The sequence below is a fragment of the Triticum urartu genome, chromosome 1A (assembly GCF_056163025.1).
Source record: "Triticum urartu cultivar PI428250 chromosome 1A, HENAU_Tu73, whole genome shotgun sequence".
Taxonomy (NCBI): Eukaryota; Viridiplantae; Streptophyta; class Magnoliopsida; order Poales; family Poaceae; genus Triticum; species Triticum urartu.
This window is the reverse complement of record NC_141873.1, coordinates 488,259,305-488,401,272: the sequence shown is the minus strand read 5'-3', so window position 1 is coordinate 488,401,272 and position 141,968 is coordinate 488,259,305. Positions and strand designations below refer to the sequence as shown.

General features: G+C 46.5%; 9 protein-coding genes and 3 pseudogenes across 14 annotated transcripts; 4 read left to right on the top strand and 8 right to left on the bottom strand.

Annotated features, from left to right (window-relative positions):
- The first annotated feature begins 24,146 nt into the window (after positions 1–24,146).
- On the top strand, positions 24,147–25,849 carry LOC147991863 (uncharacterized). The gene is made up of 2 exons (XM_087539283.1): positions 24,147–25,329; positions 25,525–25,849. The coding sequence occupies exons 1-2, from the start codon at positions 24,207–24,209 to the stop codon at positions 25,560–25,562; spliced, it is 1,161 nt and encodes a 386-aa protein (XP_087395409.1). The 5' UTR covers positions 24,147–24,206; the 3' UTR covers positions 25,563–25,849.
- A 5,846-nt stretch (positions 25,850–31,695) lies between these two features.
- Positions 31,696–34,398, top strand: LOC125530446 (uncharacterized; annotated as a pseudogene).
- A 3,188-nt stretch (positions 34,399–37,586) lies between these two features.
- On the top strand, positions 37,587–40,499 carry LOC147991862 (uncharacterized). The gene is made up of 4 exons (XM_087538844.1): positions 37,587–37,664; positions 38,753–39,516; positions 39,912–40,288; positions 40,438–40,499. Exons 1-4 carry the CDS (start codon positions 37,587–37,589, stop codon positions 40,497–40,499), a joined length of 1,281 nt encoding a protein of 426 aa, XP_087394970.1.
- A 1,372-nt stretch (positions 40,500–41,871) lies between these two features.
- On the bottom strand, positions 41,872–45,605 carry LOC147991861 (uncharacterized; annotated as a pseudogene).
- A 268-nt stretch (positions 45,606–45,873) lies between these two features.
- On the bottom strand, positions 45,874–50,137 carry LOC125541450 (uncharacterized). Its single transcript, XM_048704862.2, has 3 exons — positions 48,940–50,137; positions 47,945–48,020; positions 45,874–46,678 (listed from the first exon to the last, which is right to left on the bottom strand). The coding sequence occupies exons 1-2, from the start codon at positions 49,700–49,702 to the stop codon at positions 47,947–47,949; spliced, it is 837 nt and encodes a 278-aa protein (XP_048560819.2). The 5' UTR covers positions 49,703–50,137; the 3' UTR covers positions 45,874–46,678; positions 47,945–47,946.
- A 2,394-nt stretch (positions 50,138–52,531) lies between these two features.
- LOC147991858 (uncharacterized) lies at positions 52,532–96,181 on the bottom strand. Its single transcript, XM_087539281.1, has 3 exons — positions 95,462–96,181; positions 53,243–53,726; positions 52,532–52,596 (listed from the first exon to the last, which is right to left on the bottom strand). Exons 1-3 carry the CDS (start codon positions 96,179–96,181, stop codon positions 52,532–52,534), a joined length of 1,269 nt encoding a protein of 422 aa, XP_087395407.1.
- On the top strand, positions 54,035–57,305 carry LOC147991860 (protein FAR1-RELATED SEQUENCE 5-like). Its single transcript, XM_087542998.1, has 4 exons — positions 54,035–54,649; positions 54,724–54,793; positions 54,883–55,007; positions 55,092–57,305. The coding sequence occupies exons 1-4, from the start codon at positions 54,506–54,508 to the stop codon at positions 57,303–57,305; spliced, it is 2,553 nt and encodes an 850-aa protein (XP_087399124.1). The 5' UTR covers positions 54,035–54,505.
- LOC147991859 (uncharacterized) lies at positions 83,155–95,398 on the bottom strand. The gene is made up of 3 exons (XM_087539282.1): positions 94,670–95,398; positions 93,004–93,087; positions 83,155–83,439 (listed from the first exon to the last, which is right to left on the bottom strand). The coding sequence occupies exons 1-3, from the start codon at positions 94,985–94,987 to the stop codon at positions 83,170–83,172; spliced, it is 672 nt and encodes a 223-aa protein (XP_087395408.1). The 5' UTR covers positions 94,988–95,398; the 3' UTR covers positions 83,155–83,169.
- A 4,617-nt stretch (positions 96,182–100,798) lies between the features above and the next one.
- On the bottom strand, positions 100,799–106,039 carry LOC125536169 (uncharacterized). 4 transcript variants are annotated; one of them, XR_015605928.1, is made up of 6 exons: positions 104,745–106,039; positions 103,875–103,947; positions 102,162–102,910; positions 101,800–102,042; positions 101,590–101,703; positions 100,799–101,132 (listed from the first exon to the last, which is right to left on the bottom strand). XR_015605928.1 is itself a non-coding variant. In XM_048699334.2 (3 exons), exons 1-2 carry the CDS (start codon positions 105,964–105,966, stop codon positions 103,916–103,918), a joined length of 1,254 nt encoding a protein of 417 aa, XP_048555291.2. In that variant the 5' UTR covers positions 105,967–106,039; the 3' UTR covers positions 102,161–102,910; positions 103,875–103,915. The 4 variants fall into 4 exon arrangements, 1 of the variants encoding a protein (XP_048555291.2); XR_015605922.1 differs by having other exon boundaries at positions 101,864–102,042; XR_015605934.1 differs by having other exon boundaries at positions 100,799–101,127; positions 101,864–102,042.
- A 7,428-nt stretch (positions 106,040–113,467) lies between these two features.
- Positions 113,468–114,517, bottom strand: LOC147991857 (uncharacterized; annotated as a pseudogene).
- A 915-nt stretch (positions 114,518–115,432) lies between these two features.
- On the bottom strand, positions 115,433–120,060 carry LOC125536162 (uncharacterized). Of its 2 annotated transcripts, none has more exons than XM_048699320.2 (3): positions 118,732–120,060; positions 117,822–117,897; positions 115,433–115,878 (listed from the first exon to the last, which is right to left on the bottom strand). In XM_048699320.2, exons 1-2 carry the CDS (start codon positions 119,966–119,968, stop codon positions 117,833–117,835), a joined length of 1,302 nt encoding a protein of 433 aa, XP_048555277.1. In that variant the 5' UTR covers positions 119,969–120,060; the 3' UTR covers positions 115,433–115,878; positions 117,822–117,832. The 2 variants fall into 2 exon arrangements, with proteins under 2 accessions (XP_048555277.1, XP_087395406.1); XM_087539280.1 differs by having other exon boundaries at positions 115,433–115,787.
- Positions 120,061–120,438: 378 nt separating this feature from the next.
- Positions 120,439–125,305, bottom strand: LOC125536155 (uncharacterized). Of its 2 annotated transcripts, XM_087526505.1 has the most exons (3): positions 123,986–125,305; positions 122,849–122,955; positions 120,439–120,789 (listed from the first exon to the last, which is right to left on the bottom strand). In XM_087526505.1, the coding sequence occupies exons 1-2, from the start codon at positions 125,235–125,237 to the stop codon at positions 122,882–122,884; spliced, it is 1,326 nt and encodes a 441-aa protein (XP_087382631.1). In that variant the 5' UTR covers positions 125,238–125,305; the 3' UTR covers positions 120,439–120,789; positions 122,849–122,881. The 2 variants fall into 2 exon arrangements, with proteins under 2 accessions (XP_087382631.1, XP_048555265.1); XM_048699308.2 differs by lacking the exon at positions 120,439–120,789 and having other exon boundaries at positions 120,853–122,955.
- Between the last annotated feature and the right edge of the window lie 16,663 nt (positions 125,306–141,968).

The following is a 141,968-nucleotide window of genomic DNA, read 5'->3' as shown; positions in this document are numbered from 1 at the left end:
TGTAGAAAGGTGGGTCACGGATCTCAACTATACAAGAAACTAGGAGGCGTGCCCAATACACAATATGCACATAACACATATACTCAACACCCCTCGCAGTCGAAGCGGCACCGCGGCTGACGCAAAGACTGGACCGGAACTCCTCAAATGACGATGTAGGCAAACCCTTGGTCATGATATCGGCAAATTATTGGGAAGTAGGGACGTGTAAAACACGAATATGGCCAAGGGCCACCTATTCCCGAACAAAATGAATATCCAACTCAATATGCTTGGTCTGTCGATGATGCACCGGGCTAGTGGAGAGGTAGACCGCCGACACGTTGTCGCAGTAGACCACCGTGGCACGGTCAACAGGACAAGAGAGCTCCTGAAGCGGCTGGCGAAGCCATGAACACTCGGCAACGGCATTGGCCACCGCACAATACTCAGCCTCAGCACCGGAACGAGAGACCGTAGGCTGCCGTTTGGACGACCACGAGATAAGTGAGGGTCCAAGGTAGACACAATAGCCCTAAGTGGAGCGACGAGTGTCAGGGCAGCCCACCCAGTCTGCATCGGAGTAGGCGATGAGGGCGGTGTCGGCGGAGGCGTGAAGCGTGACGCCAAGATCCATAGTGCCACGGATATAGCGGAGAATCCGCTTGACGGTATCCCAGTGAACGTCTCGAGGAGCATGCATATGAAGACACACCTACTGCACGGCATACTGGATCTCCGGTCGAGTCAGAGTGAGGTACTGGAGAGCACCAATGATACACCGATAGAAAGCAGCATCCGAAGCAGGAGAACCATCAGTGGCAGAAAGCATGGACTTCGTATCAACAGGCGTAGCGGCGGGCTTGCAGTTAAGCATGCTGGCGCGCTCTAGGAGCTCGTGAGCGTACTTCCGCTGATGAACGAAGAAGCCATCTAGACGGCGCACCACCTCGACACCGAGGAAGTAGTGCAAAGTACCCAAGTCCATGATGGCGAACTCAGCACGAAGACGAGCCGTGAGCTGACTGAGGAGAGCAGCAAGTAGGCCGTGTCAGAGCGCTGATGATAGGCGAAGAGCGAGGTGTCCGAGCGGATAGAGCGGAACCCAAGCTGGTGGAGAAACGCCGCGATGCACTGGTACCAAGCGCGCGGAGCCTGCTTGAGTCCGTACAAGGACCGCGAAAGCAGGCACACGTGGTCGGGAAGCGCTGGGTCCACAAACCCGGTGGGCTGTTAGCAGAAGACCTGCTCCTCGAGGTGACCATGGAGGAAGGCGTTGGAGACGTCCATCTGGTGCACCGACCAAGCACGGGAGACCGCAAGGTGGAGAACCGTGTGTATCGTGCCGAGCTTGACGACCGGAGCGAAGGTGTCGGTGAAGTCGATGCCACCACGCTGTCAGAAGCCACGAACGACCAACGCGCTTTGTAGCGATCAAGGGTGCCATCAGGACGGAGCTTGTGTTTAAAGACCCACTTCCCGGTAATCACGTTAGCGTGCCGGGGACGGGGAACAAGCTGCCACGACCGGTTACGCAACAGGGCGTCAAACTTCTCTTGCATCGCGGCCATCCAGAGCGGGTCACTAAGAGCGGCTCGAACGAAGGACAGTAACGGCGACGACTCCGAGGTGGATGCCGCATGGACGTAGTCATCCGAAGCGTAGCGCGAGCTCGGACAAAAAATGCCCGTACAGGCGCGGGTGACCGGACCGACCACAGGCGTCGGGGGGACCGAGGGCACCGAGGGGGGCGGGGCGCAGGGGGGTCGCGAGCGCCGAGGGGGCCACGGGCACCAACATCGAGGGTGCCAGCGCCGCGGCGGTAGGAGGCGCCGCATGCGAGGGGCGCGCCTCAAAGCCAGGGCGGCCCAAGAGAGGCGCGCGAGCGCCCTGGGAGAGGCGTCGAGGAGCCCGCGTCACCGGTGGTGGGAGGAATAGCCTGGGGTACCCGGTGAAACGGAAACACATGCTCATCAAAGTAAACGTGCCGAGAAATGAACACACGGTGGGAGACGGGATCGTAGCACCGATATCCCTTGGAGTTGTAGGGGTAGCCGATAAAGATGCAAGCGACAGAATGAGGTGCGAATTTGTGAGGAGCGGAGTCGACAGTGCTAGGATAGCAAAGGCACCCGAAAATACGCAAGTCATCATAAGATGGGGGCGTACCAGAGAGAAGATGGTGAGGTGCATAGTTCCACCGTGGATGGCAAGGGCGAAGGTTAAGGAGAAGAGAAGTAGTGGCCAGTGCATCCGGCCAGAAACGAGGCGGCACATTAGCATGGAACAGGAGCGTGCAAACGCAGTCATTCAGAGTGCGAAGGACGCGTTTGGCTCGACCGTTCTGCTGGAAAGTATACGGGCATGTGAGACGAAAAACTGTGTCGTGGTGCGACAGAAAAGTGCGGAAAGCAAGGTTATATAACTCTTTTCCATTGTCAGTCTGAAGAGTAAGGATGGGACGCCCAAACTGCGTGCTAACATAGGAGTAAAAAGACGTCAAAGTGGAGAATGCATCCGACTTTCTGTGCAAAGGAAAAGTCCACACATAATGAGAATAATCATCAAGGATAACCAGATAATATAAATAGCCCGAATTACTAGGAACCAGAGAGGTCCACACATCGCTATGAATCAATTGAAAAGGAAAAGAAGCTATGGTGGTGGAGTTATTAAATGGGAGACGAACATGTTTGCCGACACGACATGCATGACAGGTGTGATCCTCTATCTTATGACAACTGAAACTGAAACTCCTAAGAATATGACGAAGTGTGACGGGATTGGGATGACCCAAACGAGCGTGCGAGAGATCGACGCTGACGGAGAGAGCAGCCGGTGCGGTGGTGGAGGTGGACGGCGAACGCACAGGATAGAGCTCGTCGAGGCTGTCACATCGATGAAGTACCATCCTGGTTCGAGCGTCCTTGACACAAAACCCAATCTTGTCAAATTCAACAGTAACAGGATTTTCACGAGTTAAATGAGGAACGGAAATAAGATTCTTAATAAGATGAGGTGACACAAGTATGTTAGACAAAGTAATAGGCATGGAATTAGAAGGAAAAGAAGTGTGCCCGACATGTGTGATAGGGAGTGTTGAACCGTCGCCGACAATGATGCGGAGGTCGGTGGTAACGGGGGCGAAGGAGGCAAGATTACTAGGATGAGCAAACATGTGAACTGTAGCCTCGGTGTTCATGTACCAATCATCACCTCTGGTGTAGTTGTTCGGCATAGGAGCGGCATGCAGTGCGGGAAGGAGCACCGGGTCCCAAGGCGCCGACGGCAGGGCCGACGAGGGGGACGGAGACGCCATGGGGAGGCCGTAGCCACTGCTCAGCAACGGCGGTGGGTACTCTTCAGGCAGTATGGGAAGCAGCCCTGACTGCGACTGTGCCGGGTAGGCCGGATGGCCAGCCGAAAAAACCTATTGGCCTGCTGACAACCCCCACCAGTACCCGGGAACCCCGTACACGGACGCGTCGAATGCCCCGCGCAACAACAAGGGGTCAACAGGCAAAGTCGGCGCCGATGGAGGGGCGACGATGGACTGGCCGGAGAGAGTCGGCGGTGGGGCGGCGACGTACGCCAGTGGGGCAGCGAAGCCGAGCCGTGCGGCAAGTCGGGACGGGCTGGCGGGGCCGCGCCGTAAGGCGGCGGCGGCGGACGGACCGGTGGACGCCATCGCTGTCCGACGGCGGCGGCTGGGCAGCGGCGGTCGGTGTCCGGCGATCGAGCGAGTTACGGGCTTCGCGTGGGGCGGCTGGGCGGGCGAGCGAGTTACGGGTGCAGCTGGCGAGCGGAGTCGAGCGTGGCTGGCGGGCAGGATTGGGTGCAACTGGCGGGCGGACTCGGCTTGGCGGGCGGCGAGCGGAGTTTGGCACGGCTGGCGGGCGATGGGATCGGGCGCGCTGGGCAGAGAGGAAGCAGCGGCGCGGCTGGGCAGACGAAGCGCGCGGCAGCAGCAGCGAGTCGGGCGATGCTGGCTGGCGAGCAGCGGGTCGAGCGATGCGGGTAAGTGGGCAGTGGATAGCGGGCGACGCTAGCGGGCAAGTGGAGAGGCGCGGCGGCTCAGCGGGGTAGCAGATGAGCGGCAGCGGCTGGATTGTAGCAAGCGGTTCAGCGGGGTAGTACGCGAGCGGCAACGGCTAGATCATAGCGAGCGGCTCAGCGGGGTAGCAGGCGAGATCGAGCGCGGCTGGGGTAGCGGGGAACGGAGAAGGAGGAGCGGCGGCGGCGGAAACTAGGGTTAGAATCCGGAAACTGGTATCATGTATAAGATTATGATTGCATGATGTATTGCTCTTCGTGTATAGGGATGTATATATAATGTACAAAGATGGCCACGGACCTTAACTATATAAGAAATTAAGAGGCGGGCCCAACGCACAATATACACATAACACATATACTTAACACTAGGACGGTGATGGCCCCGCTCCACCGAACCTGGCCATGACTGAATGTTTATCACATGATCCAGTCGTCCCGTGTAATTCAGAATTACGGTTACTGACGGATTAAAAATTAACACATTAACTATCCTTTGTTATTCCAATTTTACCCTCTAGATCAGGGCACTCCCTGCTGTTTAACAGTGATACTCCATGACAGTGTTGTTGGAGTATAAACTAAAACTGTCCGTTGGATCAGAAGAAATTAGCGGCCCATGTTAGATTCAGGGTACCGTAAAACAACTCACGCTACTGAATACCCATTCGTTCTTGTAGGAGTATCTTGCATGGGCTTCCGCGAAACCTATATTACCTTCTTACCTATGAAAAACGGAGGTAAGAAGGACCATGTTAAAAAACCTCAATCTGGTAAGAACAGATGCTGCCATTTCTAAATCTGATAAGAACAGATCCTATTTGGTCAACTCCCATATCCTATGTTTTCTTAGTTTAAGGGCTTCTGGAGCTTCTTTGCGTCTTGTGGTACGCCTTAACGCCTGCTCTAGCTTCTTGGCTCTGTCTAGTGGTTCTTCTCTGTTGGTGTATGACAGCAGTGGTGTTGTGGCTCTCTACTGTTGCTGATTTTCCCTATTTATACTATTGGTCAATGCGTATATGGATGAAACATATGTTGTTCGTTCAGATTTTGCACAAATGAGTAAGATGTGGGATTTAATTTACCGATTTATGCTAGAATTACACCTGTTATTCTCTCCTTCATGCTTATCGTTCTAAACAGCTTGATGGCCTCTTAAGGTGAGATACAAATACACCCCCTCCCCCCCCCCCCCCCCCCCCCTTCGGCTGGCATGGGGGTTGATGGCTTGGTCTTATCCTTGGTAGGTTTATTTCACTATGTGAAATGCTTGCCTATTGGCAAACTTATGCCTTCGGCTGGTCTTGTGTATGTTTATCCTCTTGAGGATTTCCTTGAATAGGAAATTTCTTAACATAGACATGTGGCTCATATCATTGGCATATTGGAAAACGGTTGGGTGGACTTAATTTAATCTAAAATCTTAACCAATACTTAATTTAATTATGGGATTTGACTTAATGAGGTTTAACCTAAACTTACAGAGAGAGACTACTGTTGACTTAAGTGAGGCTTGGCTGGTTCGGTTGTGGATTTTATGCTATAGTTGGAAATATTGGTTGTCTCAGTTGCCATTCCTGGTTGGCTTTAGTTATGTCTATTGTTGGCTTGAATGGGTCATAATTGTCGGGCTCTATGTCTTCAGAATCGGGCCAATTTCAGCTTTTGTCAAGGTTAACCTCAAATATGAATATTGCATCTGTAACTAGGGATGCATACATTCTAACCCTTAACCAAATTCTTTTATCTTTATGACTGTTATGCAGGCTCTGATCCAAATGTGAGTTAAAATGAAGAGAAGAAGAGGGCTTGAGCTAGGTCTTTTCTTTCTTTTCTCCTCTTTTACTCCTTTTGGACTCACTTGGAGGTTGTAACATATACTCGTACATTTCCTCATTATCAATAAATTTTATTTATTGTCCAATTATATTCCTTTTCCTATTAGCATTTCATGTGATATTGTAATTTATGAACCTCCCCCTTGTATGACTTTACAAATATGACTTTATAATATTGAATTCAATGTTGATTGTATTTCTTCTTGATTATTCAGTTTTCTTTGTTTGAATTCCATTCAACTAATAACTCTATACAATCAAGTCATTGTATCATAATAACAAAGTTCATCCCAATTACCCACACTTGGCTAGATTTACTGTTTTTAAGGGAGAAGTTTTAAATTCCCTCAAAAAAATATGCATGAACTGCAATGCACAATCGGGGAAAAAGGTCTCCGTTCGTATCATAAACTATGGGTTGTGCCTCCAGATTCTTAACATGAGATTAAAATTATTGTTAAACATTATTATCTTCATTTGAAAATGACATGTTGATCCATAGAGACAAATGGCTCCCGGTAGCATATGCACTTATACTCACAAAATATACTTAATTAGAATTCTAAAGAAACATGTTCTTTTTTCATAATCTAAATCTTCAAATAATATATGTGCTTGTAATTTAATACAAAAGAATGTTTCAGTTGCAAAAGAAAAAGAATTAGTGCTCCAAATATATAAAAAAACCTTAGCACTAAATTTTGTTCATTTTACATGAAGTGAAAACTCTTTTTTCTTGCAAAAAATTACAAGCAAAAAAGGACTTGAACATCCTGTTCATGATGCCACATTCTTGCTGCCATGCTTTGTCGCTATCTACTTCTCAGCCATGGTCATTGCAATCATGGTGTCCTCTACCTCAAACCTCGCCGTCACATCCTCAACCAAAGCCAAGCACCGGCTCCTGGATGTATGCAACACATGGCTTAGGGTGGCGTGTGGTAGGTGAGGCACATCGCGCCCATCGAGGAACATGCATGTGGTGTATATCTAGTACCATGGCTGGTTTTATCAGTTTGTTGGTATGGGAGACAAAAGAGAAAATAATGTGAAACTGAATCATTTTTCCGAAATCATATATTGCAAACAACGTGTGCATCGTGAATGAACAAAGCACACTGAAATATGTTACCACTTCATCAAAGAGAAGTTGGATGAAGGAATTACTTTCATGATGTATGTGAACTAATCCCCTCGCAAAGAAAAAACATGTATGCTTATCAAATCAGTCGGCACATAACCACATATTCTTACTAATACCGTCTACCGTATAAACTTTTTCGGTCTTTCGCAGTAGCAGGATAGCCATCCCGTCTTTTTCAAGAAAAAAACACACGCGGGTATGACAATGTTTCACAACAAAAGCAAGAGATTGATTCTTATTCCGCTTATGCATTTTATTTCATTTTGGTGTACATATTTTTTCCCCAAAAGTTTTTTGGGCAAATCCTATTTGATATCTTATGTGTTGTTAGTTTACCACCATTATCTGACTCTGTTATAAGCTACTAGGCTTCTTCTGAACCTTGTATAGCCATAGTGTTATCAAGTTTTTGCCCCATATACAAATGTGCTGATTACGGGCATGTTGCAGCAAATTCGCAGTTATACCTTACTATTGTTGAAACAAGTATTTCTACAAGCAGTTTATTAGAACTAATGATTATCTTAAAGCACTATGAATTGGCTGACCTCATGGAGATTGCAGGTTCGGAACCTCTCATAAAGGTGTAGATTGTCATTGACATCAGATAAAGTGGTTTTGCTTACGAACGACACAACTGTCTGCTCCATCGTACGTGCACACATATATGGTTCCAAGGTGGCAAACCATAGGCGCATATAAACAAAGAACATAAAGTGTGTATATTATATGAAGCATACGAAACCATTTCATGTCAATAACCCTCATGACTTCAAAGAGAGATAAATATGTAATGCATGAGTATTAGCTAGCAAGGACTCCCAGAATATTACACATAAATGGTCCGTAATTGAACTTATGAATCTCACGAAATCAAAAAGCTCACCTATCCGAGAAAGGAGATATCTCAGTAGTGCCAACAAATAAAAAAATGTTTCATTAAACTATATTTACTTGTTAATAAAACAAAGTAGAAGATAGATCAAGTACAAAATCATCCTACATAGTCAGGACTGAAGGGTAAGCAACATGATAATTACTTGTAATGTAATTTACTTCAGGCCTACAAAAGAGGGAAAAAAAATTTACCGTGAGATGTACATAGAAACATATGGCTTACGTACTCATTGTACTTAAGCCAGGTGGACTAGCTGAAGCAATCAGAATTCTTGATGATTGAAGCTACTAATTACTAAGCTCCGTCCAGTCCAGGCAAAATAAAATTGGACAATCTGAGATTTCTTTTTTGGACTACTACATGTTTATCAGCAAAGAGAGTGAACACCAGTAGTAGTGCTTGAGAAATATTTAGCTAATATTCTCTTGTTTGCAATTTGCGAGAATCCCATCAGTTCTTGTGACATGGAAGGGGAACATAGATGATATGATATCTATGAATAATAATAGGTTAACTAATTAATTCAGTAAATAATTCTATCCAACAAGCAAGTAAAGATAGTTTACCACCATATATATTATTTGAGAAATGTCATGCCAAATATACCACTTTTATTATTCTCTGTGGGTTTGACTAAACACTAACAATTGGAATTTTAATAGCCATGAAATCTGGAGATGTTCAAAGAAGGACAATGAGCTGACATTATCATTATTAAGTGAGTTTGTGTGGTTGCGAAGAAGTCTAGAAGATTTTAGGAATCCTCAAATACAATCCCTTTGACAAGTTAACTCACAATTAAATTTGCAGGTGCTTTTCGGGATGGGTTACAGAAGCATGTGGAAAATCAGGGTAAAACAGGAATCTATATGCCTTTGGATTATGTGAGTAGACTAAATTTTCCTGTGTGCTGTTATTACTCATGAACTGATAACAGACTGAGGTATTGGTGAAAGGATGTTCGTTTAATTTACTGATGCTATATTCGACTATTCCTATAGATATACAACAAGATTCTATTTGCAACAAGCTGGGTTCAAAATATCACCCTGATATCTATGAAGATCTTCTGTAGTGTGGATGTTCTATTGATCATTTACATGTGTTGAAATTCTTTTTATGAAGATCTTCCACAATTCTCGAGCTTACATAGCCTATATATATACATGCATTTGTGTAATCTGAGATATTACTTCAGTAATCTGGCAAAAACTGTAGAAATCATCAAGAAAGATTGGCTTTTCTGCTCATAGAGGGTCTCTGAAACAGTTCCTAATTATTTCATGTCATTCTTAGAATATATATTTACCTGCAATCAGTTGATGGCATCTGTATGTTTAGGATTTTTCTTATTGCCTGATGCTACATCAGAAGCATTCATTTTTTCCCATCTGCAACTCATTTGCCTCTGTTGCTAATAAAATGTGCATTATATTTGCCCTGTTATGAAGGGAAAATACGCATATTTGTCAGGCTGGTAGTTAGCTACAATGGCCTTACCATTACACTGTGCGAGAGTAAGTATTCTTAAATTCTTATGCTAACAGTAATATATTTTGATCCTTATCTATGGTTCAGAAGATATGTTCAAGATTGAAGTTAATTGCTTGTTTGTATTAACAAACTTTTCAGTGCATCTGAGAATAAACATGATATCAACGCCATAAAATTGTACAAAGAAAAATAGAAGTTTGTGCAAAAAATAGGATGACAAATTTGTTGATCAAAATTTTAGCTAGGTTGAAGAAATATGCATAACCATAAAATTCACTTGAGAAATAACTTCACAACGATTAAAGTGTGGAGCACTTCTATGTACTTTTGGGAGGCCTTCCAACACCCGTAGTCCAATACAGATGACCGCCCCTGCCTCTCCAAAAGAAAAGGCCACCAACCATAGCCTCGCGCAGCCACCGCCCACAAAACCAAAGTAGGAGAGGGGGGAAAAGCTCTGCGGGAACACCATGATATCCTGCGAGTAGACCCATACAGATCTAATCCGTGGGGCACACGTTGACAAATGGGCCCATAACCGCCCCCAACCCCAGAACCACTAGAGGCCAAGAATTCGGGGGAGCTTAGGAACTCTAAGGGATGCTTGAGCTCGCGGTGTTCCCCTTCTCATTTCTTGTATCCATATCTCTTGCTAGCTGTTGCATTCCCGTTAGGAAAATAATGGAAATGGGGGGAAAGCTTGATAAAAGAAGCTTATTAGGCTTCTGGCACATCTCTATCACATCGATGATTTGTTGTCTTCTTCGGTGAGAGATTGTACTATGCTAGAATAGAGGCATCAAAACATAATTTAGGACGGTTACCCTCTCGAATGGATCATTCCAAAGTTCATATTTGTTGTTATAACTGCAATTTTCTTTCATCCTCATCCCTTAAAAAAAGTCAACCAAGTGGTTGATAGTTAACAAAAGTTTAAGGGTTTCACCTTTATAGTTCTGCAAAATGGAAAATGTCTTTTCCTGATGAGAGGCATTCCATGTCATTTTTGGCCAATGGGTTTGTCTCCTCTCAACTTGACCAAATGTTGGCTTTCCAATTCAAGTTTGCTTTTAATTTGTTTTCTACTATTATATTATGTATCTGATGAGACAACCACAAGAGAGTAAAGGTAATAAAAAGTATTCTTTAAGGATGGACAAATTTAATCAGCATCCTTTGTGACTATATAAGTATATATTTATGAGGGAAGCCGTCTCCGTTCTATCTGGAAAGCACGATCCCGAGCACTCCCATCCCATGGAAAACAAGGCCCCCGCGTCGCCCTCCCCCTAGGGCGACTTGGGCGCAGCCCAGAAACTTAGCCGCTGCCGCTGCGAACTCCCTCCTTCTCTCCCTCCGCTGCCGCCGGAGGACATCGTCGGGCTAAGCCCGGGGGCCGACGGCGGTGGCGGGGGATCTCCTCTCTCTCACGTCTCCGGGGTGGGGCGAACCCCAAGGCGTGTGGTGGCGTGTCCGATCTGGTATCTGCAGCGCGGCGGATGGCTGCGACAGGCGGCGGGAGACCAGCACGTCCACGGACGGCTGGCTTGGCGAGGCGGGCGGCCCAGTCACGGGCTCCGGGCGCAGCGGCTGGCCCTTTGAGCGGCGGCGGCGGCGGCTGTGGGCGGCAGCGGCCGGCTTGGCTGCGATGGCATGCATGCTGCCTTCAGATCGACGATGCCAGCATGGAGGGCCTGGTGGTCTCATCGGCGGCACCTCCGATCAGATCTGTTCTGATCGGTGCAGCCGGCGATGGTGGTCATCTCTTCCGTGAGAGGTGGTCGGCCTGAGGCTAGGTGTTCGAATCTCGGGATCCGTCATCTAGTACCTGCTGCGAGTCGGGGAGACGTAGTTGCCGGTGAAAACCGAGCCGACGGCGGGCGATGGCGGCGTTCCGCGACGTTACCTTGATGAAGGCATCGCCATGTGACTACCGTCGAACCACTCGTACTGCTCCGGGGAAAACCCTAGGATCTGGTCTTCCATATCGGACGATGGCGACATTGCGGTGTCGTTTCTCTCTTGGGAGCATCGTTTGTAGAGCAGCGCTGGAAGATGGAGGCAGGAGGTGGAGCAGCTTCATATTGCACGGAGCTTCGGTGGAAATGTCAAGTCATGCCTGACCGACAGGTGCTACGCTTTGTCATGCCTGTTTGGTAGGTGCTACGCACGACAGATCTTCCAAAGACTTCAAGCTGAAGGAAATATGCCCTAGAGGCAATAATAAAGTTATTATTTATTTCCTTATATCATGAGAAATGTTTATTATTCATGCTAGAATTGTATTAACCGGAAACATAATACATGTGTGAATACATAGACAAACAGAGTGTCACTAGTATGCCTCTACTTGACTAGCTCGTTAATCAAAGATGGTTATGTTTCCTAACCATGGACAAAGAGTTGTTATTTGATTAATGGGATCACATCATTAAGTGAATGATCTGATTGACATGACCCATTCCATTAGCTTAGCACCCGATCGTTTAGTATGTTGCTATTGCTTTCTTCATGACTTATACATGTTCCTATGACTATGAGATTATGCAACTCCCGTTTGCCGGAGGAACACTTTGTGTGCTACCAAACGTCACAACGTAACTGGGTGATTATAAAGGAGCTCTACAGGTGTCTCCAAAAGTAAATGTTGGGTTGGCGTATTTCGAGATTAGGATTTGTCACTCCGATTGTCGGAGAGGTATCTCTGGGCCCTCTCGGTAATGCACATCACTTAAGCCTTGCAAGCATTGCAACTAATGAGTTAGTTGCGGGATGATGTATTACAGAACGAGTAAAGAGACTTGCCGGTAACGAGATTGAACTAGGTATTGGAATACCGACGATCGAATCTCGGGCAAGTAACATACCGATGACAAAGGGAACAACGTATGTTGTTATGCGGTCTGACCGATAAAGATCTTCATAGAATATGTAGGAGCCAATATGAGCATCCAGGTTCCGCTATTGGTTATTGACCGGAGACATGTCTCGGTCATGTCTACATTGTTCTCGAACCCGTAGGGTCCGCACGCTTAAGGTTACGATGACAGTTATATTATGAGTTTATGCATTTTGATGTACCGAAGTTTGTTCAGAGTCCCGGATGTGATCACGGACATGACGAGGAGTCTCAAAATGGTCGAGACATAAAGATTGATATATTGGAAGCCTATGTTTGGATATCAGAAGTGTTCCGGGTGAAATCGGGATTTTACCGGAGTACCGGGAGGTTACCGGAACCCCCCGGGAGCTATATGGGCCTTAATGTTCCTTAGTGGAAGAAGAGGAGAGGCAGCCAGGGCTGGGCCGCGCGCCCCTCCCCCCTAGTCCGAATAGGACAAGGAGAGAGGGGGCCGGCGCCCTCCTCCTTCTCTCTCTCTCTTTTCCCACCTCGCGAGTCCTATTCCAACTAGGATTGGGGGAGAAGTCCTACTCCCGGAGGGAGTAGGAATCCTCCTGGCGCGCCATATGTGGCCGGCCGGCCTCCCCCTCTTGGTCCTTCATATACGGAGGCAGGGGCACCCCAGAGACACACAAGTTGATCCACGTGATCTTATTCTTAGCCGTGTGCGGCGCCCCCTGCCACCATAGTCCTCGATCATATTGTAGCGGTGCTTAGGCGAAGCCCTGCGACAGTAGTACATCAAGATCGTCACCACGCCGTCGTGCTGACGGAACTCTTCCCCGACACTTTGCTGGATCGGAGTCCGGGGATCGTCATCGAGCTGAACGTGTGCTAAAACTCGGAGGTGCCGTAGTTTCGGTGCTTGATCGGTCAGGCCGTGAAGACGTACGACTACATCATCCAAACGCTTCCGTTGTCGATCTACAAAGGTACGTAGATCACACTCTCCCCTCTCGTTGCTATGCATCACCATGATCTTGCGTGTGCGTAGGAAATTTTTTGAAATTACTACGAAACCCAACAGTGGCATCCGAGCCTAGGTTTTATGTGTTGATGTTATATGCACGAGTAGAACACAAGTGAGTTGTGGGCGATATAAGTCATACTGCTTACCAGCATGTCATACTTTGGTTCGGCGGTATTGTTGGACGAAGCGGCCCGGACCGACATTACGCGTACGCTTACGCGAGACCGGTTCTCCCGACGTGCTTTGCACATAGGTGGCTTGCGGGTGACAGTTTCTCCAACTTTAGTTGAACCGAGTGTGGCTACGCCCGGTCCTTGCGAAGGTTAAAACAGCACCAACTTGACAAACTATCGTTGTGGTTTTTGATGCGTAGGTAAGATTGGCTCTTGCTTAAGCCCGTAGAAGCCACGTAAAACTTGCAACAACAAAGTAGAGGACGTCTAACTTGTTTTTGCAGGGCATGTTGTGATGTGATATGGTCAAGACGTGATGAGATATAAGTTGTTGTATGAGATGATCATGTTTTGTTGAAGTTATCGGCAACTGGCAAAAGCCTTATGGTTGTCTCTCTATTGCATAAGATGCAAGCGTCCAATAATTGCTTTACTTTATCGCTATGCGATAGCAATAGTTGCAAGAGCAATTGTTGGCGAGACGACCACGTGACGACACATTGATATAGATCAAGATGATGGAGATCATGGTGTCATGCCGGTGACGATAAAGATCATGACAGTACTTTGGAGATGGAAATCAAAGGCGCAAGATGATGATGGCCATATCATGTCACATATTTTGATTGCATATGATGTTTATCTTTTATGCATCTTATCTTGCTTTGATTGACGGTAGCATTATAAGATGATCTCTCACTAATTATCAAGAAGTGTTCTCCCTGAGTATGCACCGTTGCGAAAGTTCTTCGTGCTGAGACACCACGTGATGATCGGGTGTGATAGGCTCTACGTTCAAATACAATGGGTGCAAAACAGTTGCACACGCGGAATACTCAGGTTATACTTGACGAGCCAAGCATATACAGATATGGCCTCGGAACACGGAGACCGAAAGGTCGAGCGTGAATCATATAGCAGATATGATCAACATAACGATGTTCACCAATGAAACTACTCCATCTCACGTGATGATCAGACATGGTTTAGTTGATTTGGATCACGTAATCACTTAGAGGATTAGAGGGATGTCTATCTAAGTGGGAGTTCTTAAGTAATATGATTAATTGAACTTAAATTTATCATGAAACTTAGTCTTGGTAGTATTTTGCAAATTATGTTGTAGATCAATAGCTCGCGTTGTTGCTTCCATGTGTTTATTTTGATATGTTCCTAGAGAAAATTGTGTTGAAAGATGTTAGTAGCAATGATGCGGATTGGATCCGTGATCTGAGGTTTATCCTTATTGCTGCACAGAATAATTATGTCCTTGATGCACTGCTAGGTGACGGACCTATTGCAGGAGCAGATGCAGACGTTATGAACGTTTGGCTAGCTCAATATGATGACTACTTGATAGTTTAGTGCACCATACTTAACAGCTTAGAATCGGGACTTCAAAGACGTTTTGAACGTCATGGACCATATGAGATGTTCCAGGAGTTGAAGTTAATATTTCAAGCAAATACCCGAGTTGAGAGATATGAAGTCTCCAACAAGTTCTATAGCTAAAAGATGGAGGAGAATCGCTCAACTAGTGAGCATGTGCCCAGATTGTCTGAGTACTACAATCGCTTGAATCAAGTGGGAGTTAATCTTCCAGATAAGATAGTGATTGACAGAATTCTCTAGTCACCATCACCAAGTTAGTAGAACTTCGTGTTGAACTACGATATGCAAGGGATAACGGAAACGATTCCCAAGCTCTTCGTAATGCGGAAATTGATGAAGGTAGAAATCGAGAAAAACATCAAGTGTTGATGGTAGACAAGACCACTAGTTTCAAGAAAAGGGCAGAGGGAAGAAGGGGAACTTCAAGAAGAACAGCAAGCAAGTTGCTGCTCAAGTCAAGAAACCCAAGTCTGGTCCTAAGCCTGAGACTAAGTGCTTCTACTGCAAAGGGACTGGTCACTAGAAGCGGAACTACCCCAAGTGATTGGCGGATAAGAAGGATGGCAAAGTGAACATAAGTATATTTGATATACATGTTATTGATGTGTACTTTACTAGTGTTTATAGCAACCCCTCAGTATTTGATACTAGTTCAGTTGCTAAGATTAGTAACTCGAAACGGGAGTTGCAGAATAAATAGAGACTAGTTAAGGGTGAAGTGACGATGTGTGTTGGAAGTGGTTCCAAGATTGATATGATCATCATCGCAGACTCCCTGTACTTTCGAGATTAGTGTTGAACCTATATAAGTGTTATTTGGTATTTGCGTTGAGCATGAATATGATTTGATCATGTTTATTGCAATACGGTTATTCATTTAAGTTAGAGAACAATTGTTGTTCTGTTTACATGAATAAAACCTTCTATGGTCATACACACCAACGAAAATGGTTTGTTGGATCTCGATTGTAGTGATACACATATTCATAATATTGAAGCCAAAAGATGTAAAGTTAATAATGATAGTGCAACTTATTTGTAGCACTGCCGTTTAGGTCATATTGGTGTAAAGCGCATGAAGAAACTCCATGCTGATGGGGTTTTGGAATCACTTGATTATGAATCACTTGATGCTTGCGTACCATGCCTCATGGGCAAGATGACTAAGACTCCGTTCTCCGGAGCGAGCAATTGACTTATTGGAAATAATACATACTGATGTATGCGGTCCGATGAGTGTTAAGGCTCACGGCAAGTATCGTTATTTTCTGAACTTCACTGATGATTTGAGCAGATATGGGTATATCTACTTGATGAAACATAAGTCTGAAACATTTGAAAAGTTTAAAGAATTTCAGAGTGAAGTGGAAAATCATCGTGACAAGAAAATAAAAGTTTCTACGATATGATCGCAGAGGTAAAATATTTGAGTTACGAGTTTGGCCTTCAATTAAAACAATGTGAAATAGTTTCACTACTCACGCCACCTGGAACACCATAGTGTAATGGTGTGTCCGAACGTCATAACCGTACTTTATTAGATATAGTGCGATCTATGATGTCTCTTACCGATCTACCACTATCGTTTTGGGGTTATGCATTAGAGACAGCTGCATTCACGTTAAATAGGGCACCATCTAAATCCATTGAGACGACACCGTGTGAACTATGGTTTGGCAAGAAACCTAAGCTGTCGTTTCTTAAAGTTTGGAGTTGCGATGCTTATGTGAAAAAGTTTCATCTCGATAAGCTCAAACTCAAATCGGAGAAATATGTATTCATAGGATACCCAAAGGAGACAGTTGGGTACACCTTCTATCACAGATCCGAAGGCAAGACATTCGTTGCTAAGAATGGATCATTTCTAGAGAAGGAGTTTCTCTCGAAAGAAGTGAGTGGGAGGAAAGTAGAGAACTTGATGAGGTAACTGTACCTGCTCCCTTATTGGAAAGTAGTTCATCACAGAAATCTGTTCCTGTGACTACTACACCAATTAGTGAGGAAGCTAATGATGATGATCATGTAACTTCAGATCAAGTTACTATCGAATCTCGTAGGTAAACCAGAGTGAGATCCGCACCAGAGTGGTACGGTAATCCTATTCTGGAGGTCATGTTACTTGACCATGACGAACTTGCGAACTATGAGGAAGCGATGATGAGCCCAGATTCCGCGAAATGGTTTGAGGCCATGAAATCTGAGATATGATCCATGTATGAGAACAAAGTATGGATTTTGATGGATTTGCCCGATGATCGGCAAGCCATAGAAAATAAATGGATCTTCAAGAGAAAGACGGACGCTGATAGTAGTGTTACTATCTACAAAGCTAGAATTGTCGCAAAAAGATTTTCAACAAGTTCAAGGTGTTGACTAGGATGAGAGTTTCTCACTCGTATCTATGCTTAAGTCTGTCCGAATCATGTTAGCAATTACCGCATTTTATGAAATCCGGCAAATGGATAAATAAAACTGCATTCCTTAATGGATTTATTAAAGAAGAGTTGTATATGATACAACCAGAAGGTTTTGTCAATCTTAAAGGTGCTAACAAAATGTGCAAGCTCCAGCGATCCATCTATGGACTGGTGCAAACATCTCGGAGTTGGAATATACGCTTTGATAAGTTGATCAAAGCATATAGTTTTATACAGACTTGCGGTGAAGCCTGTATTTACAAGAAAGTGAGTGGGAGCAATACAACATTTCTGATAAAGTATATGTGAAAGACATATTGTTGATCGGAGATAATGTAGAATTATTCTGCAAAGCATAAAGGAATGTTTGAAAGGAGTTTTTCAAAGAAAGACCTCGGTGAAGCTGCTTACATATTGAGTATCAAGATCTATAGAGATTGATCAAGACGCTTGATAAGTTTTTTCAATGAGTACATACCTTGACAAGATTTTGAAGTAGTTCAAAATGGAATAGTCAAAGAAAAAGTTTCTTGCCTGTGTTACAAGGTGTGAAGTTGAGTAAGACTCAAAGCCCGACCATGGCAGAAAATAGAAAGAGAATGAAAGTCATTCCCTATGCCTCAGTCATAGGTTCTATAAAGTATGCCATGCTGTGTACCAGATCTATTGTATACCATACACTGTGTTAAGAGAGGGGGTACAATAGTGATCTAGGAGTAGATCAATGGACAGCGGTCAAAATTATCCTTACTGGAATAAGGATATGTTTCTCGATTACGGAGGTGACAAAAGGTTCGTCGTAAAGGGTTACGTCGATGCAAGTTTTGACACTGATCCAGATGACTCTAAGTCTCAATCTGGATACATATTGAAAGTGGGAGCAATTAGCTAGAGTAGCTCCATGCAGAGCATTGTTGACATAGAAATTTGCAAAATACATGCGGATCTGAATGTGGCAGACCCGTTGACTAAACTTCTCTCACAAGCAAAACATGATCACTTTTTGGGTCTTAATCACATAGCGATGTGAACTAGATTATTGAATCTAGTAAACCCTTTGGGTGTTAGTCACATGGAGATGTGAACCAATCACATAAAGATGTGAACTATTGATGTTAAATCACATGGCGATGTGATCTAGATTATTGACTCTAGTGCAAGTGGGAGACTGAAGGAAATATGCCCTAGAGGCAATAATAAAGTTATTATTTATTTCCTTATATCATGATAAATGTTTATTATTCATGCTAGAATTGTATTAACCGGAAACATAATACATGTGTGAATACATAGACAAACAGAGTGTCACTAGTATGCCTCTACTTGACTAGCTCGTTAATCAAAGATGGTTATGTTTCCTAACCATGGACAAAGAGTTGTTATTTGATTAATGGGATCACATCATTAAGTGAATGATCTGATTGACATGACCCATTCCATTAGCTTAGCACCCGATCGTTTAGTATGTTGCTATTGCTTTCTTCATGACTTATACATGTTCCTATGACTATGAGATTATGCAACTCCCGTTTGCCGGAGGAACACTTTGTGTGCTACCAAACGTCACAACATAACTGGGTGATTATAAAGGAGCTCTACAGGTGTCTCCAAAAGTAAATGTTGGGTTGGCGTATTTCGAGATTAGGATTTGTCACTCTGATTGTCGGAGAGGTATCTCTGGGCCCTCTCGGTAATGCACATCACTTAAGCCTTGCAAGCATTGCAACTAATGAGTTAGTTGCGGGATGATGTATTACAGAACGAGTAAAGAGACTAGCCGGTAACGAGATTGAACTAGGTATTGGAATACCGACGATCGAATCTCGGGCAAGTAACATACCGATGACAAAGGGAACAACGTATGTTGTTATGCGGTCTGACCGATAAAGATCTTCGTAGAATATGTAGGAGCCAATATGAGCATCCAGGTTCCGCTATTGGTTATTGACCGGAGACATGTCTCGGTCATGTCTACATTGTTCTCGAACCCGTAGGGTCCGCACGCTTAAGGTTACGATGACAGTTATATTATGAGTTTATGCATTTTGATGTACCGAAGTTTGTTCGGAGTCCCGGATGTGATCACGTACATGACGAGGAGTCTCGAAATGGTCGAGACATAAAGATTGATATATTGAAAGCCTATGTTTGGATATCAGAAGTGTTCCGGGTGAAATCGGGATTTTACCGGAGTACCGGGAGGTTACCGGAACCCCCCGGGAGCTATATGGGCCTTAATGGGCCTTAGTGGAAGAAGAGGAGAGGCAGCCAGGGCTGGGCCGCGCGCCCCTCCCCCCTAGTCCGAATAGGACAAGGAGAGAGGGGGCCGGCGCCCTCCTCCTTCTCTCTCTCTCTTTTCCCACCTCGCGAGTCCTATTCCAACTAGGATTGGGGGAGAAGTCCTACTCCCGGAGGGAGTAGGACTCCTCCTGGCGCGCCATATGTGGCCGGCCGGCCTCCCCCTCTTGGTCCTTCATATACGGAGGCAGGGGCACCCCAGAGACACACAAGTTGATCCACGTGATCTTATTCTTAGCCGTGTGCGGCGCCCCCTGCCACCATAGTCCTCGATCATATTGTAGCGGTGCTTAGGCGAAGCCCTGCGACAGTAGTACATCAAGATCGTCACCACGCCGTCGTGCTGACGGAACTCTTCCCCGACACTTTGCTGGATCGGAGTCCGGGATCGTCATCGAGCTGAACGTGTGCTAAAACTCGGAGGTGCTGTAGTTTCGGTGCTTGATCGGTCGGGCCGTGAAGACGTACGACTACATCATCTAAACGCTTTCGTTGTCGATCTACAAGGGTACGTAGATCACACTCTCCCCTCTCGTTGCTATGCATCACCATGATCTTGCGTGTGCGTAGGAAAATTTTTGAAATTACTACGAAACCCAACACAAGCTGTGTCGGCTGGTGGTACTGTGGCGGCACGGCGCTGAGGTGTATCGGCGGCGACCGCGACGTGCTTAGCAGTTCACGCGCAGGGAGGTGGTGCCGTTTGGCGTCGTGGTGGCATCGACAATAGCAAAATCACCGAGCAAGGTTGATGCGTCAGTACAGCTCTGAAGATGGAGTGGTGGCAGTTGGCGGCGGCGGCCTCTGAGAGCACGTCGGACCAGTGTATGCCCCTTACCAGGCAAGTGGCTTGGTTGGGGCCTCAGGTCTTAGATGTTAGGTTTGGCTGCGAGGTATGTTTGGTATTAGCCCAGACTATCAGCATCCCTGCATCAACTGGATAGGAGTAGGGACAGTGGTTGCCTAGACGGTGGCTTCAGACTTACTATTGTATTTCTTTGTAAGGTCTTTGTGAATAATTAATAAAGTGGCTACATGCATCGCCCTGATGCAGAGGCCGGGGCCCTCTTTCTTTTCCAAAAAAGTATATATTTATGAAAAATCCTACCATTATATTGTAAAAACATATGTACGGCAACACGTCACTGTAATGGTGTGGTAGACTTTGAAATGGGCGATGGCACCCTTTTTTTGCGGGCAGGACGCTCGCAACCTTGAGAACGAATAAAAAATCGCCATGTTTCATTAGAACTCCTTATCACTGTCGAGTTCAATTTTGAATCAAACTCAACAAACACGAAATTTGCTGAATTTCCGATAGAATGAACTCGGCAAAGTTTAGGAACACAGCACAAAACCAGATTCTAGTAGTGGAAGGAAATTTGAACGAAAATTTGGGCACGAAAACTCTCATTTTCATTCATGAATGAGCGACAGTGCGTGGGCTAACGGTAGCGATAAATCTATAGATGCGCCTGAGGGATACGCGTGGGTGGGGGGGAGGGGGGGGCTAACGGGTGCGAGACGAGTGATGCAGCTGGGCATTGCATGCATGTGAAATTTCCAAAAGATCATTGCAACTCAAGGGTAAAATTATCCAAACCCTGCAAAAGAAATCATCCAATTGGTATATGTTCCTAGTCTGATACGCTACATTAATATAAATAAATAAAGGAAGTAGTTAGAGGAAGAGCTTTTTTTTATTTTAGAGTATCTACAACCGGACTTGCCAAATCTGGCACACCAGACATGAACCGGGTTGTCCCCAAATTAGCACATCCAAAGCCGCGTATCTCATATCCATACCCCTACATCCATACAACATCATACAACCTACTACGTAGATCACCAAACGGACAAAATCGATAGGAATCGGACATATAACCGATTGCAAACGGGCATAATTCGCATAAAAATCACCAAAAGATCGCACAACAGGCATAATTCACACGGTTCAACCGTCTAGCAAATTCTAACTAGATAGTAGGAGCTAGATTATCTAAACAAAGAGAGGGATGAGCTTCACCAATTTCTCGCCGGCCCTTTGCCCTTCCGGTCACCGGCGCTGATGTATGCGCCCGCGGCAGGAGGTGTGTCGTCGTCGGAACCGTCGTTGTCGTCACTGTCAGCGGAAGAGGAAGAGTTGATGATGATGTAGCCCTTCAAGCATCGGACGATGTGGTCCTGCTTCCGCTTCAGCTTCGCCACCCTCGCTGGCTCCGCCGCCTCCTGCCTGGACTGTTGAATGCCGAGTTGGAGCGCCTTGGCATCGATCCTCCGGAGCCGCCGGACCTCCATTTCCACTGTCGTAAGTGACCGTCGGTACACCCACTGGAGGAGACGCTCGTCCTCGTCGGGCACCACTGGCATCACGCAGCAGTGGCGGGAGGATTGCGCAGCCGCTCCAATGCGGCCCTCATCTCCCTTGCCCTCTGCCTCTCGCGGCGGGCGACGCGCGCCTTCGATTCCAGAGTGTGCATCCGCGGTGCCGACGGAGCAGGCACTAGAACCCACCACTGCCCACGCGCAACAGCGGCCGGAGGTGAAGAAGGCCAACGGACGGGCGGTGCCGATTGAGCTGCCCTCCCAGATTCGCGCTCGGGGCGGGATGGTCCGGCATCGGTGCTATGGCCGTTGGCGACAAGCTGGCCTCGCACCTGAACCGGAGATGTCGCCCGTGTCCACTCGCGAGCGCTCCACCGCGATGCGGAGGGCTAGCTCGTCGTCGTCTCCGGAACCATCGCGAAGGAAGGCGCCCAGTCATCGTCGCCAAAGCTGTCGGAGTGGCTGCCGGTGCTGCCGTGCTGGACATGGTCGCCAGCACTCGGGAGTTGACGGATTGGAAGGGGAGCGGAGCGGAGTGAAGCGATAGTAGGGCTTGATCCGCATAGGGATTTGTGGGGTTGCGATGGGCCAAAGGTGAGCCGGGCGAACATGGCGGACGCGCCCGGTCCGCCTCATGTCCGCCCTATATTTGGGCTGGATATGAGGGGTTTTGATCAGCCCGGACATTTGAGGCCGATTTGAGGTGTCCAGTTAGAATGGTTTTTTGTGATCGGTCTGCCCGCTCTGGCCAGGAGCGGAGCCACGGTTTGAACATAGGGGGGGACGAGGAGGACAATTACTGTGCATAAAAACTAATGCAAGTATATGTCAAATTTTGAATAACGACATATGCTTTTTGCAAACTAAAGCAAGCCGTAGTTTGTCTGTTTAAATGGAACTCACCAGCCACCAAGCTAATCGAATAAGTCAATAGTTTCATTGACCGTGAATTTTGCAGCTATTTTCTTCCCAATATAGCCAATCATGGTTGGAGAAATTCTATTTTGAAAATATGTATTGCAAGCTCTGAAGCTTAAAAGAAATTTATTGGCAGCCACGTTCATTTCAAAAAGTCTATTTGATAATTTCATATTGTAGACAAAATAGAAAATAAATAGACTTCCAGATACTCTCTTACCTTATGTTCTTATAATCCATGCTTGCATGTAGAAATTCCATTATCATCTCCAGATTTAGATGTGATCGGATTATCACAGATCAACGGCAGGTCGGCACCCACTAACGATTCTACTTAGTACTGCACAAAACGAACATGTAACTAATTTAAAATAACCAGTCAATTGTGTAATCTAACTTGCATTATTAATATGCCTGTATGAGGATCACCAGATCAGGTTTGGACTTACGCGTGAGGCGGGAGAATTGCAGAGAAAACAGATAAAACAGATGGTTGGATTGATTGGCTTCGGCTCTTTGGCCGGCTGTCGATAGGCGCGAAGCACCCCGCTCTTGGCAGCCGCACCTTTGCCAGTCCCTGACGGCGATGCTCGATGAAACCCTAGCACGGGCGGGGCGACAACCAGTTGAGTCGTCAGGTCGATGCGGATATAACGATTGATCGACTGCCGATGCATCAACAGCCTATAGGTTCCATTGTGGGCTACTTCTTCTGTACGCAGTCTATACATTTTGGGCTTGGGCCGTTTAGCAATCAGCACGTTCGTCAGTTACAAGTTAGCCTATTTCATCGCTAATTGCCGAGTAGTGATGGAGATTATAACATACTCCCTCCGTTTCTAAATATTTGTCTTTCTAGACATTTCAAATGACTACTATATACGGATGTATGTAGACATATTTTAGAATGTAGATTCACTCATTTTGCTTCGTATGTAGTCACTTGTTGAAATGCCTAGAAAGACAAGTATTTAGGAACGGAGGAAGTACAAACTACCATAGTCCCCGCTCGTTACTGTTGAGGGGGGCCGATCCATAGGGGGGGTCTGGCCCCCGCTCGCCCCCCCACTGCCTCCGCCCCTGACTCTGGCGTTTGAGATGGATTTGAGACGTCCGGATGTAGATGCTATTAGCTAACATAACAAGATCGGTCTGTCCAAAACGATGCATCTATCCCATATTAGGGGCAGGGTTGGCCTGCTGAGTTGCATATATTTCGGTAAATATGTTACAGTTAAAGGACTAGAATGTGAAACAGAAATATAGTGTGTCAGCAGATCGACAGATTCTGTGAGACGCCTGCTAAATTTCCCTCACTCCTACTCGTCCTCCCCCGACTCCAAACCCTAACACCCAAAAATCCTCCAAAATCTATTCGGCGGCCGCACCGCAGGCAGAGGCGACGATGCCGGCGAAGCTTGTGCGGGAGCTGGGCGAGATGGAGGAGCTCGTGGAGGAGATCCTCACCCGCCTCCCGCCGGACGAGCCAGGTAATCTCCTCCGCGCCTCCCTCGTCTGCAAGCCATGGCTCGGCCTCCTCGCCAGCCACGGCTTCCGCCGCCGCTACGGCGAATTCCACCGAACACCTCCCATGCTCGGCTTCCTCCACGACTGGCCGAAAACCCGCGCCGAGTTCTTCCCCACCACGGATTTCCGCGCGCGCGGTCCCGACCACAAGCACCAATATTCCGTGAAAGATTGTCGCCACGGCCGCATCCTCCTTTCGTACAAGGATGACAATCAGCCGATCTTCGTCGTCTGGGACCCCATGACGGGCGGCCAAACGGTGCTGTGCCGCCCCGAGATGTCGGGGGCGAGCAGATGGCAGGCCTCGGTGCTCTGTGCCGCGGACAGCTGCAGCCACGGTGACTGCCATTCGGGTCCCTTCGTCGTGGTTTTTGTCACCCTTGACGAACAAGAGGGGGTCGCCACGGCGTCCGCGTACTCGTCGGAGACGAGTACTTGGTGCTCTCCGGCATTAACTGCCATTGCTCCTTTTGAGGAAGAAATCGACTTCTATGACTCGCCTAGTGTTCTGGTTGGAGACGCGCTCTATTTCCTCGTTTTCCGGGAGCAGGATGACGAGGTTATTGAAGATAGTATTCTCAAGTACGATCTGGGCAAGTCTTGCCTGTCGGAGATTCTTCTGCCGGAAGAAGAGGTCGAGCGTGCCAGCAACAATCCTATCCTCATGGTTGGGGAAGACGGCAGGCTGGGGATCGCACACCTCTTCTTTTACTGCCTCTCCGTCTGGTGGAGGGAGGTGGATCCCGATGGAGTAGCGTCGTGGACGCAACGGATAGACATCGACCTCAAGACTGATCTTTTTCCCCTTGGCAATTTTTCGATACCACCAGAGTTGGGTGGCTCTGTCGAGGGCACTGGCATCATTTTTGTAATCTCAAAAGTTGGCACCTACATGATTGATCTCAAGTCACAAACCTCGAAGAAGCTCTCGAGCAAGCTGTATCAACATCCAAATGTTAGATGGTCCCTCTTTCCCTACGTTAGCTTCTACTATCCACCAGGTACTACCTTAAAAGCTTAACTATGTTTATATGTTCTCTCCTAGTTGTAATTTGTGTATAAGTGTTCTTTTTACTGTAACACATTTCAGTTAGTGTCACAGATAATAGTGAGTGTCTAATCAGACTGTAAGATGATTTCTCATCCTACTAAATAATTCTTTCTTTGTTTAACGGTGGCTGGTGTTGTGGCTGAAGCATCAAGTGAAGCTGGACATGGGAATGAGGAAACATAACTCTCAAGCAGTGGAAGTTCAGTTTGCTGTTTTGGTGTTGCCTTTGGTTTGATTTCCATGTTAGATGGATGATGGGAGAGTAGTGTGAGTTGGATGGGTGATGGGAGTTGTGTTATATCTTGTTAGTAATTAAGAACCCGTCTCTGATTTTTATAGCCATGCTATTGATGTTTTAGTTGTTCAAACCCTGATTTCATTAAGCAGGGGAAAGTTGCCTTTTGTGTAAAATTTAGCTGCAAGTTGTATACATAATTATACATTTCTCTATAAAGAAAGTTGTGTGTTTAGATTGTGCTAGCTACATACTGTTGTGCACACAGTAATGTAATAATATAATGACCCTCCCAGCTATGACACGCTCACAGATGAGAAGCTTGCTCACATGCCTGGTTGAGGATCAGCGGTGGCCTCTTTTGCCTCTTGTATCTCCAGCTATAAGCATGACTTATGCAGATCAGGGAAAGAAGAGAAGATGACGAATCTACGGGAAGTGTTTGGTCAAGAAGAAGAAGATCAAGGTGATTTTCTCTCTCGCCAACAAAATCAAGTTTTTTACTGCACTTTGATGTGATGGTTTCTGGTAAAGCAAACATGAGTTTTGCATACTTTCACTGTCAAATTCCGGACTGTTTTTAATAGTTTTGTAGGAAAAATCTGTGCCTTCTGCCCTGATCAGTAGATTTGTCACTGTTGCCATTCTCATGCCTATAGTTGGATGCCCTACTTGGAGTGATTTTGGCTAGCAATTTGAGCGCTATGCAAATTTTGGGTGGTCAAGTGTTTCAGGAAAAAATAATATAATATAATTCAGTAACAAAGGAAACATGTATAATAAATACAGCTGCACCTTTCTACTGTTTTCTAGATTTATTTTAACGTAAAGGCTAAAGAGACACTATATAGGAATATTAGCATATGTTTGTCTTGTTTTTTTGTTTTTTAGGGAAGGCCGTCAAATAATCAACATATGTTTGTCTTGTTGGTTGCACCTATAAAGTGGACTTTTGGACAACGGGGGCATTGGAGCCCGTTTTATTGACCACCCCAAAATAAGTGCTTAAAAGTTTTGAAATATTTTGAATTTACGCACGTATGAGGTCAAAGTACCTGTGAAATTTCATTCAAATAATCAACATATGTTTGTCTTGTTTTTTAGGGAAGGCCGTCAAATAATCAACATATGTTTGTCTTGTTGGTTGCACCTATAAAGTGGACTTTTGGACAACGGGGGCAATGGAGCCCATTTTATTGACCACCCCAAAATAAGTGCTTAAAAGTTTTGAAATATTTTGATTTTTTTCACATGAATACGCACGTATGAGGTCTAAGTACCTGTGAAATTTCGTTCAAAAATATGTTGTATTGTATGATGAGCAAAAAAGACAAAATTTTGGCCCAAAATCAACAAAAACAAGCCCCAAATTTGCATGAAATTTGTCTCTTTTCTATCTCTCACATGCAAGCACGTATATTAGTGAAATTTTGGCCCGTTATACTGCACTGTTATATGTGCATGTACACAAAAATTTAGAATTTTTCAAACCATAGAAACCTGTTTTTTGAACTTCAAAAAAAGGAAACAATGCCCCGGTGGTCAGATGTCACTTTTTGGTTGCACCTACCCATTTGGGGTTTCTGGGGAATGCATTTGCATCAGACTATCAGATCTTAGTTGTTGTTCATTCATACCTTTTTTTTGCGAATGCATTCATAACATAACTACGTGTTAAATAAGGTCATGGTGCACAACTCTCATTTTTTAATACACATAACAGGTGCTTCTCTTTTCTACTTATAGTGAATGTGACATTAATTTCTTCTTTTTTTGCAGTGTCTCCTTTTCCCTCTTTGAGCTACTAGTTTCTTAGACATGCAGTTACGCACATCATCGGTTCATTGGGTAAACGCTACTGCCTTATTCCGTTTTTGCCTCATGTCCCGCTTTTGCTGCGTTCACATGTGAGCAGGTACAGGCTATACGTTTCATAGATTGTCAGTCATGTACATTAGGTAAAAAAAACTGGTCTTTGCAAAGACGGTTGTTTTCTTATGGGGAGTGAAATATGGATTTTACCGCTTGTGGATTGTGCTGAGAATTTTGCTGTGGCTCGCGATATAGCTGAGCTGGTACACAGGACTGTTGCTGAGCTTAGCGACATGGATCCTTGGGAAACAGAGTTATTCTTTTGGGTCTTGTTCAGTTTCATGTGTCTCACTGGGGCTCATAATATAGCCGAGCTGCCACACAACACAAGACTATCCTCTTCTGTCCTGTTCAATTTTATTTGTCTTGGATCTGCTTCAGTGCTTCACACATTCACCTTCTAGCTCCAATCATCTGTGAAGTCCAGTACATTATTTCCTTGTGAGAAGCTGATCAGCTAACATCCTTTTCGTTTGTTCAAGAACCAGTTCGAAATTTCATTATTTAATCTTTGAAATTTCACATGGCTTGATGTACTGCCTGAAAAAATTCGATGGAGTCTTACAGGATGTAGGGGCACCCGGGTGTTGAACAAGCTTCAAAATATCGGATATCGGGTTCCTATCGATTTGGCTTCGACATATCGGATGTCGGATATCGAGTGATATATCGGACGATATGTAGATATATCGGAGAAAACATATCTATTTTTTTCATTATTCTTATTCAAAACATGTCTTTTTAGTAAAACAAAATGTATGATGTCAATGCTTCAACATAACACGTTTAGATTCCTAGTTTATTAACTTGTTGATTAAGAAACTATTAAGGAAAGATTCACAAAATTCTTACTCTATGATTAAAAAAAATATGATATATATGCATTTGTACGAAACATTGTGCATGACTTTGATAATATATGCTGAAGTTGTAAGTGCGTAATCTTATTTCACTGTTATTTAATAAAGAACTATTGTTATCTACATATTGTGCTATATCAATGGACATATCAGGCTAGATATCGGCCATATCGGTTGATATTTCAGTCCATATTGGGTGATATGTTTGAAAATGATATTTACAAAATGATATATTATGTATATATCGGTAGAGCCCCAAAAGTGATATATCGGTCATATCGGCCTTGATTTAAAAGCTTGGTGTTGAAAGTCCTGTCTCAAAACATCTATCCTGAACTGTGTTACAGAATTGCTTTGCCTTTTCCATTTGTAATAACAAAAGCTGTGTTAGGGCAACTCCAACGCGGATCACCAAAACGGACATCACCAATGTCCGGGGACATGTCTGAAATTTAACAAATATTATCATGTTTAGCATGAATTTGGTCCTTGGGACAAAAATAATAAATCTTCAACTAAATTGAATGAAATCTTAAGAAAAAACTAACCTAAATTGTGTGAGGTACTGGACGGTGACCTCGTAGGCATGACCTCCGAGGCCGCCGGTAACTCTGTCGTCGCTTGAGTCGCCTCGATGTAGTCGTTGTTGTCTAAGTCGTCGACGTCGTTGTCCTTCCAGTGACGGAAATGCCTCCAGGTGTCATGGCAGCCCTAATCGGTTGTTGCATGCTCACGGGGTAGTCGCTTGGCCTCCTACGATCGGTGCAAAGCTTGAGTCTCCCCTGCCTAGCGGCGACGATCGGCCATGGACTCCGCCCCGCGCCTCTCGCCTTTGAGAAGGTTAAAGCGCTTGGACTTGGTCAATCCCACTTTGAGGAGCTGGTCGTTGATCCAACGCCGGTGGCGGGAGGATGTTTGCACGGTTCTCCTAGACCGATCAATGGCCTAGGCCTCCACGAGGGTGGGGTTCGCAGGGACCCAGACGAGGGTGTCATTCGATAATGCGAACGTCGCCCAGTGATGTGTGTTGTGCTGCTCCTAGCGCACCATCTCGGAGGTTGACGTCACGGTGGTGGACGAGCCCCCGACACCATCGCGGTAGTACATGATGTGATGGAGGCTCCTCCTTCACGGTGACCTGGCGCCACTAGCTCCTGGACACCCGTCGGGGCGGTGATGGCAACACCGCCTCCTTGCTAGTATGGAGAAGGATGAGCGGCAAGGACGACGGCTCCTCCTTGATGTGGTGTCTGATTTAAACACCCGGTTGCACGGGGGCGAGGGCGGCGCCGGAACGTGGTCGTAGCAAGACCGCTTGAGCAACAGCTCCATCTACCATGTGAACTCCTTGTCCATTCAAGGGGTGGCTGTTGCTGCTCCTAGTCGTCGGACGAGATGGGCTCCGGCTTTACAGAGGAGGGAGTGGTGGATGCCGACGGGCCCAGATACTAAAAGAGGCGGCTATTGCGAGCGCAGCAACCCGCGGGAGCTCTGCCTCGGGCACAACAGCCATTCCGCACTCCGCCACGAGCATGGGGCGGCGTGAGCACAACTGCTCCGGCATGGTGCGGGGTGGCCTCAGCGGCCCCGCCATGCGAGCTCCGGCCCTCGGCAAGGCACAACAACCCTGTCGGCCGCAAGCTCCGGCGTAGCGTCGGGCGGGCACAACAGACGTGGAGTGCGGGAACTTTGGCCTCGGCAAGGTACCATAGCCCCTCCGCGCGAGCTCCGGCGGCCTTCCTCCCCGACGCATCCGCATCCACGTGATGGGCGTCGTTGCCATCATGGCCTTCTCATCGCAATGGCTGCAAGTGGGGCCATGTGTTGATTGGAGCTGATGTGGAGCACTGCCCTGGCGTGACCGGGCACTCTCATGTTGCCCCCAGGATTTCGTCTCGCTTTGAGATACGCTGATCAGTCCGGACATTTAGGAAGAAAGTGAGTGGTCATGTTGGGTCAGTTTTTTTGACCGGACACTGATCAGACAGACTTTTTTAACATTTGAGGAGAAATAGGGGTCTGATTGTTGATGCTCTCATCTACAAAGTATAATGAATGTTTTATATTATTTGGCATGACAATTTGTAAATGGCTCGGGTTGTGATCAACTTGACATGTTATTGTCATGACTAAAAGATTTTAGTACTTAGTGTTTGCGCTCGATGTAATGGAATCCTTATAATTAGTAAGCTCAATAGGAATAGTGTCCTAGGAGAGCTCCAATGTTCTTTCCTCGAAGTGGACCTCGCCTACAAGGATAATTAGGTTGTTGTTCCTGCGTGACAGTACCAGAACAAACATTCTCGCCTTGGTAAAAAAACAGTCATTTGTGTGTTGCCCAGATGCAATTTGGTTGTATAGGCAAGGAGCCTACAACAGCCGACGTGTTTGAGCTGTCGCTTGCTTTTGATCTACGTCTGGTACAATGACTACTGATGAGCTCTTTTGCCTCTAAAATCTTCAAGTTTTTCAGTAAATTGTGGAGACAATAGCCAGAATGCCACTACGAGAAACCAAACTTGCCAAAATACCACTATGAAAAATCAACTTGCCAATATACCACTGCACACTCAGTTTTTCTTGTCAAAATAACACTTTCGTTAGTTGTCAAACTTTTTCTGTTAGTCAAACCGGAGGCAACTTGTCAGTTTTTTGGCTATTCCAAAATTACCCCCCGGGCTCAACCCTATCCTCTCCTCCCCCTCTCTTCCCGCATGCACACACCAGGAGCATGGCGGCGCGAGGAACCAGCCGTCGTCGGCGCCGCCCCGCAGCTCCTCCCTCCCTCTGACCCTCTCCGCCACCCATCCCCCAGCTCCCTCCATGCGCCGCCCTCCTCCTCCTCCCTAGGTTCGTGGCTGGGTAGCCCGACGCCCTCACTCCCGCTCGTCGGTGCCTGGCTGGTCGCCCGACGCATCGGCTCCGGCGCCAGCCAGCCCAACGGCGCAACTCCGGTCAGAGGGATCCGCCCCAGCTCATCCCAGATCAGTTCGTCGGCCTCCTCTGCTCCATTGCAACCTCACCTAGCTCGTCCATCTGCTCGAGTTCGTCCCGGATCAGCCCGACGGCGGCGCTCCATTGCTTGGCACCGACCGGACCAGCTCGCGGCCTCCCCTGCAACCTCGCCTTCGAGTGGCTCCTCTGCCTCCAACCCTCCAGTACATCTCCAGCGACAAAAGGTACAAAATTTCCCCCTGTTTTCATAGTTCTTTTCATTGTAAGTGCAGCAAATTTAGAATTTGCTGTGTTTGTGTGTTTCAGAGTCGATTCAATGGGCGATTTCAAAGTAGAAATAGATGTTCAGTCCTACTTGACGATTGTAGACGGCAAAAGAGTTTACAGAAGGGGCAAAACATGGGATTTCATGGTCGGTCGGGACTTGTCTGTGGCGCGGATAAAGGAGGTTGTGGAGGAGAAGTTCAAGTGGTCTCCTGATCAGAGAATGACCATTTGGTATGGAACAGGATATAACACCATCCCATTGATCTCTGAATCAGAGATAGCTGAATTGTTTGATAGGTGTTCTAACACGAAAATAGTGAGGTTTGGTGTGACCATTGAGAACAAACAGCAACACAAGGAACAAGCTCCTGTCATGGCCGAGGATATGGATGATCAACCTATTCATGCTCCATTCTTTGCTTGGCCGAAGCAAGCCTATGAAGGCGAGTATGAGGATGATGAGCCTGTAGGATGCGGTGAGGAGAACACCTATTTGCATGAGAATGCGGAGTCAAAGGAGAATGCAGAGTCAAAGGAGAAAAATGTCGAGCCAAAGGCTGCAAGAGTACCATTGAGAACACTAGATGTTGACAACTCTTATGATCCACATCATGTGCGAGGGGATGATGAGACATTACTCGCAAACAATGTGGCTCCTACTTATCTCCACGATAAAAAAATCCTCGAATCGAAGTAGGAGCCACATTTCCTAACTCCAAAGCATTTAGAGTTGCATTGAGACAAGTAGCAATTAGAGAAGATTGGTCTTTTGACACGCAGTATAGTGACACTAAAAGATTCAGGGCTAGTTGCACCGATGAGGATTGTCCATGGAGGATACATGCCTCCAAGTTACCGAACACTAACACTTTCATGGTATGATTAGTAGCATTGTTTGCTTCTTTCTTTGGCACATGTTATTGTTTATTTCTTTTCTTTATATTGTTATTTATTTGACACTTGTGTTTCTTGATGTCATTGCAGGTAAAGAAACTTCCCTTTGAACATACTTGTGGGAGCAAAAACTGCAGCAAAGGAATGGCAAATAGAGATTGGCTCGCTGATAAAGGGAAGGCTGCACTTGAGGAGAATGCCACGGTGAGTGCAAAACAGCTAAAAGAACGCTTGCAAAGGGAGTATGATATTAAGCTTCAATACACCGATGTTTGAAAAGGGAGAGCTCGTGCAAAGGATCAATTAGAAGGTACATATAAAGAGAATTTTCAGTTGTTGTGGAACTTTAGAGTTGAATTGTTGGCAGCCAATCCTGGAAGTATATTTGAGATAGACGTAAAAACAACTACCAATAGTAAGGGTGAAATTGTGCATGTTTTCAATAGGTTGTTCATTGCCTTCAAGCCATGCATTGATGGGTTTTTGGCAGGGTGTAGACCATATTTGGGGGTTGATGCAACTTTTCTTTGTGGGAAATACACTGGCCAATTGGCAGCCGCAATTGGTGTAGATGGGCATAGTTGGATGTTTCCGGTAGCATTTGGAATATTTGAGAAAGAGAATACAGAAAATTGGGTATGGTTCATGGAGCAGTTGAAATTGGCTATTGGAGAACCACAAGGGCTTGCAATCCATACCGATGCATGCAAGGGGTTGGAGAATGCCATTTCTAAGGTCTACCCAAATTGTGAACATAGAGAATGCATGATGCATCTAATGCTCAACTTCAAGAAAAAGTTCAAAGGTGACATACTAGATAATATGTGGCCTGCAGCTTGCACATATGAAGTAGAGAAGCATGATTCACTAATGGCAGAAATACAAGCACAAATCGCCGAAGCAATAGCCTATTTGAACATGCATCACAACCGTGTGTGGACAAGAAGCAAATTTTCAGCAATGACAAAAGTTGAGTGTGTTAGCAATAATTTGGCAGAGGTTTTCAACAATTGGATTAAGGATGTGAAGCAACTTGCACTTGTTGAGCTTTTGGACAACCTTAGAGAAATGATAATGATATTGTTCGAGAAAAGGAGAGCCGTTGGTGAAGCGCTGCTAGGTTACATACTACCTAGTGTGATAAAGGAGTTGAATCTGAAAAGTAAGGGGCTGCATTATTTGGAAGCAAGAGCATCGCCAAATATAGCTGAGATTTCAGGAAATGGATGGAGGCACATCGTTAACTTGGAGAAAAATGAGTGCTCTTGTAGAAGATGGCAGATTTGTGGTAAACCTTGCACACATGCTCTTCGGTTCATCTTCTCCAAAAAAGCCAAGCTAGAGGATTATGTTGCAGAGTGCTTCTCAGTGGCAAGGTTCCAAGCGGCATATGCTGGAGTTCTCATGCCAATTAGGGGCAGATCCCAATGGCCCAAGGTAAATCCCGGATTTGATATGATCCCTCCCAAACTTACCAAGAGTGCTGGACGTCCAAGAACTAGGAGGATAAAGAATTACACCGAAGGTGGAACCGGTAGAAGACACAAATGCAAAAGATGTGGAGCAATAGGCCATCTTCGAAAGACATGCAAGGAGCCTGAGATGGAAAGTGACGCGGATCGAGATGCTACTCCTCCTCCGTGGTATTTATTTCATAACTCTCATCTCTTTCACTTGTATTTATTTCATGATGCTACTCCTCTTCCATGGTATTTCTTTCATGATACTACTTCTCACATTGTTGCCAAATGTCCTGCATATTAATTACTAACAATATTGTTTTGAATGTAGGAAAAAGTCAAAGGTTGAAGCAAGCATTGTGGTTACTTCTCCTAAGACACCAACTAAGCAAGGTACTCAACTTGATACTCCTACGAGTCCAATGACAAGGCAGAGGGCAGCAGCTATTGCAGTTGCTTATACACCTCCTAGTGGATCTACAAGGAGTAAAATTGCTGCTCCTAGCCCTCTACGGCGAGTTTAGTGCATTTGGTTGGGAGAATCATCATCTTTTGCTTATGGTTGTGAGAACCATGATCTTTTGTTTGAAGAAATGGTGGTCTGAACCATTATGTGTTGATGCTAGCTTCTTTTGAACCATTATGTATTGTTGTTGATGTTATCTTATTTCGAACCATTATGTATCATTGTTGATTTGTTGCTATATTGATGTTCAATGATGCAAACTGAGATTATGCTGAATTGGTGATGTTTTCATGTCAAAATGCTGCTGAAATGCTATCAAAATGCTGCTGAAATGCTGTCAAAATGCTGCTAAAATGTTGTTATATTGATGTTCAATGGTGTAAACTTAGATTATGTTGAATTTGTGATGTTTTCATGTCAAAATGCTGCTGAAATGCTGTCAAAATGCTGCTGGAATTTTTCAAAATGATGCTGAAAAGTTGCTATCTTGTTGGATGATGCAAAGTAAGATTATGTTGAGTTGGTGATGTTTTCATGTCAATTGGCTCCTGAAATGTTGCACTATAGCTGCTCTTTTTGTTGTTGAAATGTATGCTTTGGGCCGTGAAGAGGTAAGGGTATAGAAGTCTTTTTTGGATGGTGTTAGCCTCCGTTAGTCACTAGTGGTATTTTGGCTAGAGAAAACTGAAAGTAGTGGTATATTGGCAAGTTGGTTTTTCATAGTGGTATTTTGGCAAGTTCGGTTTCTCATAGTGGCATTCTGGCTATTGTCTCTAAATTGTGTGGAGGATTGAGCGTCGACATTGTGGATGAGGAAAAGGGAGTACAGGGCAGGTGGAGGAGTGGGAGAAAGAAGCGTACGGCGACAACTTCGTTGTCGAGGAGCGGGCCGAGTAGGGTAGAGGAGAAGAGTTGGCGAGGCTTGTTGCCTAAGCTCAATATGTTGGAGCATGCCTCGGGCTACTCCTGCTACTGGCGGAGCTCAGCATGGTCTGTTGGGGATTGGGGATTGCGGTCATTTTTTCTGTTAAAACACTTTTCAAATTTTTTAAAAATATTCAGAAATCTAATTTGGCTATGAATTTCCAAAGATGTTGACTAAGTTTTTTAAATGTTTGCAAACTTGAACAATGTTCATAAATATAAAAAATTCAGGAATATGGAAAAAAATCATACTCATGAGTTTTTGAAAATGTTCACATATTCTAAAATTATTTACAAATTTAAATAATGTTTGTGAATTTTTTAAATCATGAATATGAGAAATATTTGCAAGTTCTAAAAAATCACAAATTTTAAATTGTTTAAAAATTCTAAAAAAATGTTTGTATCAATACAATGTTTGTGAATTTGAAAATTGTTCAAAAATTCTTAGTTCCTTAGGTATGTTGTCACTACGTGCGTTGGGGCTTTGGGATTCATTGGTGGGCCCATTTATTTGTGGTTATTTTGCACATTCAGGTTATTTGGGCCTGTCACAAGCTGTCATGGCAGTAGTATGGTGTTCTTTGTGTTACGTCTCGGTGTGTGTGTTGTGTTTGTGGTCGATTAGTTCCGTAGGCTAAAACGGAGCTCACATTATTACTACTGGTCGTCATCGAGACTAAAATGTGTATTGATAATACCGCCAAACACCAAACAATTTCATAGTCCTCTCAAAATAAGTAAAACATGGAGCATCAAGCCAAGCCAGTGCCAGCGAATAAGAACACCACCATCCCGAGCATTATGAAAGCCCAACCTAGCAGAGATAAAAATGAAATTGAATCAACCGACCGTAACAACATAAAATCTGAGAGGTCTTGTCCCACGTGTAACATGTAGGATAGCAAGCAAACACGCAGTAGCCCCTCCCCCCCCCCCCCCCCCCCCCCTCCGTCCCGACATTTGGGCCCCGCCACCCTTCTAATTTCGATCAAAAAACCGCCACATAATCACAACCCGTTAATCCATAAAACCCACCCGTGCGTGTAGCATTACTCCCCTCGCCCCATGTAGCACCATGTTCGTATAGTGTTGCCTTTTTTATCGTCTTTTCAGCATACATTTTTCTATTTGCGTTGGTTTTTTATTAAAATGTTTTCCAAAAGTTTATACTCCCTCCGTCCACTTTTAAAGTCGTTTCAGACAACTAAAATTGAGCTATTTTGCACGTTGTCTGAAATGTCTACAACACCTTAAAAAAGTGAATAGCGGGAGTAGAACACTTAGGATTTGCGAGCAAGCGTGCATGGGCGTGGCTCATATAGCGCTAAGTGGATATTGCGTTGCCAAATAAATCTGCTCGGTTTTAAACTATTTATTTTATTTCGTTTTGTGTTTCTATTAAACACTTTTCATTAAAAAACTCACTGTTATTTTTTGAATTTAAAAAACATACAAATTGTAGAAAACATTCACGAATTTAAATATTTTTTAGAAATTTAAAAAAATCCCGAATATGAAACATATATTCATGAATTCTCAAAAATATTCATGAGTTTTAAATTTGTTCATAAATTTTAAAAAAAATCTGGATTCAAAAATGTTAATGAATATGAAAATATTTAAAAACGTTCGCAATTTTGAAGAAAAATATGAATTTTCTAAATAATATTCATAAATTTTAAAATAAAATAAAAAATGAACCTCAAAATAAAAATGAAAAAAGAAAGAAACCAGATAGAGAGAGAAAACGGACATAACTTTTATAAAACTAGCCGGCACAATAGCGTTGCATGGTCTGCATGTATGTGCGGAATACAAATTGTCATAATAACCATAGGAAAAAAAATGGGAAAACGCTTGCAGTTCAGTGCACCGGCCGAACGCTTTGGCCAGTCGTCTTCTCACACGCGCATATTTATCTCTTCTTTATTTCACAATAGAAAAAGCATCGCAGCTCATTCATGCCGACTACAGCCTTTGCCCACCCCCTCGCCGAGTGCCTCTGGCCGGATCCGCGCTGTTCCTCCAAGCCGGCATGCCTCCCCTGTCGGATATTGTCTGTCGGCCATCATAGAGTCACCGGCCTCCCCTTCCTTCAGCATGGGGGCGATCCCCTTTCCCATTTTTCTCACATGTTTCTCCTCCGGCGAGTAGGCCGCCGCCTCCCACGCGCACCTCCTTAACAAGCCTCCCCTCCCCCCCCCCCCCCCGCTCCGCCTCATCCAATGCCACCGGTGTTGCAGACGAGAAAAACTATGACCAGGGACAACGATGTTGCAACCGGCGACGAGAAAAGCTACGACCAGAGAGGACGATGTTGCAACCGGCGAGGAGAAAAGCGACGAGAAAGTTGGGTCGGCCACTGCGCAACACTAAAAGTTGCAACCGACGATGATAATGTTACAACTGGTATTGTCGAAAGCTTCAACCGGAGACGACGGGAATCGAGGGTCGGCCACCATGCAACCACGGGAGCTGCAACCGGTGATGAAAAAAGCTTCAACCGGCGATATACGAAGCTTCAACTGGCGTCAGGGAAAGCAAAAAGTTGTAATTGTTGACACAAAAACTTCAACCATCTACTCCCTTCGTTCCGAATTACTCGTCGTAGAAATGGATGTATCTAGATGTATTTTAGTTCTAGATACATCCATTTCTGCGACGAGTAATATGGAACGGAGGGAGTATTTGAAAAGCTTCAACTAGAGACCGGCGAGAAATAGCTGTAGCGGCGAGCCGTTGATGCACACGATGTTTTCTATGCACCAATGGTGTTGCGGTAGATGCTGGAACCGACACCCCCGCCATTGCTGCATAGGAAGGGGCAGATCAGTGGACGTCGGTATTGCAACCGACGAGCTGCGACGGTGAGCGGCGACGACGAGCGGCGACGGCGCAATGGCATAGGGAGGCCGACGAGTGTGGATGACGCGGGTGGCTGGCAAGTTGGGTGGCTGAAGACAGCACAGGCGACCCGCGGCTCCGCAAGCACGGATCCATGTGTGATTTCTATTCTCCCCCGGGTGTTTGACTTGTCTGGGAAGAGATTTGAGAAATAGATGGACGCATCAGACAGCTAAACAAGATTAGATCGGACGAGCGCGGTGTGATCGGCCGAAATTTCGGCCCGCCTCCCGGTGCCTGTCACTGGCCAATAATTTCACAACTAAAGATCGACATGTCAAAGCGTGTGCTATCCTCCTATTCTTGTATATATGCGGGGCAAAAAAAAAATCTTGCCACGGCCTCTAGTCCTTTTTATATTTTGATTTGATGAGTTGTGCCGACTTCAGTAATTTTGTAACGATTGAGACGCTAAAATGTAAAATTAAAAACAAAGAGGCGCCAGATTGAAAATATGAAGAACCGCCGAAATTTTCTCGCTCGTTCCGTTCGTCTTCTCAAATCCAATCCCCCCAAAACCACCACAACCCTAGGGCCTCCCGATCCCCGATCACCGGCCACGAACGGTGCCGCCGAAGCTGGTGCGGCAGCTGGGCGAGATGGAGGAGCTCGTGGAGGAGATCCTCATCCGCCTCCCGCCGGACGATCCCGGGAACCTCCTCCGCGCCTCCCTCGCGTGCAAGCCGTGGCGCCGCCTCCTCGCCAGCCGCGGCTTCCGTCGCCGGTACCGCGACTTCCACCGAACGCCTCCAATGCTCGGCTTTCTCCACAGCTGGCTGTGCACCGAGTTCGTCCCCACCACTGACTTCCGCCCGTGCGAGCCCGATCTCCTGCACAGTCGTTACTCCATGGAGGACTGCCGCCACGGCCGCGTCCTCCTCCAGTACTTCGATAGGGATGCGAACATCCCGCTCTTAGTCATCTGGGAGCTCGTGACGGGCAGCCAGACGGTGCTGCGCTGCCCCGAAATGCCGGGGACGAGCAGCTCTGCGTCGGTGCTCTGTGCCGCGGACGGCTGCAGGCACGGTGACTGCCATTTGGGTCCATCCCTTGTGGTTTTCGTCAGCCTTGACGAGGAAGCGAGGGTCGCCACTGCCTCCGTGTACTCGTCGGAGACGGGTAACTGGAGCTCTCCGGTCACTCTGGATGTCGGTTTTGTTGAGATTGAAATCAGCTTCACCACGATGCCTAGTGTTCTCGTCGGAGACGTGCTCTATTTCCCCATTTCGAGGGACCATAGTAATGGTACTCTTATGTATGACTTGGCTGGGTACTGTCTATCGGACATTCATCTGCCGTGCTCAATGGGGTGCCCCATCGGACGTGGATTTTTAGAACATCTGCACCCGGGCCCTTCTATCCTAGCTGTCCAATATTGCTTTAAGATCTGTGCAACACAACTAACTTTTTATCTGAAATTTTCTCTTTTTTGTTTCTCTCGCATAAAACATGTTTTGAAGTTCAAACCTTTGCAGCGTGGCAAAGCTTTCTATCTAGAATCTAGGATAAATCTTTCAGATTTTAAATTATTTTTGACCAAAAAATCTGAAAGATTTATCCTAGATTCTAGATAGAAAGCTTTGGTTTGAACTTCAAAACATGTTTTATGCGAGAGAAACAAAAAAGAGAAATGTGTTTGCACGAATCGCGAAGCGCAGAATGGATGGCTAGATAGGAAGGGCCTGGGTGCAGGTGTTCTATTATATATTTTCGGTGCCCCATCGCCCCTATCCTCATGGCATCGGACGACGGTCGGCTTGGGCTCGCAGAGCTGTACAATTTCGACCTCACCGTCTGGTGGAGGGAGGTGGATCCTGATGGACTTGCGTCATGGACACGAAGGAGCCGCATCAACCTCGAGACTATTCTCCCCGTTGGCGATCCCGAGGTAACCACGGAGTTGGTTGGCTCCATCGAGGGCACTGTCATTGTTTTTGCAATCACGGATCTTGGCACCTATATGATCGATCTCAAGTCACTAAGCTTGAAGGAGCTCTCCAACGAGCTGTGTCAGCAAGAAGATATTACATGGGCCCTCTATCCCTACCTTAGCTTCTACAGTCCACCAGGTATCTTTACTAATTTTTAGTTTTTTACATTTAGTTGTGAGTATATGTTAATTAATCTATTTCAGTTGTTGTGCCACAAAATAAGACAGTGCATGTGTATCAGACCTTAAGATGCATGGTTTCATCCTACTGACTTGTACACCATTTAGCAGGGACAGGTGTTGTGGCTGAAGCATCAAGTGAAGCTGGACATGGCGATGATGAAGCATAAATATCAAGCAGGCCATCCAAGCATGGAAGTTCAGATTGTTATTTTGGTGTTGGCTTTTGTTTTGTTTTGTTTTCGAGTTTGATGGGTGAGGGAGAGTTGTGTTATGTCTTGTTAAGAACCTGTCTCTGTTCTTGTTAAGCATTCTAGCTAATCCCTCAGTCCCATAATATGTGAGCGTTTTGACACTAGTGTAGTGTCAAAAACGCTCTTGTATTTATGGGACGGTGGGAGTACATTTCATTAAAGCATGTGAAAAGGTTGCCTTTTGTCTAAAAATCGACTGAAGTTTTGTGCATAACAACTCGTATAAGTTTAGACAGTGCTAGCTGCAAACTGCCATGCATGGACAGACACAGCAATCTGCTAAGGAGAATCAACTTGCCTACTGATGTTGAAGTTTTCCAGGGCTAATGCTTTAGCTATTCCGTGAACATGATGAATGCTACTATGTGATCCAACTTAAGCATGGGTTTAAGTTTAAGCTCTCGCCCATGGACCACTTGATAAATGTTTGAGATATTTTGTTTTCCTGTTATTTGTTAAGCTACAGGTTTGTCACACTGCTCTTTGGTTTATAATAAATTGGTTGCGTGCATCTTTGATTTATAGGTGTGAATTCTATTGTTGTTGTATTGCTTTGAAATGTTGTAAAGAATCGATAAGGCTCTCTTGAAGAAAATGAACAGATGAATAATGTGCTGTTATGCAATCTTCAAGATTCACAGATTTACGGTTGTCTAACTCACAGTGAATTGACCATGTAGTGGCAAAGGTTGCCCCATAGTCAGAAATACTATATATGAGCAACACATGGACAGATTGGGGGATGTAATCGTCATGGAAGCATCAAGAATTCCGCTATGTATAGATATTGCAGGCAGTATCTTGTTTGGACTGCCACGACACCGGCTTGATGGAGATGCTCCGTGCGCCGGTTATTCATGCTCTTCGGAGGCTGCACCATCATGTGCAGGTTACACCTGCAGCTCAAGATCTTTGGTGATGAAAATGTATAAGATATGGCAGCAAATGCTGATCCATTCGAACAAATCCTCAATGCAGCGCTGGTGAGATAAGCATAGATCCATAAATATATAAGAGTTATCGTAAGAGTTAACATGTAGAAGCATCAATCTTTTCCTGCAGATGCAATGTCTTGCTACTAAACAAAGCATACAAGAACACGATGATGTTTCATGATAGTTGTTGCATGCTGAACTAATTTTGCAGTTCTACTGGAATGTTCTACCACGAACCCGAAGTCTGAAAGAACTCCCAGATCACCACCAAGACAAGATATGGCGAGTTGATCGGCAAACTCTTAGCAGACCCTGACTTCTCCGGTTCCCAAAGATACCACACCATCAGCTTCCTAATTTATTATAGCAACAGCTGCTGTTAGTTTAATGAAACCTGAAAAGGAAGAGGAAAAATTATGGACACTTTTGAGTAAACAGGTGAAGAGATTGAGCGAAATGGAAACACAGTCAAAGGAAATTCTTGAGTAAACATAACAGCTACCATAGTCCATCAATATCTGTTCCCAAAACTGAAATAAAACACCTGAGTTATCATCAGGACACCATTTTTTTTTCTGCTCAAGTCTTGATTACAGCAGAAATTACACCATGACCAAATGTCTAGAGATATCAAGCTTAAGTTTCACCCCTGAATCAGTTGGTGATAACATTCCATGAAAAGGAAAGACAGTGGAGTATCATGGCAAGGCTAGGTTCTAGTACAGTATTCCAGAAATGGACGATGCTAGGCATCCTATGTGCCGGCTAGTTTAGAAACACAACAGCCAGAGTACTTTTTGGCAGCAGCAAGTTGCTGCCACAAGAATAATGAATGAAAGAACAAGTTCAGGTAGCACGCCTTCAATAATAATCATTCTACGGAGTGAATATGTTAGTAGTCTTGACTTGAGTCCCCAAAACATTGCTCGTCCCAGATAGAAAAGTTCCTTTGTGCCGGCTATTAGGAACACTAATACACCTGGATGGAAGGTTGGGAGGCCAATTCTGACACAATAACCAGTACTTTTGGGGAACACCAAGTTGCTGCCACAAGAACATGAATGAAAGAAGGAAAATACTGCACACATGACACTCCAGCGCCCGACTCTAGTAATCCATCGGCGTGCTGCACCCCAATTCTACCAAGTTCAGGTAGCACGCTTTCAATAATAATCATTCTACGGAGTGAATATGTTAATTATCTTGACTCGAGTCCGCAAAATATTGCTAGTCCCACTAAAACCCCAACTAGAGCTCAGCCAACCAGAAGCTGGTATTAAGTAGAACAATATGTTGGACGGCATAGAGAAAACTGGCTGAAATGGTATTAGTAAATGGCAAAAATATGCAGCCGTTGTTTTCTCAATCCATAAACTACATGGATTGAGTAAGAGATACTTGTACTGTAACAACAATGCAGCATCCTAACTATACATGTGAATTGATCAGATACAACTGACACTGGATGAATAAAGAAGCATCGGCTAAAAGAAAGCAACAGAAGAGGTGATTCATTCACTGGTACCTTCATCTCTTCTGCAGATTGTCTGCACGAACCAGAACATCTGCCAAACTCTTGTTCTTCTTAACACCTTTGTTGCCTGAAAAAGGTTCATTTGATCAATGTGCAAGAATTTGAACAAAACACAACAAATTTCTGTTCATCGCATACATGAGTTGAGCTAAAAAAAGCCCTAATAGTTAGGGAAGGTTATGAATTATTCAGCACAGTGTACCCATAAGCCATAGGCCCATAGCACAAATAATTACTGTACATGATCTAATTATTCAGCAAGGTAACACTTGAATAGTGTACATGAGTGGTTAGATGGACTCGACATATTTAAATCCATTTCTAAATACTGAGAGATGGTAATGAAATGTAGAACATGCATTGTGTACTGGAAAGTCACAAACAGCATAAAACTATAATCACGTTCTAGATAAGAGCATTCTAGCTTGTAGAAGTACCAAAGAAGGAGAATGCTGTTTTGGATTAGAAATTAGTCATTCATTGAGTTAATTAAGTCAAAGTCACTGGCCAAGGCCTATCGTATTTCTCCCATGATTGATGAGCTTTCTGGAGCAATGGAAGGCCAAAACCTCCCAGTCAAGATTGAAGAGATGAGCGACTGACGATTAATGTCATGAACACCAATAGTAACCAGGATAAGATTATTCGAACTTCTCAGCTATAGTGATTACCATGAAAGCAAACAAAATAGTTGCAAATTTTCTGTTCAGAGGCTAAATCACTGAAACTACAATGAATATGTTTTCAGAAAAATTCTTTATGCCCAAGGCCAACAGGTTAAAAATGACAAAAGGTTGGAAGTTCTAACTTAATGAATGGACTGAGAACTGGAGGTCCTAAGCAGTTTGAATCTAGCACCATTTTAAGCCTAATTAAGAACAGAAAAGGAACAAAAGTGGAATTATAAGTTGTGTTTTTCGATAAGACTGATACATACTAATCCATGGCTGCAATTTATGCTACCATTTCCTAGTGGTTAGTTAAAGATCAACGGGCCCTTTCTCATACACATCACCAGTCAACAATCAAACTAATCCCCTTTCAAACTTTTCTTTGTGATACCAACAGTTACCAAGCACATGGTATATATATTACTAATGTTTGAGTGGTTATTTAGCTATGGGAGACAAAAATATCATGTATATTGGACGATTCCAACATAAGAATCAACAAATCCTACCCGTAAGATGCAGAAAACAAATTCCTCAGAGAAAATCTACAGTTCTTGGCAACACCTGCATTGCACTTGCACATGTAAAGATGGAAGGAAAACAGAGTAGGAGCGGGTCACAACCTGCAGAAGGGATCTGGCTCGATCCAAGCCACGGCGGAAGAACACAAGGTACGAAGCAGGGTTCGCCCGATCTATACGCATAACTCCGAAACGGAAGGTCTATCTTCATGTCCACGACGAAGACGACTCGTGGCGTACCCTCAAGAGTGGTGATGCAGGCCGACATGTAGACAACATTGGCGGTAAGTGGGTCAAGAAACCCAACTTGTGGCGTGTTATCCCCCTTTAAGGGTAGCCACGGGTGGCCGTACCGGTGAGTCTCGTAGCGGCTGAGGTCGAGCCGGTGCTCCAGCGTCCAGCCGGTGCCATTGTTGTCGAGCACGAAGCAGCTGAGCACAAATGGCTCTTCTTGAGAGACCTCGATGTACCGCAGCCGCCCTTGGCTGACGCACAGGCGCCGGTGCTTCGATGTGCCGCAGCCGCCGCAGGGGTCCCCGCAATCGGGACAGTCCCGTGGGGCGGCGGCCGGCAGCACGCTGCCCCTCGGCAGCGACGAAGCAGAGCTCCGGGCGGTCGCTGAAGGGGTCGGCGGAGATGGCGCCGCAGGTCGCGTCCAGCCACCACAGGCGGCCGCCGAAGGCCACCACCTCCCGGTCCAGCACCATCGCCCGCTCCAGCGGGAGCTGGCACGTGGAGACCGGCAGAGATTCCCACCTGCCTGTTTCCGAGAGAAACCGGGCCATCCGGTCCCCCTGCAGCGCGGCGACGGCGAACCTGTCGGGCGGCCCGTGCCCGTCGTGGCCGCGACCGGCTCGGGTGAGTAGGCCCGTGTGCTCGCCGCACATGAGCTTTCTGACATGAGGCTCGTAGTCGTAGAAGAGGGCGGGCGGGAGGCGGGAGAGCTGACCGGTGACAGGGTTGCAGACGAGACGCGTGACGCTGACGGCGTGCTCGGTCGGCTCATTGCGCAGCGGAGCGGCGCCCTGTTCGGCGAGGACGGGAAAGGCCACGCGCTCGTCGAAGCAGGAGAGGAGGAGGAGGCCGTCAGCGCTGGCGGCGCGGACGGAGCCGGTGACTATCTGGTTGACGTAGCTGTCCGCGGCGGGGCTGGCCATGGGCGTGAGGAGGTGCTTCGGGACGCCTAGGCAGGAGAGGCGCGGCGGGTGGCCGAGGTGCACGAGCGCGCCCGGCGCCGACCCGTCGGCCGCCGCCGCCCAGCGCTTGACGATGGCCCACGGAGGGTGCGCGGCGGCCGTGGCGAGGGAGCGGCAGGGGCGTCCGGGGACGGCGGAGAGGCCTAGGAGTCGCCGGAGAGACATCGCGCTGCGCTGGCTGTGGTCTGAACTCTGAACTATGAAGTGGGGAATGGCTGGTTCACGCCACGAATACACTACCAGGGGATGGCAGCAATGGCGACAAGCACCGTGCGGTCGTTCCACGGGCAGAGCTCCACCGGGGCCCAGGCGTCAGCCAGATCGGTCCACTACAACGCGGTCCACGAACTGATTTCCGCATTCGGTATGGCCGTACAGCCTGCGACGTTTTGTGGAAGCCGAGGAGGAGGCCATTTCGAGCGCGTGAGTTTGAACAGCTGCGCGCTGCCCATCGGCTGAGCTCAACGGCACCACCATTTTCCCGCCGAAACGCTCCGGGCCTTTGAGCCTCCCTAAAACCAGGAGCCCCTATACGGATCAGCCCATTCAAGCTTCCTTGTTCTAAAAAACAAAAGGTGGCCAAAATCAAGCTTCGAAAACAGAATATGGCGTCCCTCATTTCTTCCTCCTCCCGTGATACAGTCGTAGTAGATCCAGCAGTTGCCGTACAATCTTCTTTAAAAGAAGTAGTTATAACAAAAGAAAGAACCAAATAATTCGTTTCTTCTAAGCTGCAGCACACAGCGCAGACTCCAACATATGCTTGCAAAGATGGACATCTCGCACACAGAAAACAGGTCATGGTGATATATCCTACTGAATTCAGACTCGCCTAATAACTAGCATAGCAAGTACTGGCATCAGGCCAAGCAGCCCCTACTTCATCCTTGTCACTTAACAAGAGCAATGCACCATCATTTGGCACCAAATCATGCATAGTTTAGGCAGCCAACGCTGAACCGTTCCAACTAAATCGTCAGTTCAACACCTATGACGGAACCAGAAATCCCTAGACAAGATTCCTCATCGCCCATCAGAGTAAACATGTGTACGCATCAACTCTGCTAGGAATGAATCGTCTTGCTAGTGTTTACAGCACATACGCTGTGCAAAACGTGGTACCGTGAATTGATCGTGACCGGCGCTCCAAAAATTCAGGCTTCTCCAGATTGCCCCCTGCATCAGTAAGCTACTACCACCATCAGCTTCCTACTCAGCATCTGTTAGCTTTAAGAAACCTGAGGAGAAAAAAATAAGGAACATCAGAGACACACACATCGCAAAAAAAAAATTATTTGTATGATTGACGTGGGAATCTAAATTATAGGGAGACTGTAATAAGTATGGTGATTGATTTCGAATAAACATGTGAAGAGGATGGGTGATACGCAAAAACAGTAAAATGAAACTAATGAATGAACTGCTGTTCGGTTAACTTCTTTTAGATATCTCTTGTTGCCCGCTATGTGATTCGGCTTTCGATAATGGGTGTGTGCCCAGCATCTGCTGGTATCCCAGCTTTACTTTCCACCAAGAAAAAATAATCTTGAGTAAACAAAAAAAACGCTAATGTAGTCCATCTATCTGCATTTCCAAAACTGTAACAATACTGTAAGTCTGGCGACATGTTTATTTTCTATCCAAGTCTTGGTTGCAAAAGAAAATCACAAAACAATCGATTTGTTAGCAATTATCAGGATTCAGTTTCAGGCTCTAATTGGTTGATGATAATAATTCAGGCGAAAGAATAACGGTCGTCCTCATGACTAGGCAATATATGCTTCATGCACGTATACATTGATCATCATGATGAACAAGACTACATCCTTCATGCCTACTAGAGTAGTAGTTCAGAAACACTAATATTCCTGGATACAAGATCCATGCTGACACACCAACTGATAAATGTTCGCAGCCAGGCCAATTGCTACCACAAGAATATGAAGGGAACAACAAGTTCAGGTAGCACACTTGAACGTACTGTAGTAGGCATTCAACAAAGAGAGTATGTTACTAGCCTCGGTTCCCAGTAAATATAACTAGTTCAAAAATTCAAAAAATATTACTAGTTCAGCTAAAACACCAACGACAAGCCAGTATTAAGGAATGTTCGACGAACAGAGAAAATCATAATGTAGTTCATACAGATTTTTTTGAAAAGTCAAACTTTGACCAAATTTATGGAGAAAACTATTTATATCTACAGTACCACATATACGCCGGGATCAAAAGTTACATGCCTGCTTGTTCAGAAACACTAATACATACACCGGGATCAAAGTTCCATGCTGAGACACCAAATGACAATTTTTGGCAGCTAGCGCAAGTTGCTGCCACAAGAATATGAATGGAGTAGCACACTTCAACAAAATAACCATTCTAAGAGTAAATATGTCACAAGTCTTCATTCCTAGCAAATATTACCAATTCCACTAAAACACCAATTATAACTCAACCAACGAGGAGGACTCTAATATAGATTCACTGAATGTCTAAATTGGTACCTTCATCTTTTGTAGTAGCTGTCGGAATAAGCTACGACATCTACCAGAGTCTTGTTTTTCCGAACGAACTTCTTGCCTGAAAAAGGTTCATTTATTCAACGCACAAGAATTTGAAAACAACAACACTAAGACAATATAATCTATAACAGTGCAGATTTATGTGCATTGCATATAAAAAGTTGAGCTAGGAAAAAAAATGATACTTAGAGCAGGTTAACAAGAATCGATCAGAGTGTGCCCATAAGCCACAACATAATTTGATGAATATATTTATTTTGACGATAACACTTGGTTGTAGACGCGTGATTAAAATGGATATAACATCATAAAGTCCTTCAATAGACGAATTATAGAGGCACAGAAATTAAATGTAGAACATGCAGTGTAAATTACATATTCAAAGCCTGCAGATAACTCTTTTTTTTTCAAAAAAGGAGGACTCTAATCCGGTCCAAGCATTTCATTTTACGCGACAGTTCGCAGGAAATATGGACAAGTCGTAACTGAGAGTCTGCACCAGCAACGACCAGATAAGATTACTCGAACTTGTAAGCTACGAAGCAACCAAAACTAGCTAAATTTCTGATCAAAACCAAATAAACTCTTTCTGATCAGGATAAAATGTAGATATGTCCAGGGGTTGGAAGTCTAGGAAAAAATTGGGATTGGAACTTGAGACCCCACCCCCAAGTACCTGCACCATTCTAATACAAAATGTGAACATAATACAAGTGTGACTAGATCAATGCATTGCCATTTCTCATACAAACGAACAATAACAATATTCTTTGGGATTTCTATAAGAAACCAAACCCAAGGGTCGTTCGACCATAAAAACAACATTTGACATCCAATTGTTAACAAACACAGTGAAGAAACAATTGTTACTAATTACGTGTACTAGTCATTATTGAGTGATCAGGTTATGTAGACAAAAGTATTATGCATATTGCGCTGAAAAGTATGTAATCTAGCAAACTAAACAAGCGAGTCACCTCCTGCAGAAGGGATCCGGCTTGATCCGAGCCAGGGTGGAAGAACACATGGTATGCAGGCCGCGGTGTCGCTGTACGGATAACTCCCAATCACCTCCTCCCTGTCCATGTCCACGGCGACGACGGCTAGTGTGTCAACTGCGAGGTAAACGACGTTGGCATTAACTGGGTCAATGAGGACAATGCGTGTCGTCGCCCCCTGCTGTAAGGGTAGGGACATGTGGCTCGCCCAGAGCTTGTTGAGCACCACCCGGTGCTCCTGCATCCAGCCGCTGCCCCCGTCGTCGAGCACGAAGGAGCTGAGAAGGAACGGTTCCTCCCGAGAGACCTCGACGTAGCGCAGCCGCCCTTGGCTGACACCCATGCGCCGGTACCTGAAGGGCGTGTGCATATGCCAGTCGATGACACCCAAGCTCCTCGCTTGGCCGTGCGCGCCTTCAGGCAGCACGCTGCCCCTCGGCAGCTGGACGAAGGAGAGCTCTGGCCGGTCGCTGAACGGGTCAGCGGAGAGTGCGCCCCAGGACAGGTCGACCCACCACAGGCGACCGCCGAATGCCAGCGTCTCCTGGCCCAGCGTCACTCGCCGCGGCCGCGGAAGTGGGAAAAAGCACGGCGAGAGCGCCACGGCCTCCCACTCCCCTGTTTCCGAACGAAACCGGAGCATCTGCTCCCCGTTCAGCAAGGCAGCGACGAACCTGTCAGGCGGCCCCTGCCCGCGGTCTGCTTGGGTGAGCACGCCCATGGACATCTGGGTGGCGAGCATGAAATCGTACTCGGGGTCGGAGACGAAGTCCGGGAGGCGGGATAGCTCGCGGGTGAGAGGGTTGCAGACGAGGCGTGTGACGCGGGGCGCGTGGGCGGGGTCGGGGACGGCGGGGTGCGTGCTCGCCCGACCGGCGCGCCGCTCGCCGGCGGCGGGAGGGGTGAAGCGCGCGTTTAGGACGGAGAGGAAGAGGAGGCCGTCGCAGCTCGCGCCGGAGATGGCGCCGGAGCGCAGTTCCAGGAAGTCTCTGTCGGGGGCGGGGAAGGCCTCGATGACGTGCTCCGGGAGGCGCAGTTCGGAGACATGCGGCGGCTCGGCGGCGCGCTGCCGCGCTCCACGCTCCGACGACCTGCGCCACGCGGTCGAGCATGACCCACGGGGGGTGCGCGGCGTCCGTCGCGAGCGAGCGGCGGAGGGCGCCGGAGACGGCGGCAGATAGACCTAGGAGGCGGCGGCGGAGAGGCATCGCGGTGGGGAATTTCCTTGGCTTGGTGTGGTGTGGTGTGGACTGTGGACTCGGTGCGCCGTGGGCGAGAGCAGAGGGTTCACATGGACCGGGGGGGGTCGCGGGAGGAAAACAGCCTGCGGTCGTTCCACCGGGTACTCGACTGGGAGATGTCTCCCGGGCCCACTGGTCAGTGAAACGGTCTATTGGGTGGTGGTCTATGCACCGATTTCCGTATTAGGAATGGCCGTACGCCTGTAAAGGCTTCTCGCAGAAGCCGAGGCATGCCTATGACGTCACCTTTTTCCCGCCAAATTTCGAAGGGATTGGTGTTGGGCCTTCTAGCTTTTTTTTGTCCGCTACAGATTACATAAACTTTTTTTTCTTCTTACAAAAACACATATAGCTGATTTCAACCTTGCCGTATAGTCCACGAACCACCATCCGTGTTTGGAATAGCTCAACGGCGCCATTTTCCCGCCGAAATGTTCTAGGCCTGGGCCTCCCTTAAACCAAGAGCCCATGTGCAAGGCTATCCAGGCCTAGTGTGACAGACCCATTAGATCCGCAAAAAAAAAAAGGTGAGACAGACCCATTCAAGTTTTGAAAACAAAAGATGGCGTCGCTTATTTCTTGCTCCTCCCCTTCAAGATAAAAGTTATCATATTTTTTTAATAAGTAACAGTTATTAAGACAAAAAGCGAATACAGCAAAAGTGTAGCAAAATAACTAACAATTATTAAAAAAACGAATACAGCAAAACTGCAAAAGTGTAGCAAAATAAGTAACAATTATTAAGAAAAAACCGAATACAGCAAAAGTGTAGCACAGTACATACGCATGGTAAGATGTGCACTTCACATACTCATTTCACCCTGCTGAATTAAGAGCCATCAGGGCACAAAAAGCAACCTCATTTCATCCTTCTCACTTAACGAGTTCAATGCACGACCGATTGGCACAAAATTATACTACTACAATAGCTCAGGGCAGCGAATACTGAACCGTTCCATCAAGTAGTCAGTTCAGCACCTATGACAGAAGCAGAGGTCCCTAAATAAGGTTTCTCATCAGAGTAAACATTTCAGGAGCACCAATTTTGTGACGATGAACTATCTTACTGGTGCTTAGAGCAGATACTGGAGCGAACTGAAAGTCTGACAAAAGTACCACATTTCCAACGAACCAAGATACAGTGAGTTGATCAGCACCCCAAAAACACAGGCTTCTCCATATTTCCCCCCAGCATACTAAGCTACCACCATGAGCCTCCTGGTTGATTAGAGCACCAGCACCTCAGTTTTAAGAAACCTGAGGATGAAATTAAGGAATATTAGATACAGGCACCACATGTTTTTCCTTTTGTATGAGTAGCATGGGGGTTAAGATTACATGGAAACTGTATTTACTAATTAACACGGTTAAGTGAACTGTTGTTCGGATAACTTCTTTTAGATTTCTTTTGTTGCCTGAACAATGAGTAAAGTGAATGGGCGGTGTCCAGCTTCTGCTGGTATCCCAGCTTTACTTTCCCCTGAGAAACAATCTTGGGTAAACAAGAATGCTACGAAAGTCCATCTATGTGCATTTCCGAAACTTAAATAGAAAGTCAGTCTGGCAACATGTTTATTTTCTTCCAACTTTTGGTTGCACCAGAAAATTACACATTGTCCAATTGTTAATAGTTATCAAGCTTCAGTTCCGGCCTTTAAATGGTTGGTGAAAATATTTCAGGGAAAGAAAAGACAACGGTCATACTGATGACCGTTGAAAAATCCTTCAGGCCCTTGTACAGTGCTCACCATGATGAACAAGATCATGGCTGGTAGTTCAGAAACACTAATACACCAGGATCAAAGTTCCATGCTGAGACACCACATGGCACTTTTTGGCAGCTAGCACAAGTCGCTGCCACAAAAATATGAATGGAAGAACAAGTTCGGGTAGCACACTTCAACAAAATAAACATTCTACGCATTATAATATGTTACTAGTCTCCATTCCAAGCAAATATTACTAATTCCACTAAAAACCAATTATAACTCAACCAACAACAAACAGGCAGTAGTAGGAAAGATAACAAATACATTGGACAAACAGAGAAAATCAGTAGTAGTAGTAATCGGCAATAAATGCACGTCATCGCTTTCCAGATCCATAAACTGCATGAACTGAGTAAGAGATACATGTGAATGCAGGATCCTAAAGTTGTGGCTGGATGAGATACAACTAGCAATCAATAATGAAGCATCAGAAGGAAAGTAAATAGGGATTCACACTTATGTTACTACCCACTATGAAGGTAGTAACATAGTCTAGGAATACGTGTATGTTACTAATGTATGTTACTCTCCATTGTGGTTAGTCTAAATGTCTGGTACCTTCTAGTGACTGTGTGAACGAACTAGAACATCTGCCAGAGTCTTGTTTTTCTCAACATACTTCTTGCCTGAAAAAGGTTCATTTGATCAATGCACAAGAATTTGAAGAATAGCAACACTAAGACAACGTAATTTGTAACGGTATAGATTTATGTGCATTGGATACAATAAATTGAACTAGAAAAGAATGATACTTAGAGCAGGTTAACTAGAACTGATCAGAGTGTACCCATAAGCCACAACACAGCAATTTGAAGAATATATTTGTTTAACACTTGAGTAGTGTAGACGCATTATTAAAATGGATATAACATCAATAAATCCTTCTAAAATGAAATTGTGTAGGCAGAAATTAAATGTAGAACATGCGGTGTAAATTACAAGCCTGCAGATAACTCTATTTATTGAAAAGGAGGACTCTAATCAGGTCGAATACATCATGTCATTTAGCGAAACAGTTCTCAGAACATATGGACAGCTTCATAACTCAGAAAATACATCATGTCATTTAACGAAACAGTTCTCACTTCTCAGAATATATGGACAGCTTCATGACTCAGAACATGCAGCAGCACCGACCAGGATAAGATTATTCGGACTTGTAAGCTAGAAAGCATCCAAAACTTGGAAAAAGTATCTCATGCATTGACATCAAAATGTGAAACTAAACCTGAGAAATATGCAATCTAGCAACTAAAACGAGTGGGTGAATACCTGCAGAAGGGATTCGGGTCGATCGAAGCCACGGTGGAAGGACACATGGCATACAGAGGTCGTTTCTATAGGGATAACATCCGATCACCTCCTGCCTGTCCATGTTCACGGCGACGACGGCAATCCTGTGAGCTGTGAGGTAAACGACATTGGCATTAAGCGGGTCAATAAGGACAATGCGTGTCGACCCCCTCTCCTGTAAAGGTAGTCCCATGGTGCTCCCCCAGAGCTTGTTGAGCACCACCCGGTGCTCCAGCGTCCAGCCGCTGCCTTCGTCGTCGAGCACGAAGGAGCTGAGAGAAAACGGCTCCCCTTGAGAGACCTCCACGTACCGCAGCCGCCCTTCGCTGACACCCATGCGCCGGTAGCTGACGGGCGCCTGCTCCCACCACACCCTGCCCTGAGCGTCACGCAGCGGGCTCCCTCGGCGAAAAGCTTCGTGCTGCACGCCAGCCGGCAGCACGCTGCCCCTCGGCAGCGAGCCCTGCTCCGGTGCTCCCCCCTAACCTAATTTCGGAGGAGTATTTTTGTCCCCGTGAATTTGTTTTTTTCCTGACCCGCCGCAGCCCAGATCCAAGCCCTGTCTAGCCCTGTATAACCCAGACCGTATACGTATAGTACCCTGGTCCGAAAAAAAAACATAGATACGACCACGTCCACGTAAGACCTGCCGATTCCAATCATTCACGCGAGCAGCTCCATTAATCTCCATAAGTAGTAGATCTCCACCGGCGGCTATCTCATCGGACAGCGGGCGCGACAACGTCGTGAATCTCCAACGATCGCGCACAGGTACCGCATCCCGCGTCCCCCCTCTAGTCTCGCTCGCGGCAACATCGAACGAACTGCCGCCGCGCCAGTGGCAGTGGTTAACCTAGCGGAGCGGGTAACCTAGCTACCCGGCGGCGCATGCGATCGTGGATCTTGTTCCGGTAGTGCTGCTCCTCGTGATCTGGGTTCACGTAGCGTCGGTTGCCGTCGGCTGTGCGCACCACCAGTATCGTTATTTGATGTGGCGGCTAACCTAGGTATCCGGCGGCAGAGGTAATCACAGATCTAGCTAGGTTTTGAGATCGTGCAGTTCCTCGCGATTGAAAGTGATCACGACGGGTGCCGTGGCCATCTTCCTTATTAAGTTTGGCAGATCTGAATGGCCTCGGTTGCGGTTGTTTACATAACATCTGTGATCGTGTGCTATGTGTTTTATATTTCATCATTGATAATGTTTGCACATGTGATGATACATATTATTGGTTGTAGGAAATGGCGGAAGAGGAGTTAACTGATATCATGGTAGACATGGAGTTTGGAGAACTAATGAAAGACTGGATAGAAGATTGGTCAGATGATGAAAATTCAGATCGTGAAGATCGGTCAGAGAATGGGAACGAATGGGACGATCTTAATGTGAGTGGCATTGCCATGTTGTAATTTTTTGGTGGCATCCGACAACATTAAATCTTTGTGTTCAAAATTTATAGATCAATGAGCTTGATGATGATCAGGAAAACAACTCGGAGCTCTCGAATGAAGATTACATTAGTCAGGTACGTAAGTGAAAAATTTTGTTGGCATGCAAATCAAATTTCTTCTGGAATATTATATGATAAGTAATTATGTATTTGTGTTGTATTTTTTAGTCATTTCCGAATGTCATAATGCGTACGACTATTACGGTGAATCCGACGCGAAGACAGGCCTTAACGACGAATCATTAGATGCACCTGGTTCTGGGGAGTCCGAGTCGTCGGTCATCATGAGTGAGGTATGTGTGTAATCAATGTTCTATGGAAGTAAGTAATGTTAAACCATAGAAATCTGTTTTCATGGCTGTGGTTTGATTGTGTAGGTGACACAAGATGATGGTGCAAAGAATGTCCAAGATACTGCCAGTGCAGATGATAAGAGGGATATGTTCATGCAGATAATGGAAATGACCTTTACGTCTCACGATGCTGCGTATGATTTCTACAACAGCTATGCTAGAGATAATGGCTTCAGCATTAGAAAGAATAAGGTCAAGTATGGCAAAACAGAGTCACGTCATATGCGTTATAGGCGGTTTGTTTGTTCAAGACAAGGGAAACGTGACAGCAAGTTGCTAACCGAGGAAGGACACAGCCGTAGGCTCAGAACCGAGACACGCTGCTTTTGCAAAGCGCACCTGACCGTCAAGCTTGACCAAAAGCGTGGGGTTTGGTATGTCGAAAGTTTTGAGGACAAGCATGGCCATATGTTGGCAGGACCGGACGAGGTACCTTTTCTTTGGTCCCACAGAAAAATCAAAGAGTACCAGAAGCATGAGATAATGTCCATGGGAGCTGCATGGATTAGAATTCACGACATTATGGATTGCTTCATCAGCAAGCATGTATGGTACGGCGGTGTTGGTTTTACCAGGCGTGAAATATACAACCTTTGCGCCAAGGAGAAGAGGAAGCTGCTTTCAAAAGGTGATGCTGCCACAGCCATAGGCATCATGGCCAGTAGGAAACAGAGGGATCCTAGCTTCTTTTTCGAGTACAGGCTAGATAAGGAAGGACATTTGAATAGGATGTTCTGGTGCGACTCCCAGTCTCGTCATGACTATGAGGACTTCGGCGACGTGCTTGCATTTGACAGCACATACAAGATGAACCGCTATGGTATGCCATTCATACCTTTTGTTGGTCTTAACAATCACCGGAAGACCACTGTTTTTGGTTGTGCCATAGTTTCGGACGAGACCGAGGAGACATACGTGTGGCTTCTGCAGACGTTTTTGAGGTCCATGTGTCAAAAGATGCCTAAGAGTGTAATCACAGACGCCGACGCTGCGATGATCAAGGCAATTCGCGAAGTCTTGCCAGACGTGTGGCACCGTATATGTACGTGGCACATAGAGAAAAATATGAAGATTCACCTCAGTCACAAGTCCTTGAAGGAGTTCCGAACTCTTCTATACTACAACACGTCCACGGCAACATTTGAGGAGAGATGGCACGCATTTTCCAAAAAATGGCAATCGAAAAAAACTGTAACATGGTTGAGGCGGATGTATAAGAAGAGAAGACTGTGGGCCGCGGCATATCTAACAGAGGGGTTTTGGCTTGGCATGAAAAGCAACCAGCGGAGTGAAAGCCTGAACTCATGCCTTCACCTCCACCTAGACGGTGAAATGACCCTGGTGGATATGATTTTGCACTATGAGAACGCCGTTGTGCGTATCCGTGAAAACGAGGCGCGAGATGACTGCACGGCCTCACAGAGTTTACCGGTGCCAGTTACTAGCTCGAGGGAACTTGAGATAGCTGCTTCTCACGTCTTCACTCCAGCAAACTTCTATATGTTGCAGGATGATCTTAGAAAAATTGACGGCATGGAGATTGTAGAAATTAAGCTGGGAGACAGATCACAGCAGTACATCGTGGCCTGGAAGAATAACCGGAAGCGCCGTTTTTGGGTGGAGTATACACCAGTAAATTCCGCAGAAACTATAAGGTGCAGCTGCAGAAGAATGATTCGAAAGGGTCTACCTTGCAAGCACATATTCCATGTACTGAAGCACTTGAACATATCTGAAATACCAAAGTGTTTAGTTCTTATTCGGTTCACGAAAGAAGCAAGGTTGGGACTGCCCGCGAGGCGCACAAGCGATCTGTTGGGATTTGGTTGGACTGGGGCCGGGGAAAGAATGAAATATAGCCAGGTCAGTGTGTTAGCGTCTGAAGCTATGCATGAGGCATGCAAACACCCTGCTTTGTGGGATCAGTTACAGGAGAGTTTGAAGGCTATGATAGCTAAGAGTCATGAGTATGATCTGCTACAGGAAAATTTGTTGAAGCAAACAAATGACAGCAGTAAGTGTGCAGTTGAATATGTGGACGATGGTGAAGGCAACATGATTGAGGTTAAAGATCCTATGAAAGTGTCAAGCAAAGGTGCAACAAAGGCAGATGAGAGCCGCCCTGTCTCGAAAAATGGTAGACCACTCTCTTTTGATGAGTTGAAAACCCGGTGCGGCGCTTGCAAATTGGTAGGACACACTAGACGTAGCAAGAAATGCAAACTAAATCAGAACTAAGTGTTTGTATGCATTGTGGATTATTAAAGTTTGTATCATTCATTAACTTAGCTTGTCTTCTATCAGGTGCAGAAAAGTGGAGAAGGAACAAGAGTAGAACACTTGCTTCAAATATTTACTATGTTAATCGGCCGGCTCATACTTTGGCTAAGGTAGCTGTAGGCGCTTGTGTTTCTTTGGTTTGGACTTGGAGGCTTTGGCCCCCTGATTGTATCCTTAGTGTATTAGCAGACGAGATCCCAGTCTTTGTTTAAATAAAGTAAGATGTTTCCCTGTAAACAAAAATCAAAAAAATATTTACTGTGTAATGACCGGGGCGGGAGGTAGAAAGAATATTATTGTACGTTTCCTCTGCCCACGTCCTAAATGCCATTAAATAAGTAACTGTACCACTCTCCTCCCCACCACACACTCACCCACCTCCCACGGGCGCCGGTTCGAACTCCCCTCTTATCCCCACCTACAGTAGATCGAGAATACCCTCGCCGGCGACCGCTGCAGCCGCCTCCATGGAGAGAAGCCTCAGCTGGCAGAGAGCGATGATGGACCTCGCCGGCGATGACGAGGGGTGGCGCGCGTAGTTGACAGAGGTGTGCGGCTGGTTCCCCAGCACGGAGATGTTGGTCAACCACGCGCGTGGCCTCGTCAAAGTCCTCACCGACGCCGAGAGGAAGTGCGCCTTCCCCTACGGCCGCGGCGTCCCGCCGGCTGTCCTACTCGTGTGGGCAATGCGAGAGGCCACGCTGAGCGACTCCCCTGTTCAGCGTGCAAGGTGGTGGATGTACCGCTCCACCACCATGACGCTGCGGCCAGATTCAGCACGCGTCGCGTCGAGGGCGGGCCGCGTCGACGTCGAGCTCGCTGTCCCTGTGCCCGTCAGCCCGGACTACCAGGTCCGCCATGTGTCGAAGCCAGTGCTGCCGTTCGGCTCTGACATCGTGGAGGACGACGTGGAGGAGGTACTGGTCATCCCTGATGACCATGAGGAGGGCAAGGAGGACGCTGTGCAGATGGTAGCGCCGGTCGCCGTCGAGGATGGCAAGACAATGCCCATCGACGTCGAGCTCCTTCCCCTCCTCCCTAACATAGTGAAGGTGGAAGAATAGGAGGTGGCTCAGGATCAGGTGGCGCAACTGTCCAACAGAACGGTGGTCAAGAAGAAGGCTTCTCCGTGTGTGGTGCGCCGCTCACGCCGCCTCAAATTTCTGAAGAAGTGAAGATGGGCACATTTGCTAAAGGAGGAGGAAGCTGCTGGTTATCTTAAGTTAGGTATGCTGTTATATGTTTCAGCATATAAGTTAACATTATTTTGGGTTTGATGTTGGTTAGGTATGCTTTTATATGTAAGCATATAAGTTATGCAATCGGTACGGTTTGATCGGGTTCTTTGTGGCTGAAGAACTGGATATCTACTGCTCACCCTAAGTGCCAAGTTCAGTTAAATTTCTGATTATTGAATATGTATTGTTGCTTTGCTTCAGTGTTGCATGGAAGCTGCTAGATGTTGCTCCTATGTTGCAACAAGACAATGAACTAGTCTGCTACATAAATCAGTAGTGTTGCTAGGTGATGCGCCCATGTGCATCACATACCAAATATAGAACATGCCAAAAGTGCATTGTCTGTCAAATACAGGACATGCCAAAAGTGCATTGTCTGCCAAATATAGAACATGCCAAAAGTGCACTGTCTACCAATCATGATGGCCCCATGTTATTTATGCTGCAATCTCTGTTACACTTTGCCCATAAACTGAATAGCAAATAATTCTGCATCATTTCATCATGTCAATTACAATGGTGTCAATAACTTTATGAACAATCTACTTGCTAACTATGACAACAATCATAATGGCAAGCAGGCCAAGATACAGAAGACCTCCAAATCCTAAAATCCTATCCCTATAGAGCAATATCTCCTTGTGCATCTTAACCATTGCCCTCTTTTCTTTCTCATTCCTTTTAATTTCAGATTCATATTCTGTAATCTTAGTCTCTAGTTTCTTGTTCTTCATGGCAAGATACTTAATGACTGACTTTGCTTTGCTATCCCACTCCCCATCAACCCATTCAACATACTCAGAAGTGATATCATCCTAAATAAATCATGAGCAATTCAAGTCATTTTATAACTGAACTTGTCGCTGCAAGCGTTAAACACTGAACTTTTTTGCAGCTTGACCGTAATAGCAGTACTAGTTTGAAGATCATGGTCAGTAGACTAACCTGAAACACACATCCCCCGAGTGCGCTGCCAAAATTGTCTGCATCTATGCAGACACGGCCACTAGGAGTTTCCTGATGACCACATAGATGAAGCTTGTCATGGCCACAGGTGATGAATTATGGGCGATAATGCTGGGATGTAAAGAACAACGGTAAAGAACTTACCTTTTTACCACCAAAGTGTAGCACTGAAGAAACCCTAGCCGTGGGTTCTCCCGGCCCGCCGCCGCCCACGAAACCCCCGTCCCCTGTTCCACTAGATCCGCCGCCGCTGCCTCCTGTGCCACTGAATCCAGCCCACCTGCTTGCAGGACCCAGGGTTCGACCTAACTTGCAGTCGCCACCGCTCTTCTCGCCCCAGCCGCCGCCGGCGGACGCCCAGCTCGCTGTCATGCTTTCGCCGTCGAGATTTGGATGCGCAAATAGAGAGGGAGGGCTAGGGATTTGGAAAGCGAAACGAGAAAAGGGGAAAGATCGATGTGAACCTGGCAAAATGGGCTGGTGTAGCGCTGCCGGGAAGATAGCCCGCCTGTGGGGCACCTCACGTGGTTAGATGGGCCGTGCCTGGCATTATGATGAGTACAGAAAAAGTTAATTATACATATAATTAAAAAACGACGGGTTTGTAAAACAAACTAGAAAAACATGATGCCTGATAACACGCGATAGAGCCAACGAGCTGACATGACTTTGATGAGTGTAATATTACATTATGGCTCGATATATTTACTTATCTACCATGACTATTTTTCATAATAATGTGATGATGGGGAATTACTAGGAGATTATGCAAGATGATGACATGCAGATAGCTAAGGCAGAATGCTAAGCTTGGTAGAGTTTTAAAAAAAGTTAAGATTGTGAAAATTTTAATATGAAACTTACGAGAGCAGTTGAAGAGAAAAATAGACTATTGTAAAAAATTGGAGAAGGAGAAAAATATTAATCAAGAACACTTGATAAGTGAAGCCGTGAAAAAATACAATTATAAAAAATTGGAGAAGGAGAAAAATATTAAGCAAGAACAATTGATAAGTGAAGCCAAAACTTTATTGGTATGACCAAATTGTCTTCTCCAAGCGAATTTTATGACCGAATTGTCTTGTACGAGCGAATTGTCTGAAAGACACAATACACATGCATGTACCCTGTTTATTACATAAAAATGATAGAACCCCTAAGATAATCATGCCGTCGAAACCTTCGACCGGACTAAATCCAAACCACTAAAACTTCAATCTTGCATGCCGCATGAATTCTTCAGGCGCGTTTTGCTTGCGATTTTGCGAATTTTGTTCTTCACACACTCCATCGAGTTTGAAGGTGACATAATCAACTCTACGACGAAACGCCTTCTCCTTGCGTTAACGGTGGCCTGCAAAAAATGACATAAAGGTTACATGAACCGAAGTTGCTACACCACCATAGTAGCTAGTCTACAAACGAAAATAACAGCATACCTGTGTAAATTTGCGGGTGATTTTGTCCCCGTCCCAATGTTCTAGACATTCTGTGACAAAAAGGCCACAAGAGTTCCTGGTACATATGCAAACATTAGCGGTGGGCAATACAAACATGTGTGTTGTTGTTTGATTGTGCATGGTGTCCTATTAACTCACCCATCCTCTTGCTGGGGTATGTCATACTCCTTGATAGGCCACTTACTTACGTCCGGATATTTCCCTGGTGTAATAAGATTTGCCTGACGCATATCGTGTGCTATAGCCATTCGCTATAAAGAGGATAGTGTTAAAGATCAATCATAAACAATATGTAAGAGCAATGGTACAAATGTTGGTTACATTCCCAGTGCTTTAACAGTCCTCTCAGTCAGGTCCAGAGGATAGAGCGAATCGAGAGCTTGGAATTCTTTCTTGATCATGTGCATGACCACGGTCATCCAGTGGCTATTGTCGATATTCAACGCGATATACGTCTACAGTGCAAAAAACCATTACGGATCAAAAGAAATACTTGATGAACTATCATGTAGTGATGAATCACAAACATTACGTACCTTATCACGCATAGTATACTCTTTTGTGACTCTATTAACTGCCCCAGCTTTGGTCAGAGCACTATCCATGTTGCAGCTCGATGGCAATGGATCGTCATGTGCGATAGCACGATCTACAAGGAATTTGGACCTCCACGCTGGACAGAGGTAACGATCATGACCAACACACAACTCCAAATGTCCCATATAAGCATCAATAACCTGCATAGAATATCAGCACATTACATGTTGAGAGTTGAGACATAGATTTTTGAGCATCTTATAAAGAGGACATGCAAGTAGTACTTACATCGTCCGACAGCCATCAATGAGCTAGTACCGGTAGAATCCTTTCGGAAGTCAGAGTTATGCCACGGCCTTCACTGTAGTAAATTTTTTTGTTCTTGTTCTTCTCAGTGCTAGCAGCTAACTTGACAAATGAAACAGCTGCATCAATTATTTCCGGCGTCAACTCATCTGCCACATCCTCCGGCACATTATTGTTTGAAAATAGAGCTGCATGAAATAATATGAACGTCAACAATGGTGATCATATGCATTGGTAGTAAATAAAAAAATTAAGAATGTTAGTTACGAGACCTCTAGTAGCAGTACTAGTACCAGAGGTTCTCTGACCACGGCTGGTACGCTTGCCAGGCTTGTCAAGTGCGTAGGGGGGAATCAAATTTCTTGGGAACGGTCCGCTTCCGCTTACCGGACATAACCTCCTCATCCTTATCGATTGTTGCACCCTTTTTTCCATTCGCCTTAGCCATGAACTTGCCGACAGAAGATGGACAAATGTCTATGTCCGATGAAGGTGCTTGAGTAGAAGTACCAACCACCCAAGGGTTTTCCGGTGTACCCCCACATACATCATTACGCTTAATAGGTGAAGCTTCCTTGTGTCCTTTCAGCTTCGATGGGGTTTTCTGTTTCACAAACTAAATCGTGTGAACATTTCTGGACGAAAAAAATTAAACGAGAAAATTATAGACAGAAAGATAAATACATAGTACCTCAGGTACGGTTTTATGGTCGGGAAGCACTTCAGGCTGCGTCATGTCAATGATCGGCTCTCCATCACTGTCCATGTCTTCCTTGTACACGAATTCCTTCTTTTCATATGGACCATTCTCGAACGAATCCACTTCGTCCGGATCATTCTCCGCGGATGGCACGGCAACAGCCAGCTTGTACATGACACCTTCTTTGTTCAACTTCTCCAACAACCTCTGTAATAGAAATATAAACTTAGTAATGGTAGGATGGTTTAAAACAGCAAACATACTGTAAAGTATAAAGTTTGGGTGTGATACCTCAGCTACTTGATCAGGGATTTGCCTCATCTCGGTGTGTATGAAGTCCATGCACCGCTTCATTAGAAGCTCCATCAAATCTTCCGGCAATGTGGCTGACGTCGACATCTTTGTGTTTCCAGTTGCAGGCTTGGTTTTTGGCTTCATGGTAGGCGCATTATTTGGGATGTTGGGCTCCTGAGCCCTATACTCCTGGGTGATATTATTTTCGATCTGCATGCGATATTGAAGCACATGTGATGAATAAAAAATAAATAGTATTAAGTTACAAAACATTTAATAAAGACGAAACACAATGACTTACCCTTACGTTACCACGGCCGCGCCCATTATCATAGTCGAACCTATCTCTCCTAGTGGCTGCGCCTTCTGTCCAGTTCCTCATAAGAGGTTGTATGGACAAGTTGGGATTATAGGCGCATTCGCCTTCGACCGGTTGCACCTTCTCCCATTACAAGTACTACAAAAAAATATAAGGATTTAGAGTTAGTAAAATACATCACATAAAATTTGCAATGATATGATAATAGACATTATGCAACAGGTCTGATATGTGTACCTGCAAGAGAGCCAAATTGCCTTTCGGCCATTGGCGGAGGTGTTTGCCTTTCTTCACTATGCGAAGGCAATCAAGGAGAACACGCATGGTGAAGGCATTCCAGTTAATCTTTGAAATACGTTTCACATCGTAGACCAAAGCGTAGTACTGCTTTGGCATAATCTTGCTCGACATGGGAGCAATAATTGTTCCTAACAGGACCAGCGCTACTTTGCGAAGGAAATCGTCGTCGGTGGCTTTACTTTTAATTATGTCCTCAATGAGATTATCTATCACTATGTTTTCTGACGTCTTACTGAGAAATTGTGGCGGCACCAGCTCCTTCATGTCCTCGCCTTCTTCAGTCAGAATGTCCGAAGCGGACAGTCCTTGGTTCTCGAGATTAAAGATGCACTCGACGTCGACCGCACCTAGAGTCACCTCCCCAACCTGCTCTTGTATAATGAATCTGCCCGTGCTGGCCTGAAAATTCTCAATCATATACCTAATCAGCAGGGTATGCATCTTAATAGATGGTATTTACAGCATGCTGTGCAACGATGTATCAGCCACTCTAGCGCATTGATCGCTCGATAGATCTGCAACAAGCTTGCACCATTTCTCAACTGCGCATACTATTTCTCCATTCAGCTCGTCCATCCTGTTGAAAGAAAATATATAACTTCGTGACATTAGCTAACACTAAAGCAAAAATAACAATAGGCATGCAAAAATATAAAACTTTCTGGCAGTAGCTAACACTAATGCAAAAATAACACTAATGGAAATACAATACTATCACCATGTATACTGCAACATGCAGCCAAGTGTGTGCTGACATGAGGCAATAAAAAATAACTACAATTGGTAATTGAATTTACTTGCATCTGATCAAGTTCTTTGAGTATCATTTAAATTATATAATCAATAAATTTAATATGGTAAACTGTTACTTATTCGTCTGGTTGTCTTACTAATAGGGTGACAAATTGTTCACCTGTAAATAAACTAGAGTCTATAGCAATGGTACCTATTTGAGGTTCATCAACATCTAATGTTAATAACTCTTTAATGTTCTATGTGCACAACAATATAATTGGATCGTGTGACAAAAATATAATTGGATCTTGTGACAAAAAATGTATTGCATCATGCTTCTCGAGAAACAACATCTTATTCTACCATGCTATGAAAGAACCAAAGAATGTTTTCATCTACGCCATCTGGTCAGAACGCATCTAGTCCAGTTCATACTAGTTGAAAATATGTGGTAAACCTAAGTCCATCAAAGCAACGAGACGGAGGAAGTAGCTTGCTATGAAAGCGCGAGGGAAGGAGGACACTTTACTTGATCGGTCGACGAAGATGAAAGAAGTCGGCGATGCGTTCTCGACGTAGTTCATCGAGGTCGGCCTGCACGTGCGGACGACCTTGATCTTCTCCGGGTTTTTGTGGCGTGTGGGATGCGGCGGACGGAGCTGTCGACGCCTCGCCGACAGGAGTCGATCTAGTCGACGACATGTGCGAGGAGTAGATTATATACGAGGTCGACGCCTAGGTCGTCGTAACTTCCCTGTGGCCAATCTCGCGATCTATATTTTCCTCCGCTGAAGCGAGGCTGAACGTGCTCCTCAATCATAGGGATTAGGAACATATGGATTAGCACGATCCCAGAATTGTGTAATAGAACGGCAATTACTCCCGTGATCGACGTGCATGGAAAGCGCAGCGTTGTGGGCTCCACAATATGGATCCGACACTTATTTGCGGTCTGGGCCGGCCCACCTACCTGCATTGTTTCTTCCCTCAAAATAAATATCATTGGTTCATCCCTAAAAAAAACTCTTTGTGACACGTATTAGTTATTGTATACTTGTATATGTTCAACAATATTTATAGTATCTCTATCATTTCTACAATATTATACATGCATCGAGTGTCGGAAATGAACGATACTTGTCATGCATGCATGCCATGGTCATCGTAGGTTACGGATTAAGTTTGGGATCATTTCGTGAGATCGTAGGTTACGCATAAACCACTTTCAGACCTGCACTCCGGCAGACACGAATGGTCCTGCTTGTACATGGTGCATGTGGAAGCATGCATGAGATGACCCCAACTTTTGGGAGCATGTGGGCTTGGCCAATGTGGTCCCCCAGGCAAGGTGTGCACGAATTCGGACACAAAACGCACGTTGCGTCACGTGGGGGCAGTGTTGTAGGGTTTTCTCGCAAGAAAACCCTAGAAATTGCATCGAGTGTCGCAAATGAACGATACTTGTCACGCATGCAAGCCATGGTCATCGTAGGGTATGCATGTAGTTTGGGATCATTTGGTGGGACCATCAAGGAAAACCAATTTCAGACCTGACCTCCGGCAGACCTGAATGGTCCTGCTTGTACATGGTGCATGTGGAAGCATGCATGAGATGACCCCAACTTTTGGGAGCTTGTGGAAGCATGCATGAGATGACCATCAAGGAAAACCAATTTCAGACCTGACCTCCGGCAGACCTGAATGGTCCTGCTTGTACATGGTGCATGTGGAAGCATGCATGAGATGACCCCAACTTTTGGGAGCTTGTGGGCTTGGCCAATGTGGTCCCCCAGGCAAGGTGTGCACGAATTCGGACACAAACCGCACGTTGCATCACGTGGGGGTAGTGTTGTAGGGTTTTGTCGCTGGAAAACCCTAGAAAATGCATCGAGTGTCGCAAATGAACGATACTTGTCACGCATGCATGCCATGGTCATCGTAGGGTATGCATGAAGTTTGGGACCATTTGGTGGGACCGTCAAGAAAAACCAATTTCAGACCTGATCTCCGGCAGACCCGAATGGTCCTGCTTGTAGATAGTGCATGTGGGGGCATGCATGAGATGACCCCAACTTTTGGGAGCATGTGAGGATGGCCAATGTGCCCCCTCTCCCCCAGGCAAGGTGTGCACGAGTTCGGACACAAAACACACGTTGTGTCACGTGGGGGCAGTGTTGTAGGGTTTTGTCAACGGAAAAACCCTAGAAAATGCATCCAGTTTTGGAAATGAACGATACTCGTCATGCATGCTTGCCATGGTCATCCTAGGGTTTGCATACAGTTTGGTCTGAATTGGTGAGACTGAGAAGATAAATCTGCTCCTAGTATATGGTGCATGTGGAGGTATGCATGCGACTGTCCCAACTACATTTGATTTAATAATATTTAAAGTTTCAAACAGAAAATAAAATTTATAAGTTGGAATGAAGAATTGAAATAATGAAGAAGTGCAATAGAACTTAACATATTATCAATTACATTTTGGAAATATTTCGAATATAAAGAAGAGAACAAATATTAGAATGAAGAAGTGAAATAAAACAGAACATTTTATCTTAAAAATATTTCAAAAATAATAAAGATAAGAAATATTAGAATTAACAATTAAAATAAAACACACCATTTTAGTTTATATTTCGTAAATATTATCAATATACAAAAGAGAACGAACAAATGAAATAAAACACAACAGAATTTGGCATATTTTTCAAATTTTAGTAAACACTGTTAGAAATAATATAGAAAAAAAGAGAATTGATTTTAAATATTACAAATATAAACAAGAAAAGAAACAAAGAAAATTTAAAACGTATCAGCGAGCGGAGTAAGGCTGCCCTGGGCTAGCCCGCCTGTTGGGGATATTACTACTGGGCGTAAACCGGCCTATCTGGGCCGGGTTAACTTCATCAGTAGTTAAGTATGTTAAAGCCCATGAAGGTAGATGAGGGCTCAAGACCCATAACCGGTTGAGAGCCTGTAGCCGTAAACCGGCGTCAATATGTAACTTGTATTGTAAGTTAGGAATAAGTAGAGACCAAACCGGACACATCTATGAGCCGGTGTTGGGACTCTGTAAACCGACGGGCGTCACCCATGTATATAAGGGGACGACCCGGCGGCGGTTCAAGGACGACAGACAACAACTCGAGACATAGGCAAAGCTTGTTTGCTCGCTAGTCATCGAAACACCCATCAATTCCATCACAACTAGACGTAGGCTTTTGCCTTCATCGAAGGGGCCGAACTAGTATAAACTCTCTTGCGTCCTTGTGTCCGCTTTAACCCCTTCAAGCTAACCCATCGCGATGGCTCCACGATTAAGTCCTTTCTCTAGGACATCTGCCATGACAAAACCACGACAGTTGGTGCCCACCGTGGGGCTATCGCACGATGGTTTCCGGTTCTTGGAGGGCCGCTTTGAAGGACTCGAGGGCTACGCTGTAGGCCGGATGACTAAGAGTCGTCGTGGCAAGCTCTACATCGACGACGCAGGCTGGGGCCCCGAGGCCGGCTCAATTGAGTACGGGTACCGGGTCCCCTTTGGTAGCATTCACGTTTTCATTGGTAAGATCAGTGAACCGGGCCCTGAGCCGGACATCTGCACCGACCTCGTCGAGACGGCTCAGCGTGCGCAATCCGCCCGGGTTAAACCGGCCATGAAGCGTGCCTTCGTGGGAGTGATCCATGGAGGAAGTTATGAGGACGGATCGGAGTTTCGCGGGGTGACTTTCGTTTGTTCCGGTGACGAATATTCGACCGGAGAAACCGAATCTCTTTATCAGCTACAAGATGGCCGGATTGAGAGCTGTTCCGATGGCGACAGTATTCCGGACCCCTCTGATCTGCCTAACCGGGTTGGAATATTCATGACCGGAACACAAGCAGCGCTTCATTCTTCGATAGCCACGGCAACGATCTCCGGTTCAGCAGCGGCGACGGCTGCCGGGGCAGGAGGCCCTGTGCGCCCGCCGGCTCAGGTTCTATCAGAACTATTTGATGCGTTGGCTGTGCTTATGGCGGAAGTTAATCCGCCAGATCAGGACGTTCACAACACGGAGATTGCAAAGGTAAAGGAACAAATCACCTAGGCCAAGACGGATCTGGCGGCTGAGGACACCAGGATGGCCGCAGAGCAGGCCGCTTTAGACGCACAGGCCTACAGGCTTATGTTGGACCAGAGCACGTCGCATGAAGTCATGAGGAGGAAGCACCGATCCCGCTTACCTCCGGTTTTCGAGGCCAGAGACCTTTTCAACACTCCAGGACCAAGAGCCGGCAATCCGCTGGAGGGGAACCGGGCAGAAGCCCCTGGGACCGGTGCACCGGTTCAGCCTCGTTAGATGGACCCACCTCGTCAAAACACCGTTATGCCTCAGGATGCTTTAACACCTCCGGTTCACTACTCCAACCCAATGGACAATCTTGTTGCCGCTGCTGCACGGCTGGAGGCCATTCCAATTGAAGGTGACTCGCCGCAGGCAGTAGAGACGCGACGGGTCAAGGAACTTCTGAGGACAGCTTTGGCCCAACAGGAAGCGTACTCGTACAGCCGCGACCGGATCCACTCGACCCCCCGTCCAAGCCGGAGCTATAGCAGACATATGGATGAACCAGCAGTGTCGAGTAATGAATGACGTGGAGCACCCCGTGGCAACAACCCGACGGGTGGTGCTGATGACGCTCAGGAAGTGGTGAACCGGGCCCGAGCGCGCAGGGAGGCCGAGTTAGCCGCACAGCATCAGGCTCGGCAGCTCACGCCGGTTCGTCCAACCATCTCGATCGAACCTGGTGTTACTTCTAGTTCTTTGGGGGTGCCTTGCCTTATCCCCGCTTTACGCAACGTGCGCCTGCCCAAGGATTTCAAAGGCCCGCGCAAGGTACCAAATTACACGGTAGATCAACCTCCAGAGACATGGGTGGAGAGCTATGAGATGGCCATGGAGATGCTTGATGTGGATGACACGGCGTGTGCGAAATACTTCACCATGATGCTTGAAGGAACGGCCCGTACTTGGTTAAAAAGCTTGCCAGTTAATTCTATTAGTTCATGGGCCCAATTACGAGCCCGTTTTATCAGCAATTTCAAGGATACCTATAAACAGCCTATGTCGATAGTGGACTTAGCTGCATGCGTCTAGGAGGAAGGAGAATCATGACTCATTGGGTGCGCCGGGTTTCACAAGTGTTGCACTCCTCAGACCGCATCAACGCTGACACCGCAGTATTAACCCTAGAAGGCAACTGGCGGTTTGGGCCCCTGAAGTTGAAATTGGGACGGATGAAGCGTCATTGCACCGACATGGGGACCCTCATGGCCGCTTTGGTGAAATATGCTGATTCTGATAGTACCAAGGATCCCGAATCTGATGATGACAAGACAGGGAAAGGGAAGAAGAACAGCAGCTCCAAAGGTCAGCAGCATCACTGGGTAGGCAATGGCGGAGGAGGCAAGCGTAAAGCGGATGGTAACATGGATTTTGTGGTTAATACCAACGCATAGGACAATGGCCAACGAAGCAAGGATAGGCCGAAAAATCGTAGTGGAGCACCCAACCCTAACCCAAACCGCCTAAACTATCTGCTAAGCCAGCCCTGTCCAAGACATGGGACGAAGGAGGAGCCAGCAAACCACCTTTGGAAGGATTGCTTTATTATGTAGGAGTTCAAGAATTCTAATAATTTCCGGTATGATCACGGATCTGGCAGTGGCTCAGGGTCCGGGCCGGGTTACGGTGGAGGAAGTTCCGGTTCAGGATTTAATGGTAATCCGGGCGGACATAATGGTCAAAATATTCAGAACAACCAGGGTGGTTACAACCAACAGCAGCAACAGTCAGGTTACCAGAGCAACCCAAAGCAGTTGAGTAGTGGGCAGTACCATGTCTTTACCACTAGCTTGGACAAGCGAAACCGGAAGGTTCAGAGGCGGGCAGTCAACTCTGTTGAACCGGCCATACCCCGTTATCTACGTTGGTCTGAACAGCCAATCATATGGAGCAGAGAGGATCACCCACCCCAGGTCGATAATCCGGGTCAGTTGGCTCTGGTGGTGGCGCCTCAGGTGGGAGGTTATAAGTTCACCAAGGTGCTCATGGATGGAGGGAGCAACATTAACATCTTGTACTATGAGACCTTCCGTCGTATGGGACTAACAGATAAGAATCTCAAACCGTCTAATACAGTATTCCACGGTGTAGTGCCTGGTAGATCAGCATATCCCGTTGGTAAGATAGCTCTCGAAGTGTCCTTTGGGGATGATCATGATTCCAGGTCGGAGACATTGACGTTTGAAGTGGTGAAAATCCAAAGTCCATATCATGCCCTGTTTGGGCGACCGGCATATGCCAAGTTTATGGCTCGGCCCTGTTATGTGTATTTGCGGCTCAAGATGCCGGGTCACAAGGGGACAATAACGGTTCACGGAAGCCGCAAAATCGCTTTGGAATGCGAGGAAGGAGATGTGGCTTATGCAGAGTCGGTTTGTGCCACCGAGGAGTTGAAGTACTATAAAGACAATGTTGATCCGGCGGACATGACTCCGTTGAAGAAGCCAACTATGGAGCATGATCCGGCCCTGAAGTTCAAATCGGCAGCAGAAACTAAGCTTGTTGACTTCGTACCTGGCGATTCATCCAAGCAGTTCAGCATCAGTGCCAACTTGGATCCGAAATAGGAAAGCGCGCTCATCGAGTTCATCCGTGAGAATCGAGACATTTTTGCATGGAAGCCCTCCGACATGCCAGGTGTACCGAGGCAACTTGCTGAGCACACACTTAATGTGGATCCTAAATATAAACCGGTGAAACAGTTCCTCCGCCGGTTTAACGAAGAAAGACGCAAGGCGATTGGAGAAGAGGTAGCCAGGCTCTTAGCAGCTGGCTTTATTGTTGAAGTTTTTCACCCCGAGTGGCTTGCCAATCCGGTGCTGGTCCTCAAGAAAAACGGCACCTGGCGCATGTGTGTGGATTACACAGATCTTAATAAAGCTTGTCCAGCAGATCCTTTTGCCCTCCCCCGTATTGATCAAATTATTGATGCCACGGTGGGTTGTGAGCGTTTAAGTTTTTTGGATGCGTATTCTGGCTATCATCAGATCAAAATGGCAGTTAAGGACCAGGAGAAGACAGCATTTATAACTCCCTTTGGAGCCTTCTGCTATGTGTCTATGCCCTTCGGGCTCAAGAGTGCCCAGGCAACTTACCAACAGTGTGTACAAAATTGTCTTCACAAGCAGATTGGCTGTAATGTACATGCCTACGTGGATGATATCGTGGTTAAATCCTGGGAGAAGGAGACTCTGATTGATGATTTGAAGGAAACCTTTGATAACCTGAGAACATACAAGATGATGCTTAATCCGGACAAGTGTGTCTTTGGTGTACCGGCGGGCAAGCTATTGGGTTTTCTAGTGTCCAACAAGGGAATTGAGGCTAATCCGGAGAAGATCACGGCTATCACCTCACTGGCTAAACCGAAGTGTATCAACGATGTTCAACACCTGGCAGGCCGGATTGCTGCGCTAAGCCGGTTTATCAGTCGCCTGGGTGAGAAGGCAATCCCTTTGTATCAGATGTTGAAAAAGACGGATCAGTTTATCTGGAGTTCTGCTGCTGATGAAGCATTTGAGGATTTAAAGCGGCAATTGGCCAATCCGCCTATGCTCGCCGCTCCCGTTGACAAGGAGCCGTTACTGCTATATGTTGCTGCTAATGTTCGGGCGGTCAGCGTAGCTATTGTGGTGGAGCAAAAAGAGGCAGGTAAGGAGCATCCGGTTCAACGTCCGGTCTATTATATCAGCGAGGTGCTCATTGAGTCCAAGCAAAGGTATCCGCATTGGTAGAAGCTGGTGTATGGAGTTTTTATGGCAAGCCGGAAGCTTAAACAATATTTCCAAGGGCACTCAATTACGGTAGTCAGTTTTGCTCCTTTGGGAGATATCATCCAGAACCGGGAAGCAACTGGCCGGATTGCAAAGTGGGCCATAGAGCTGGGGCCGTACGGTTTGAAGTATGTGCCTCTGACAGCGGTTAAGTCTCAAGCACTTGTTGATTTCATCAATGATTGGACGGAAATGCAAGCACCTGAAGAAAAGCCGGATCATACGTATTGGACCATCCATTTTGACAGATCCAGGCAGTTGGAAGGCTCGGGGGCTGGAGTCGTATTAACTTCCCCACGAGGTGATAAGTTTTGTTATGTTCTCCGTTTAATGTTCCCTTGTACTAATAATGCAGCTGAGTATGAAGCCTTGCTCCATGGTCTCCGGATGGCTAAGGAGATGAATCTAAGTCGAGTTAAGTGCTTCGGTGACTCGGACCTTGTGGCTCAGCAAGTGTCTGGCACTTGGGACTCCAAGGACCCACTCATGGCAGCATATCATCATGAGGTGGATATTGTTGCAGGTTATTTCAGAGGCTATCAGGTGGACCACGTGGACCGGTGGAAAAATGAAGCGGCGGACGCTTTAAGTCGGCTGGGCTCTCAGCGCAAACCGGTCCCGCCCAATGCTTTTCTGGATGTGCTGCACAACCCGTCGGTGAAGATCCCTGGTGAAGAGGATTTGGCTATTCCTGATCCAGAGGCTCAATTGGTGGCAGTTCCTCATGTTATTCCGGATTGGACGCTTCCTTACCTGGCGTACAAGAACCGGGGCGAGTTGCCAGAGGATGAGATTCTGGCCCGGCAGATAATCCGGCGATCCAAGTCCATGGCTATCATCAACGGCGAGTTGCATCATTGCAGTGTATCAGGAGCTTTTCAACGTTGCGTGTCTCCTGAAGAAGGCCGTGAAATTTTGCGTGAGATCCACGAAGGAGATTGTGGTCACCACGCTGGTTCAAAGTCTCTGGTGGCTAAAGCGTTTCGCCATGGCTTCTATTGGTTAACTGCTCATGCTGATGTGGAGGATCTGGTCCGACGATGTGATGGTTGCCAAAGGTTTTCAAGACGTGCTCATGTACCGGCTCAAGAATTGAGAATGATTCCAATTACTTGGCCGTTTGTGACTTGGGGGCTGGATATGGTTGGGCCTTTCAAAAGGTCCAAAGATAAGAAGACCCACCTCCTGGTGGCGGTTGACAAGTTTACAAAGTGGGTGGAGGCAGAACCTATTAGCAAGTGTGATGCGGCCACGGCGGTTCAGTTCATCAAAAAGGTGATTTTCTGGTTTGGCTTTCCGCACAGTATTATCACAGATAATGGTACCAATTTGTCCAAAGGTGCTATGAAGGAGTTCTGCGAACGGGAGCACATCCGGCTCGACGTTTCATCAGTGGCACATCCACAGTCCAATGGTCAAGCAGAAAGAGCTAATCAAGAGATCTTGAGAGGCATCAAGCCCCGGCTCATGGTTCCTTTGCAGAGAACGCCGGGTTGTTGGGTAGAAGAATTACCATCTATGTTATGGAGTATTAATACAACACCCAACAGATCAACAGGATACACACCGTTCTTCATGGTTTATGGAGCGGAGGCGGTTCTCCCCAGTGATATCTGTCATGATTCACCTCGTGTCACGGCTTATATTGAAGCGGACAACGAGACAGCACGGCAAGATGCTTTGGACCGGTTGGATGAAGAGCGTGACATCGCAGCCGCCCGATCGGCGATTTACCAGCAGGATCTTCGTCGTTATCACAGTCACCGGGTCAGAACCAGAGCCTTTCAGGAAGGGGATTTGGTGCTTCGGCTCATCCAAGATCAGACTGATATGCATAAGCTATCCCCACCTTGGGAGGGGCCTTTCGTGGTCAGCAAGAATCTGCACAAGGGTTGTACTATCTGATCGATATTCGAGAGCATAAGGACTCATGTACATCAGAGGAGGAGACTAACAGGCCGTGGAATATAGCTCATCTTCGGCCTTACTATACCTGAGCCATTGGCTATACTTATGTACATATTACGACAATGTATATATTATGATTAAATATAATAAACTAGAACCTCAGCTAAAGCGGGGTATCTGTTCTTTTACATCATGTGAGGTTACACGGAGTTGCTCTAAAGCGGCCTCCGGTTTACCCCTTGAGTTCGCTTTGCTAAAAGCATTGTGTTATATCACTTGGAGGATTGGTCGTGTCCGAACCAATACCATGCCTCTTGATAGGCGAGAGCCACCAGATCACTTGGGGACTTGGTCATGTCTGAACCAGTCATGCCTCTTGATCGGCCTAAGGCCACAGAATCACTTGGGGGCTTGGTCGAACCCGAACCATGACCACGCCATTTGGTCGGCATAAATGCCACAAAATCACTTGGGGACCTGGCTGACTAGAACCATAGTTACACCTAACGGGAGCCTGGTCGTGTTTGGCCATGGTAACGCCATTTGATTAGCTTAAATAAATCTTTTTTAGCAAACGTTTTTGCCGTTGCTTTTGCTTCACACTTTTCTTTGAAGGGGTTTTTTTGCTTTTCATTGTGTTTTTTAAACCGACAAAGTTTTTTAACCAATCAATTGACAGAACATAGTTCACGTCAATCCGGAGACTATTTGTCCGGTTTGATCCTTGTTGTTAACATCCTCTTATGGAGTAACACGGTGTTTATTTTAACCCGGCACGGTTTACATGATAACCAGCGTCATATATATATACAGGAGCTGTTATTTCCTCCAACAGTGTGGGTTTGCAAAACTCCGCTTCAAGGTTGGCCAAGCCAACTTCACACTCAACGATGGCAGGTATTATGTATCTCAAAAATTTGATCATATACTTAAAAATTTTATTTTGGATGTTTTGATATACAGACATCATATTCCGCCTGACGATACAACATAACAACAAATTGGTAGAAGGATTCAAGTACCAACCACATAACAAGTTATGCGCTTAGCACTTGGGGGCTAATGCATATTCGATCTTCATCTTTCAATTGTTTACAAAGTCCCAAGATCAATACAAGCATTCAACTTGGCACTTGGGGGCTAATGGCTATTTGATCATATATATTCTGATGCGGCAGTTTCAATTACTTAAAGTACCGGTTTAACTATGCTAAGTTGAACCGGCCCTTGGGGGCTACATCAGCAAATTTCAAAGCATCAAGATTTATATTATTAAGTCCCGGTTTGAAAGAATATTTCAAACCGGCCTTGGGGGCTAGGAGAGTCAGCAAGAATGGAAGCATACAAGCAGGAAGGAGCATATGGAAGTTACCTCATATTTATCTTCCATCATATTAACCAGACCGGCTTCGTAGTCACGGCTGGTATACAGCTGGTTCAGATAGCCGGAATGGATATCTTGGGCGTTCAGAGCAACGTAAGTCGTCAGATCAGCGTTCCACTTGCCTTTGCCAAAAGCAGCAAATTCTTCCTTGGTAGAATGTTTAGATAAAGCGACAGGATTGCTTGGCTCAGTATGGCCAGTGCCAGTAATGACAACCTCATCATCCTTGGTACCGCCGGTTTGCACTGGAGCTGTTGGCTTGTTAGTAGGTTTTGCTGGACCGGTGGAGCTTTCAATCCGGATGGAACCTGTGGGCTGATGGATAGGACCTGAGGTATCAGTAGGTCTCTCTTCAGCAATAAGATCATCATCTGGCTGCGGTGGATCGTTGGGAATATCCTCAGGAATAGCCGCTTCAAGATTGGGTGTCTTGCCTAGTTCAAGAATGACATCCTCTTCGGCCGCTTTGTCCAGGCGGGCCTTCTTGATTGGCCTAGGTTTGGCCCTGAGAAGAATAACAAAATTAAATACAACATATGTTCTAAGGCAATGTACTGCAAACATCACAATAAGTATAGCTTACCCAAGCACCGTTTTGTGCGGTGGGAGCTGAGTAGCCGATGACTCGCCAGAAGATGAGTGGGAAGTAACCTGGTAATCGGAGTCAGACGGATTAAGAGGTTGACGAAAGAAGCCCGCTTTAGGACAAGCACTGACAAGCAAATTAGAGACCTCGGAATGGCGTTTCCGAACCGGACTGTTCGGTAAACCGGCGGAGGTAACTACCTGGCCGCTGTGCCGGGTGGTGCAGCGAGCTTCGTGTTGTTGGGTCTTCATAAGAAGTTTAGGATCCAAATAAGCAAGAGGATGAGAAAATTTAACTTTCCGGTTTGCCTCATGGATTTTTTGTGAAGGCAAAGTTTCTGAATCGGAAGAGAGAATAATTACCTCTGCAACATCCGCGTGGCTGGCTTCGGCATCATCTTGACAAATATCATCATCAATAAGACACATGAAAAATAAACCAAGTGAGTCAAGCTCTACCTCAAAGTCCGGATTATCCACCTCATCATCAGGGGCCGGATTAGAAGATGCAATGGTTCTTTTCCTATGGGCAGTCCTCTTCATAGCTTTAGTCTTTTGCCGGGTTGCTCTTTCCGGTTTGTCTGGTTTTTTTGGTTTCTCCTGCGGCAGTTTTTTGCTCCAAAACGGATCATTGCCCTGATTATGCAGACACTGATATTAAAAACAATGACCAGACATATCAATAACAGATTCAGCAAAGAGAAAAATCAAAGTCTTACAGCTGGCAGTTTGTTGGTGGCACAGAAGGGAAGCAGGCCGGTTCTAGCGCAGACGTGTTCCGGTTCATTCAGTATCTTATGCACAGCCTCTGTGATTTCTTCACCGGAGAGCTGGAGTTTTGAATGTCGCAGTGGGTCATCAACACTGTCAGTATACTCGCACATCAAACCGGAGCGCTGACTAAGGGGCAGTATGCTCCATGATATCCAACAGCGAGCGAGATCAACCCCTGTTAAACCGTTGGCCATAAAGGCTCTGAGCTTTGACAGCTGGGGAGCATATTTGCTTCTCTCCTGGGCAGTCAATCTTTGAGGAAAAGGGTGTGTATTGCTAAGCCGCTCCGGACGAAAGCCAGGCAAGGGATTCTCACCAGCAGGGGAGGTGTCTTTGCAGTAGAACCATGTCTGATTCCACTCCTTGGGGTGACTGTGCAGCTTGGCGTGAGGGTATGTGACCTCTTTCCTTTTCTGAATCGCCATGCCACCCAACTCCGTATTAGAGCCATCAGTAAACTCAGTACGGCAGTTTAGATGGAAAAGATCTCTGAACAATTCCACTGTGGGCTCCTCTTGAAAGAACACCTCACAGAGCACTTGGAAGTGGCACATATTTGTAACAGAGTTGGGGCCAGTGTCTTGCGGATGGAGTTGGAAATCGGCTAAAACATCCCGGTAAAATTTAGAACCGGGCGGCTTAAAGCCCCGGGCTAAGTGATCTACGAAAACAACAACCTCTCCTTCTCGAGGTGTGGGAGGGCATTCTTTGCTAGGAGCCCTCCAATGGATGGTATCTTTGCTGCCTAAGGCGCCAATCAGGACTAAATCGTCCAGTTGATCCTCTGTGACGCGAGAAGGAACCCAATTGCACTCATATACTTGCTTGGCCATGATGGAATCTACAAGGTAGAAGATCCCGGTTCAAAAATGCATTTGATCAAGGTACGTTGGTATGGGCACTGTTAAACCGGAGACAGAACTATCTGAACCGGAGTTTCATGAAGCAACCAACATCTGGCGGTTCAACAAGGGGACTAATGATATATACCGGTTTGTCAATTTTTTCTACAAAGTTAAACCGCCTGGTCTAAGCATTGAACAGTCAAGACTGCAGATGAGTAAGTACACAAAAACAGATTTCACAAGATTATACTACAGCTTTGGATCTGGAACATGTTTATAAAGGAGGTAAATATTCAAGGCCCAAAAGGAGCAGTGCCGAATCAATAAGCGAAGGTACGGATAAGATCTATGGTCTTAATATGCGAAAGTGAAAACAGAGGATAAAAACTACTGCTACACAGAGCGAAGATTCACAGACTCGTCTAAGGATCTATCATATGAACAAGAAGCAAGTGATGAACGCTAGAGAACATGGAAACCCTAGAACAGATCTATGATGAAAAGGATAGAAGACTTACCGGAGCTGAGGAAGAAGCGGAAGGTCGCCGCGGTGCTCTGGTACGCTCAGGGTGATGCAGCGGCCAAAGTTGGTGCAAAGCTCGACGGCGGCGGCGGAGCTCCGAAGCTGGGCGACGCGAGGAAGATGAAGCAGAAGGGCACGAAGGGGAAAAAGAAATGACCCTTCGGTCCTATTTATAAAGCAAGGGACATGGGTCAGGCACGAAAATCAAGGGGCCGCAAGTTTGGAAGCAGAGTTGTCGCCTCGATTATCGTAGATCTATTAAACAAGAAGGTATCATGGATAGTTTCTTTATGACAGATGACGTCACGCCGGTTTACGGCAATCAGAGAAGATGACATCACGGCGGTTCACCAAACTACAAGAAGATGTTGAAGATGAAGTTTTTGCTAAGGATTGACATGAACCTGTTCAAATCAATCTGGGGCCTAATGTTGGGGATATTACTACTGGGCGTAAACCGGCCTATCTGGGCCGGGTTAACTTCATCAGTAGTTAAGTATGTTAAAGCCCATGAAGGTAGATGAGGGCTCAAGACCCATAATCGGTTGAGAGCCTGTAGCCGTAAACCAGCGTCAATATGTAACTTGTATTGTAAGTTAGGAATAAGTAGAGACCAAACCGGACACATCTATTAGCCGGTGTTGGGACTCTGTAAACCGACGGGCGTCACCCATGTATATAAGGGGACGACCCGGCGGCGGTTCAAGGACGACAGACAACAACTCGAGACATAGGCGAAGCTTGTTTGCTCCCTAGTCATCGAAACACCCATCAATTCCATCACAACTAGACGTAGGCTTTTACCTTCATCGAAGGGGCCGAACTAGTATAAACTCTCTTGCGTCCTTGTGTCCGCTTTAACCCCTTCAAGCTAACCCGTCGCGATGGCTCCACGACTAAGTCCTTTCTCTAGGACATCTGCCCTGACAAAACCACGACACCGCCCGAATTGGGCCCAAGGCAGAGCCGCGTAGGGCACATCGCAGCGCACAGCCGTTGGGTGGTGGGAGTTTAGTCCCACCTCGCCAAGCGAGGGAGCGCTGCACCGGTTTATATACCCAGCTGCGACTCCCCTCTCAAGCTCCTATCAATTGCAGGCAGTACATTGCCTAACTCTTGTCCCCTCTGCCCCGTGGGGCCTACTAGCAGCAGAGATAATATGCACCACGGACCTGCATCCTGGCCCATGCAACGCAGGGTTCCTAGTCGTATGCAGGCCGTGGAGTATGAATTCTCCTGCTCTGGTAGGTGGGCACTTTTTTTGGCATATTGCCATGTGTATTGATCTTCAAATCACACACTAAATTATAACATGCTCACTTGCATTCAATACACAATTTTTTTGTGCATACATGACAAGTTAATGTTTTGACCTTCAAGTCATCTAATAAATTTTACACATGCTCACTTACATGTAATACACATGGATATTAATTGGATTTCAACAAAAATGAGGCCATGGTGTATGAATTCTACTACCACATGCATGCAAGATGCATAGAGTGTCAGAAATGAACGGTAGTTGGCAGGCATGCTTGCTATGGTCATCGTAGGGTGTGCATAAAAGTTTGGTATCAATTGGTGAGACCGAGAAGAAGAACCTGCTTGTAGTACATGGTGCAAGTGGAGGCATACATGCGATTGTCCCAACTATATTTGATTTAATAATATTTCAATTATGAAACAGAAAATAAAATTTATAATTAGGAAAGACAACCATGAAAAGTGAAATATGAGAGAACAATATATCATACATTATTTAAATTTATAACTGTCAGAACAAAGAAAAGAGGAGAATATAGAAAATAGAAGAAAAAATTTGAATGAATAAGTGCAATAAAAGACAACATATTATCTTACATTTTGGAAATATTTCAAATATAAAGAAGAGAACAAATATTACAATGAAGAAGTGAGATAAAACAGAACATTTTATCTTACAAACTAAAAATATTTAAAAAGTAATAAAGATAAGAAATATTGGAATGAAGAATTGAATTAAAACACAACATTTTAGTTCATATTTCGTAAATATTATCAATATACGAAAGAGTATGGAAAAATGAAATAATACACAACAGAATTTGGCATATGTTTTAAATTTTAGTAAACAATGTTAGAAATAATATAGAAAAAAGAGACTTGATTTTAAATATTAAAAATATAAACAAGAAAAGAAACAAAGAAAATTTAAAACGTATCAGCGAGCGGAGTAAGGCTGCCTGGGCCAGCCCACCCGAATTGGGCCCAAGGCGGAGCCGCGCAGGGCACATCGTAGCGCACACCGTTGGGTGGTGGGAGTTTAGTCCCACCTCGCCAAGCGAGGAAGCGCCACACCGGTTTATATACCCGGCTGCGACTCCCCTCTCAAGCTCCTATCAATTGCAGGCAGTACATTGCCTAACTCTCGTCCCTTCTGCCCCGTGGGGCCTACTAGCAGCAGAGATAATCTGCACCACGGGCCTGCATCCTGGCCCATGCACCGCAGGGTTCCTAGTCGTATGCAGGCCGTGGAGTATGAATTCTCCTGCTCTGGTAGGTGGGCAATTTTTTTTGGCATATTGGCATTGTGTATTGATTTGATCTTGAAATCACACACTAAATTATACACATGCTCACTTGCGTTCCATACACATATTTTTTTTTGCATATATGACAAGTTAATGTTTTGACCTTCAAGTCATTTTTTCAAAAACTGGCTTAAGTTAGACCAAATGGCCCCTCCGGAATGCGGTCATTTTTTCGACCACCTCCAAATGACCTCAACTTTGGCACACATGATCTATTGCACAAACAAAGGTGGGTTCCAAAGGTTTTATATTTTTTTGAATTTTTTATTAATTTATAATGCCCTCTAGACTGACCGGTTAAAACATCGGTCTATACCTCAAGGGGGCATTGTAAAAAATTCTTTTTCCAAATTTTCTTTCATAGCCATGATTGGCACATGTGGGTCACCATGTTCAAAAAGTTTGTGTGATTTGGAGGTGGTGGAAAAAATCACATTTTTTTCAAAAACTGGCTTAAGTTAGACCAAATGGCCCCTCCGGAATGCGGTCATTTTTTCGACCACCTCCAAATGACCTCAACTTTGGCACACATGATCTATTGCACAAACAAAGGTGGGTTCCAAAGGTTTTATATTTTTTTGAATTTTTTATTAATTTATAATGCCCTCTAGACTGACCGGTCAAAACATCGGTCTATACCTCAGGGGGGCATTGTAAAAAATTCTTTTTCCAAATTCTCTTTCATAGCCATGATTGGCACATGTGGGTCACCATGTTCAAGAAAGTTTGTGTGATTTGGAGGTGGTGGGAAAATCACATTTTTTCAAAAACTGGCTTAAGTTAGACCAAATGGCCCCTCCGGAATGCGGTCATTTTTTCGACCACCTCCAAATGACCTCAACTTTGGCACACATGATCTATTGCACAAACAAAGGTGGGTTCCAAAGGTTTTATATTTTTTTGAATTTTTTATTAATTTATAATGCCCTCTAGACTGACCGGTCAATACATCGGTCTATACCTCAGGGGGGCATTGTAAAAAATTCTTTTTCCAAATTTTATTTCATAGCCATGATTGGCACATGTGGGTCACCATGTTCAAGAAAGTTTGTGTGATTTGGAGGTGGTGGGAAAAATCACATTTTTTCAAAAACTGGCTTAAGTTAGACCAAATGGCCCCTCCGGAATGCGGTCATTTTTTCGACCACCTCCAAATGACCTCAACTTTGGCAAACATGATCTATTGCACAAACAAAGGTGGGTTACAAAGGTTTTATATTTTTTGAATTTTTTATTAATTTATAATGCCCTCTAGACTGACCGGTCAAAACATCGGTCTATACCTCAGGGGGGCATTGTAAAAAATTCTTTTTCCAAATTTTCTTTCATAGCCATGATTGGCACATGTGGTTCACCATGTTCAAGAAAGTTTGTGTGATTTGTAGGTGGTGGGAAAAATCACATTTTTTCAAAAACTGGCTTAAGTTAAGACCAAATGGCCCCTCCGGAATGCGGTCATTTTTTCGACCACCTCCAAATGACCTCAACTTTGGCACACATGATCTATTGCACAAAAAAGGTGGGTTCCAAAGGTTTTATATTTTTTTGAATTTTTTATTAATTTATAATGCCCTCTAGACTGACTGGTCAAAACATCGGTCTATACCTGAGGGGGGCATTGTAAAAAATTCTTTCTATATTTTTGAAATTATTTGAATTTATAATGCCCTCTTAAATTTGTTTACCTTTTTAATGCCCTCTTATTTTTTTGAATTTTTTATTTATTAAACTAGGTTTACAAGATGGCTAGGATGGCCCATGCTTTTCCTTTTGTTTATTTTTTCCTTTTCCTTCACTTTACATAAAAATTACCTGAGCACTCCAAAAATAACATAAAAATTACATGACCCCTCAAATAATAACATAAAAAAATTCAAAAGGTATTTTTATCAAACACATCTTTTTGAATATGTATATTTTATTTTCTTCTAAATTATATTTAATTCCTTCACACTTTGATGATGGAATATTTGCTTTGTAATTGCAACATAGGTTCAAATGATGGAACATTTGATCTTTTTGCTTATTCAAATTATGAGTTGATGGAATGTGTGAGGATGAACAATTATCAGTAACTTTACTAAACCCCATGTACTATAATTCATGACAGCCATTTTGGAACATTGCGACATTCAATATTTGGTATAATTGGCACATGGGCACAGCATGTTGCACTTGCCCACAGCATAGACAAGTGTTGCAGCATGTCTCAAGCAACACTGAAGCGCCATTTGTTTTTTTCGCACCATCGAAACAACAACTAAACATGAAGGAAGCATTCACCACCATTAAAGATAAGGCCACACATATATAGATAGCATTCTAATAGGTAGCAGGCAGTTCACAACAGATCCAGTTCAACCACACAATACATTACATTAATATATCAAGTTTTCTCGCAGTTCAGACCCAGATGCAGCTTTCCCAAAAGTAAAACATCATCAAATATACTGATGATGAGTACGGCTTCCAGCTTCTGATGATCAGCATGATGTACAACTACAGGTCAGGGTTTCTCAGGACCTTCAGGAGCGCCTTATGCTGACCAATGATCCTGTAGTCATGACTGGAGATCGATGTAGCCCGGCAATGTTCCATCAGATGCTCCAATAACCCAGACCTGGGCTTGGGCTTGCTGCAGTAGGGGCACCGGTACTTTTCATTCCTCCAGTTGTAGTACTTGGCAGGTCCTTGGGCCCTGATCTTCAACACCTCCTTCTCTTCAAAGGACTCGACGTTCCCCTCGACCACATCATCTCTAGATTCATACTGCATAAATTAATGACTGACATTAATACATTATGCATTCAAAAACTATAAACACATAATACTAACTGAAAGCACAAGTGCTCCCTAGGTGGTTTTGATAATTGATGACAACATATCTCTTATTGGACTAACATTTCTATCTAGCATGTTTCAGATAAGTTCAACAATGGAGTGGCATGGACTAAAGGTTGTGGGAACTCCTTCAAGATGCTAAGGACAAAGGATTGGCTAAAGCTTCAAGCTCAATACTCTTCATTTTACATTTTAGTGATCCAAGATCACATTGAGTCCATAGGAAAAGCCAATACTATCAAGGAGGGATGAGGTGTTGCTTAATGAGCCTCTTGCTTCATGTGCTTAATGATATGCTCCAAAATCCTCAGCTACTTTCCCACTTCCACATATGACCTAAACCCAAAGCCAAACTCGGACCTACCGATTATTCCTATCCGGCGCCACCGAGTTTCACCTGTCATAAGCCACTGCCAAACCCTAGCAATTCGGTTCTACCAATAGGGATCTCGGTCTCACTGAGATGGGATTGCAAACTCTCTGTTTCCTTTTTGTAACTTTTCGGTCTCACCGAAAGAGCGAATCGGTCCCACCGAGATTGCAGTGTAAACTCTCCGTTTCCTTTTTGTAACTTTTCGGTCTCACCGAAAGAGCAAATCGGTCCCACCGAGTTTACCTGACCAACTCCCTGGTTAGCTTATTACCAAACTCGGTCTCACCGAGTTTGTGTAATCGGTCTCACCGAGATTACGTTATGCCCAAACCCTAACCATATCGGTCCTACCGAGTTGCATGTCAGTCCCACCGAAAATCTCTAACGGTCACTAGGTTTACCTTTTCGGTCCGACCGAGTTTGTTGATTCGGTCCCACCGAGATTGGAAAACTGTGTGTAACAGTTGGATTTTGTGTGGAGGCTATATATACCTCTTCATTCGTGGAGAGATCCATCAGAACACATACACAATTCCAACTCATATGTTCTGAGAGAGAACCACCTACTCATGTGTTGAGACCAAGATATTCCATTCCTACCATATGAATCTTGATCTCTAGCCTTCCCCAAGTTGCTTTCCACTCAAATCTTCTTTCCACAAAATCCAAATCCTATGAGAGAGAGTTGAGTGTTGGGGAGACTATCATTTGAAGCACAAGAGCAAGGAGTTCATCATCAACACACCATTTGTTACTTCTTGGAGAGTGGTGTCTCCTAGATTGGCTAGGTGTTACTTGGAAGCCTCCGACAAGATTGTGGATTTGAACCAAGGAGTTTGTAAGGGCAAGGAGATCGCCTACTTCGTGAAGATCTACCGCTAGTGAGGCAAGTCCTTCGTGGGCGATGGCCATGGTGGGATAGACAAGGTTGCTTCTTTGTGGACCCTTCGTGGGTGGTTGCTTCTTCGTGGACCCTTCGTGGGTGGAGCCCTCCGTGAACTCGCGCAACCATTACCTTCGTGGGTGGAGCCCTCCGTGGACTCGCAACCGTTACCCTTCGTGGGTTGAAGTCTCCATCAACGTGGATGTAGGATAGCACCACCTATCCGAACCACGGGAAAAACATCGGTGTCTCCAATTGCGTTTGAATTCTCCAAACCCTTCCCCTTACATTCTTGCAAGTTGCATGCTTTACATTCCGCTGCTCATATACTCTTTGCATGCTTGCTTGATATGTATTGTGTATGTTGAAATTGTGCCTAAAACTCCACTCAAACCAAAAAGGCCTAAAAATTGCAACTTTAGCACTAAGTGTCTAATCACCCCCCCCCCTCTAGACACATCTACTTCTAGATCCTACAAGTGGTATCAGAGCTTTGGTCTCCATTGCCTTGGTTTAATCACCATTGGAGGAAGATGGATGTGTCTACCTTAGGGAGTCTTAGACATAGAGTGCCTATTCTTGATGGAGAGTATTTTCATGAGTGGAAAAATGAGATGCTTGTAATTTTCAATCAATATCATTTGAACAAGTATATTGCTAGCCCTTGTGCACCTCATATTGATCCTTTGCATCCTACCCTAGATGAAGATATTGACATGATTCGCAATCTTAGAACTATTGAGCTCATTATTAGAGGATTGCCCAAAAATTTGATTGCTAGTTTGCCTACTCTTAATTGTGCCTATACTATATGGAAATTTCTCGAGGAACGATTTCCCGATCATTCCTTGAAAACTTTGGATGAAATTCTCCATAAATCTATTGCCTTGAGTAAGATGAACTCTAGTGATCCTAGTTTTGGTAATTGTCTATTTGAACTTACCAATCTTAAGCATGCTAAAGGAGATGTTGGAATCATTAGTGATATCATATTCGAAGCTATAAGAATTCATAAAAGTGACCACTTTGATGATCATTTATCTAATGAATTACCCTCTCTAGGAAATGATGAGTCACAAGATCATGATGAACATGGATACTATGATGATGATGATGACAGTGACTTCGATCTTGATGATGCAATGAGACATTTTGGTCTTATGGCAAATCTTTGGGGATATGAATCAGGAGGAAAGGAATGGGTTCTTGATAGTGGATGTACTGATCATATGACCGGAGATGAAGAGATGTTTCGTGAGCTTGCTGAAAATGACGGCCCTCGAAAATATGTCACCTTTGGTGATAATTCAAAGGGTAAAGTGGTTGGCCTTGGTAAGGTGGCCATCTCACATGATAGTTCCATTCAAAATGTCATGCTCGTTTAATCTCTCGGCTACAACTTACTTTCAGTATCTAGACTTGCTGATTTCGGTTTGAATGACCTATTTACTGAAGTAGATTGCCAAGTATTTCGTCGAGACAATCATAAAATGGTCTTTATGGGTATGCGTAGAGGTGATCTTTACATTGTCGATTTCTCTAAAAAGGCACAACCTAAAACTTGCTTTGTTGCTAAATCCTCAAAAGGTTGGTTGTGGCATAGACGACTAGGTCACGTTGGCATGAGAAACCTTGACAAGCTTATTAAAGGAAATCATATCCTTGGAGTTAACGATGTCATATTTGATAAGGATAGACTTTGCAGTGCTTGTCAAGCAGGTAAACAGGTTGGAGGAAGGCATCCCGTGAAGAACATCATGACCACAAGAAGGCCATTCGAGCTACTTCATATGGATCTTTTTGGTCCCAACGCCTACAAGAGTCTCGGTGGAAATTCTTTTGGTCTAGTTATAGTTGATGATTTTTCAAGATTTACGTGGGTGTTCTTTCTTAATGACAAGTCGCAGGTCCAGAAGATCTTCAGAAACTTCGCTAGGAAGGCCCAAAATCAGTTTGACGTGAAGATCAAGAAGGTTCGGAGTGACAACGGAACGGAGTTCAAGAACGCAAATGTGGACACCTTTCTTGACGAAGAAGGGATTTCACACGAGTTCTCGGCTACGTACACACCTCAACAAAATGGAGTTGTTGAGAGGAAGAACCGGACGCTCATCGAAATGGCAAGAACGATGCTTGATGAATACAAGACGCCGAAGCCCTTTTGGGCAGAAGCGGTTGAGACAGCTCGTCACGCAACAAATCGCCTATATCTTCACAAGCTACTCGGCAAGATGGCATACGAGCTTCTCACCGGTAACAAACCCCAAGTTGGATACTTTCGAGTATTTGGCTCAAAGTGCTACATTCTTGATAAGCATCGTCGTTCAAAGTTTGCTCCTAAATCTCATGAAGGTTTTCTACTTGGTTATGGCTCAAACTCTCACACTTACCGTGTCTACAACAATTTCACCCGAAAGGTTGAAGAGACGGTAGATGTGAAGTTTGATGAATCTAATGGCTCGCAAGTAGAGCAATTGCCAATTGATGTAGGAGACAAAGACCCTTCAGAAGCAATCCAAGACTTGTCCATTGGCAAAATTCGTCCAACGGAGGTGAAGGAGAGTACTTCATCCGTCCAAGTGGAAGCTTCTACTTCACGACAAGGTGAACCAAGAATCGACACGGAAGCATCCACAAGTGGGACACACCAAGATGAAGAAGACAAGGAAATGCATCAAGACGGACATCAACAACCTCTTTCTCCACCACGACAAGAGAACGACGACGTCAATAATGAAGAAGGCCAAGAAGAAGAACAAGATGAAGAAGATGTTCAACGAAGACCCAAGCAAAAGCTCTCACGAGTTTGAGCAAGAATTGCCAAAGATCATCCCGTCGAGCAAATCCTCAATGATATACAAACCGGGAGAATCACTCGCTCAAAAACTCGTTTAGCTAACTTTTGTGCAAACTATTCATTCATCTCTAGCATTGAACCTATGAAGGTTGAAGAAGCATTGGAAGATCCGGATTGGATAAACTCTATGCATGAAGAGCTACACAATTTTGAGAGAAACCAAGTTTGGACATTGGTTGAGAAGCCCGACAACAACCACAACATCATTGGTACCAAATGGGTGTTTCGCAACAAGCAAGATGAAGATGGACAAGTGGTTCGCAACAAAGCACGTCTTGTCGCCCAAGGGTACACACAAGTCGAAGGTATGGACTATGGTGAGACATATGCTCCCGTTGCTAGACTTGAGTCCATTCGCATCTTACTTGCCTATGCTAATCACCATAATATCACCTTGTACCAAATGGACATTAAAAGTGCTTTTCTAAATGGTGAAATAGAGGAGGAAGTTTATGTCAAACAACCTCCCGGCTTTATCAATCCTAAGAAACCAAATCATGTTTACAAACTTCACAAAGATCTTTATGGTCTTAAACAAGCTCCTAGAGCATGGTATAAATGCTTGACCAAGTTCCTTATTACAAGTGGTTTTGAAATTGGTAAAATTGATTCTACTCTTTTTACTAAAAGGTTTAATGGAGAACTATTTTTATGCCAAATTTATGTCGATGATATCATATTTGGTTCAACTAACCCTCTCTTTAGTGAAAAGTTTGGAAAGCTAATGTCAGAGAAGTTTGAGATGTCTATGATGAGTGAACTCAAATTCTTTCTCGGTTTGCAAATCAAGCAAACTAAGGAAGGTACATTTGTCTCTCAAACGAAGTACACCAAGGACTTATTCAAGAAGTTCAATATGCAAGAATGCAAAGGTATGTCTACACCCATGCCTACTAGTGGACATAATGATTTGACCAAAGATGGTGAACCGGTTGATCAAAAGGTTTATCGCTCTATGATTGGTTCATTGTTATACCTATGTGCTTCACGTCCCGATATTATGCTAAGTGTGTGCATGTGTGCACGATATCAAGCTGCTCCTAAAGAATGTCATCTTAAGGCTGTGAAAAGGATAGTGAGATATTTAATCCATACACCAAATTTTGGCATTTGGTATCCTAAGAGGTCTTCTTTTGATCTTGTTGGCTATTCTGACTCGGATTATGCCGGAGACAAGGTTGATAGAAAGTCCACTTCGGGTACTTGTCAATTTCTTGGTAGATCTCTTGTGTCTTGGTCTTCCAAGAAACAAAACTCGGTATCCTTATCCACCGCCGAAGCGGAATACATTGCCGCTGGTTCATGTTGTGCTCAATTACTTTGGATGACCCAAACTCTTAAAGATTATGGGATCTATGTGAAACATGTTCCACTACTTTGTGACAATGAAAGTGCTATCAAAATTGGTCATAATCCTGTACAACATTCTCGAACTAAGCATATTGAAGTTCGTCATCATTTCATTCGAGATCATGTTGCTAAGGGTGACATTGATCTTAAGCATGTTCGCACCGATAAGCAATTAGCGGATATATTTACTAAACCTCTTGATGAGAAAGTGTTTTGCAGGTTGAGAGGAGAATTGAACATCATTGATGCTTCGAACTTGGAGTAGAAACTCCATTGGATACATGCAAGACATGAGCTTATGACTAATCCATGATATATCTCTTATGATAACTATCTTATGTCTTGGATATATTTGCACCTTGCATGTTGTCTAACCCATGTAGGTGCTTGGTTGAATCTAATTCCATGAGATTGCGACTCACTCACATCTTGAGCAATCTCTACATCACCAAGACTCTACACAATGGTGGTTGAAGACAAGGAAGCACAAAACCATTCAAACATATCCTTTGACAAATTCTATGTTGAGCTTCATGATTGTCATTTTTGGATACACAAGTGCTCTTCCTTGCAAGAACTAACCCATGTAGGTAGATGAACTCAAACTCCAAGTGGTGCTCCCAACTCTTGATGAGCTACATCAACCTTGAGCACCCACACAAGTTCAACTACATGAGCAAGAACCACACCACCACCCAAGGTATGTTATTCCATCTTAGAGAAGCTTTACTCCAAGACATGAGTCAAAGCAACTCAACAAGATGTGAATACATCAAGATGCTTAAACGAAAAATGGTAACCCCATTTTGAGCTTAAACGATGAGTATGACCTATGATCAAGTGTTCTCACTTGACTCCTAAGTCAATATACTCTAACATAGGTGACTATGTCACTGCCCAACTCTAGATGAAGTTCTCTTGTGTTCTTTTCTGTGTTATTGCATTTGTCTCATGCATGTTTATTTTCTTTCTCTTTTTCAAAAAAAAAACTTCATCTAGATCTTTCAGTTTCTTCTCTTTTCTCTTTGTTTCTGTTCTGCAGTTTCTGCATTCAATTCCTTGCAAATCCTTCAGGTAATTCATTGCAAATCTTTGTGAGATCCTACATGTCTAGTGAGCTGAAGTGACAAATGTTTTTCTCTGTGTAAACTCGGTTTCACCGACTTGTAATTTTCGGTCCAACCGAATCCTTTCGGTACCACCGAAACATTCCACTCGGTGCCACCGACTTCGCAACAGGAAAAACAATTTGCCACTTGTTCTATATTTCTTCTGATCCAGCTCTACTCAATGAATCTTGTCCTCTTCAAGCATCACAGTTTTATCCATTGCTTTGTGCTGAGTCTCAAGGACCAAACCTATACGATGGATTCCAGAAAGCCCTTCTTGTAAATTGATGTCAAAGGGGGAGAGAGAGATCACATCAAAGCTTGTAGGAGCGAGAGATCACATCAAGGGAGAGAAAAAATCTCAAGGACCAAACCTACAAGAGAGAAAGTATTAAGGGGGATAGAGAGACTTCCAGGGGGAGAGAATACTCAAGGATCCCAGATGTCCCAGATGCTTGATGCTTGATGTTCAAGAGGAGAGATGTCACATGTCTTTTTAGGGGGAAAGACATGTTCATTTGTATCTTTCAGCTCTGATTTGCTGTTCCTTATCTTCTCCCAATATCCCATGTAAGATTCTGGGGGAGCAAGACACCTAAGGGAAAGAAATCAGTCAAATTCATTGCATATCTTTATTCTTGGGGACATGTTGAATCCAATGTGGTACCTTGTACTCACTCTCTACATGTCATCCCAGTCTTGGTATTCTTGTGGTTTCTTTTGTTTGCTCTGGCTAGTGGATGTACCTGTGTTATCTAACTTTGTTTGTGCAGGTTCATTCCATCCTAAGCCAACTCAAGACCATAAGGTAAGTATATGCATCAAAATCATGAGTATGAGGAGTTCTTGCTTATGTACATACTGTTTGCAAGAAGGACTCATGAGAATGAAGGTATTTTCCTTGATAATCTTTTGCTCTGATGCATATGGCCAAGATACATGTAACACATTGCCTACTATGTCATGGTTATGCTCTCACATGCCTCTATATTTCATATTTACATGAGTGCATACATGTAGGGGGAGCCTATGCTTGTTACATGTCCTTCCAAAGCATTACTTGCTGTTCTTTATATCTTTATCTAAAGCTTTGATGTATGTTGTCATCAATTACCAAAAAGGGGGAGATTGAAAGCACAAGTGCTCCCTAGGTGGTTTTGATAATTGATGACAACATATCTCTTATTGGACTAACATTTCTATCTAGCATGTTTCAGATAAGTTCAATAATGGAGTGGCATGGACTAAAGGTTGTGGGAACTCTTTCAAGATGCTAAGGACAAAGGATTGGTTAAAGCTTCAAGCTCAAGACTCTTCATTTTACATTTTAGTGATCCAAGATCACATTGAGTCCATAGGAAAAGCCAATACTATCAAGGAGGGATGAGGTGTTGCTTAATGAGCCTCTTGCTTCATGTGCTTAATGATATGCTCCAAAATCCTCAGCTACTTTCCCACTTCCACATATGACCTAAACCCAAAGCCAAACTCGGACCTACCGATTATTCCTATCCGGCGCCACCGAGTTTCACCTGTCATAAGCCACTGCCAAACCCTAGCAATTCGGTTCTACCGATAGGGATCTCGGTCTCACCGAGATGGGATTGCAAACTCTCTGTTTCCTTTTTGTAACTTTTCGGTCTCACCGAAAGAGCGAATCGGTCCCACCGAGATTGCAGTGTAAACTCTCCGTTTCCTTTTTGTAACTTTTCGGTCTCACCGAAAGAGCAAATCGGTCCCACCGAGTTTACCTGACCAACTCTCTGGTTAGCTTATTACCAAACTCGGTCTCACCGAGTTTGTGTAATCGGTCTCACCGAGATTACGTCATGCCCAAACCCTAACCATATCGGTCCTACCGAGTTGCATGTCAGTCCCACCGAAAATCTCTAACGGTCACTAGGTTTACCTTTTCGGTCCGACCGGGTTTGTTGATTCGGTCCCACCGAGATTGGAAAACTGTGTGTAACGGTTGGATTTTGTGTGGAGGCAATATATACCCCTCCACCTCCTCTTCATTCGTGGAGAGAGCCATCAGAACACATACACAATTCCAACTCATATGTTCTGAGAGAGAACCACCTACTCATGTGTTGAGACCAAGATATTCCATTCCTACCATATGAATCTTGATCTCTAGTATTCCCCAAGTTGCTTTCCACTCAAATCTTCTTTCCACAAAATCCAAATCCTATGAGAGAGAGTTGAGTGTTGGGGAGACTATCATTTGAAGCACAAGAGCAAGGAGTTCATCATCAACACACCGTTTGTTACTTCTTGGAGAGTGGTGTCTCCTAGATTGGCTAGGTGTTACTTGGGAGCCTCCGACAAGATTGTGGAGTTGAACCAAGGAGTTTGTAAGGGCAAGGAGATCGCCTACTTCGTGAAGATCTACCGCTAGTGAGGCAAGTCCTTCGTGGGCGATGGCCATGGTGGGATAGACAAGGTTGCTTCTTTGTGGACCCTTCGTGGGTGGTTGCTTCTTCATGGACCCTTCGTGGGTGGAGCCCTCCGTGGACTCGCGCAACCATTACCCTTCGTGGGTGGAGCCCTCCGTGGACTCGCACAACCGTTACCCTTCGTGGGTTGAAGTCTCCATCAACATGGATGTAGGATAGCACCACCTATCCGAACCATGGGAAAAACATCCGTGTCTCCAATTGCGTTTGAATTCTCCAAACCCTTCCCCTTACATTCTTGCAAGTTGCATGCTTTACATTCCGCTGCTCATATACTCTTTGCATGCTTGCTTGATATGTATTGTGTATGTTGAAATTGTGCCTAAAACTCCACTCAAACCAAAAAGGCCTAAAAATTGCAACTTTAGCACTAAGTGTCTAATCACCCCCCCCTCTAGACACATCTACTTCTAGATCCTACACTAACTCAATGCAGAAATAACATTTGAACTAGGCCTTACCTCGTACGGCTCATCTTCATCAGACTCATAGGGGTAGAACCCAGTCTTGTCCCACTTCCTCTTGTTGCCCACAAGATCCTCCTCCTCCTGCTATATTGTCAAACAAGCACATCAATTACAATGAATTGAATTGCAGTTCACAGAATGTCATTACAAATAAAATTGTGAATGTGAACCACATTGGTATGTTGCAAGTGACCAAATGCTTTCCTTATAAATACAGAATCTAAGCAATCAATCAATAGACAAATGATGTCCTTCATAAATGCTAATGAAAATGCAAGCTGGATTCTTGACATTCTCTGGATAAACCCAACACTTTATTTTTGAGGGAATTACCCCCCCCCCCACACACACACACACACTACTTAGTGGAAACATATAGTATATTTTGTTGCTAGGATCCTGCGTTGGAATGTTTACTTCACACTTTACATATAATATATACTAATTACAGAAGGCAACTACAAATTTTAATATGCACAAATTACTGTTTTTGGGACAATGCAGCAAAGCTCCTACACATATTAACATAATGCAGTAGTTAATTAGGTACAACTTCAACTATAAATGCATACATCTCCAACAAACATCTAAAATTTCATTACTTACCTAAACAACAATAAATCATACTATAGATGAATCTTGTATCATCTAAATCAATTCATTGGCACATCTTAATTAATGCATTCCAAATCAAATATGTTTCCATCCAGTATCATTGAACCACAGATCAAATCAAATAATCATAAATGTCAGCAGCATTGAACTACAGATCTAATAATCATATGACATCTATCTGACCTTAAATTCCCCCTTAAATAAGGTATTCATCCTCATACTAATTAAATGCTAACAAGCAAAAATTCAACTACTAATCTAATAAGCATCTGAAAAAACCCCAAGATACTTTTATCTCTGAAGCAACAGCATTGCAGAGGATGTTCAATGTTGTCAACATCTCTGAAGCAACGACAAAATTCCTCTACTAACCCAAAGTAAATAAGCATAGACTGCCCCTTCTCCTCGACCACGCTTCCCCTCTCCTTCAGAAGCCCCAATCCAGCACAAAAAAATCCAGCCCTTGAGAAGCTCTTTTTGATTAACATGACAACACCCAGTACATGAGCACATCCTTCACTATATTTACAACCAAACTAATGCACCATCTAATCACCTCACGTAGACAATTTCCAAAAACACAAGGCCATGCACAACCCATCTCATAGCCTCTGCCTGACAGGCATCAATCAATCATCAAATAACTGCAACTATGACAACATGCATCAATCAAGCATCTAAGAATTGCAACTATGACAGCCATAATCCCTAGAACTAAGCATCCATTTAATTAATCATCAAGCCAAAGAACTAAAGCAGGCACCAACCCAAACCAATACAGAAGTATATATTTGACTCCAAACACCTAAAGAATTGCAAAAATTCCACTACTAATCTAATAAGCATCTGAAAAAACCCCATCCCTCAATCTGGCTACTTCTAACCTAATCTAATAATCATATGTGGTCCACCATTCTTGCACGAATCAAATACAGGAAAACCCTAATGCAGAGAAAACCCTACCTCCAACAAATCTAACCAAGCAAAGTTCTGGCCACAAACCCTACAATCTAAAAACTACCAACTAAAAGTTAGCAGCGGATACCTTCTGCTCCGCTTCCTCCTCGCCGGAGCCGGCCTTCACCTTCTCCACCTCGTGCGCCTCGCCAGAGCCCGCCCCCACCTTCTGCGCCTCGCCAGAGCCCGCCTCCACCTTCTGCGCCTCGCCGGAGTTGGCCAGAGCGGGCGCATCTGGCTGGACCGCGCCGCTGCGGCCCGCCCCCGCCTTCTCCAGATCTCCAGCGGAGGGAGCACCGCGCTGGACGCCGGCACGCCCCCTCACAAAGGTGCCCGCAGCGATCTGCCGCGCCTGCTCCACCAGATCTACACCCCAATCAGGGCGCTCGCCTCCTGCGTCCGCCATTGCGATGAAGAGGATGCGGTGAGGGAGACGAGGAGGTTGGAGAGGAGAGGGAGTGGGGAGTGGAGAGTGGAGAGAGGGAGAGGATGCGGCGGGGAGAAATGGTGGGCGATGCGGCCGGAGGTGGTTGCCGTCCACATTTATATGATGGGACAGTTTTGGCAACTACCCGTGACACGTGCTGCCCCACGCGCGGCGGCTTCTTTTTTTTTGCGGGGGGCGCGCGGGCACGGACGGCTTCACGCGTGCACGAAAGGCCGCCGTATACGGACGGGCATACGTATACAGCCAGGCATACGATCTAACCAGGCCCGTACGGGCCTTCCAGGGATCTTCGACGGCTATACGCGGGGGCAACAAAGACGATCGTGCCCCTCGTTATGAACCGTTTTTGGTTCATCCTGGCCGTTGATGTGTTTTCCCACCCCGCGTTCAGCCCGGGGGGAGCACCGGAGCAGAAACGCTCGGCAGCTCGACGAAGGAGAGCTCCGGCCGGTCGCTGAACGGGTCGGCAGAGATTGCGCCCCAGGCCAAGTCGACCCACCACAGGCGGCCGCCGAATGCCAGCGCCTCCTGGTCTATGTCCATTCGCCCCTGGCACGGGGAGAGCGGGACGTTCTCCCACTTGCCTGTTTCCGAGAGAAACCGGAGCATGTGGTTCCCCTCCTGCAGGTCGGCGACGGCGAACTTGCCAGGCGGCCCGTGCCCGCGATCGGCTTGGGTGAGGAGCCCCATGTTGGGGCCGCACATGACGTCGGCCTCAGGGTCGGAGCCGGAGTCCGGGAGGCGGCGCAGCTCGCGGGTGAGAGGGTTGCAGATGAAGCGCGTGACGCTGGGGATGTGGGTGGGGTCGAGGCCGTAGAGATGCTGGCGCACCCGAGCGGCGCCGGGGGCGACGAAGCGCAGGTCTAGGCAGGAGAGGAGGAGGAGGCCGTCGCCGCTCGCGGCGGAGCCGGAGCCGGCGAGCGACTGAACGACGTCGTCGTAGGGGCCGGGGCTGCCCCTGGTCTTGACGAGGCGCTCCGGGACGCATAGCTCGGAGACGTGCGGTGGCTCGGCGAGGCGCACGTCCGCGCTCGCCGCTCCGACGAACTCCGCCGAGCGGTTGATCATGGCCCACGGGGGGTGCGTGGAGGCTGTGGCGAGCGAGCGGCGGAGGCCGCCGGACAGACCTAGGAGGCGGCGGCGGAGAGGCATCGGGCGACGCTGGGTGCGCAGGCTGAAGTGGGGAATTTTCTCGCTTGGGGTGGAGAGAGGGGAAGATTCTAGGTCCCGGCTCACATGGACTGGGTGCACGTCGACCACTTTCCGGGGGGGGGGGGGGGGGGCAGGAGGAAAGTGGCGTGTGGTTCTTCCACCGGGAGAGAGCTCTCGGGGCCACACGTCAGTGATACGGTCCATTGTGGTGTAGTCCACGGACCAGCTTTCGCATTTTGGACTAGCGAGGCTTCATCGAGAAGCCAAGGAGCGGCGCGTTTGAGCAGCTGTTTCCCATCGGCTGCCGTTTTCCCGCCAGAACTCTACTAGTGGTCTTTCTCCCGCCAAAATTTTACTTCCTCCGTTTCTAAATATAAGTCTTTTTAAACATTTTAAATGAACTAAAACATATGAATATATGTAGATATATTTTAAAGTTTAGATTCACTCATTTTATTTCGTATGTAGTCACTTGTTCAAATCTCTAAAAAAGACTTATATTTAAAAACGGAGGGAGTAGTATGTTGGGCATCTAACCTTTTTCTTTCTTCAAAAAACATATTCCGCAGACGTGTCAATGAACGAGTAACTCTATCTAGACGCAGCTTCGGTGACTTCACGAAGCCAAGTCTCATTGTGACTTACCCCCCTTCATCAGCCATCCATTAAAGATCCGACGTACAAAATTTACTGAACTAAGTTTTTTGAAGTGATCTGAAAAATTGAAAAAAAATCCAATAAATCATAAATGTTTCGTTTTGTATTCTGTGAAAGTATCAACCCATTTGGATGTATCGTTTCTGAATAAACATGTTTATTTATATGAGCTCAAAAGGCTATTTAATCACAAACCATACATCCAAATGGGTTGAGACTTTCCCGGGATACAAAACGAGACAAATCAGCAATGCAGCGTCAATGGTTATTTGGAGCAAATCGTCAATGCAGCATCAATGGTTTAAGCAAAGATATGTAAATATACAACTGTTATAGTGATTGGCGATTTTAGGAGCCGTCCATCCAGCCTAATCTGACGGTAGGAAAATAGAAATTACGAGGAGTTACAAAACTAAAATTACGAGAAATTACATATAACAGCGGGACCGTTACAAAATTTTGATGGGGCCAGTTAGTTACTTCGAGGGTAGATCCGTCAAGAAAATTCCCCATGGCAATGTCGTCTCGCGATCCCTCATCTCACGAGTAGACACTCATGGGCACCGCAGGCGGAACCTCGCACCGCGGCAGCCCTGGAATACTACCGTCCAAAAATTGCCCGGCTACCTCCCGCAGCGCCGGCGCGGGGATCTGGGCGACGGCGGCGGGGCCAGGTCCTGGAGGCAACCCCGGCTGTGCTTGGTTGTAGTGGTCGCGAGATGGAGCCGCGGGCGCGAGGACCTGGGTTAGGAGCTGGTCGTAGACGCCGGCGCGACGACCTAGGCTTGGTCGTAGTGGCCGCTCCCCCACGGCCCTGCCGACGCCGGCGCGAGTTCCTGGAGGCCAACCCCTGGCTGGGCATGGCGTAGTGGTGGACCAACGGAGCAAGGTATCTCCCTGCTCTTCTCTTCCCCCCTCCCTGCCTGCACGTTCAACGTCGAGCAACTACTCCTTTCACCACCTTCAAATAAAGATTCAGTTAGTAGTTGAGCAGTGACCACACCTAATGTAGCTATTGCAGAACATGGTTCGTATTGTTACCCTGAAACTCTGAATCCTGTGTTTGGTGTTATTTGATCAAGCTGACAGTTAGCAATACCCCTCTGCTGCCATGACTTTCACAGTTGCCAAGGCCTATAAAATTCTCATTCGGGAGACTACAACCATTCCTGCTATTGCCTGGCTTTGGAAAGCCTGCACTCAACTGAAACATAAATTCTTTTTCTGGTTGTTGATTAACAACATGCTGAACACCACAGAGCTCCTTCGAAGGAAAAATCTACAAATTATGCTCTGGGGAAGAAATTCCTACAGGTTCGGGTCAAAAAACTAGTGAAAGTGAACTCCTTTTTTATGTCATAACCCATACCTTATTTCCAATAATCTTTCATAGCCACAACCTCCCAAAAAAATTTGTATCATAGCCACATGTCGAGTTCTACCGAAGTATTAAATGTCTTTCACTTATAGTGCCAAATACCAGTTTTGATGAATGTCTTTTTGTAAGTATCCATACTTTTGTAGACATCTTTCTTCAAGGATAACTAATGTATCCTAATCAATGTACTCCATCCGCCTGAATTTACAAGGCTTATTTGATTCGTCTTTACATTAAAAATAAGTTGGCAAAAAAAGGAGCATTTCAAAGCTTGACATTATCTTAGAAAAGTCACAACGTAGGGGGAGCAACGTCGTCATCAACTTTGAAGGCCACGTTGTTGCAATCTTCCAAATGTGCTAGCAGCAAAAAAAGATGAGTGCATGTTGTTAATCTTCTTGAAACAAAACTCTCCTTTTTTCAAATTGCTTTACTAACCATTCTCTGTTTTTCAAGGATGAGTAAATTACAGGCAAGCAGGAACCAGCAGCTGCTTCTTCCATCGATTCTGCAATCCCCGGTCCATATTTTTGCTGATAACTATCCATCAGTTCCTAGTTTGTATAGAGGCTGAACTTCTTGTTTCAAATACTTGGAGAACGCTTTTGATCCAGTGGCAACTTACGGGAATAATAATGTATGTTATAATGTCACTGAAGGGAGTTTCACAGTTTGTATTGTATGTCATGGACGCTGTCAGATTATGGTCAATCCATTTCATGTAGTTTACTTTCATTTCTTGCGAACATATGTCATGTACAATAAATTTTAGAGTCCGGACAGGAATCTAGGAACCAATGATGTTTATCGAGTGAAACAAATTGCATTATGGCATGTTTACAGGGATCAAATCTCTGCGATGATGCTCGAATTGAAGTGGTGTTTGTTCAGACTAACGCTATCAACATACATGAGAACAGAGTTTCATACTTGAAGTGAGCAAGGCATGCTCCGAGGTACATCCCCTAAGCCTGAACTAGTGAACGTTGAACGACTGAAGACAAGTGCCTGATTGCGGGGTGTTCTTTTCGCCGCCGCGCCCTCCCATCAACCTCTCCCCACCGCCGTGCAGCAGCCGCCCCGGCCATCCCTCTAAATGTACTAACCCCTTGAAATTCTTCGGCGAACCAGCACCACCCCCACCCCAAAATAGACAAGGGGGAGATGCTACTCCCTGTTCCACCCCCTGCACCCTAAGATGGGCCCGAACGACTAAGATCGATACTTGTAAGCTCGAACGAGTAAGATCCATACTTATGAGCTTGAACGAGTAAGATCCATACTTGTGTGCCCGAACGCCTCATAGTGGTACTTCCGAGTCTCGACGACTCAGAACGGTACTTGTGTGCCCGGAGAAGTAAGGACGATACTTTTGACCTCAGACGACTATGATCGGTACTTGTGAGCTAGGACGACTCCCAGTGATTCGTAGTGGTATGTGTGGGCCCCATGACCCAGAGTGATTCGTAGTGGTATTTGTTAGCCCGGACGATCCAGAGTAACTAGTAATGGCATTGGTGGTCCGGACGACGTAAAGGGGCACGAGGTAGTATTGGTGGCCCAACCCATAGTGGTACTTGTGGGCACACAATTAGCACTATGGGTAGTTCGATCCCACGACTACATATGCGTCGTTTGAACCCAGAACGACAAGTATGGGTCGTCCAGGTATACAATCACTACTACAGGTCGTTTGAACTTAGAACTTCAAGTATGGGCCGTCCGGGTCCACAACCACCACAATGGGTCGTCCAGACCCACAACTAGTACTATTGGTAGTTTGATCCCATAACTAGCACTAAGGGTCGTCGAACCCAGAACTACTAGCATGGATTGTCTGGACCGACAACTAGCATTACCGGTCATCCGGACCCACAACTACCTTAACAAGTAGTCTCGACACAACTAGCGGAGTGGATCGTCGGGTCCCTCGACTAGCACTTCAGTGTGTCTTGACACAACACTATCACTACGGGTCGTCCAGGCGACTAAGATCGGTGCTTGTGGGTCTAGAAGGACTAAGGTCAGTTCTTGTAGGCTTGATCTACTAAGATCTGTACTTGTCGACCCGAATGACTCAGATCGACATTTGTTGACCCGAACAACTAAGATCAATACGTGTGGGCCTAAATGACTAAGATCGATACTAGTGAGCCCAAACGAGTAAGACCGGTACTTGTAGGTCCAGCCGACTAAGATCATTACTTGTGGGCCCGAATGACTAACATCGGTACGTACTTCCGTGTGTTTTCACTCATGTCGGGACGAAGGGTATCCTTAGTGACATTTACTTTACAATTTTGGAATGTTTTTCTTTCGCAGAACAGGGATCAAATCTATGACAGAACTGTACTTACCCACCAAACATTATTCTTTGCTTAGCGGAATTGTGATCTCATTGTATTATGCACCAGCAAAATATATAACGAGGCAATGACAAGAATAGGCGTGCAATCTAGCAACCCCAACTTTATGAATCTTCAGGAGCCCCAGCAATACAACGCCCAACAAGGTCATGCGCCCGTCTAAATTTCTGTAAACCACAAGGCGAGCAATACAACCCCCAATACACACACACAAACCCACAAAAAAATGCAACTCGTTACTCTGCCACATTTGAAGAATACAATCAAGCTACATGGATGGAAAACCACACGGCCTAGTTCATCAGAACAATGCTGCTCATATAACCATAAGATTAGGCATTTGCTATAGTCAGAAGAAATGATCCAATAATGCATCTGCAAGAACAAGAAACTGCGGCGTCGCTCGCCCATCTCTGTAGAGATAGTAGCAGGGAAACCTGGTATGATCCCAAATACATCCCATTCAGATCAGTTTCCACATCACCAACACTATTTCCAATCTTCATATGTACATGACCTCAAAATGCCGCCGTTGAAACAAGGCCCTGCACTGCAACGTCCATCATGGACGCCCACACAGAACATTAGTCCTACTTTTGGTCAGAAGTATTAGTAACATTTTCCTAAATAAATGAGGCAGCAACCTTGTAAATCCGTGAAGTCCAACTCTACTAAGTTCCACTCAATACAAATCAATAGGAGTAGATATTTTAAACGAAAGATAGATCCCCATTCCCTAAGAACAGCAAACATCATTAAAGGACGTTTGTACTGAAGTATCACATTCTGATGGCAAAATTTCATTTGCTCTCTACCCACTTTCAAGGTCCAGTCTTATTATCTTTGAGCACTAAAATTTGTAGAAAGCATGATTAAATAAGCTATTATATGAAGGATATAGATGCACTGCTCAGGCTTCATGGCAAGTAAACTGTAATCACTAGCAGAATTTGTTACAGAGAATGGAATACTTGAAGAAAATAATACTACCACAAAAATAGCAGTACCTAACAGCGCATGATACAAAAGTTGTAGATTAGATCGATGGCAAGGCCAGTTCAGACTGTTATGTACACGAACCATATGCATATGCCCACACAATCGGGACTGTTTCCATCATCCTATACCACAAAAACATGATTAGTTACAGAGAATAAAATACTATTCAGCTGGGATTACAACTTGATAATAGGACCACAACCGCAATAGTTCCCTACCACGAAACCCCTTGTAGCTGAAAGTTTGCTGCCATCATCTCCTACACAACATGTATGCACCTACCTTTAGTGTGCGGGAAGGTCGCCGGCGGCGCTGACTAAGGCAGTAGGGTATCCGACGTATGGTGTAGAGCAGCAGTTCCATTAATTAGACGTGCAAGCAATCCTTGTGAGCAACGATTTATACTGAATCCCAAAACATGAAAATGTAGAGCAGGAACTGAACTGGGGATTGATTAATTCCTGAAAAAAGAACAAATTTTGGTGTTTTCCAATCCTCCATTACTCAAAGTTGAAGCCAACATAAATCAATCAAGAGCTGAAGACGAGGTAAAGAAAAAGGGGTTGTGGGGGAGAGGAACCTGGATGGCGGTCTGGCCGCAGGGGTCAGGGAAGAGGCCGGAGCCGTTCCACGCCTTGGCGACGAAGTTCCCGATGATGGCGTACAGGGCCGGCCGGCACGCGGATTGGATGCGCCACGACCGGCCGGAACCTTGGCGGAGGAGTGACAACAAGGTCGCGGACTGCCGCTTCTCTTTTGGATCGGGGTCGCCGCGTGGGGATGATCTAAACGGCGCACCAAGCTACCCGTCTACGAGCGGGATGTGCGGCGGCTATGCGGAGAAACCGATTCATTCGTGCGTGGGGACGGCCTCTGAACATGCCGTGAGGAACGGAAACGGACGAGCGACTCAAGTACTATTATACCCTTTTAGAAAAAAATAAATCTTAAAATAATTTTCCCAGATCCAATGGCTAGAAATAATCAGAGGTGGAGTTACATGAAATTATAAATCGTAACTCCCCAATCACTGTAAAAGAGCTCATGTAAATATGATATCGCACAAGAGTAACATGTCCAAGCACCAATCCTTTCTAGGAATGTATTTTCTAGCTAGTAAAACACGACATACACGATGCTCATGCCCGTTACTTGCTGACTGATTTAGCAATTTGACTGCAATGCTCTGTTGTGAACCCATAGTCTGCAAATTCTCCAAGTTTTCCCTCGATGAGATACAGTAAGTTGATAGCAAAACTCCATCAAACCAAGACTTCTCCAGATTTCCCCCAAAATGAGACCCCACCATCAAGGATTAGACACCACCACCTGTTAGTTTTAAGAAACATGAAAAATAAAATTAGAACATTAGGGACATTTGAACAGACACGTCAAGAGAATGAGTGATATGGAGAAGAAATTCAGAAAACAGACACGCTACTACAACCCCATCAATATCTATTTCTCAAATTGATACAAAACAGTGAGTTATCGTCCAAACACGTTTATTTTCTATCCAAGACTTGATTGCAGCTGAAAAGTACACCACGATCAATTTTAATAAAGATCAAGCTTCAGTTTCAGGATTTAATCAGTTGGTCATACCGTTTTAGGAAAAAGTAGAGACAATGGTGATCATGATGACAAGGCTAGATACATATATATATATATATATATATATATATATATATATATATATATATAGACACACACACACACTTCATGGTTCTAATACAGTGGTGACCGGACGAACAAGGCTAGGCATCCTTTATGCCTTGCAGTTCAGAGACACTAATACACCTAGATGGAGGGATGTATAAGTTCATGCTAACACAGGGACCGGTAATTTGGCAGCCTGACAAGTCGCTGCCACAATAATATATATGAATGGAATCCTTCACACACACAAAAGTGAATGGACGAACAAGTTCAGGTAGCACATAAAAACCATTCTATGGAGTAGGTGTGTTTCTAGTTTTAGCCAGCAAATATTACTAGTTGCGTAGAAACACCAATTACAATACAACCAACGAGAAACTGGTATTAGTGATAGCCAGATGTTGGACAACTAATACACAGAAAAGCAGTTGAAAAGAATTGTAGTGATTGGCAAATATGTGCACGACGTTTGCTTTCAATCCATAAAACTGCATGAATGGCGTAAGAGATACTGCTTGTAACAAGAATGCAGCATCCTAAATAGGTGAGTGGATGAGATACCACGAACAATGGATCAACAAAGAAGTATCAGCTAAAACGAAATGACGAGAGTCATCAGCTGGTAAATTGCTACCTTCGTCTCTTCTACTGGATGTCTGAGCGAACCAACACGTCTTACAGAGTCTTGTGTTTCCCGGTGTCCTTACCTGAAAAGTGTTAATTTGATCAATGTACAAGAATTTGACAAACAGCAACACTAGCACAACAGAATTACAAGTTTACAACAGTATAGATTTCTGTGAATTGCATACAAGAATTAAATAGCAAAAAAAAAAAGGCATGGTAACTACAGCAGATTCCCAAGAATTCAGCAGTGCATTAATAACCAATAGCACAACAATAGTTACGTAGAGGATAACACTTGAACAGTATAGAGGAGTTACTAAAAGGATACAACAGATTTAAATCCATAAGTTAGAGAGATGGAGATAAAATTTAGAGCACACAGTGTAACATCAAAGCAACCAAAACCTTGCAAAATTTCCATTCAAAGTATAAATCAATTACATTACCGTGAATATGTTCAAAGGAAACATCTTTATAGCCAGGACAACAGGAGGAAATGACAACAGATGCAAAAATTTCTCCGTGCCCATGATCTATATGAGCTTTGCAATCCCAATTGTTACCAAACACATGGTGCATAAATAATTGTTAATAAACACGATGTATCTCTAAATTTTTAGCCATCTGGTCATGAGACAAGCATTATCTCTATTGGACGATTTTGACATAATGATCAAAACAGATCCACACTAGGATAAACAAAATATATTGTGCCGAAGATGACCCACAAAGCACCTTAGGCATTATGCACCTAAAACTGAAAGTATAGCTGACAAGTACTCTCTCTCTAAACTAATATAAGAGCGTTTAGAATACTGAAGTAGTGATCTAAACGCTCTTATATTAGTTTACGGAGGGAGTATGTAATATAATATACCTGCAGAAGGGATCCGGCTCGATCCAAGCCACGGAGGAAGAACACATGGTACAGAGAAGTCATTTCCATACAGATAACTCCCAATCACCATCTTCATGTTCATGTCCACGACGATAACGTGTTTCTTGTCAAGCGTGAGGTACACCACATTGGCGTCAAGTGGGTCAAGAAGCTCAATTTGTGGCGTCTTCCCCGCCGGTAAGGGCAGCCATGGGTGGCATCCATCCGCCCAGAGCTTGCTGAGCGCCACCCGGTGCTCCAGCGTCCAGCCGGTGGCATCCTTGTCGAGCACAAAGGAGCTGAGCAGAAACGGTTCCTTTCGAGAGACCTCGACGTACCGCAGCCGCCCTTGGCTTGCATCCACGCGCCGGTACTCACTCCAAGACACCTCGCCCTCGGCTTCAGGCAGCGGGCTCCTTGCAGGCAGCACGCTGCCCCTCGGCAGCTCGATGAAGGAGAGCTCCGGCCGATCGGTGAAGGGGTCGGCGGAGACTGCGCCCCAGGTCACGTCGACCCACCACAGGCGGCCGCCGAACGCCAGCGCCGGCTGGTCGATCTTCATTCGCCGCGCAGACGGGAGGTGGCACGGCGAGACCGCCACGTTCTCCCACCTGCCCTTTTCCGAGAGAAACCGGAGCATGAGGTCCCCCTCCTGCAGCTCGGCGACGGCGAACCTGTCAGGCGGCCCGTGGCCGCGATCGGCCTGGGTGAGGAGGCCCATGCGGAGGTTGAAAAGCGGGGAGACCTCGAACTTGGTCACGCGGTCCGGGAGGCGGGTTATCTGGCGCGTGAGAGGGTTGAGGACGAAGCGCGTGACGCTGGGGACGAGGTCGGGGTCGATGCTCTTGAGCGCGTCGGTTTGGGGTGGCAGCCGCAGCGGGCGGCCGACCTGCCTGGCGACGATGCGGGCAAACAGGCGCGTCTCCGCGTAGACGAGGAGGAGGAGGCCGTCGGCGCTCGCGGCGCAGACGGCGCCGCCATGCCCTTGCACGAAGTCGTCGTCGGGGTCGGGGAGGGGGCCGGTCTTGAGGAGCTGCTCCGGGACGTACACCTCGGAGACGCGCGGCGGCTCGGCGAGGCGCACCTGCGCGCCCGGCGCCCCGACGGTCCACGCCGAGTGGCACATCGCGGCCCACGGCGGGTGCGAGGCGGCGGTGGCGAGGGAGCGGCGGAGGCCGCCGGAGACGGCGGCGGAGAGGCGTAGGAGGTGGCGGGGCGGCATCTCGCGGTCCTGACGCCGGTCGGCGGCTGCAGGTGGGGATTTCGTTGTGGTGGTGGAGGGGAAAGTGGCTCGGTGCACATGGAGTGGGTGCACGCAGCATAGATAGATACCAGGGAGGTGGCAGGACGGAAAGCAGCGTGAAGTTGTTCCACTGGCTACTACACCGTGAGGGCTCACCGGGCCCGCACGTCAGTTAGATAGGTTGAGGATTGGTGCATGGACCGAGTTCTGCATTATGAACAGCCGTACCATCGCACAACTGGCTGGACCTCGGACGTCACCATTTTCCCGCCAAAAACCTCACCGGACCTTTTTTTTAGCATCAGTATAGACACAAGCGTTCATATACACGCGCATATACTTACCCCTATGAACGCACACACATACACTCTACCCCTATGAGCACCTCTGAGAGACTGAGCCGGCATATCATCTTGAGATTTACGAAATCACCGTAGGCACCTCGTCGTCGACGGGAACGTCTCCTCCCACTGAAAGCGCATCGCCGGAAATCCTGAAATAAATTCAGGAATAATGCGAGCACCAGGATTTGAACTCTGGTGGGTTGGGAATACCACTGTCCACCTAACCAACTCTGCTTTTTTTTTGAAATGAAAATTCACCGGACCTGGTGCTGGGCAGCGCGGAATCGTTCCTTGGTTGTGCGTTCGTTTGTTTGCTAGTTGTATCCGCTGCGGTTTTCTTTGTTTTTTTTTCTATTCTCTTTTTTCCCATTTTGGTTCTTTGTTTCTTCTCCGGATTTTTACGGTTTCTTCACTGATTTCCTTCAGTTTTCTATTTTTCTTCGTTTTTTAATTGGTTTAATTTTTTACCGGTTTTTCTCTGATAATTCCTTTTTCTTTTTTCTTTATTACTCTCTTGGTTTTTCTTAGGTTTTTTGGCTTTTCTTTCTTTGTTTGTTTTCTTGGTTTTCATTGGTTGTTTCCATTTATCTTTGCTTCTTTCTTCTGTTTCTTCAGTTTTCACCATCTTTCTCTTTTATTCTTCAACACATGTCTAGTTTTTTCACAGATATTTGTATATTTTTCGTGTACATCATGAATATTTTTTGTATACATGATTAACATTTAAAAAAATGCATGTTTGGTGACTAATTTTTTCATTAACATTGTATATTTCTGTTATATATTAGGAAAATAAATTAATACATGTTTTAACATTTTTGAAGTATATGATTAACATTTTTTTGCATGATTGACATATTATAAATTTATTTTTTTATGTACAATTTTTAATACACTTTCTATATTTTTGGTATACATCTAGAACATTTTTTATAAGCCTTTAATATTATTTAAGTAATATATTAGCATTTTTGTTCATATTTATGTTTTGATGTCTACCATTTTCATACATGTTGTAAGTTTTTCATATACATTAGAAGCATTTTTTAACACATTTAACATTTTTTGAATACATGATTACCATTTTTTTCAAACACATGTTTTTGAACATTTCTTGTTTGAATATGTGTTATTTGTTATTTCAAATACATCTTGAAACATTTTTTTCCAAGTGCTATCAGCAGTTTTTTTAAGTTTCACAAAAATTTTTTCAAACATAAGTTTTTTAAATATTTTTTAAAGTTTCTATGCAAATATAACAAAAATAAAAAGAGAAAACGAAATCGAAATCGAAGAAGGGACTAAGGAAACAAACGAATGAAATCCGAAATGCACGGACAATGCAACTCGGTCGGCCAATTCCCACGTCCCTTCAATGAGCGGATGCTCTGTCTTGCTTGAAGTGAGACATAGGGGAGCCCTTCCATATGTGTTTATCACTTATCCTCCTTCTCACCTTTATCGACGATGGTCAGTGCTCACACAATCACAACGCATTTGAATGTGGTTAGTCCTAAGACGTCTTTCTTTTGGCATAAGATGAGAAATCTGCTTTCTTTTTTCCCTGTGAATTTTTGCCGCGGCATGCATGCGTGATTATAGATGGTTTCTTTCATCTCCAGATTGGCACTGGTACGAAAGAAAGAGGGATCATGCACTATTGATTAACGTTGCATCCTAAATAGCTTTTTTTAAATGGTGACAGGTAAAATAACATCATATTAAGATTCTAGACATTTTTTAATCAAATTCCATATATAACATGTTAAAATTGAATTTAGGGTTTAAAAGATATGAATATTTTTGAAAAGCATTTGATATGGACTACGGGTTGATTACTAGAAACAACATGTGGTTCTCTGCAAAAGTGAGACATTTTCCTGACCTCACTTAAAACTGGACTACAGATGAATTACCAGGAAAAAAAGCGAGGGATTCTCGACAGAAAAGCGAAATGTTTTCTAGACTCACTTTAACATGGACTCCGGGTTGATTGCCGGAAACATCAGGGTTTTCGAAAAAAAGCGACTAATGGGCAGAAGCACACATTCCTTTATTACTAGGTATAGATGATAATCGCATTAAAAAATAGCTCTAATTGCAAAAGGAAAACAAATCTAGAAGTATGGGGATCTCGGCCTATTCGGTCGGGGGGATTCTGATTGGCCGGTGGCGTGATGCCTTTTTCGCATCTTCGTGGTCCAGGTCTTGGGGCTAATAGGGCAGTGGTCGGGTGGATCTATTGTAGTCTAATTCGGTCAGAGCCGGCCTTCTGTTTGGTGTCCCCGTCTCGATCTTCGTAGTCCCTTCGATACATGTACAATGGGGTGGTGAGGAAGATGGAGCCCGCGATTGGGATGGCTTGGACAAAGTGACCATCATTGAAGGATGGCATGTGCTATGTTGTCATGTGGCCCCGCGCGATAGGCAACCCCACGCTTCGCATCCACGCAACAGATAAACTCCTGCGGGTATCCATCGTCTTTCATTGGCGGCCGAGGTACGCTTAATATCAGTGATGGTAGATCTGGTGTCTCATCAAATGTGTGGTGTGTCTGTTTCATCCTGGTCCACGATTCTGGTGTTGATCGAGATGTGTGACATGTCTGTTTCATCCTGATCTAGAAAAACAGGTTTAGAAAAACACTTCTAGAAAACAGTTCAAAAGGTAGATGAATACTGTTCTAGCTAGAAAAACAGTTTTAGAAAAAGTGGATGAATACTGTTCTAGAAAAACAGTTCAAATATCTAGAAAAACAGTTCAAAAGAAATACTGATAATTCATTAGGGACATGAATATGTTTTTCGGTGCGAAATAAAGGACATCAGGGATAAGATCTAATACTAATTTTTCCATGGCTAAAGGACATCAGGGACATAATTCATCAGGGATAAGATCTCAGAGTAGAACGGTCGATTGTTCGGAGTCAGACAACGAAAAGTGTCGTGAATTACAAAACTAATTTTCCATACCTTGTTACAACAGATCTAATACTAATTTTTCCACAGCTAAGCCTGGAGTTGTTTTTCTTCTTTTGCTATCAGGCATCCAACTTATACCACGAAAGAATTGTCGCGGCTAAACGGAGGAGATAAAGATATCCAAGTAAAATTGCTCATCAGAAGAATTATTGCATGGAGTAGAACTTCTCGTGACATAATTAAACAGGTGGATGTGTCGACCCATTTTCTGACTGAAAGTAAGCGATGCCTTGCAAGTAAACACTGAGTGATCAATGTGCGAACTAGCGAAACATCTTGCCTCGCTCAGGCCGACGGGTTCGTGTTAAATAGATGGGGGCGCACCTCCCTTAACAGCGCATACATGCAGTTTGGATTACAAGCTTGAAGATCAAGAATGGAGATAGAGATAAAAGGTTATATGAGATAAACATAAGACTCTAACAACCTAACTATCTCAACTACTCCCTTCGTTCCGAATTATTCGTCGCGGAAATGAATGTATCTAAAACTAAAATACATCTAGATACATCCATTTATACGACGAGTAATTCGAAACGGAGGGAGTATCTCCTATGAGATGCGTCGGTCACATAATGTAACATGTTGCATTTTTAACACCCTCCCTTAATCACAACTGCATTAAGTTAAGATTATACTTGAAGTTTTCAAAGCTCTTGACAGGCAATGCCTTTGTGAACACATCTGCAATTTGCTCACGGGAATGCACAAAACGAATGTCAAGTTGCTTCTGAGCAACTCTTTCTCTGACAAAATGAAAGTCTATCTCAATGTGTTTAGTCTTTGCATGAAACACTGGATTAGTTGAAAGATAGGTAGCACCAAGATTATCACACCATATACAAGGAGCTTGTTTACTCTTTATACCAAGTTCCTTTAGTATGGACTGAACCCATAGAATTTCAGCTGTGGCATTTGCTAGAGCCTTATATTCTGCCTCTGTACTGGATCTGGAGACTGTAGCTTGTTTGCGAGCACACCATGATATCAAGTTGGATCCAAAGAAAATAACAAAACCACAAGTAGATCGTCTATCATTAAGACAGCTTGCCCAATCAGAATCAGAGAAGGCACTGACAAGTGTAGAGGATGTTTTGCTGAAATTAAGACCCATGCTTAATGTGTTTTTGACATATCGAACTATCCTTTTGGCAGCAGTTAAAATGGACAGTTGTAAGTGCATGAAGGAACTGACATACTTTGTTAACAGCAAAAAAAATATCAGGCCTAGTAAGAGTGAGGTATTGAAGAGCTCCTACCAGGCTCCTGTATTTTGTGCTGTCCTTTTGAGTCAAGAGAGTTCCTTGTGTAAGAGATAATTTGTCTGAGCTTGATAGTGGAGTAGGTGTAGGTTTACAACCTTCCAGACCAGCTTTCCTTACCAAGTCAACTGCATACTTTCCTTGTGCCTCTTTACTTCAATCCCAAGAAAATAATACAAGTCTCCAAGATCCTTCAAGGCAAAATCTGCACTCAAATCTTTCAAAAGTCCTGTGATGGCTTCATCAGACGAGCTTGTCACAATAATATCATCAACATATAGTAGGACAAATATGCATGTATTAGATTTGTTGTAGATGAACAAAGAAGTGCCGGACTTTGAAGGAACAAAATCAAGTGTTTGCATTTTGTGACAGAGACGGGAGTACCATGCTCTTGGTGCCTGTTTCAAGCCATAGAGTGCTTTGTCCAACTTGCAGACATAAGAGGGTGCACTTTTACTTATAAACTCAGGAGGTTGTTTCATATATACCTCCTCTTCCAGAACACCATGAAGAAACGCGTTCTGTACATCAAGTTGTCTGAGACTCCATCCCCTGAAAACAACAATAGACAAAACAAGACAGATAGTGGTAGCTTTAACAACCGGACTAAACGTGTCCTCATGGTCTATGCCATACCGTTGTTTAAAACCCTTTGCAACGAGCCTAGCTTTATAGCGATCAATAGTTCCGTCAGATTTCTTTTTGATTCTGAATACCCACTTGCAATCAATTAATTTTTTATCTTGCTGTGGGGGAACTAAATGCCAATTTTTATTTTTCTTAAGTGCCATGTATTCTTCGTTCATGGCATTCTTCCATTTTTCATCACCAAGTGCTTCCTCAAGTGTATGTGGTTCACCTGTAGAACAAACCATACCATATTTGGTTATGTGTTTATAATTAACATGATGTATTACCCATGTTGTAGTCATGTACGGCGTGACGGTGCAGCAGCAGGATCACCAGCCACAGAGAATCCCGGGGCAGGGACTCCTGTAGCAGAATCTGCTCTTGTCGGATCTTCTGTGACGATTTGGTCATGTGCAGCGTCTTCGGTCGGCGCAGAGGATCCTGGGGCCTCGCCATTGGCTGATGGCGTACCCACCTCAAAGCGGACGCCGGTCGGGCGTGTGGACGCGCGCGTGGGCGCGCTGGAGTCCGCGCCGGATCCCGCGTCAGGCTTGGGCCCCGCGGCAGGTTGGCGAACGGAGTCGTGCCGCTTGTACACGAGCGGCTGGTCGCCGAACCGCACGCCGTCCTAACAAGCCGCGTGCAGCCGCGTGCCAGGCGAGGAGTGGCGCAGAGGGGGACTCGGGCCGCCGCCACTGGAGGGGGAACACGTGTCGCGCGCTGGGCTGGAGACAACGACGTGGTCGGTGGACGCTGCCGCAGGCGCGTCTGTCGCGCCTGCGAATGCGGATCCTAAGGGGGATCGACTGGGCTGCTGTTGCGGGGCCGATCCCGAGGAGGATTTGCCTCCCAGAAGCGGACACGTGGAATATGGACCTGCCGGCGCGTTTTTTTCATGGATTTCTGCATCGTTTTCGCTGTTTTCTCCTGTAGCATCATCAGAAAGCTCATGCACACCATTAGTAGCAGAGTTAGTCAACAATTGATCATCATAATTCGGATCCCCCTTGATCAATACTGGTGAGATGAGTGGGCAGGAGGAGAATTTCTTCTCGAAGGCGAGCGCCAACGTTTGGATGTAGAGTGGCGAATGGAAACTTTGTTTCGTCAAAAACAACGTCACGAGATATATATACGCGACCAGTGGATATATCTAAGCACTTGACACCTTTGTGTTGAGGGCTATATCCTAGAAAAGCACACTACTTGGAGCGTAGCATGAGTTTGTGTTTGTTGTATGGGCGAAGATTGGGCCAACAAGCACACCCAAAACACGAAGAGATTTGTATTCTGGTTTTGTGTGAAGAATCTTTTTACCAGAGTTTCATTGTTGATGACTCAACTAGGAAGCATATTGATGATATGAACAGCGGTGAGAAAAGCCTCATCCCAAAACTTGAGAGGCATGGAGGCCCCTGCCAAGAGGGCTAGCCCAACCTCAACTATGTGCCTGTGCTTGCGTTCAGCAGAGCCATTCTGCTGATAAGCATGAGGGCATGAAACATGGTGTGATATGCCAAGTGTTTGGAAAAAGGAGTTTAGTTTTTCATACTGCAATAATTTTGCTAGCAAATTTTCATTCAACCAAGGCTTGAAAGTTTTGAAAAACTTAAAATACATCGGATCTCTTTTTGAGGTAAATCCATACAAATTTGCTATAGTCATCTATGAAGCTCACATAATACCCGTGTCTACCAACAGAGGTAGGGGCAGGACCCCACACATGAGAGAAAATTAATTGAAATGGTTTGGTAGAAACACTAGTAGATATTGGATATGGTAATTGATGACTTTTAGCACATTGACAGGAATCACAAATAGTTTCGACATTTCGCTCACCAACAAATGTGAGTTTATTTTTCCTAAGTAATCTTTCAACTAAAGAAAAAGCAGCATGCCCTAATCGATCGTGCCACTGTGTTGACGAGACTTTGACAACACCATTGGCTTGTTTATTGAGTCTCCTAAGCTCCGGAATCAACGAGTAAATCCCTCGAACACATCTACCTTGATAGAGAACCTTCTTCGTTGCCTGATCCTTGATCAAAAAAAAGTATGGATGAAATTCGAGGAAAACATGATTATCAAGGGCAATTCTATGAACAGAGAGAAGACTTTTAGCAGCACTAGGGACATGCAAGATTTTCTTAAGATGAATTGGATGATGAGGGGTATGAAAAATAGAATGACCAATGTGACAAATCTGCATACCTTCTTCACTCGCCGTGTGGATGTGATCTTTGCCACGGTACTTTTCCTTCATCGTGACCTTCTCAAGCTCATTGGTTATGTGATTAGTGGCACCACTATCAACATACCAATTTGTGTCGATGCCGTAGGATCCATCAGCCGCGGCGGCCACCTTTTCTTCATCTTGGGAGTCATCGTCATCTTCATCGTAACGATACCAGCAGTCTTTCGCGATGTGCCCTGGCTTACCACAAATTTGGCAGCGGGTGTCTCTGATCGGGCCCGATTTGGACCCCCACCACGGCGATCGCGGGAGGCACCGGAGTGGCCGTTGGAGCTGCCGCTGCCACTGTTGCCGCCACCACCGTGACCTCCAGACTTCCCCTTGTTGCGGGAAGAGCCATGGCCACGTGAGCCGCCACCACGGCCGCGGACCGGGGCGTTGGCAGAGGAGCAGAAGCCGCCGCCCGAGTGGTTGAACTGGGCCATGCGCTGGTTGAAGTTGCTGAGCATGGCGTAGAGCTCGTCGAGGGAGACCGGCGTGACGCGGGCATCGAGGGCAGAGACAAGGGGCTGGTAGTCGACGTCGAGCCCGTGGATGATGTAGGAGATGAGCTCGTCGTCTTGGATGGCCTTCCCCGCAGCAGCAAGCTCATCGGCGAGGCCGCGGAGAGAGGCGAAGTAGGCGGCAACCGTCTGGTTGCCCTTCTGTGCGTTGATGAGCGCCTTCCTGATATTGTTCACACGGCTCATGGACTGCGACGTGAACATACCTACCAACGTGGTCCAGAGCGCGTGCGCCGTGGTGATTGTGGTCACCGTGACGAGCACCTCCTTGGAGAGGGTGCTGAGAAAGTATCCCAACACCTGCTGATCCTCCCTGACCTAGATTGGGTGGAGAGGGTTGGGTGCAGAGCTTTCTTTGCCATCCTTGTCCTTGGTGACATGAAGCCTGGTCGGCTCCGGCATGGTGTCGTCGACGTAGCCGAAGACACCGGCGCCACGCACATGGGGAGTAACCTGCGTGCGCCACAACATGTAGTTCGTGCGTATTAGCTTCTCGGTGACCTGTCCATTGAGGGTAGGTTGGGAGGAGCCGGAGGAGGAGGAGGAAGACATGGCTAGGCTCAGGTAGATGGGAAGAGATGAGGCTCTGATTACCATGTGCGAACTAGCGGAACATCTTGCCTCGCTCAGGCCGACGAGTTCGTGTTAAATAGATGGGGCGCACCTCCTATAACAGTGCATACATGCAGTTTGGATTACAAGCTAGGAGATCAAGAAAGAAGATAGAGATAAGAGGTTACATGAGATAAACATAAGACTCTAACAACCTAACTATCTCAACTATCTCCTATGAGATGCACCGGTCACATAACGTGACATGTTGCATGTTTAACAATCAAGACCCGCAAAAAGAACCCGGATAGTGGTTATCAAGGCTAAGCATGTTGAATCAACTGTGTAGTTGGATATGAGAACCAACTGCCGCAAATTCCCCCAAAATATCCAAGCTTGGCGTGAACCTGATCGTCGAGGAGTTGGAGACACCTTGCTGCCTATGTGCGATTAGCTCCGACACGGGCTACCGGAGTACCGGTGCCAAAGCTAATCGCTCAGCAATGGCGAGCATCGTTGTTCTTATGATGGAATGCATGAAACCCTTTTTTACGTGCTTCAAAGAAGAAGCGAGGCGCTATAAATGATTTTTAGACCAATACTATATACTCCCTCTATTCCTAAATACTATAAGTGTTTGTAAAGATTTTATGATAAACCACATACGGGTGTATATAGATGCATTTTAGAGTGTAGATTCATTCATTTTGCTCCGTATGTCGTTCATATTGGAATCTCTACAAAGACTTGTATTTAGGAACAGAGGGAGTAAGTAGTATGTTATGAATTGTTAGGCAACCCACTGTCTAGTAATGACAAGCTAACAACAAACTACTGTTGAGTCTTCCCGTTTTCAATCAGTATTTTCATGATGCATCTAATCATCACGCACGGAAGCCAAATTGAGTTGTAATCCTTCATATATTAACTAAAATCAAGAGCAATATGCCAATATACCATCAACTAGAACAAAAGCATACATTACTCAGGACACAAATAGCAATACTGCACTGGAACAAACCACCAATGCTGCATGGATGACATACGCCGAAATCCCTAAATGAGATTTTTCATCGGAGTAAACATGCCCTAGGAATATATTGGCTAGCTAGCAAACACAGCATATATGATGTTCAGTAATGGTCGTTACATGCTGGATCTGTTTAATGTTCTGCTGTGACCGGAACCGGATAGTCTGAAAATTCTCTCCAATTTCCCTACGAAGGAGATGCAGTTAAGTTGATCGCGAAACACCATCAAACCAAGACTCCTGCAGATTTTCACCAAAATAAGAGTTCAGTAAGATACCACCATCAGCTTCCTAATTGATTACGGAGCAGCATCGGCTAGTTTTGAGAAATCTGAAAACAAAATAAGAAACATTAGACACATTTGAATGAACATATCAAGAAGATGAGTGATATGGATAAACAGCAAGATGAAATTCAGTAAACCGAAATGCTACTACAGTTAGTCCATCAATGTGTATTTCCAAAAGTGAAATAAGTTAGTGGAATATCAACTGGATAACACATTTATTTTCAATCCAAGGTTTGGTTGTGGAAAATTACACCACGATCAATATTAAAAAAGATCAAGCTTCAGTTTCAGACTTTAATCAGTTAGTATTTCAGAAAAGAGACCGGCTTTTCAACACCCGGGTGTCTAGACATCCGGCTATCACGACCATTCAGGCAGTAGCCGTCTCGTTGGGATATGTGCGGGCCCTGCACCATCGTTTGGATTAGCAGCCTATATGAACAGTAAAAGCTGGAGTAGCGTACTGTTTACCATCTACAGATTCTCCCTCGCCTGTCGCATCACTGGGTCACTGCTGATCCTTTTCCGTGAGACCCTAGGCGTTGAAACGAAAGAAGAGGAGAGAGAATGTGCAGCATGCAAAGGTGAGAGAGAGCTGCCCCATGCAAAGATTTTTGGAGAGTTTTTTAAGAGGTATTTTCACAACCTACATGCATTTTAAGACTGAGCGTGCAAAGTTTAGAAGGGAGAGAGAGAGAAACGTTCAGCTATTGGAGTTGACTGGTCATGGGAGACGCATGGCCTGACTCATTGTCGGGAACACCGAGTATTGAGGGGCTGTTTGGTTCCAGCCACCTTGCCACATTTTGTCATATCTAATCTTAGGCAAGTTTGATCAAGTTAGATAGGTGTTTGGTTCTAGCCACACCTTAGGCAAGGAGTTTTTTTTATAAGCAGTGAACTCCACATATCATATACACAAAAAGTGTGACAAGATTTTCTTAGGCAAGCCAAATTGTGGCTAACAATTTGAGCAACTCAACTAAAACAGGTGTGACAAAAATCATGTGACAATATATGACAAAGATAGTCACAATCCAAACAGCCCCTGACAACCTAGCCTGCATGGCCCTTGACAAGTCTTATCAGCAATAGGGTGCCTGATCACAGGCCTACAACCTGCAGCCTGACCACTCCAGCCTAATAATCCCTAGGAGCATCACATTTAGAGTAGTCAAATTGCATGCATAAGCATGCAACAGCAGAACACCGTACGAATCTCAATGGGGACAGACGGATAGGATAACCGGGGGTCGGTGCCCCCAGGAGCTACCACACCTTTTCGTTTCAGAAAAAGGAAAAACAATGGCGGTCATCATATCGTCATTTGTTTTTATCAACTTTCAGAAAGGAAAGATGGGAGTGATGCTCCTTAAGTCGAAAAAAATGGTGGGCATCATGATGACAAGGCTAGATATCCTTGAGATTCTAATACAGTGATATCCTTCAGATTCTAATGCAGTGGTCACCAGACAAATAAGGCTAGGCATCCTTTCTGCCTGCTAGTTCAGAAACACTAATACACCTGAATGAAGGGATGGAATATCCATGCTGACACACCAACCCATAAATTTTGGCAGCCTGGCAAGTAGCTGCCAGAAGAATATGAGTGGAATAACAATTTCAGGTAGCACACAATAATTATTCTAAGAAGTAAATGTGTTACTAGGTTGCACTAAAACATCAACTTGAACACAACCAAATAGAAGCTGGTTTTAAGGATAGGGATATGTTAGAAAATACACACGAAACCAGTTGAAGATAATCGTTGTAATTGGCAAAAAGATGCATACTGCTTGCTTTTTTCAATCCATAAACTGCATCGATTGACTAAGAGATGCTTGTATTAAGAATGCAGCATTCTTTCCAAAAGGAGGGTTTACCCCAAAGAATGCAGCATACGACAAATGTGAATGGATGAGAGACAACAAGAAGCATGAGCTAACATAAAGTAAAGAGAGATCATTAGCTGGTAAATTGGCACCTTAGTCTCTTCTACAGGATTTTAGAGCGAACCAGGACGTCTGACAAAGTCTTGTTAGTCACAGGGTCCTTCTTGCCTGAAAAGAGTTAACTTGATCAATTTACAAGAATTTGAACAGCAGAAGCAACACTAACACAATACAATTTAGAACATTATAGATTTCTGTGCATTGTATACAAGAATTAAAGTGGCAAAAAAATGATAGTTAGAGCAGGTTCTGAAGAATTCAGCACTGTACCCATAAGTGATAGCACAACAATAGAGGAAGGTAGCAAATGACTAGAGTAGAGGAATTAATAAAAGGATGCAACAGATTTAAATCCTTAAGTTACCTTCTAAAACCAAATTATAGAGATATGAAAACATAAGGTAGAACATACATACAGTGTACCATCGAAGCAACAAAAACGTTGTAAACTTCCTGTTCAAAAGCTAAATCACTTAGACCACCGAATATGTTTCAAGGAAAATTCTTATGACCGGGAAAACAGGTAGAAATGACAAGGGATTGGAAGTTTCAAATCAAGGAGAAGTTTGGGATTGAGAACAAAGTAAAATCTGCGTTCTGGATACGATTGACACATTTTAGTCCTTGCTGATTACAGCTTTCGAGTTTCAAATGATATCTTAGTGGCTCATATCAGTATATTGCAATCCCAATTGTTACAAAACACAGGATATAAATATGATATCTGTTAATATACAGCATGATAAATTACTTTTATATAGTCAGATGGCCATGTAAAGAAAAGTAATATGTCTACTGCACTACCCCCACATTACGATCAACAAATCCTACCACTAGGATACACAAAATAAATTCTGTCAAAGGTGATCCACAAAGAAACTCATCCATTACGCATCTACTAAAACTGAAAGTATATAATGTGTTGAACGAGCAAGCGACTACCTGCAGAAGGGATCCGGGTCGATCCAAGCCATGGTGGAAGAACACATGGTATGTAGGAGACGTCGACATTAGACAGATAGCTCCCAGTCACCTCCTTCCTGTCCATGTCCACGACGATAATGGTTTGCTCGTCAACCATGAGGTACACCACATTGGCGTTAAGAGGATCAAGAAGGCCAATTTGCGGCGTCTTCCCCTCCGGCAAGTGCTTGCTGAGCGCCACCCGGTGCTCCAGCGTCCAGCCGCTGCCTTCGTCATCGAGCGCGAAGGAGCTGAGTAGAAACGGCTCCTCTCGAGAGACCTCGACGTACCGCAGCCGCCCTTCGCTGACGCCCACGCGCCGGTACCTGACGGGGGCCTTCCTCCAGCACAAGATGCTGTCGGCGTCAGGCAACATACTCCCTAGGCCGAGCGCTTGGTCCTCCTGAGCGCCTGCAGGGAGCACGCTGCCCCTCGGCAGCTCGACGAAGGAGAGCTCCGGCCGGTCGCTGAAGGGGTCGGCGGAGACTGCGCCCCAGATCACGTCGACCCACCACAGGCGGCCGCGGAACGCCAGCGGCTCTTGGTTTATCTTCAACCGCCGCGCAGACGGGAGCTGGCACGGCGGGACCGCCACGATCTCCCACATGTCTTTGTGCGAGAGGAACCGGAGCATGAGGTTCCCCTCAAGCAGGTTGGCGGCGGCGAACCTGTCAGGCGGCCCGTGCCCGTGCCCGCGGTCGGCATGGGTGAGGAGGCCCATGCCGCGGCCGTACAAGAACTTCACCACCGGGTGGCAGGCGATGTAGGGGAGGCGGGATAGCTGGCGGGTGACAGGGTTGAAGACGAAGTGCGTGGTGGCGGGGACGTGGGTGGGGTCGACGGTGGGCGTGCTGGGCGTCTGCCGCAGCCGATGGGCGCCCTGCTTGGCGACGACGGGGGCCACGAAGCGGAAGTCTGAGTAGACGAGGAGGAGGAGGCCGTCGCCGCTCGCGGCGCAGACCTCGCCGCCGAAAACCTGCGTGACGTCGCTGTCGGGGTCGGGGACGGCGCCGGTGTAGGCGAGGTGCTCCGGGACGTACAGTTGGGAGACGCGCGGCGGGTGATAGAGGTACACCCCCGCGCTCGGCGCTCCGGGGGGCGCCGACGCCGTGGCGCCCATCGCGTCCCACCGGGGATGCGAGGCGGCGGTGGTGAGGGAGCGGCGGAGGCCGCCGGAGACGACCGCGGACAGGCGTAGGAGGCGGCGGAGCGGCATCTCGCTGGCTGTGGAGATTTCCTTGTGGAGTTGTGGTGGTGGGGAGAATGGATTGTTCTGGAACGCTTGGTGCACGTGGACTGGGTGCACGCAGCGTAGATACCAGGTGTGGTGTATGGACCGGGTTCAGCGTTATGGATGGTCGAACTGCGCTGCAAAAGCTTCCCATTGGCTGGACACCTGACGTCACCATTTTCCCGCCAAAATTCCCAGGGCCTGGCGCTGGGCCGAGGCCCGAGGGCCATCGGCAACATGTCCATCTCAGAGCTCCATTGCTCAAACTCAGCACACAGTGCCACGGAACCCCTGCCGCTTCAAAAAAAAAAGTGCCACGGAACCCCTAAAAAAACACAATTTCCACGGTGACTATTGATAGAGCAACTCAGTCCCTCCAAATCCAAAGAAAAAAGATACATAAAGCTATGCGATTACATTGTTTCTGTTATCATCGCAGATCGAACTTATACCGTTGAACTAATCATCACTTCGTCGAAGCTGCCTCGCACATCAGTGGACGGGCAAACAGAGAATCAAAGAGAGAGACCCCTCAGTAGGATTTCTCATAAACATGCGGAAGATATATATATGCGATCGTCTTGCAAGTATGTGAGTATTCTCCAATGATCAATACATGCTCATTAATCAAACCTAGTAATCTACTAGAATGTTCTAATGTGAGCCAACTCGCACAGATTCCCCAAAACGAGATAGCAACTGCCACCAGCTAACTCCAGCAAACCCAAGCTTCTCCATATTCCCCAAAAGGAGTTTGGTAAACACTTATCCACCATCAGCTTCCTAGTTGATCAGATGACTTGTATCTGTTAGTTTAAAAGAGAGAGAACAGAAACATCAGGAGAGTTTGAATAACAATGTGGAGATGAGTAATATGAAAAAAAAAAATGTTTTGAGTAAAAGAAAAGCTACTTTGGTCCATCTATGCCTGTTTCCAAGTTTAGTACCGTATTTGCTTACTACTGATGAAACGAAACTACACAATCAACACTGGTGTAGTAAGCAAGGGAGCTTCACTTTCAGGGTACACCAGATATCCAAAAGCATTTCACGAGAAGCAAACATAATTCGCATACTGATGAAATAGGTAGGCACCTTTAATCAGGGGCGGAGCCAGAAAATTTGACCATTGGGTTCACTCCATGACTCGTTGTGAGAACTTAGTACTTCTTTTGCAGGGAGAACTTAGTACTATTATGTGAAGTGTAATGTCTAATTTTAAATTATGTTCCAACAAAATTATAGTACCCAAAAACAACATAATGAATAGAAATATGGTATCATATATCACACATTGTGTTGCATTAAAAACTGAAGTGTGCAAGACATACCTGTTCAATAAAATTATAAAAACACTTGTTTACATATTATAAACAGAGTGGTATTATATAACTTTCGATCAGCAGGATCATAAGGCAATTCATCTAAGTTAATTTATGTATGCATAGTAGGCTTTAGGAGACTAGCCGTAGTAAGATTTGATGCACTTAGCCTACGTCTAATGGGTGACCTTGATGTGCCTATATCATTATCTTGATCTGGTGATCGAGTTTTCTTGAAAATAAATACCACTTCATAGCCTAGATCAATCAAAGTTCATGGAGAAAAACAAATAAAAAACTAGGGCAAAACAGTCACTGCCGTACTAGTGTTTTAGGATAGATAGAACATACACAAAAGGAGAGGAGATGCAAGTATATAATCTAATTACCTCAAATTTTAGGCTTCAGTATTGCCAACGTCGATCTGCAGACGTCTACTTGCCGCGGGCGTGCGGCAGTGGCGGAGGCGCCGAGCGAGGCGAACAGGCGAGATGGGAATCAGAACAGACGAACGATGAAAAAAACCCAGTCTTCGACGAGGCGTGCGCTTTTCTCGTAGAAACGATTACATTTTTTAGGGGTGCAAAAACGGTTACGTGATTCACACACTCACGATTCTTGTAAAACGACTGCATGGACTTTCGCCTTTTGAGACCTTTGTTCCACGTATGTGAGATGTGGTGGGGTCAGCCAAAATATTTTATTGGGTTCACATCGATCAAACACGTATATATACGCACGTACCAGGCAAGATCCATTGGGTTCAGTTGAACCCAATGGCTATACGCTGGCTCCGCCGCTGCCTTTAATTTCAGGCTTTTATAAAATATATTCAGTAAGGCAGTGGTCGGGATAATGAACAAGGGCAGGCTCCTGTACCTCTATACGTGATGGTTTGATCGATCTTTAGTTTCGGACACAATCACACCTGCTAGTTCAGGAAATGTTACTCCCTCCGATCCATATTATTTGGCGCACACTTAGTATAACTTCATACTAAAGTTGTACTAAGTGTGCGTCAATTAATTTGGATCGGAGGGAGTATTTAATAGACTTGGATGGAAGATCCATGATAAGATGCCAACTCATAGTTTCAGCATATGTCAAGTTGCCAACTACCACAAGAGTGCACGACTAGAAGAATAAATTCAGGTAGCAAATTTCAACACAACTAATCGTTTACACAGAATTATCAGCGATGGTTACGGATTTGAGAATATGCCAACATACAAAATGTAGAATAGAATGTAAACTAGTTTTGGGCCCCTACAAATATTTCAAGTTCCACAAAACCCTGAGTAGAACTCAACCAGAGACTTTCAGGTATTCACAATGAAAGATGTCAGTATATTTGAAAATACAGAGAGAACAAGCTGAAAATAGTAATAACTTGTTAAATATGCACAACATTGTTTCCCAGGTTATAAAATGCATGGATTGAGTAACGAATATATAAAAGAACAATACAGCATCATAGACATGTGAACGGATGATATATAGCCAAAAATGCATTCACAAATGACCATTAGCTAAGAGAAAGTACCCAGAGATTCGTTAGGTGGTAAATCGGTACCGTTCAGGCATTCGGCTGTTTGTCTGAACGAACCAGAATATCTGCCAGAGTCTTGTTTTTCATGAGGCCGTTCTTGCCTACAAAGGGATATGATTATCAGTGTACAAGATTTCAAACAAAAATCCTAATACTAACACAAAAAATCAAAATGCTAACAGCAGTCCTAATACTAACACACACAAAACATAATACTAACAACAACAAAAAATCATAACAGTACGGATTTCACTGCATCTCATACAAGAGCTAGACAACTGATACATAAAGCAGGCTGTCAAGAATTCAGTGCAGCATGGCATAAGCCATGACTACATGACAATCACAAGAATACAATTGTATTTTAGAAAAAGCACTGAGCATTCAGTCAAACAAAGTAATGCATTAGGTGATTAAAATGGATACAAAATCCTGAAGGAGCCTTCTGCCTTTCTAAAACTTCATTGCATAGAGAGAGATAAATATAGAACATGTTGTAAATTAGAAAATCATAAACAGGAGATAACTCTAATCAGGTTTTAGACTGGATTCTAACTTGGAACAAATCACCAAAGGAGGCTGCCCCTACTTCGCTGCATTAACTAGCAGCCAAATAATGATAACAGGCAGAAGAGAAGATATGCACCAATTCAATAGTTTTTATCAAAACTATTACCAAAGATATACCGGATTTCTCCCATGGAAATCCTCACAATAATGAACACCATTTTGGAAATAGTTTCAGAAAAGAAATAAACAGCTTCATATAACTGAGAATATACCAACGCTGATCATTATAGGATTAACCTACGCTACAAATAGCGCTAAAATTAGATGTTTAGAAGCTAAATACTCATACAGTCATACTACTGCATACATGTTTCAAAATAAATTTTCTCTTGACCAAGGCAAAATCTGACATGATTAGAAAACTAATAGGTCGAAATGGTTGAAGAAAAAACTGGACAAACTGCAGGCATGGCTCAATAACACAACCAATGTGGCACACAAGGGGCCAAGCACACATGATTTGAACTAAACACGTATGTAGAGTCTGACCAAGCCAGTAATCATGTACTTAGGTAGACATCGTTGAATTGTAACTAAAGAGAAATGTGTGGCTGTGATCACCTGGAATGGAGCTTGATCCGAGAAATGAGGGGAGCACACATGGCAGAACGAAGCTTGAGTTGCACTTGCTTGGATGAACGCCGCCACCACCTAATGCCATAGACTCAGTCGGTCTCTTCGAGCGCATGTCCACGCCTAAACATAATGCTTTGCCGACAGGCACAGAGAGATCCACGCTTAAACATGATGCCTTGCCCACAAGCACGGTGAAATACAGCGAGTCGGGGTCGAGTGGATCAATGGCAGCAATCAAAGGCGTCGCCTTGGCATCGGAATAGAGAGTTCTCCACGACACCTGATGCTCCAGCGTCCAACGGCCACTCTCGCCGTCCAGCGTGAACGACTTGATGCGGAAGGGCTCCTCCTCAGAAACCTCCACAAACCGCAGCCTGCCGCCGCTGACCCCCATGCGCCTGTGCAGGAGGAGCTGCCACATCTCTATAGCGCTCTGTTGGTTAGGAAGCACGCTGCCTCCTGGCAGCTCGACGGGGCAGAGCTCAGGCCGGTCGCTGAACGGGTCGACGCTGACGGCGCCCCAGCTCACGTCCACCCACCAGAGCCGGCCCCCGAAGTCCAGTACCTCGTGGTTCATGTGCATCCGGCGCCCAGGCGGCAGCGGGGACGGCAGCAGCAGCTCGTCCCACTTTCCTGTCTCTGAAGTGAGCCGGCGCAGCAGGAATCGGCGTCCGCGGTCGACCACGCTGAGCTGCGCGGCGGCGTACCTCTTGGGCGGCCCGTGCCCGCCGTCGGCGTGGGTGAGGAGGCCCGTGGACGCGGCGAAGGCGTCCTCCGTGCCGTCGAAGTCCGGGAGGCGCGCCATCTCGCCGGTGACGGGGTTGCAGACGAAGCGGGCGAGCCTCATCGGGTCGGAGCAGCACCAGCGCTCGTACACCTGGTCGAGGACCTCGAACGGGACGGCGGACGGGGGCCGGTCTTCGAACATTTCGAAGGCGTTGGCGCGGTTCTTGTAGGCGCCGAGCAGGAGGAGGCCGTGGCCGCTCGCGGCGAGGACGCTGCTGCCGAAGACGTTGATGAAGCGGCGGTCGGCGGCCGGGAGGGGGTCCAGAGCGAAGGCCCGCTTGGGGACGGTGACGCGGGAGGGGAGCGGGGGCGGGGCGAGCGAGAGGGACGCGCCCCGCGCCGACTCCTCCGCCGTCGAGATCCGGTAGACCATCGCCCAGGCGGGGCGCGAGGCGGCGGTGGAGAGGGAGCGGCGGAGGGGGCTGGAGAGGCGGCGGAGCGGGAGCGGCATCTCGCCGGAGGAGTCGGCGATGGTCGATTTGGTGGTGGTACTGTAGCTACCGAGCGAGGGGTGCCTGAGGTGGCTGGCTCACATGGACTCGGTTCATTCAGCTCCGCGAAAAGGCTCTTCCCATGTGCTCAGCATGGACCCCACCTGTCGGGTGGGACGGTACATTGGTCGAACTGAACAGTGCTTTTTGCTATCCATCACATGAAACATGTGGTAAACAATCCAAACAATTCAAAAAAAAAAAAATACTTTTTGCTATCCTTTCAGGCACAACAAAAGCCAAAGAAATTTGTTTTTCAAAGAACAAAAGCTCGAACGCCTCTTCCCCTCAAAACGAGAAGACTAAACACATCTCTGTTTACCATGGTTTGGATACCTGCTCGTTGTTAGTTTTCTTAGTTGGTTTAGAGTCGAATGTCTGGATCATGCGCTTGCAGACTTGTTCTGTTTCACTGTTTTGGTTTCTTTAAATGAAATCGAAGCGAAAATCCTCTTTTGCTCCAAAAAACACCTTTGTTTACTATGGTAGTTCACCAATATTTTAAGGTTGAATCGCCGTCACATGATTCCATCTTCCATGCTCTCGTGGAAGGGCTCAACGTTTTCAAGTGAAAGACATGGTATGGCCCCGAGCACACTTGACAAAACCTCAAGTAGGAGTGCCTGCACGCCTACGATGGTACCAATTGTACTGGATCCTGCTGGTCCTTGGGTGCCATTTTCATACAACGACAAGTCGACGATGACAACAACAACGGTTGATTCTATGGCAGACCATGAAGTTTGTCGACACTTCCCCATAGTACATCTCATGCGTGATGGTTTGAAGTGCCTCTGGCTCTTGGTTTTCCCTTGTGAGATCAATCCCTTTTTCCCCATAACACACCGCCCTTCTAGCGATTTTTCATGTTCTTTCCACAAAAATAGCACGATTCCATAAGGGGATTGAAAATGGAAGGAGATGGATCTAGACTGTTTATGTTGTGCGAACTAGCGGAACGTCTTTGAAGGAAATATGCCCTAGAGGCAATAATAAAGTTATTATTTATTTCCTTATTTCATGATAAATGTTTATTATTAATGCTAGAATAGTATTAACCGGAAACATAATACATGTGTGAATACATAGACAAACAAAGTGTCACTAGTATGCCTCTACTTGACTAGCTCGTTAATCAAAGATGGTTATGTTTCCTAACCATAGACATGTGTTGTCATTTGATTAACGGGATCACATCATTAGGAGAATGATGTGATTGACATGACCCATTCCATTAGCTTAGCACCCGATCGTTTAGTATGTTGCTATTGCTTTCTTCATGACTTATACGTGTTCCTATGACTATGAGATTATGCAACTCCCATTTACCGGAGGAACCACTACTAGAAAAAGGGCTATATATGTGATTGACACTAATGGCGCACCAGACAAGCGGTGCGCCATTAATATATACTAATGGCGCACGACCTTCTGATACGCCATTAGAGTTGAAACTACTAATGGCGCACCTGGCCCAGGGTGCGCCATTAGTATCAAATTTTTTTTAACTAGTGCGCCTGTCTAAACATACTAATGGCGCATCCAGACACAGTGCGCCATTACTAGTTGTAACTAGTAATGGCGCACCTGCCGGAAAGTGCGCCACTAATGTTGTTTTTTCTATTATATTTTCTATTCCCTTTTTTGCAAAACTACTAATGGCGCACTGTTCCACCGTGCGCCGTTAGTATGTTTTTTTGCAAAACTACTAATGGCGCACCACCAGAAGGTGCGCCATTAGTAACCTGGATTACTAATGGCGCATTTAGAGTTGGTGCGCCATTAGTAACCTGGATTACTAATGGCGCATTTAGAGTTGGTGCGCCATTAGTAAGTGGGCAGCAACAAGATATTTTGGACAGCCTCTCCTACCCACACTCACTTTCTCCCCACTTCATTCTCTCCACCTCCTCCTTATCTCGGGTGCCTCCTCTTTTTCACCTCATTTCCACCATAGATTCATTCAATTTAAGTGGTTAAATTACCTTGTTTTGATAGGTAAGTAAAGGGGGAAGCTATATTTATGTTGTTCTCCCTACAACAATGTGCACATGCACTTTTTATGGCCTAGCTAGATCTATGTATGTTCGTGGTGTTGCATATGTTTGTGGTGTTGCATATGTGTTTGTGTTTGGAGGTGTACCGGTATTTGAAATGCGATAGTTGCCAATATTTTGCCGGAATGTTGATTCATTTCCGTTTCGACGAGAATTTTGGCATTAAGCATTCTTTTTGGTCCTATTTTTAGGGAAAGTCATGCCAAATTTTTTCTTGGTTCTAAAATATCGTTTTGCTCTACCCCGCAGGCGACCATGGTCCGCATGATGACTGAAGGCATAATGAATAGGTTTTTGAGGTCCGCGAAGGCCGAGATGCTTCAAAAGAACGAGACGGAGATAAGATGTCCGTGTCGAAGATGCAAGCTGAAGAGCCTTATTGCGGACCCGGAATCCGGGCAGGTGCGGGACCACCTGCTCTTGCGTGGTTTCATGAATGGCTATCGGTGGCAAGGTGATGAAGATGACTATGAAGTCGTCCATGGGGGCCGGGCAAGAAATGAGGAAGGGCAGCAAGACAACCACCGCGGCTCGGGCGGGCGAGAAGACGAAGAATCCCCAGGAGATGATCACGACGGTGATGCTGTACACAGTCATCATGTAGAAGATGCAGGACATGATGATGAGGAAGATGCCGGAGCAGACGACGGGCATGATCATGAAGATGATGATGCCGGCGGAGCAGACGACGCTGGACCATCAATGGGCTGGGTGCAGGACCCTCATATTCAAGAGCTGCTTCTCAAGCAGACGGATAACGCAAGAGCTGCCGCCCGAGAGAAAGCCAAGATGGATCAACTTGAGTTAGACGCGGTTACTCCATTGTATGAAGGATGCAGGCCCGAGGATACCCGCCTGAAAGTAACGCTCATGGCTCTGGAGATGAAGGTAAAACACAAAATGACCGACGCATGCTTCGACGAGAACATGTCATTCTGGCACGAACGTCTTCCCAAGGGGAACAAGTGCCCGACCAGTTTGGAGGAGGCGAAGAAAATCGTGTGTCCTCTGGATTTACCGCACGTGAAATACCATGTATGCATGAACAATTGCATCATTTATCGGGACGAGCACGCGGAGTCTACCATATGTCCGGTGTGCGGCGTCACTCGATACAAGAAGAGGAAGAAAGCTCCTCGAAAAGTGGTGTGGTACTTTCCGATCACTCCTCGTCTGCAGCGGTATTTCGCGGACCCTAAGGTAGAAAAGCTCCTGCGTTGGCACGCGGATAGGGAGGAGAAGAAGCGAGAAGATGACGCAAATGATCCGGAGATAGATAAAAAAGACAAGATGCTGAGTCACCCTAAGGATGCGAGCCAGTGGCAAGCATTGAACTTCGAAGACCTAGAATTTGGGAACGATCCAAGGAACATCGTGCTGGGCGCGAGCACCGATGGAGTCAATCCGTTTGGCAGCCAGAGAAGCACACATAGCACCTGGCCTGTGTTTGTGTGGATGTACAACCTTCCCCCCTGATTGTGCATGAAGAGGAAGTACATTCACATGAGTATGCTAATTGAAGGACCGAAACAACCAGGGAATGACATCAATCTGTATCTGGGGCTGCTGAAAGAGGAGCTTGACACGCTGTGGAAAACGCCAGCCAATACGTGGGACGCCGCAGAGAAAGAATATTTCCCTATGAGAGCCGCGCTGCTCACGACGGTGCACGACTATCTCGGTTACGGATATGTCGCGGGGCAGGTGGTCCACGGATTTTCTGGATGCGTCAGGTGCATGGATGACACAACGTATCGCCAGCTAGATAGAGATCCCGGGTCTTCGAAAACCGTGTTCATGGGACATCGAAGGTGGCTTCGCGACGATGACCCGTGGAGAAAACGCAAGGATCTATTCGATGGTGAAACCGAACCCCGAGGACGCCCGCGTACGAGGAGCGGCGAGGAAATAGACGAGCTGTTGAAAAATTGGAAAGACTGCCCACTGCCGGGAAAGAAGCGAAAGGCGCCAGAGCCGCTGCTGAAGGTATGGAAAACAAGGTCTGTTTTCTGGGACTTGCCGTACTGGAAGATCCACCGTGTGCCTCACAGCCTTGATGTCATGCATATCACGAAGAACGTGTGCGAGAGTCTGCTTGGTACCCTGCTCAACATGCCAGAGAGGACCAAAGATGGGCCGAAAGCAAGGGCAGACTTGAAATCAATGGGCATCAGGCAGGAGCTTCACGCTATATATGATGATGATGATGATGAGGCGAAGCAGGACACGGAAAGTCGTCGCAAAGGCAAAAAGGCCAAGAAGACCGGAAATGACTACCCTCCCGCGTGCTTCACTCTAAGTCAGGAGGAGATCGAGCAGTTTTTCACCTGCCTCGTAGGAGTAAAACTTCCTTATGGTTACGCGGGGAAGATAAGCAGATACCTAGACCCAGCGAAGCAGAAGTTCAGCGGGATGAAGTCTCACGACTGTCACGTGCTGATGACGCAGATACTTCCAGTTGCAATCCGTGGGATCATGGACACGCACGTCCGTGAAACCCTATTTGGCCTATGCAACTTTTTCGACGTTATCTCTCGGAAGTCTGTTGGCGTGAGGCAACTCAGAAGGCTACAGGAAAAGATCGTGGTGATACTATGCGAGCTTGAGATGTACTTCCCACCCGCATTCTTCGATGTTATGGTGCATCTACTGGTCCATATCGTGGACGATATCATCCAACTCGGGCCGACGTTCCTGCACAGCATGATGCCGTTCGAAAGGATGAATGGTGTCATCAAAGGATACGTTCGCAACATGTCACGTCCAGAGGGAAGCATAGCCAGGGGCTTTCTGACCGAAGAGTGCATCTCCTACTGCACGAATTATCTAGGCATCGAGAAACCCGTTGGTCTGCCTGTCAACAGGCACCTCGGCAGGCTCGCTGGATGGGGTCACCGTGAGGGTCGTCGCGAAATGCATGTCGACTTCGAGGGTCGACTAGCCGACTTTGAAAGAGCAAACCTAGTCGCGCTACAACACATAGACGTGGTCGATCCTTGGGTGGTAGAGCACAAAACCTTTATTAAGAAGACGTACAATGACCGAGGCCAACAGAGGACGGACGGAGATATACTCAAAGAGCACAACTCATGTTTCACGCGTTGGTTCAAGCAGAAGCTTCTGTCGTACCCTTTACATGAGGATTCTTCCGCGGAAGAACAACTCATATTCGCCTTGTCACAGGGCGCCGAGCACAACCTGATGACCTATGAGGCGTACGATATCAACGGCTACACATTCTACACCGAGGCCAAGGACATGAAGAGCGATGGTTATCAGAACTCCGGGGTAACGATGGAATCCTACACCGGTAACGACAAGGACAGATACTATGGAAGGATCGAGGAGATCTGGGAGCTGAGCTACGCTGGAGAGAAGGTCCCGATGTTCCGTGTCAGATGGGCCAAGAGCATCCTAAAAGAAGACCGGTATTTCACCACCATGGTTATACCCGAAGCCAAATCCAAGACCGCTGTCGGTGTACTAGAGTAGGGGTACCCTAGTATCCCGAACTTGTGCACGGGCAGTCGCAGCATCCCGCGACAAGGCTTGCTGGGTGACCGCCAAGGTCCTCCGTGGCTCCTTTGGAGCCATTCAAGAACAAAGTATCCAAGCCAAGGCAAGGCGCTTAAGGAGACAAGACCCCGGCAAGAGGAGCTTGCCGGGAAGGCCAGCCAAGGCAAGTCGCTTAAGGAGACAAGACCCCGGCAAGAGGAGCTTGCCGGGAAGGCCACCCAAGGCATCTCAAGGAACTTGCCGCGACGCGCCACACGTCCTGGCAAGGCCCGGTGAGCGACAAGCTCCCGGACGCGGCAAGACAACGACCGCGGCAAGGCGCTTGCCGCGGCAAGCCACCACTGTGTACCCGCGCTCTAGCGCATCCACCAACGTGTCGCTCTGGGACCCTTCCAGGCGTACGTGGCGGGAGGCTGTGCAGCCAGCGGTGCGCGGTGGCAAGCGGCGCTGACAAGATTGCCATCGTGGAGAGCAGTGGCGTCCCTGACGGTCCTTTTTGCACTATTTAGGCGACGCAGACGGGCATTTAATGCCTTTGTCCCCTGCCGTCAGGGTTAGGTATGATACACTGTAGCAGGTAGTTGTACCAACCGCAACACCTTTCCATTTTTACCCCTGTCTACGTTGCCACCTGTCGGTGACCCCTTGAGCATATAAAAGGAGGCCCGTGCGCAATGTAGAGGGGAGGGAGAGGAGACCATTCACGCTCGGTCTCGTTAGCTGCTGGAGGGTACTGTAGCACTCCGCGCTCCCGAGCAAGAACTCAATACAAACCACAAAGCAGGAGTGGGGTTTTACGCATCCGTGCGGCCCGAACCTGGGTAAACCGCTCGTGTGCTTCGCCTCGATCCGCTCTTCGCGTGACCTCCGCCCCCGCCGAACCGAAAGGGACCCGGTCCGCCGGTCCCATAGGTGCTCGTGGATCAGAACCCCGGCATCTTTGGCGCGCCAGGTAGGGGGCGCCGAGGTTGTGTGAACCAGATCCGGCGTTCACACGAGCTAGATCTTCATCATCTTCATCGACATGCCGCCGAAGAAGAAGGCTTCGGAGGCGGCTGCTCCGTCCGCGCCGAACCCACCACCGCCGGAGCAAACGGCTGATGGGGCAGACGCCGGCGGAAGAACGGGCGTCGACGAGGGAGCTCATGGTGCTGCCAGGTCCAAGGACAAGGCTGTGCTACCCATCGGCGGCGTAGCCGGCTCCCACAACGACCGGGCGCACTCCAAGACCTCGGCGTCCGTACATGCACCGCGCCCATCTCAGGAGGCGCGGGACCGGCAGCGTCATGGTACTCACAGTACCATGCGTTTGCTGGACCAAGATCGAGCTGGTGGATCTCGGAGTGCTCAAGACCAGCATGCACGCCAACATGCTGGCATGAGCGAGGCACGGTCGCCTGGACGGGATAGTGCTCCTTCTAACATAGTTAGAAGTCCGAGCATATCCCGCTCTCGCACCGTTCGCCACCACCACCCGCCACTCCAGCAGAAGCTTTGGCGCGAGCCCAACTGCTCCTGGACTACCCTCCAACGGTAGACAAGATCGACGACTGGAGGGCCACCATTCAGAATCTCATCGGCTTCGCCAACGGCGACACTCAACGGCAGCCGGGCACGTCGCAGCTGCGTCAAGTCAACCAGGCACGAGCCGGTGGCGACAAGACCGGTGGGGGTGCAACCTCTGTGCACTCTCCGCCCCGAAGGCCAAGATCGCCGACTCGCCGGATCCACCTCGACAGCGACTCCACCGCGTCATCAGATCCACGAGCTCGTCGCGATCAGCGCCAAGTTCTCCACGAACGACAACAAGAAGACGCTCGTACTCGCATCGAGCGCCGAAGAGAAGCGCGGCATCAATCGGACCAGCGCGCTGGGCCCTCTGTCGACATGCATGCGCCAGGGGAACCAGGCGGCTTGCCGTACGCGGTAGGTTGCCCTGCGTTTACTCGTGAGCTGCGGCAAGTCCAGTGGCCCAGCACGAAGAATTTCAAGCCAGACGTACCAGAGAAGTACGACGGCAAGTCGCATCCGTCGGAGTTCCTCAGCATCTACACCATCGCGGTGCAGGCTGCCGGGGGGCGGGACGACAAGATCCTTGCCAACTACTTCCCGCTGGTGCTCAAGCCCAACGTCAGGTCCTGGCTCATGCACTTGCCGGACAACTCCATATCCTCCTGGGCAGACCTATGCCATCAGTTTGTCGGCGCCTTTATAGGTGGCCACAAACCTCATGGCCAAGAGAGTGACCTTCATCTGCTCGCCCAGAAGGAAGGAGAGCCCCTGCGCAAGTACATTCAGAGATTCAGCCGTGTACAGCACAACATCCCAGATGTCCACCCTGCCGCGGTCATCAGCGCATTCCATCAGAACGTGCGTAACCGCAGGATGCGGGAGGAGATGGCGATGTGCAAGATCAGAGACGTCAGTGAGCTGTATGCCCTGGCCGACAAGTGTGCACGTGCTGAGGAAGGGAGGAAACTCCCCGGAGAGAATACAGGAGCAGGAGGATCTGACAGCGAGGATGCTGCCCCGGCAAAGAAAAACCGGCGGCGGAACAACAGGAAGAAGAAAGGCAAAGATGTGTTAGTCGTTGAGCAGTCCGGCAACGAAGGTGACGCCAAGAAAGCCAAAGCTGGTAGCTCCGGCAAGGAGATTGCCGCATGCACCAACTGCCAGGCTGTGGCGGCCGCCGACAAGCAGGACGGCACCGACAAGCAGTACTGCAAGATCCACCGCACCAAGGGCCATGACCTCCAGAGCTGCAAGAAGGTCGAGCAGCTTGTCCAGCAGCAAAAGGCTGAATACGAGCGACGCAACAAGGAGAGGGCCCAAGGAAGCGCTGGAGAATCCGGCAAGAAGCGCGCCGGCCGGGGAGGACGCCGCGGCAAGGCCAAGCAGCGGCAAGGAGACAGACCTCCCCGCGGCCGCGACAAGGATGAAGATGACGATGACGACGAAGACATGGATGATGTCGAGACCAGTGAGCAGGAGTTCCAGAAAGCCACAGAGGTCTTGTGCGTTGACGGCGGTGCTTCTCTGCATACTTCGCACCGCCAACTCAAACAGTGGGTGCGGGAAGTCAATGCGGCGGAACCACCTGTCGAGTCACGCAAGCTTCTGAAATGGTCCAGCACGCCTATCATCTTTGATATTGAGGACCACCCTGATCGCACAACTGCAGTCGGGTGCTTGCCGATGTTGGTTTCACCAACTATCCGCAACCTCAAGGTCACTAAGATGTTAGTTGACGGCGGGGCCGGCTTGAACCTGATCTCCTCCGCTGTACTCCAGAAACTCCAGATCCCTGACAGCGAGCTTGAAGAGACCGGTACATTCCAAGGAATCAGCCTGGGAAGGAGCAAGCCTAAGGGGAAGGTCATGTTGCCAGTAACATTTGGCAGCGAGATGAAGTTCAGGACTGAGAGGGTCACTTTTGACGTCGCCGATATTCCATTACCTTACAATGGGATACTCGGCCGTCCAGCACTCGCCAAGTTCATGGCAGCCTCTCACTACGCATACAACATGCTGAAGATGCCAGACCCGATAAGCGTCATCTCTGTCCCTGGCGACAAGAAGGATGCTCTTATCTGCGCCGACAAGATCTACCGGGAAGCGGCAGCCGCAACAGATCGCAAGTCACCTGCCGTTGAAGCTCCCGGGGGAAAGAAGAAGACCAAGCCCGACAAGAGTTCTGATGCCCACTCCGGCAAGCGCACCTCTTCGGAGTGCTGCGCTGCCGTCGAGGACGCACCATCGAGCTCCACCAGCAAGTGTAAGAAGACAATGGCAGCTCCGCCAGAGACCAAGAAGGTGTCCGCCAAGGAGGACGGCACTGTTGGTACCTTCACCATCGGTGCCACTCTCGACCCTAAATAGGAAAGCGCGCTCATTACTTTCTTGCGGGCGAATGTCGACGTGTTTGCATGGCAACCGTCTGACATCCCCGGTGTTCCCAGGAAAGTAATTGAGCACCATCTTGCCGTTTGTCCTCATGCACGGCCCGTCAAGCAGAAGGTCAGGAAGCAAGCAGTGGAGCGCCAAGAATTCATCGCAGAAGAGATCAAGAAGTTGGAAGCAGCAGGCCTTGTCAGAGGAGTGCTCCATCCTACGTGGTTGGCCAATCCTGTAGTTGTGCGCAAGGCGAACGGGAAGTGGAGACTTTGTATCGACTTTACCGATGTTAACAAAGCTTGTCCCAAAGACCCATTTCCTTTGCCGCGCATTGACCAGATTGTTGACTCCATGGCCGGATGTGACTTGCTTTCATTTCTTGACACATACTCAGGATACCATCAGATCTTCATGGCAGAAGAGGATGAGGAGAAGACCGCATTCATCACTCCATGTGGCACGTACTGTTTCATACGGATGCCTTTCGGTTTAAAAAATGCTGGTTCAACATTTGCAAGGGTAGTCCATGTCGCCCTTGAGCCACAAATACACAGAAATGTGGAAGCCTACATGGATGACATAGTGGTCAAGAGCAAGGACAAGGCAACTCCGATTCAAGATTTAGACGAGACCTTTGCAAATCTGCGCAAGATCAGCCTCAAGCTCAACCCCGAGAAGTGTGTGTTTGGAGTCCCCTCCGGCAAGCTTCTCGGGTTCTTCGTGTCTCAGCGGGGAATCGAAGCCAATCCCGACAAGATCAAGGCCATTGAGCAGATTGAAGCACCAAAACGCGTCAAGGATGTACAAAGACTTGCCGGTTGCGTGGCTGCTCTCAGCAGGTTTATCTCCAGGTCTGCTGAGCGCGCCCTGCCGTTTTTCAAAATATTGAAAAAGGCAGGTCCAATGAAATGGACTCCGAAAGCGGAGGCTGTGCTACAAGACTTGAAGAGATACCTGTCCTCCGCTCCAACACTTGTCGCACCTAAGCCACAAGAGAAGTTGCTGCTGTATATAGCGGCAACCAATCAAGTGGTTAGTGCTGCGTTAGTAGTAGAGAGGGAGGCGGATGACGAGCCAGCAACCACGGCAGGCGCATCCAGCGACAAGCAGGAGGCTTCCCCGACAAGCTCTGGCCCCGACAAGGATGGATCTGCGCAGACGCGCGAGGAGATACAGAAGAGAATGGTGCAGCGCCCAGTTTACTTTGTCAGTTCCCTTCTGTAGGGGGCTAGGTCAAGGTACTCTGGCGTGCAGAAATTGCTTTTCGGCCTTCTCATGGCCTCGAGAAAGCTGCGCCATTACTTCCAAGCACATGAGATCACAGTTGTCACTCGTTTTCCGCTGAAGAGGATACTACAGAATCCAGAAGCTACAGGCAGGATTGTTGAGTGGGCACTGGAACTGTCAAGCTTTGGCCTCAAGTTTGAGAGTACTTCAACTATCCAAAGCAGAGCATTGGCAGAATTCATAGCAGAATGGACGCCAACACCAGATGAAGAAATTCCAGAAACGAGCATCCCCGTCGAGGAAGCAAGCAAAGAGTGGCTGATGTACTTTGATGGTGCCTTTTCGCTGCAAGGCGCCGGCGTTGGCGTGCTGCTTGTCGCACCCACCGGAGAGCACCTCAAGTACGTAGTCCAGATGCACTTCCCCAAGGAGCAAGCAACAAACAATACTGCAGAGTATGAAGGCTTGCTTGCCGGTCTCAGGATCGCGGCAGACCTTGGGATCAAGAAGCTCATTGTCAGGGGTGACTCAAAGCTTGTCGTCCGCCAAGTGAACAAGAGCTATCAGAGTCCGCTGATGGAAGCCTACGTCGACGAAGTGAGAAAGCTAGAAGAGCACTTTGACGGCCTACAGATGGAGCATGTCCCAAGAGCTCAGAACGCCATTGCCGATGGCCTATCAAAGTGCGCCGCGCTTAAGTTACCTGTGGAACCAGGGATCTTTGTGCTCAAGCTGACTCAACCGTCTGTAACGCCATCAACTGGACAGAGCAAGAAGAGGAAGTTGATTTCTAGTGACTATTTTCCGGCAGAGCTTCCCGAAGCCGCCGCCAAGAAGGTCCCCAAGATCAACGCCAAGAGTGCTGAGGAGCAATCTGCTCCGGCAAGCCCTAGGGTTTGTTCTATTGAAGCAGAAGCTCCCGACAAGTTTTGCACCGGCAAGCTTGCCGGGGAATGTCAAGCTCCGGCAGAGCCGCAGGTTCTCGCCATAGAAGCGGATGTTCCCGCAGCAGCAGATTTGCCTTTGGCCAAGAAGGTCCCCAAGATCAACGCTAAGAGCGCTGAGGAGCAGTCTGCTCCGGCAAGCCCTAGGGTTTGTTCCATTGAAGCAGAAGCTCCCGACAAGTTTTGCTCCGGCAAGCTTGCCGGGGAACGTCAAGCTCCGGCAGAACCGTAGATTCTCACCGTAGAAGCGGATGTTCCCGCAGCAACAGATTTGCCTTTAGTCCTTGTTGTCGAGCCACAAGCTCCAGCATGGGCACAGCAGATTGTCCGTTTCCTTCAGACAGGAGAACTTCCCGAAGAGCAAGAAGAAGCGGAAAGAGTAGCCCGATAGTCAAGTATGTACCAGTTTGTCGGCAACACACTGTACAGAAAAAGACTCAACGGTGTGAAATTGAAGTGTATTCACCGGGAAGACGGACAAAAGCTGTTGGCAGAGATACATGGAGGCATATGTGGTCACCACATTGGCGCAAGAGCACTTGCCGGCAAAGCATTCCGGCAAGGTTTCTTTTGGCCGACAGCCCTCTAGGATGCAACTGCACAAGTAACCAAGTGTGAAGCGTGCCAGTTCCATTCCAAGCAGATACACCAACCAGCTCAAGCTCTCCAGACGATCCCTTTATCCTGGCCATTTTCGGTCTGGGGGCTCGACATCCTCGGCCCCTTTCCCCGAGCAGTCGGGGGCTTTGAGTACTTGTACGTTGCAATCGACAAGTTCACAAAGTGGCCGGAAGTGCAACCAGTGAGGAAGGTGACAGCACAGTCAGCAGTCAAGTTCTTCAGGTCGATTGTTTGCCGCTTCGGGATCCCTAACAGGATAATCACCGACAACGGTACGCAATTCACGAGCCGCACCTTCATGCAGTACGTCCAAGATCTTGGCGCCAAGGTCTGCTTCGCTTCTGTTGCTCACCCGAGAAGCAACGGTCAAGCGGAGAGGGCAAATGCTGAAGTGCTGCGTGGGCTCAAGACCAGGACTTTCGACAGGCTGCACAAGTGCGGAAGAAACTGGATCGAGGAGCTGCCGGTTGTTCTTTGGTCGATCAGGACGACGCCAAATCGAGCCACTGGCCAGACACCTTTCGCTCCAGTCTATGGAGCAGAGGCAGTTATCCCCACGGAACTCGTATACGGGTCACCTCGAGTGCTCGCTTATGATGAGCTTGAGCGAGAGCAGCTGCGACAAGATGACGCACTGCTCCTTGAGGAAGACCGTCTTCAGGCTGCTGTACGAGCTGCTCGCTACCAGCAAGCTTTGCGCCGCTACCATAGCCGCAAAGTTAACGCCAGAAGTCTCGAGGAAGGCGACCTTGTTCTTCGGTGCGTTCAGTCCGCCAAGAATTCCAACAAGTTGACGCTGAAGTGGGAAGGCCCTTACCGGGTGAAACGAGTCACTAGGCCTGGCGCTGTCCGCCTTGAGACCGAAGATAGCATTCCGGTGAGCAATTCCTCGAACATTGAGCATCTTCGTAAGTTTTACCCGTAAGGCGCGGTTGCCGGAACCTGTTCCGGCAACCACCTTTTGTACAAGTCTTGCCGCTGTTGCATGTAATCCTTTGTACAAAGCCGGGCGCAGACCCCGTGCATAAGTAAAGCTCATGTGCTCCGCACATCTTGTCAATTTCATGCTTCCTATTTTTTGCATATGTGATCTGACACTTTGTGTAGCACCTACTCCCCGGTAAGCAATAAACGAGCCGTAAGGCTCCATATCTTTATTTTCTCTTCTTTCTTTTTTCTCAAGGAAAGGAAGGTTCCCTCGCCCACAAGTTTGCCGGGGGGGAAAGGAGAAGATAATGGTATGGACCAGGCGTCGTTCAAGAAAGTTTCGCCTTACCGGGAAGCAAACAACAGAAAAGCTAAGTTGCCAAAGTTTGAGCAATCAGATTTTTTAAATTTTTGAGTTATCTCCCTTGAACGACCGCACTTTGTATGGAAAACCTGTGCGCGGAGGAACCAACTCGTAGCTAGTTGCGCCCTTACTTTGTTTCGAGTCCGCTCAACAACTTAAGTGAGCTGCGACTAGTTGCGACAAGGTTTCTTGTTGGTAACGGCACCGCCAGCAGGCTGCTGACGTCCCGCACTCAGCGCTCGCGGCTAAGGTGCCTGCACCGGCAAGTTCCCTAAAACCGTAGGGCAAAAACATACAAAGGGAGGAATCAAGTAAATGGAATAACATTGCAATCATTACCCAGAATAGAGTTATATTACAAGATAGCTTGTCGCAGCTCTAACAGATTGTTTTCATAACATGACCAGCAGCGACAAGAAAAGAAGAAAACGGGCGGCCTAGTCTACGCGATCGCCCTCAATCCTCTTGATCCCGCTCACCTTGTCCACAATGGGTGCGACAAGGGTCTTGAGCGCCTCCAGATCAGCATCCAGCGGCAAGGTCTTGAGGACGTTGGTGAGGTTGAGGCCCGGGTTGTGGAAGGCCACCTTCACCAACACCTTTTGAAGAGCTCCCGCGCAGATCTTGCGCGACTCGTCGGCCAGCTGCTTTGGGATCCTCTCCCGGAGTCGCTGGAGGGCCGTCGCCACGCCTCTGAAGAACAAGATGAGCTTGGCGCTGGGTTGGAGGTTTTCGTCGGAGGGATACCCGAGATCCTCCATCCCCAGCTGCGCCAGCTCCCTATCGATGTCTGCGGCAACATTCACAAGACCCTCCGTCCAGTGCTCCACATTCTCCCTGAAAGCATTCTGGGCGGCGGCAGCACTCTCCAGCAGCGCCTTGTCGGCCTTGATCTCCTCCTTCAAGGCCACCTCCTGCTCCTTGGCGCCATCCAACGTCTTGGTCAAAGTGGCCAGCTTCAACTCAAGATCTACGTTGGAGTCCTTGGCGGCGCTAAGCTCTTCGCCACTCGCCTTGAGATCGGCCTCCAGCTGTGCCACCTTGGTCTCCAGCTTCTTCTTGGCGGCCTCGGCAGCTGCGGCAGCATCCTCTGCTTGCTTAAGGGCTCCGCCGAATTTCAGCTCACGCGCGGCAAGCTCCTCCTCGTGGCTGTCGAGGTTAACCTTCCGCTGCGCCAGCTCGCCCTCCTGCGCAGACAGCTTCTCAGCGGCAAGCCATTGTTGCTCTTCAACTTCGACCTTCTCGAGGAAGAAGGCCTTCTGCTCTTCAGCGAGTTGCTCCCGCTCCTCTACCAGAGACCGGAGAGATTCCTGGTGGAGACTCCGAAGCTCCTCCGCGCGCTTCTCGATGTCCGCTCCCGCCTTCGCGACAAGCGCCTCGTGGGATTTCAGCTTGGCTTGCCGCGCGCGGTAGAGCGACAACAGCTTCCGCAGAAACCGCTCCTCCTCAGGCTCGCCGCTGCTACTGCTGCTCGGCGCATCAACCAGCGTCAACCCAGCGGAGGCAAGCACCTCTCCGTCGAAGCTCTCTCCCTCGACCGGCGCCCTGGAGCTTGACGCCCAGGGGAGGTTGATGAAGACGCCATTGCCGGCCTTCAAGTAGACGCCTGGCTGGGGCTCTTCGGAGACTGGCTGCGGCAGCGGCGGATGGGTCAGCGGTCGACGTAGCGCTTGGCGCTCCTGCGGCCTTAGGGTCGTCAGTGCGATCGCCAGACCCCCCGCCTGCTTCTGCGGCGGCAGCTTTGGCGGCCTCTGCGCCGGCGGGATCATCAGCACCGGCTGCTTCTTCAGTGGCAGCGGCGTCATCGGCGGCAACCTCGGTCTCCATCGGCTCCGCAGCAGATGGGTCTGACGGCCGGAAAAGGGAGAAGAGTCAAGCCAATATCCAATAAGAAGATCAAAAGAAGAAAAAACCCAAGGGAAGTTTTGAAGCGAGAGGATTACCTGTACCGGGTTCTGCAGTCGTGGTCCCCGCCGCCGGAGGGCCGCTGGTGGCTTGCCGCGGCAAGCGCCTTGCCGGAGAGCTGTCCCTTGCCGGAGACTTCTCCCTTGTCGGAGAACTCTCCCTTGCCGGAGAACTCTCCCTTGGCATTTCGGGGGCGGCCTCCGGGCGCTCCTGGTGGGGCTGCTCTGCTCCTACACAAACCAACAGTCAGATGTCAGCAAAGAAAGAGTACCCATGCGCGCCCAACAGCGGAAAGCGAACCATATACTTACGCTGGGGGCTGCTCTGGAGAAAAGTTGCCGGGTCCGGCAAGGTTGTCCCGGACGCACCCCCTGCTGTCGCAGTGGGTTCGTCCTTGATGATAATCACCGGGACCTTGGCTCTCTTCGCTGCTCTCTGGGCCAGAGTCCTAAAAAGGAACAAGTTCAGGATAAAGCAAATGAGATGCAAGACAAAACAGCAAGAGTTGAAGTACAACAAGAGAATCTTACTCTTCTTCTTCCTCGTCGGAGCTGAACGCGGAGAAGTCGAAGTCCGGCTCACGTCCGGTGCGAGGAGGCGGAGGAGTAGTTTCCCTTGGCCGCTTGGCGGGAACAGTGGTGGTGGTCTGAGACGATCCCGCTCCGGCTGCCGCCTCGGCGTGAGAAGCGGCAGGAGCAGAAGCGGTGGACCGGGTGGACCCCGCTCCAGTTGCCGCAGCAGCGTGAGGTGCTCCCGCGGCAACAGTGCTTGCCGCGGTGGAGCGTGTCGCGCGACGCGGCGGCTGTTCACTTGCCCGCTGCCCCACTACATCCCCGGCCTTGCGGAGACACCTTCTTGGTGGGGATGGAGGCTCTGCTTGCGGCGAGCTGCCTGAAGATGAGGAGGAAGAGGAGTTGATCTCCAGCGAGCCGCTCGTATCCTTGGCGGGCTCGCTCGACTCGACGTTATGCTCGGCAAGCTCTTTCTCGCCGACGCGCTCCTCTCGCTCGGCACGGCTTGCCGCCTCTGCTGCATCTGCCTCCTCCATGGTGAAACCAAATTCGCCCGCGGCTGCGGCTGCCGCCGCCTCTTCCAGCCTAGTGGCGATGCGTGTCATCTCCGCATCGGTGGTGTCGCGGGTGAGGCTATCCTTTTCGTCGGAGCGGACCGGCACTTCTACCAAGCCGTCAAAGAACTCCTGCACCACGTCGTCTGCAGGCTCTTGCCAAGTTGGGA

Excerpts from the sequence above, each read along its gene's own strand:
- LOC147991863 (XM_087539283.1), top strand. The coding sequence starts at position 24,207 with ATGCCGGCGAAGCTTGTGCGGGAGCTGGGCGAGATGGAGGAGCTCGTG. Across the intron at positions 25,330-25,524 it reads TAGCTTCTACTATCCACCAG|CATCAAGTGAAGCTGGACAT; the intron begins GTACTACCTTAA and ends TTGTGGCTGAAG.
- LOC147991862 (XM_087538844.1), top strand. The coding sequence starts at position 37,587 with ATGTTGCAACCGGCGACGAGAAAAGCTACGACCAGAGAGGACGATGTT. Across the intron at positions 37,665-38,752 it reads AGGAGAAAAGCGACGAGAAA|GGCCTCCCGATCCCCGATCA; the intron begins GTTGGGTCGGCC and ends CCACAACCCTAG. Across the intron at positions 40,289-40,437 it reads TAGCTTCTACAGTCCACCAG|CAGGGACAGGTGTTGTGGCT; the intron begins GTATCTTTACTA and ends TACACCATTTAG.
- LOC125541450 (XM_048704862.2), bottom strand. The coding sequence starts at position 49,702 with ATGCTCGCCACCCAGATGTCCATGGGCGTGCTCACCCAAGCAGACCGC. Across the intron at positions 48,021-48,939 it reads CCGGATCCCTTCTGCAGGAG|GCAAGAAGTTCGTTCGGAAA; the intron begins GTGACTCGCTTG and ends AACCTTTTTCAG.
- LOC147991860 (XM_087542998.1), top strand. The coding sequence starts at position 54,506 with ATGGCGGAAGAGGAGTTAACTGATATCATGGTAGACATGGAGTTTGGA. Across the intron at positions 54,650-54,723 it reads ACGAATGGGACGATCTTAAT|ATCAATGAGCTTGATGATGA; the intron begins GTGAGTGGCATT and ends CAAAATTTATAG. Across the intron at positions 54,794-54,882 it reads AGATTACATTAGTCAGGTAC|TCATTTCCGAATGTCATAAT; the intron begins GTAAGTGAAAAA and ends TGTATTTTTTAG.
- LOC147991859 (XM_087539282.1), bottom strand. The coding sequence starts at position 94,987 with ATGGCGGACGCAGGAGGCGAGCGCCCTGATTGGGGTGTAGATCTGGTG. Across the intron at positions 93,088-94,669 it reads AGGAGGAAGCGGAGCAGAAG|GAGGAGGATCTTGTGGGCAA; the intron begins GTATCCGCTGCT and ends ATATAGCAGGAG. Across the intron at positions 83,440-93,003 it reads ATGAAGATGAGCCGTACGAG|TATGAATCTAGAGATGATGT; the intron begins GTAAGGCCTAGT and ends TAATTTATGCAG.
- LOC147991858 (XM_087539281.1), bottom strand. The coding sequence starts at position 96,181 with ATGCCTCTCCGCCGCCGCCTCCTAGGTCTGTCCGGCGGCCTCCGCCGC. Across the intron at positions 53,727-95,461 it reads ACCGGCCGGAGCTCTCCTTC|GGCTCGCTGCCGAGGGGCAG; the intron begins GTCGAGCTGCCG and ends GCACCGGAGCAG. Across the intron at positions 52,597-53,242 it reads GACCCGAATCCCTTCTGCAG|GCAAGAAGTATGTTGAGAAA; the intron begins GTATTCACCCAC and ends AACCTTTTTCAG.
- LOC125536169 (XM_048699334.2), bottom strand. The coding sequence starts at position 105,966 with ATGCCGCCCCGCCACCTCCTACGCCTCTCCGCCGCCGTCTCCGGCGGC. Across the intron at positions 103,948-104,744 it reads GAGCCGGATCCCTTCTGCAG|GTAAGGACACCGGGAAACAC; the intron begins GTATATTATATT and ends AACACTTTTCAG.
- LOC125536162 (XM_048699320.2), bottom strand. The coding sequence starts at position 119,968 with ATGCCGCTCCGCCGCCTCCTACGCCTGTCCGCGGTCGTCTCCGGCGGC. Across the intron at positions 117,898-118,731 it reads GACCCGGATCCCTTCTGCAG|GCAAGAAGGACCCTGTGACT; the intron begins GTAGTCGCTTGC and ends AACTCTTTTCAG.
- LOC125536155 (XM_087526505.1), bottom strand. The coding sequence starts at position 125,237 with ATGCCGCTCCCGCTCCGCCGCCTCTCCAGCCCCCTCCGCCGCTCCCTC. Across the intron at positions 122,956-123,985 it reads CGGATCAAGCTCCATTCCAG|GCAAGAACGGCCTCATGAAA; the intron begins GTGATCACAGCC and ends ATCCCTTTGTAG.